Source organism: Leucopleurus acutus, assembly GCF_964270905.1.
Source record: "Leucopleurus acutus genome assembly, chromosome: 2".
Taxonomy (NCBI): domain Eukaryota; kingdom Metazoa; phylum Chordata; class Mammalia; order Artiodactyla; family Delphinidae; genus Leucopleurus; species Leucopleurus acutus.
The window spans coordinates 174,289,229-174,433,407 of record NC_139143.1 but is presented as its reverse complement, the minus strand read 5'-3'; the positions used below and the strand labels follow the sequence as shown (position 1 = coordinate 174,433,407).

General features: G+C 41.1%; 1 protein-coding gene across 1 annotated transcript; it reads left to right on the top strand.

The window, feature by feature from the left end:
• The first annotated feature begins 38,032 nt into the window (after positions 1-38,032).
• On the top strand, positions 38,033-121,837 carry CLIC4 (chloride intracellular channel 4). Its single transcript, XM_082833703.1, has 6 exons — positions 38,033-38,272; positions 78,519-78,628; positions 95,543-95,668; positions 103,039-103,145; positions 117,425-117,606; positions 118,305-121,837. Exons 1-6 carry the CDS (start codon positions 38,201-38,203, stop codon positions 118,467-118,469), a joined length of 762 nt encoding a protein of 253 aa, XP_082689829.1. The 5' UTR covers positions 38,033-38,200; the 3' UTR covers positions 118,470-121,837.
• Positions 121,838-144,179: the final 22,342 nt, after the last annotated feature.

Genomic DNA, 144,179 nt, shown 5'->3' with positions numbered 1-144,179 from the left:
TTGTTGGGAGGAGGCCTCGGTTCCTCACCAAGTGGGCCTCTCCATGGCAGATGGCTTCCCCCGGAGAGTTGGGGGCGGGAAAAACAGTGCCTTCTAGAACCTAGTCTCTGAAGTTGCATGCTCTCATTTCCACTTTTTTCTATCCTCCAGAAGCAAGTCACTGAGTCCAGCCCACACTCAAAGGGAGAATAATTAGGCTTCGTTTGAAGGGAGTGTTGAAGTATTTGTGGATTGTTTTTTTATTTTTTAATGGATACTTTTTTAAAAAATCGAAGTATAGTTGATTTACAATGCTGTATTTGTTTCTGGTATACAGTAAAGTGACTCAGTTATACTTATATATACATATTCTTTTTCATATTCTTTTCCATTATGGTTTATTACAGGACATTGAATCTAGTTTTCTGTGCTATACAGTAGGACCTTGTTTACCTATTTTATATACAGTAGTTTGTATCTGCTAATCCCAAACTCCTACTTTATCCCTCCTCCACCCCCTTTCCCCTTTGGTAACCCTAAGTTTGTTTTGTATGTCTGTGAGTCTGTTTCTGTTTCATAAATACGTTCATATATGCCATATTCTAGATTCCAAGTATAAGTGATCTCATATGGTATTTGTCTTTGTCTGACTTACTTCACTTAGTATGATCATCTCTAGGTCCATCCACGCTGCTGCAAATGGCTTTATTTCATTCTTTTTCATGGCTGAGTAGTATTCCACTGTATACATGCACCACATCTTCTTTATCCATTCCTCTGTTCATGGACATTTAAGTTTCTTCCATGTCTTGGCTATTGTAAATAGGGCTGCTATGAACATTGGGGTGCATGTATCTTTTCAAATTAGAGTTTTCTCTGGATATATGCCCAGGAGTGGGTTTGCTGGATCATATGGCAACTCCATTTTTAGTTTTGTAAGGAAACTTAATACTGTTTTCCCTAGTGGCTGCACCAATTTACATTCCGCCAACAGTGTAGGAAGGTTCCCTTTCGTTATGGACTGGTTTTAACCCACCACTATAGTGATATCACTTGAGCTGCTGGACCAAGCTCACACTTGAGGATCCATCTCTGAAAATTTAGATGCATGAGTTAGTTCATTCCCCTTATTGTTTTTTTAAAATTATTATTAATTAATTAATTTATTTTTAGCTGCATTGGGTCCTCGTTGTTGCGTGCGGGCTTTCTCTAGTTGCGGCGAGCGGAGGCTACTCTTTGTTGCGGTGTGTGGGCTTCTCACTGTGGTGGTTTCTCTTGCTGCGGAGTACATGCTGTGGGTGCGTGGGCTCAGTAGTTGTGGCTCGCAGGCTCTAGAGCACAGGCTCAGTAGTTGTGGCTCACGGGCTTAGTTGCTCTGCGGCATGTGGGATCTTCCCGGCCCAGGGCTCGAACCCGTGTCCCCTGCATTGGCAGGCGGATTCTTAACCACTGCACCACCAAGAAGTCCTATTCCCCTTATTGTTGAGGCCAGTTTGAGCTGGGTTTTCTGGTTCATGCAAATCAAAGAGCCCGGGTTAGTACCCCCAGTGCCTCATGGGAAGTGCCTCATCTCATTCTCCAGACCTGCCTTGTCTGACGGTGACCCTCTTAAGTACAGCGGTGACAGCTGGGCCCAGGCTTCAGGAGAAGTCCTTTTCCTAAAACAAGGTACATGCCAGGGTTCCATGACTACAAGTGAAGATAGATGTGGGAAAACCTCACTGCTCTGTTGATTCATGACCCATCACATTCATTTTTCCACTGGTGGCTCCTGCTAAGACATGACTTTTCCATCCTGGACCTGCCCTTAAACGTTGGGCAACAATCTCCAAGTCTCTCTGGGTCGGGCCCCTTTGGGAGGAGCAGGACAGAGGAATCAACCCCATGGTCAAGTGGGAAGGGTTGTGGGTCCACCTCCACCCTGCCTTGCTGTGTGGCTGTGAGCAGGTCCCTGCTCCTCTGGGGGCCTCAGTGCCCTCCCTTATGAAAGAAGTTTACACTAACTTGCCTGAACATGCTTTAGGATTTTCTTAGTTCCCTTCTGTCCAGAGGAGACATGAAATTTGAAAAGTAGCCTCACTCAGACAATCTGGGTCTTGTGTGGTCATTCGTATCTTAGCAGAGATAAAGGCACACACTTTATGCCCTTTGCCATCTGCCATCTCATTGGATCCTCTCAGAAGCCAGCGAGGAGACAGGGCCAGGTAGACCTTCAGGACAGACATGGTCTCGCCTCCAGGGCCTGGGATAAAATAGCCCCTGTCATTCATTGACTACTTTCTGCTCACCGTGTGCCAAGTACTTCATGTGTGAGCATTTCGTTTCATTCGCACATCAACCCTGCTGGGTGGTTACTATTATTACCCCCTTTTACAGATAAAGGACCATGAAAACCAGAGGGGTGAAGTAACTGTCCAAGGAAAAGCAAGCAAAAGGAAGCAGTGGAGCTGGGATGCAAACTTGAATGTCTCAGAGGCTGCCTGTGTTTTCCATCACACGACACTCCCTCTTGGTATTAACAGGAGCACAAGGGTGGGAGTAGGGTGGGGCAAAGCTAGGAACCCAGAGACTTGGGATCTCGGATAAACTCTGAACACTTACCAGTTCTGTGGCCAGGGCCAATCTCCCAGCGCCCTGAGCTTCAGTTTCCTTACCCTTAAAATGGGGATAATGATTCTCACCTGAATTATAAGAACTCGGGAGAGGCGGAAGAACATTTGTAGTGAAGGCGTGTATATGAGAGCATGCCTTTTGTACTGCAGAACTGTCTAAATGTTACAGACCGTTGTTTTTCTTAATTCTGGATGCGGAGCTGGGAAAGGAAGTAGGCAGGCTGACCAGGCTAGGCCAAGTGTCCCAGAGTGGCTGTTTCCATGCTTGGTGTACACAAAGTCCCCTGGAAAGGAAGAGGCAGGGCAGGAGGAAAGGCCAAAGCTCTGAGTTCTTATATAGAACTTCCCTCCACTCCAGGGCCCTCCAGGGCAAGAGAAACTCCGGACCGTCACCACCGAGTTCCAAGCATTCCAGAGGGCTCAGTGGGGAGGAAGGCTGTCATCGCCTGACCCAGCAGCAGCCAGGGATAGGCTGCGATGGGCTGGCTGTAATCCTCTCCTCACCCTGCCCCGATCTCACTGTCCTACCCAAGGCCCAGCCCCCAGTGCCCACCCTACCAGGAGGAACAGCAGACTCCAGACCCCAGCAGTGATGGCCACCCGCCCAACCCTATCGAGGGGCAGCTTTGGAAGGAGACTGGGATTTGGAGTCGGGACACCCAGGCTCTGGTTCTGGTTTAGTTCTATCCCCTCTCTGGGCCTCAGTGTCTCGCCTGTGAAATAGGAACATCAGCGAAGGGCACCGGCATACTGCAGTCTCACCCTGGGGCGAGGCAAGAGCCCTGTGCTGTGCCTGTCAAAGTACCGCTCACCCTTCTTCCCCGGCCGCCAGAGGAACGCGCACGTGCTGCCCTCTTGGTTGGTGGTCACAGTCCTCCAGCCCAGGGATTCCACACCCAAGCCATCTTTATAATTTTGTGTCTCTGATTCTCCCTGAATTCTAGGTCTTTCTTGCTCCCAATTAGGCTGAGAGGTCCTTAAGGATGAGAAGCTGGGGTCTGCTTACTTCTGTGCTCCCCTCGGAGCCTAGTATACGGTTGAACACATGGTGAATCTCGGACCCGTTTACTGATTGTGCTGCTGGGCCATCCTGGGGGCCATGGATGGACACTCAGTCCACTCCCAGTGCCTGTTGGAAAGAGTTCGGCCACCCAGGGGGGAATCCAGCCTTCTGCCCCTGGTTCTACTCCATTCAGACTGTGTGACTTTACACAGGGCCCTTCCCCTCTCCTAGAAGTGTCCGTGTTTCTTTGAAATGTGCTTAGTGGAGACCCAGTGGACCCTGCAGCTCCAGGTTGAGCAAGCCGAAGTTGTTCCTGGGTGGTGGGGAGAGGCCAAGGGCATGAGCTGGTACTCCAGCCCTCACCCCACCCCCAGAGCTGCTCTGTCCTTCACTTAAAAAAAAAAAAAAATTATTTATTTGATTGCACCGGGTCTTAGTTGCAGCAGGCAGGCTTCTTTAGTTGTGCCTCATGGGATCCTTAGTTGCAGCTCACTGGCTCCTTAGTTGCAGCAGGTGGGCTCCTTAGATGTGACATGTATGAACTCTTAGCTGAGGCGTGCATGTGGGATCTAGTTCCCTAGCCGGGGATCGAACCCAGGCCCCCTGCATTGGGAGCACGGAGTCTTAACCACTGTGCCACCAGGGAAGTCCCTGTCCTTCACTTTCAACTTTTATGCATTGGGCTTTCACGTGAGACTTTTGTTTTGTTTTTAAGGCTTTACTGAGGCAGAGCTGATGCACGAGAAACTGGCGCACTTAAAGTGTACACTTTGATAAGTTTTCACGTATATGTACATTCGGGAAACCATCTACGATCAAGAGAGCGAACTTATCCACCACCCTCAAAAGTTTCCTCGTGCCCCTTTTCAGTTCCCCCGTTACCCAGGAGCCACCGATCTGCTTTCTGTCACCACACGCCATTTGGCATTTTCTAGATTTTTTTATATAAATGGACTCATACAGTATGTACTCTTTTTTGTCTGGCTTCTTTCACTCAGCATAATTACTTTGAGATCCATCTATGTTGCTACATGTATCGATAGTCCATCCCTTTCCAGCGCTGCCTGGTGTTCTGTTGTATGGATGGATGTACCACCATTGTTTACCCAGGGACCTGTCCACAGGCATTTGGGTTGTTTCTAGCTATCGCAAATGAACGTTCCTGCTATGAGTGTTCCTGTGCACAAGATTTTATCTGAAGAAGTTGCACTATTTAAAAAAAAGCTGGCCCGTGCTCCACAACAAGAGAAGCCACCACAATGAGAAGCCCGCAAGCAGCAATGAAGACCCAGTGCAGCCAAAAATAAATAAAAGGGAAAAAAAGCAAGAAAAAAAAGCTAGATAACGTGATCCCCAGAGTCGCAGGCTTTTAAGGACCAGAAAGCTGTCATGGGGAGTCAAAGACTAAGGGAGCTGCCACTTTCGAGCTCCTGTGGCCGCCAAGCACCTGACCACACCTGCTCAGTTAATCAGAGCACGTCTGGGAAGCAGGCGCCATTGTTATTCCCAGTTTACAGATAAAATAGCTGAGGCGTAGAGGCACGGCTGTGGCGGACTGGCTGGCGACACACCGAGGCTGTGGCAGAGCCTGACTCAGCCCCAAGGTCTAGCTGCCTCTCCCAGCTGCCACTCGCCTGGGAAGAGAACCAGCCCTGGTTCCCTCTTTCGTTGACTCACCGCGGGACTGGGGTTGACGTTGGTTCCCATTGTGCTGGGCCCGCAGGGGACACCCCGTCAAGCCTGGGAGGCACGTCGGGGACCTGCGGCCAGTGCAGCGGCAGGAAGTGAGGCAGCCGCGTTTGTGACGGGCACCGGGTCCTGGGCCGGGCAGAGGAAGACAGGAGGGAGCCCCTTGTTCTGTAGAGGCCGCTGGACTTCCCACACATGTTCTCTCCTATAACGTTCACAGTTCTGTGAGCTCGGAATGATCATCTCCATCTTACAGATGAGAAAACTGAGGCTCAGGAGAGTCTATCAGTCAGGATTCTGTTGGCTTCAAGTAACAGAAAAGCCAACTGAAAGTGGCTTAAACCATAAATACATTTAATTGACACCCCCGCCAAAGTTTTTTGCGGTACGCGGGCCTCTCACTGCTGTGGCCTCTCCCGTTGCGGGGCACAGGCTCCGGACGCGCAGGCCCAGCGGCCATGGCTCACGGGCCCAGCCGCTCCGCGGCATGTGGGATCCTCCCGGACCGGGTCACGAACCCGTGTGCCCTGCATCGGCAGGTGGACTCTCAACCACTGCGCCATCAGGGAAGCCCATAAGATGCTATTATTATACCCACTTTACAGAGGCAGACACGGAGGCACAGAGAATAAGAAGCTTGCCTGAGGTCACATAGACAGAAAGTGGTGGTCCTGGTATTTGAACCCCGCCTGGTATTCCAGGATCCCACCACACACAAAGGTCAAAGGAGGGGCTTGGGGAAGGCCCAGGGGGTGAGTCAGAGGGCGGGTGGGGCAGCCCCCAGGCCAAATAGGGATTGCTAAGCAGTGACAGGTGAAGGCCAGCTGCTTGCGGAGCCCAATAGCCAGGAATGGGGCTGGGGCCAGGCCCGCTGGCAGGCCCAGCCCAGCCCAGCCTGCAACACGAGCCCAGGAGGCGTCACCACCCACCCACCTCTCCTGCCTCTTGGGTTCCAGGTCTCTTGCCCGGGGTTCCAGGTCTCTTGCCCGGGGCCCCTGCTCCACTTTCCAGATGGAAAAACTGAGGCCGTTCTTGCATGAAAGTTTAGTTGGTTTGTTTTTTTCTGTTTTATTCACTGCCTCATCCCTTTTGCCTAGAACAGTGCTTGGCACATAGTAGGCATTCAATAAACATTTGTAGAATGAATGATTGACTTGTTGAATGAATGTGGTTTTTCCGAGGCATTTAGCATTGCAACAGAAAGCTGGCTGTCAGAACAGAGCCTCTTCTTCAACCCCTGACGTCACACATGGGAAGACCACCTGAGGTCAGAGAAAAGGATATACCCTCACAAGGCACACAGGCTCTCAGACACAATATTGAATACATTTCCCCCAACACCCAAACACAAACACACACACACACATGCACACACACACACGCACAGACACACACATACACGCCTCACTTTAGTTACAAGGACAGAACCCCCTCAGCCTACTTAAGCATAAATGGGGGGGGCGGTAGGTGGAGCGGGTTACTGGCAGGATCCTTGTGTAAGGGCAAGGGCTGGAAAAGCGTCCCTAGCTCCAAGGAGCCAGAAACAAAACCAGAACAAAAATGACATCGCCCCCCACCACCGCTGCCCATCTGGCTGCACGCCTACTTTTTCCTCACCTTCTCCCATCACTAGCTTTCTCAGGACTCCTGGCTGCCTCAGCCCCAGCTCTGCAGGTCCTCTCAGTTCAAACACCCGACAGAGGCCGGTGTTTAGGTTTCAATTTCAAATTCTAGGAGAGTGAAGCTGATTGGCCAGCTGAGGGGCCACCGCCCATGACCTAGTGTTGAGGGAGCAGACCCTGAGAATGGGGGTATGGTTGCCTTCTCTAAAAGACACGTGGAGGGTGGAGGAAGTGATGCCTTCCCAGCATCTAATCCCTTCCCAGCCCCCATTCTGCAGACAAGAAGTCTTGAATATCTCCTGTGATCGTGCTCTAACTACCCATACAGCACAATGCCATCCATTGTCCCTTATTACTCATTATTGGTTGAGGGCTCTTAAGTCATCCCTTCTTCTGAACTAGCCATTGCTCATTTGCTCACGTCTGTGGCTGCACCATTTACACAATTTTAAGTCAAGGCAACCACCTGTTCCCTCATTCTGCTTCTTTGGCTGTTATAAACCATGCTTACACCTTCTAGAGCCAAACCTCATGTAAGACAGGATCTGACTGGTTCTCTCCCTCGCCAGTTTGTCACGGCTTCCCCTGTTGGCCAGAGCGTTCACACCAACTCCCCCATTGGTTGCCATCCAACCTATAGAATGGCTGTCCAAGGACCAGAGGCCCACTCATCCCTGGACACTGACGTTTGGGGTCATTTTTTAGCTTTGTCTTTTTCAAGTGTTTTCTCCTCTTATCCTGATTTTCCTGTGGGCCTGGGCCAGCTTCCTGTGCTCCTACCCCCACCCCAATTCTTTGTTCATTGGTTACGGAGGCTTATTCTTCTCCTTCCTGGTGTTTCCCCACCTTTTCCCTGCCGATTGCGCATTTTGGACACAGCTCTGATCATTTCAAGCAATGGCCACATGTATTGCTTTGGGCAAGTCTCTTCCCCTCTTTGAGCCTCAGTTTTCCCATGTATATATTGGGGCTACTAATTCCCAACTCACAGGGTTATTGAGAGGATGAAAGGAGTCCATGTATTGGCGAGCTCCTGCCACAGAACTGGACCCTAAACAAACTCAGTGTCGGTTCTTCCTTTTGGCGTCAACCCTTAGTTAAAGCAGTCAAAAAACATGAGAGGTAGAGCTGGACCAGGAGAGAGGTTTGCATTCAAGCCTCAACTGGGCATCTAACTTGCTGTGTGACCTTGGGAAAGTCCCTTCCCCTCTCTGGGATCAGTTTTCCCATCTGTTAAATGAGGATTGGACCAGAGAAGGATTTCCCAAACTACAAAACAGGGGTTAATAGCACACCATACACGAAAAGAGAAAGAGATTGAATCTTTGATCAAGCATGTTGGGAAAAGCCGTTTAACACCTATTAGAATATAAAAGGCTCTGGGGCTGTGTTCTCCAATATGGTGCCCACTAGCCAAATGTGATTATTTAAATTAAATTAATTTAAGTGAACTAGATTTTTTTTTGGCTGCATTGGGTCTTCGTTGCTGCGCATGGGCTTTTCTCTGGTTGCGGCAAGTGGGAGCTACTCTTAGTTGCGGTGCGCAGGCTTCTCACTGTGGTGGCTTCTCTTATTGTGGAGCACAGGCTCTAGGCATGCGGGCTTCAGTAGTTGTGGCACACGGGCTCAGTAGTTGTGGCGCACAGGCTTAGTTGCTCCGCGGCATGTGGGATCTTCCCGGACCAGGGCTCGAACCCGTGTCCCCTGCATTGGCAGGCAGATTCTTAACCACTGAGCCACCAGGGAGGCCCTAAATGAACTAGAATTTAAAATTCAGTTCCTCACCAGCCACATTTCCAGCGCTCAATAGACACATGTGGCCAGTGGCACAGAAGTGATCAGAGGCTTCCCTTGATAGCAGGATGGCGTCTGATGGTACTGAAGTCAGAGGAGGCCTGCTTCACGTGAACCCAGCATTTCCCACACACATTTGATCACACTACCTCTACAGAACATCTATGAGCAGTGTAGGAAATAAAACTGCTCCCAGGAACATGGTCTGGAAGGTGTTGAGCTAGAGGATGTCTCCGGGCCCCTCCAACTCCAAGAGTGGAGAAGGGGAAATGTTCTGGCCCTTGATTTCCTCTTAGGGGAGGGAACTGCCTGTTTCCAGCAGTTCTCTTGGCTAAAAAGACATTGTAATTGTGGGAAGAGAACCCCCTGTATGCAGCTGGGATGCCCTGGGAAGGAGAGGGGGCAGAGAACCTAATTGTTCAGGGAAATAATAATAATCTGTACACAGCTGCGTTGCCAGGCAACTCCCCTCTCCCACCACCCATGAATCAGTGAATGTCTACCACATCTTGACACGTGAACTTGGGGAAAGTTTTTACAAAGGGAAGGCTATGTTCAACCTTTGGGCTGCCAGTGGTGCGGAAAGAGCCTTCAAGGGAGTTGAGAACTAAAGGAGATAAAGAATTCAGCAGAAGCAGGTTATATGGAAGGAGGAAGTGAAGAGGTTGACTAAGAGAAATGGACCCTTCCTAAGCGTCCTCAGAGAGATTAGGAGGTGTGGTGGTTCTAAAACGTGGTCCCCAAATGCTTTATACTCCTTCCATCAAAATGTGGGGTTGTGTATGTCCTCCCCTTGAATATGGATTTTGTGACTGCTTGACCAATAGAATACGAGAAGTGACCCAAATCTTAAGAGACTGGAAGGTTTACTTCCTATTTCTAGGAACACTTATTCTTGGAATCCAGCTGCCATGCTGCGCCCAGGGCACATTAAGAGGCCACGTGTAAGTGTTCTGGCCAACAGCCCCAGTTGACATCCCAGCTGACAACCAGGGTCAACTGCCAGATGTGTGAGCGGAGGAAGCCTCTACGTCACTCCAACTCCATCCACCGTCTGATCACAGCCACACGAAGAACCCTGAGAAAGAACCCAGCCTAGCTGAGTGCAGTCAGCCCATAGATCCGTGAGACATAGTAACAAAACGATATTGCTTTAAGCCACTAAGTTTTTTGGTTAATTCATTTTCCAGCAATAGTTTAACTGGAACAGGAGACCAGCCATGAGTCCCATCACAGTGAGATAAGATATGAAAGCCCATTTTTCATGAAATCCTGAAACACAGGGGGCCCCTAGCAAGCTGTTATATTTGGAGGATGAGACAGGTGACATCTGGAGGAAATTGCTGTGAGATAAAGTTTCTGCTGTGACCTTGAGGAGTTGGCCAGAGTCTCACCAGGTGAGAGAGAGAGAAGTGTCAACAATGACTTGGAAGTTTCTATCTTGAGCAACTGTCCTCAGTGGTAGCAGGAGCTGAGATTGGGAAAGAGGAGAGGAAGAGGACGAGCAGGTTTGGAGGAAGATGATGAGACCTGTTTTGAACACAATCTTGCATTTGCAAAGTGTCTTCTATAAACACCAGAACTTGCTGATAGACTGAGAAAAAAGAGGAATTCTTGCTGGAAGCTTCAGCTCATGTTCCCAAAGCAAAGATTTGCGGACCCTGAACCCCAAACCTCATTCATAAATGCCCATGCTAATTCATTCATTCATTCACTCATTCATTCAGTCACTCATTTAGTAACTCAGTCAGACAGGCATGCTTAAGAGCCCAGGCCCTAGAGCCAGACTGCCTGGGTTCAAAGCCCAGCTCTACATCTTACTACCTGCATGGCCTTGGGCAGGTGACATAACCTCTCCGTACCTCAGCTTCCTTATCTCTAAATGGGAATGATAATAACAGTGCTTGTATTATTATAAAGATTAAAAGAGTACATACTTGGAAAACTTTAGAACTGTGCTTGGAACATAAGTACATGTTACATGTTAGCTATTAATATTCAACAAGTAATTTTTAAATTTTTTATTTATTTTTATTTTTTTGGCTGCATCGGGTCTTTTGTTGCCGCGCGTGGGCTTTTCTGTAGTTGCAGCGAGTGGGGGCTACTCTTCGTTGCGGTGCGTGGACTTCTCATTGGGTGGCTTCTCTTGTTGCAGAGCACGGGCTCTAGGCACGCGGGCTTCAGTAGTTGTGGCACTCGGACTCAGTAGTCGTGGTGCACGGGCTTAGTTGCTCTGCAGCATGTGGGATCTTCCCGGAGCAGGGCTCGAACCCATGTCCCCTGCACTGGCAGCCGGATTCTTAACCACTGAGCCACCAGGGAAGCCCCAACAAGTAATTTTTGTGCTGGACCCCAGCAGCAAACAGGCACTGCCCCATGAGGTTTACCTTCTTGTCATTATCCAGCACCTGGGCCCTATGCTTCCTCAGGTTTTCTTTCATGTGTACTGTTCCATTTGATCCTCAGAAAGGCCCCCTCAAGTTGGCATGACAGTGACCTTCTCCCCATTTGATAGAGGTAGAAACTGTGGCCCAGAGAGGAGCATTGATGTCCTCTTTGCACGGCGCCTCAGTCTGCTGGCACAAATCGATGTGTCCCTTTAACAAAGGCACTCTGACTTGAGCAGCCCCCTGTCTCCTGTCAGCTAGCTCTGCCTCCTCTGCCCAGAAGCCCTCCAGCAAACGAAATCTCAACCATGACTCACCTCTTGCCCCCAAGCAGGGACCTCTGCAGCCCTCTTGAGGCAGAGGTTCTGGAGGCATGAGGTCAGGGCCCTGTGCTCACGCTGCCCCTCTGCTTGCTTGGTCTCCTAGGCAAACTGGGTGTTTTTCCACTTGGTGGGACCACACTAAACCCCACCCAATATCGTCTTCATGGATGCCTGAAATTCTACCATCCATGATTCATTCTTTCAAGTTGAGCAATGGCTCCCAGGAACATCTTGTAATAACCCAAATCCCTCTGGAATGGGTTGCTAACACCTTAGTGAGCTAAAAGCTGGCCTTGAAGATGATCACCTTCCTCCTACAGATGAAGAAACTCTGGTCCAGAAGGAAAAGTGAACTGCCCGAGGGCACATAACCAGTCAGTGGCCAAGCCAGGGGCCCAGAGGTGGGACACGTGATGCTCCCGTGCGTCTCCTGCTCGTTCACAGCCTGCAAAAGCTTCCCACCAGAGCTCGCCTGATTCAGGCCATCCCTACAAGCAGGCCATCCTCCTGCCAGATGTGCACACGAGTTGCTTTGGGCTGCCGCAACCATGCCCTCTTCTTCCGATAACAGGACCTGGTTTATTATTTAGGGAACTAGGCTAAAGGTGCTGTTCATTGGTCCCTGCTGCTGGATGCCAGTGGCCCTAGTTCAGCTCCTCCTTCCATTCTCCGGGCAGCCCCAGATCCTTCCAAGGCATTCCTTTTGTTTGTTGTCATTTAAGGAAAAGCCAAAGCTGCTTTCTGTTGCTGGCTTCTCAAGAACTCTAACTGACATACCCACATTACAGATGAGAAGAATGAGGTGTGGAGAGGAAACGTGAATAATAAACGGTAGAACGGGGACTGCAACCCAGGTGAGTTGTCCTGCCGCCCTGCACAGGCTTTTCCTCCCCACCACAATGGCGGCTCTGCGCAGCCGGGGCCAGAGGAAAGAAGATGGTAGAGAGGAGTGCAAGTGAACAGGCCTGAACCCAGCACTGTGGTTACTGGAGAGGTTTAGGAGTCAGATAGCTCTTTTTTTTTTTAAATTTTTTTATTTACTTATTTAGGCTGCAAAGGGTCTTAGCTGCAGCATGTGAGATCTAGTTCCCCGACCAGGGATAGAACCTGGGCCCCCTGCATTGGGAACGCAGAGTCTTACCCACTAGACCACCAGGGAAGGCCCGGGAGTCCGGCAGTTCTGAGTTTAAATACCAGATCTGTCACTTACTAGTTAAGAAGCCTTGAACAAGTCATTTAATTTCCTCAGAACCTACCTTCCCTCAGCTGTAACGTAAAGATAAAAGAACATTTTAAAGACACAGACCTCTGGGAATACCACTGGTGATTAGAGCACTGGGTGGATTGGAGTCTTCGCACACCTGCCTTGGCTGGGTCCCCTTGTTCAGTGAACAACCTGCACTACTGTACACAACAGCCCTACAGATAGATAACGCCCGCCTTATATGGTTGTTCTAAGGACTAAATGAGATAAAGTCTTCAGCACTGTGCTCAATAAATAGTAGCTAAATATTATGACATCATCATCACAGGCTCTGTCTGGAAGGTCTCTGGCAGTCAGTGGTGAAATTGCAAGTCCTAGGCTCCTCCCTTCTCCACCGTCTACCCCCAAACCTCATAACCTTTCCTAGATGGCCTTGGTGCCCTGCCTCTCCCTCCAGAGCTCTGCAGGCTTGGCTGGCCTTTCTGGGGAACAAGGTTCTGGCCTTGCCTAGCACACCATGGCTTTCAGTTTGGTGAAGGCCCCAACTATGCCAGGACCAGATGACAAGTGCTTCCTGCTCCAAGGTTCTAAAGGTACCAGCGGAGTGCTCTGCCCTCCAGCCTCCTCCTTCAGCCCTGAGGCAGGTTTAAATCAGAACATATCTTCGGGGCCCCCCTGCAGGAGGCCCAGTAGCCCCTACAGCAGCCCAAGCCTCCTCACGCCTCCTCCCTCCCGTCCGGGCAGGCCCAAGCAGCCAGAGGCAGGAACGGCTGGACTCAGGGCCTCTGGGAGAGCCACGTGTGCCAGCCCAGTGCCTGCCAGCTCCCAGGCTGATCTCACAATGGCTCCTTTCACCAGGGGGAGGAGGTGGCCCCTCTGGAGCCCGAGGGGTGATGTCCCAGGCCCCAGGGGCATGGAGGAGGAGGTCAGAAACTCAGGAAGGGGTGGCTAAGGCGGGAGAAGGGAAGGTGCTTAGCCCCTGCCACCACTACCGCCTGATGCTAAGGTGACCGCCCCATAACCAGGCCCACAGAGATCGGATTCCCTGGGGCCTGGGGGCGGGGGGACGAGTAAGTGTGGGAGCAGATGGAGGGAAAGAGTTAGTCATGGGGTTCTAGGGGGAGGAAGGGAGGCTGGGCCCTCAGCCCACACTCTCGCTGGCATCTGCAGGCCCATAGCAAAAGGGTGACGTGGTCTTGGTCCCTGAAACAGCCCTTCCAGTAACAGCTGGGGCATCCCAGCCAGGCATCTTTTGCATCTCCCCCTGGTCTCCATGCCTTCTGCCCCGGCCTGGCACATAGCAGGGGCTCAGGAAATACGTGTGAAATGATCTGAATTGCCATCAGACTGGGCAGGCCCCGGCTGGGTGTTGGTACGGTGGGGATGGGACCCTGACTCTGGCACTACTACTAGGCAGCTCTATGGCCCATTCCCCCCTCTGTGCAAATGCTCTTTCCTCAACTTAAAATGTCTGTCTCCCTTCAATCTAAAATCCTCCTCACCCATCAAGGAGCTCGATGCCCTTAATGTGTGATGTGAGGGCTGCTTTGAAATTGAACAGACTTGAGTCCAAGTCCTGCCTCTTCCATGTGGCACTCGTGTAATATGGGGCAAGTCATAGAACTTCTTTAAGCCTCAGTTTCCTTAAAATGGCAAACGCATAGTGCTTATTACGTGCTGGGCATTGTTCTAAGTGCTTCACATGTCCTGGCACCTCTAATTTTTTGTCCACCCTCTGAGTGTAGGCACTAGTATTTTTTTAAAAATTTATTTTTATTTTATTTTATTTTTGGCTGCGTTGGGTTTCCATTGCTGTGTGCAGGTCTTTCTCTAGTTGAGGTGAGCGGGGGCTACTCTTTGTTGTGGTGTGTGGACTGCTCATTGCGGTGGCTCCTCTTGTTGCAGAGCACGGGCTCTAGGCACACGAGCTTCAGTAGTTGTGGCACGCAGGCTCAGTAGTTGTGGCACACGGGCTCAGTAGTTGTGGCACGTGGGCTTAGTTGCTCCGCGGCATGTGGGATCTTCCCGGACCAGGGCTCGAATCTGTGTCCCCTGTACTGGCAGGCGGATTCTTAACCACTGAGCCACCAGGGAAGCCCACTAATATTATCCTCATAATAGATGAGGCAACTGAGGCCCAGAGAGGTTAAGTGTTGCCTGAGGCCGTGACTAGGAGACGGAATTTGGAACTCTCACAGCCTGTCTCCAGAACTGTCCTGCCCCTTGCAAAATGGGGACAAAACTAGAACCTTCTTCATAAGGTTGTGAAGTTCAACCTTCATATAATGTGTGTGGAGGATCCAGCAGAGCTGAGCACTGCTGTTCCCACTAGTGTGTTCTGAGCCTGAGAGAGTCCAGTCTTCCCAGAGAACCCTGGACCTCAGGGTCAGGCTGGAGGGAGTGGGGCTGTGGCTGGTCCAGGACATCGTCCACTTGGCTCTGGCTACATTTTAGGGCTTTCTGTGCTTGGCAGAAGGACTCGACTCATAATGCTCATTTGTCCAGATTGTGGTTCAACGGCTTCTGTATTCTCTGCACGCGCTCCCTTGGGCCCAGAAAGGATGGAGGGGGACAACACGGGCTCCAGCCAGGCTAGGAAAAGCTGCTGGGAATTAATAGTTCTGGGGTGGCCAGATGGTCTAGTTTCTAGAAACCCCAGCTCTGGCACTGCCTGGATGTGAGAACTTGACCACATAATAACCTTGGGCCTCAGTTTCTGCATCTGTGAAATGGGGACAGTAATGGTACCTACTTGATCTGGTGGTGTGAGGGTAAAAGAAGATGATGTGTTTTGCAGTATGTGTTGTGGGTACTCAGTGAAAGACAGTTGATTATTAGTCTCATTTTGCTGTTTGCTCAGCCAGGCTGTCTGGGGCTCAGTCCTGGCTCTACCATTTCCTAGCAGTGTGACCTTGAGCAAGTGACTCAACCTCTCTGCGCTCAGTTCCTCTCTTGTGAATCGGGGACAATGACAAGACAATAATAAAACAACTATACGTCTGGCACATTAAGGATGCACTTGTTTTTATCATTCTCCAGCTATAAGACTTTGGGCAACAACCTGTCCCTCCCCAAGGCTTACACTTGGCTATCAGGGCCATTTCCTAAGAGATTACGGGTTCCAGCCTACCCTACTGAATCACTCACTCTGGGAGAGAGGCCAGATTTCCTTTCTTCAAGGGAGCTGATGTGTCCTTCTTGTTCTTGCTTTGCTCACCACTGTGTCCCCAGAGCCTGGGGCACATGGTGGACCCTCACTAAATGTTTACTGAATTTATGTTTTTCTATGAAACAAACACTGACTTAGTGCTTTTTATGTTCCAGGCACTCTTCTGAGGTCTTTACAGATATACACGCATCCACTCTTTGCAATCTTGGAGGGAAGGACTCTTATTATCCCATTTTTTCACAAATGAGGCAACTGAGGCCGGGAGTTAGTGTACTCGGGATTCACACCCTCTGGCTCCAGATTCAGTTTCCGACCTTCTCTGATCCTGTCCCCTCTGTTCAGGAGCTGAAGTGCACAGATTCTCCCATCCTTGGGGTGAGAGGCGGGGATTGGCCGTGAGATGTGGAGAACAGAGCAATGGGTCCAGGCTCTGGGCGACAACCTGCCAACACCTGCCACTCTGTCAAGTCAAAAAGCAGCCTGGGAGTAGCTCATATCCTGCTGCTCTTCCGGAGCCCAAGGAGAGAACAGGAAAGGCTGAGAGGCCCGGCTTCGTGCTGACTCACCAGGAGGTAGGGCAAGCAGCCAGTAGGAAAGGGCGAGGAGTGCATGAAATTCATCCTTCCTTTCTCGAACACTCACTGGAATAAGGCTGTGCCCTGGAACCAGAGGCCCGAATCCCCCCAGCCCAGAGCTGCGAGATGCTCCCAGACCACGGGGGGAGGAAACACGTGTTCGATTAAAACCTGGACGTGGCACCCCTCCGGGAAGGTGAGGGTCTCTGCAAGGCCAAACACAGTCATGGCCACCTTGGGCACTGCCCTCTCGCTGACCACAGCTGGAGGCCTGGAGGGTGGAGGGAGGCCTTGGGCAAGAACATAAGGGGAGACTTGAGGCCTGAAAGCAGGAGGAGGGGATGAGAGCAGAGAAATGCAGCTGCAAGAAAGAAGCAACCTGTCTAGAGGCTGAAAGTTCCTAGGATGGAAATGTTTGCTGGACTTTTAAGAAGAAGGATATTTAATATTCAAATTTTATCTTTTACTGGTGGCTCTCCGTATGGTCACCACCAACCTTCCAGACCATCTGCCATACCCCAGCCTCGTGGGGTAAATTGTGAGGGTGGGAAGGATGGAGCCGTGTTCCAGGAGTGGGACTGGGGGTGTGTACAGCACACACGGGACACTCGAGTCATCTGGAGACTGAGAACTCAGTAAATGCAGCCCTGGGAGGCTGGTGAGACAGGCTGCCTATAACCTGCACATCTCCTGGGCTTCTTACCAGGCAGGCCCTGGGGGTTTGAGCCATGTGGTTAAGACTGCAAACTTTAAAGCTAAGTTATGCAGGTTTGATACACTTACTACACGTGTAAACTTAGGTCCTGTCATACACTCCCTGAGCCTTGGTTTCATCTGTAAAATGGGAATAATAACACAAAGACTAATATTTTCCAGCCCCTACTATGTGCTGGGCACTGATATTAGTATACCTTATGTGGATTACCCTATTTCAATTCTTACTGCAACCCTATGAAATAGGTTCTATTTTCGGATGAGGAAAGTGAGGCATAGGAAGGTTAAGTTTATATAATAAGTAGCAGAGATGTGAAAACCCAGGAGGTCTCACTCCAGAAAATGTACTATTAACTATGACACAGATCACATCTACCTATTAAGGTAGCAGTGTTTAATGGATTTATGCTTGTAAATCTCTCGGAACAGTACCTGGCACATAGTAAGTGCTCAATAAATCAGATGTGAGCTCTTGTGCTGGGATCAGTGAAGATGTGAACACCTGACTCAGTTGGCGTAAACATTAAGGGAATTTGTTATTTCATCAACAGGAAGTCCCTGGGCATTCCTGGCCTCAGGAGTTGAGCCTCAGTGGTTCAATGATGGCATAAGGACCTAGAAGCTTTCTGCCTCCTGCTCTGCACATTGGCTTCAATCCAAGGGTAGCTACCCTCTTGGTGGCAAGGTGGCTGCCAGCAACACCTGGAGCATCCTGCATCCTCACTCTTCCTGAGCAAGAGAAAGATGCTGTGTCCCTAAACCAGACAGTAAAGGCCTTCCCTTCAGTCTGATTGGGCAAGCTGTGTCATGTGGTCATCCCTGGTCCAATAACAGCACCAGGACAATGCCAGGAGCTGATTGGATTAGCCGCCTCTGGCTCCACCCATGGAGCTGAAATTGGGGCAAGATTTCCCAGAATAGGGGGGCTGAGAGGAAGAGGACTCTGTTGGGAAGGTATAAGGGGGATGTGGATGCAACTTTAAATAACTAGTGACCCTAGTTAGCTGAGGACCTGGGGGACCCCTGGGTTACACAAATAGTTTCAATACAGTGTGCCCATCCAGTGTCCGGGGGTGCTGGATCCAGAGAAGGAAGAGGTTTATTTGGACTGAGGGTGGAGGTGTGTTTCTGGGAGGATCCCTGGAGGCTTCGCCTCTGAATCCTGAAATGTGAGAAAGATTTCCTCAGCCTGGAAAGCCTGGGAAGAGGGTCAGAGGGTACAGCATGAGCAAAGATCTGTGGGCTTGGGGAAGCTGGGGCTTGTAGGCAGAGTAGCCTGGGGCAGGGAGGTGGAATGTGAGACAGGGCCCTCAGGGCACAGAACTCACTCTTCCCCACCTCACCTATAGGCTGAGAGGACCAGAATAACAGCTAACATTACTGAGCACTTGCTGTGTGTGCGTTCTTTCTGGGCATTTAATCCTCATGACAGCTCTAGGAGGAAGTACTATTACTATCCCATTTTACAGATGGGGAAAATAAGACACAGAGAGATAAGTAATTTGCCTAAGATCACACAGCTGGCCACGGCAGACCTGGGCTTCAAATCCAAGCAGTCTGACCCCAAACCCTGTGCTTTCAACATGCCCTGTACCTTCCTCGCTGGTCACCATCCCAGCAGGAGGAGAGCTGCAGTGGAGAGAGAGAAGTTCCAACAGGCCAATGCGTCATTCTGTGAGTCACTGCAGCTGGTGGTGGCTACAGCAGGGGGACCTGCATCTGGCAGACAAAGGTTCAAGAAGGTTTTGTCTCCAGTGGGCAGGGAGCTGGCCCCCCTCCTGAGGCCTGGGAGACAGGGAGACGGTGGGGGAACTGATGTGAAAGAGGCTTTAGAGCCAGGAGACCTTCTTTCCTAGGACTTGAGTTCTCCAGGTCTCCGTTCTCTCTTTTGAAATAATAATAATTCTCATTATTTCAAATATCATGCCATTAGGAGGAGGCAGGTGGAACTTGGTAAAGAATACAAAGTTTGGGCTTCCCTGGTGGCGCAGTGGTTGAGAGTCCGCCTGCCGATGCGGGGGACACGGGTTCGTGCCCCGGTCTGGGAGGATCCCATATGCCGTGGAGTGGCTGGGCCCGTGAGCCATGGCCACTGAGCCTGTGCATCCGGAGCCTGTGCTCCGCAGCGGGAGAGGCCACAACAGTGAGAGGCCCGCATACCGCAAAAAAAAAAAAAAAAAAAGAATACAAAGTTGCTTTTTACCATGCCATTCAAAGGTTAGTTTTTCTTATTAAAGCAGAGATCCTCGGTTGGCAATTTTAGCAGTGATTGCCTTTGCAGCTTAGTTCTTTGTTCTGCTTTTCTTTTCTTTTAGTTTAGTTTTTTTTTTTCCAACCTTCTCTACAATGAATATATTTTACATTTTAATGAATTCTCTCCCAACAAAGAAGAACATTAAAATTCATTTTCAAAATTCCTCTATTGGCTGTATCTGCATAAACCTATGCACATGTGCATAGAATATCTTTGGAAGGAAACCCAGGAAAATGATTGTGTGCACCCTGAGGAAGGGGAAATGAGAGACTGTGGGGGAGGGGCTGCCCTTGGGCTGTAGGCTCCCTGGGCTGCTTGAATTATTATTTATTTATCTTACCATATGCTTGCATAACCTCTCAAAAAAGTTTTGTGATTTTTTTTTTTCAGTCAAGAAGAATAACCAGACCCAAGCCCCAAACTCCCACTGGGTCCCATGGTTGCCATACTTGGGATCCATCTCTGGGCTCCCCCCTCCACTTCTCTGTTCTGGTTCTTTAAGAGACATCCCTTTGGGAGAGACCCTGGGTCAGACTGGAAGGCTGACTTGCCTTGTCTCCCAGCCAAGTGGCTGATTCCTCTGAAGTGGGTGCCAGACAGCTCGGGGAGCAGAACTGCAAAGATGCCCCACCCCCCTGCCTGCCCCACTTTGCACTCCTTCCCCCTCAAAGTGTTTGAATTCATGAGGTTTCTTCCCCCTCTCAAACCTGGAGCTCCTCACTGAAACCGCCACACCGTGGAGAAAGGGCACATTTCTTAGGGCAGTACAAGGCCCTCCCTGAATGACCCTACCCTCTGTCCAGCTTCATCCTCTCCACTCCCTGATCTCAGACTGATGGCTGGTGCCAAAAGGGCACCTTCTCTCACTTCAGGCCCATGCACAGGCTGTTCCCTCCACCTGAACAGTCCTTCTCCCCCATCTGCACAGCCAATAGCTACCAATCTTGCAAACCTCATCTTAGATGGGACCTCCTCCAGGAAGCCCTCCTTGATCCATCCTGTCAGGGGCGGGCCCTCTTCCACACTGGGATTCCCTAGTGCAGAATTCTAGCTGTACCACTTTTACACTGACTGTGTAACTCAGGGCTAATGACCTAACCTCTCTGGGCCTCAGTTTCCTCATTTGTAAAATAGCACTTAGCTCAGAGTTGTTGTAAAGATTATACGGCTTAATACAGATAAAATGTTCAAAATAGTGCCTGGTACATAGTAAACTCTGAATAACTCTTAGTTCTTATCACACGATGTTTGGAATGGCTTGTTTATCTGTCACCTCCACTAGGCTATTATGAGCTTCACGACTGTGGCTGGGTCATGTCCTAATGTTCACTCAGGGTCTGGTACATATTAAAACATTCTTGTTAAATAAATGAAATAATCCATTCGGATTAATAAACATTTCTTGAGCACTTGCAAGTCACGTGCAGTACCTAATACTCCTTATCAGACACTGGGCTACTAAGTACCTTCTATGCAATATTTCATTTGATCATTGTCACAGGGGTTTAAGTTAGGTACTTGCAGTATTCCCATTTCATAGATGGGTAAACATTCTGTCCCCTTAACCTGTTTCATTTTTTTATCATAGCACATCACCTCCTGACATATTACGTGTTTATTCATCTGTTTGTGAGGAGCCTGCCTTCCCCCTAGAATGACAGTTCTGTGAGATCAGAGACTCTGTTTGTGTTCTATTTTGCGGTGTTCACAGGGCCCTAGCAGTGTCTGGCGCAGAGCAGATGCTCAGTTTATGTCTGTGTTAAACACTATTCCCTCTTGAAAAAGCTTTCTTGACTGTCCTCCACCCCAGACTAAGATAGATGCCCCCACTCTGTGCTTTCATAACACCTGGAAATTATGTGTATTTCCCCTAACCCAGCAGTTATCAGGCTTTACTGATATTTCTTCTTAAATTTGTGGTTTTCTTGGCCAGCTGCAGACTCTGGGAGGGCAGGACCTGTGGTTAATAATAACAATAACAACGAACATTTGTTGAGTATTTAGCATGGGCCAGCTCTTTCCATGAGGTATCTATCCCATTCAGTAGTTTCAAGGAGACTATGAGGTAGCACGTTGTCCTCATTTTACAGAGGAGGAAAACTGAGGCTCCCAGAGGTGAAGAGACTTACTGCAGGTGAAGTGACTAGTGAGTCACATGCTAGCAGTGCCTGGCTCAGGCACTCCGATTTTAGCACTGGGATCCTTAACCACAAACTGCCTCTTCAGAAAAGACAACAGTCATTTATGCCACAGACTGAGTGGGGAGCACTTGACAAATGTCTTTTGAATGTCTGACTAGCAGGAAACAAAAAGGTGGTTCCCAGTTCCGGTTCTGCTGATTCCTGGCCCACTCAAGACAATAGGGGGTGGGGTGCTGGACCAGTCTCTGCCGAGAGAGGAGTCATGAGGGGCTTTTTGGAAAGGGCATAACAGTGCTTCTTCCCCCTCACTCTACAGCTCGGGTCCCAGAGGCTCCAAATTCCTGGAAAGGCCAGTGGGTGAGCCGACCGCCCAGCCCCTGCAGCCAGAGTCGGGGTGGCCCCAGTGGCGATGATCTAAGAGGCTGGAGTGTCTTCCTGGCTATTAACAAAAGGGAAACCAACCAACCCACAAAAAAGTCTTTCGGAAGAGAGAAGTCATAGAATGAGTTCTGCCAGTTCAGTCACTCCAAGATGAGGGGAAAAAATTCCCTGGATTTCAGTTAGGGATCCAGCTTTTCCTCCCTCTGGACTACTATGATGTTTATTTTAATTTAAAATAATTTCAAACTAAGAGAAAAGTTGCAAGAATAATACAAAAGCTATTAAATACCTTTCACCTGGGATCATAAATTGTTTGCATTTTGCCATGTTTATTTTACTCTCTATACATAGACAGATAGGTAGAGATAGATAGATGATAGATATTAGATATAGGTAGGTAGGTAGGTAGGTAGAGATAGATAGATGATAGATATTAGATATAGGTAGGTAGGTAGGTAGGTAGATGATAGATAGATGATAGATATTAGATATAGGTAGGTAGGTAGGTAGGTAGAGATAGATAGATGATAGATATTAGATATAGGTAGGTAGGTAGGTAGGTAGAGATAGATAGATGATAGATATTAGATATAGGTAGGTAGGTAGGTAGGTAGAGATAGATAGATGATAGATATTAGATATAGGTAGGTAGGTAGGTAGAGATAGATAGATGATAGATATTAGATATAGGTAGGTAGGTAGGTAGAGATAGATAGATGATAGATATTAGATATAGGTAGGTAGGTAGGTAGGTAGAGATAGATAGATGATAGATATTAGATATAGGTAGGTAGGTAGGTAGGTAGATGATAGATAGATGATAGATATTAGATATAGGTAGGTAGGTAGGTAGGTAGAGATAGATAGATGATAGATATTAGATATAGGTAGGTAGGTAGGTAGGTAGAGATAGATGATAGATATTAGATATAGGTAGGTAGGTAGGTAGGTAGAGATAGATAGATGATAGATATTAGATATAGGTAGGTAGGTAGGTAGGCAGAGATAGATAGATGATAGATATTAGATATAGGTAGGTAGGTAGGTAGGCAGAGATAGATAGATGATAGATATTAGATATAGGTAGGTAGGTAGGTAGGTAGATGATAGATAGATGATAGATATTAGATATAGGTAGGTAGGTAGGTAGGTAGAGATAGATAGATGATAGATATTAGATATAGGTAGGTAGGTAGGTAGGTAGATGATAGATAGATGATAGATATTAGATATAGGTAGGTAGGTAGGTAGGTAGAGATAGATAGATGATAGATATTAGATATAGGTAGGTAGGTAGGTAGGTAGAGATAGATAGATGATAGATATTAGATATAGGTAGGTAGGTAGGTAGGTAGAGATAGATAGATGATAGATATTAGATATAGGTAGGTAGGTAGGTAGAGATAGATAGATGATAGTTATTAGATATAGGTAGGTAGGTAGGTAGGTAGAGATAGATAGATGATAGATATTAGATACAGGTAGAGATAGATAGATGATAGATATTAGATATAGGTAGGTAGGTAGGTAGGTAGAGATAGATAGATGATAGATATTAGATATAGGTAGGTAGGTAGGTAGAGATAGATAGATGATAGATATTAGATATAGGTAGGTAGGTAGGTAGGTAGATGATAGATAGATGATAGATATTAGATATAGGTAGGTAGGTAGGTAGGTAGAGATAGATAGATGATAGATATTAGATATAGGTAGGTAGGTAGGTAGGTAGAGATAGATAGATGATAGATATTAGATATAGGTAGGTAGGTAGGTAGGTAGAGATAGATAGATGATAGATATTAGATATAGGTAGGTAGGTAGGTAGGTAGAGATAGATAGATGATAGATATTAGATATAGGTAGGTAGGTAGGTAGGTAGAGATAGATAGATGATAGATATTAGATATAGGTAGGTAGGTAGGTAGGTAGAGATAGATAGATGATAGATATTAGATATAGGTAGGTAGGTAGGTAGAGATAGATAGATGATAGATATTAGATATAGGTAGGTAGAGATAGATAGATGATAGATATTAGATATAGGTAGGTAGGTAGGTAGAGATAGATAGATGATAGATATTAGATATAGGTAGGTAGGTAGGTAGGTAGATGATAGATAGATGATAGATATTAGATATAGGTAGGTAGGTAGGTAGGTAGAGATAGATAGATGATAGATATTAGATATAGGTAGGTAGGTAGGTAGGTAGAGATAGATAGATGATAGATATTAGATATAGGTAGGTAGGTAGGTAGGTAGAGATAGATAGATGATAGATATTAGATATAGGTAGGTAGGTAGGTAGGCAGAGATAGATAGATGATAGATATTAGATATAGGTAGGTAGGTAGGTAGGTAGAGATAGATAGATGATAGATATTAGATATAGGTAGGTAGGTAGGTAGGTAGAAGATAGATAGATGATAGATATTAGATATAGGTAGGTAGGTAGGTAGGTAGAGATAGATAGATGATAGATATTAGATATAGGTAGGTAGGTAGGTAGGTAGATGATAGATAGATGATAGATATTAGATATAGGTAGGTAGGTAGGTAGGTAGAGATAGATAGATGATAGATATTAGATATAGGTAGGTAAGTAGGTAGGTAGATGATAGATAGATGATAGATATTAGATATAGGTAGGTAGGTAGGTAGAGATATAGATAGATGATAGATATTAGATATAGGTAGGTAGGTAGGTAGGTAGATGATAGATAGATGATAGATATTAGATATAGGTAGGTAGGTAGGTAGGTAGAGATAGATAGATGATAGATATTAGATATCGGTAGGTAGGTAGGTAGAGATATAGATAGATGATAGATATTAGATATAGGTAGGTAGGTAGGTAGGTAGATGATAGATAGATGATAGATATTAGATATAGGTAGGTAGGTAGGTAGGTAGAGATAGATAGATGATAGATATTAGATATAGGTAGAGATAGATAGATGATAGATATTAGATATAGGTAGGTAGGTAGGTAGGTAGAGATAGATAGATGATAGATATTAGATATAGGTAGGTAGAGATAGATAGATGATAGATATTAGATATAGGTAGGTAGGTAGGTAGGTAGAGATAGATAGATGATAGATATTAGATATAGGTAGGTAGGTAGGTAGGTAGAGATAGATAGATGATAGATATTAGATATAGGTAGGTAGGTAGGTAGGTAGAGATAGATAGATGATAGATATTAGATATAGGTAGGTAGGTAGGTAGAGATATAGATAGATGATAGATATTAGATATAGGTAGGTAGGTAGGTAGGTAGATGATAGATAGATGATAGATATTAGATATAGGTAGGTAGGTAGGTAGGTAGAGATAGATAGATGATAGATATTAGATATAGGTAGGTAGGTAGGTAGGTAGAGATAGATGATAGATATTAGATATAGGTAGGTAGGTAGGTAGGTAGAGATAGATAGATGATAGATATTAGATATAGGTAGGTAGGTAGGTAGGCAGAGATAGATAGATGATAGATATTAGATATAGGTAGGTAGGTAGGTAGGCAGAGATAGATAGATGATAGATATTAGATATAGGTAGGTAGGTAGGTAGGTAGATGATAGATAGATGATAGATATTAGATATAGGTAGGTAGGTAGGTAGGTAGAGATAGATAGATGATAGATATTAGATATAGGTAGGTAGGTAGGTAGGTAGATGATAGATAGATGATAGATATTAGATATAGGTAGGTAGGTAGGTAGGTAGAGATAGATAGATGATAGATATTAGATATAGGTAGGTAGGTAGGTAGGTAGAGATAGATAGATGATAGATATTAGATATAGGTAGGTAGGTAGGTAGGTAGAGATAGATAGATGATAGATATTAGATATAGGTAGGTAGGTAGGTAGAGATAGATAGATGATAGTTATTAGATATAGGTAGGTAGGTAGGTAGGTAGAGATAGATAGATGATAGATATTAGATACAGGTAGAGATAGATAGATGATAGATATTAGATATAGGTAGGTAGGTAGGTAGGTAGAGATAGATAGATGATAGATATTAGATATAGGTAGGTAGGTAGGTAGAGATAGATAGATGATAGATATTAGATATAGGTAGGTAGGTAGGTAGGTAGATGATAGATAGATGATAGATATTAGATATAGGTAGGTAGGTAGGTAGGTAGAGATAGATAGATGATAGATATTAGATATAGGTAGGTAGGTAGGTAGGTAGAGATAGATAGATGATAGATATTAGATATAGGTAGGTAGGTAGGTAGGTAGAGATAGATAGATGATAGATATTAGATATAGGTAGGTAGGTAGGTAGGCAGAGATAGATAGATGATAGATATTAGATATAGGTAGGTAGGTAGGTAGGTAGATGATAGATAGATGATAGATATTAGATATAGGTAGGTAGGTAGGTAGGTAGAGATAGATAGATGATAGATATTAGATATAGGTAGGTAGGTAGGTAGGTAGATGATAGATAGATGATAGATATTAGATATAGGTAGGTAGGTAGGTAGGTAGAGATAGATAGATGATAGATATTAGATATAGGTAGGTAGGTAGGTAGGTAGAGATAGATAGATGATAGATATTAGATATAGGTAGGTAGGTAGGTAGGTAGAGATAGATAGATGATAGATATTAGATATAGGTAGGTAGGTAGGTAGGTAGAGATAGATAGATGATAGATATTAGATATAGGTAGGTAGGTAGGTAGGTAGAGATAGATAGATGATAGATATTAGATATAGGTAGGTAGGTAGGTAGAGATAGATAGATGATAGATATTAGATATAGGTAGGTAGGTAGGTAGGTAGAGATAGATAGATGATAGATATTAGATATAGGTAGGTAGGTAGAGATAGATAGATGATAGATATTAGATATAGGTAGGTAGGTAGGTAGGTAGATGATAGATAGATGATAGATATTAGATATAGGTAGGTAGGTAGGTAGGTAGAGATAGATAGATGATAGATATTAGATATAGGTAGGTAGGTAGGTAGGTAGAGATAGATAGATGATAGATATTAGATATAGGTAGGTAGGTAGGTAGGTAGAGATAGATAGATGATAGATATTAGATATAGGTAGGTAGGTAGGTAGGCAGAGATAGATAGATGATAGATATTAGATATAGGTAGGTAGGTAGGTAGAGATAGATAGATGATAGATATTAGATATAGGTAGGTAGGTAGGTAGGTAGATGATAGATAGATGATAGATATTAGATATAGGTAGGTAGGTAGGTAGGTAGAGATAGATAGATGATAGATATTAGATATAGGTAGGTAGGTTGGTAGGTAGAGATAGATAGATGATAGATATTAGATATAGGTAGGTAGGTAGGTAGGTAGAGATAGATAGATGATAGATATTAGATATAGGTAGGTAGGTAGGTAGGCAGAGATAGATAGATGATAGATATTAGATATAGGTAGGTAGGTAGGTAGGTAGATGATAGATAGATAGATAGATAGACACACACATATAATTCTAGGATACATACTCTGGTTTCTGAACCATTTGAGAGTATATTGCAGACATCACATCCTTGTACCCATTAACACTTCAGTACGTACTTCCAAAAAACAAGGATGTTCTCTGACATAGCCACAGTATGACAATGAAATTCAGGAAATTTAACATTGATATGATACTTTAATTACTGTCCATGTTGCAATCCTGTCAATTGACACAGTAATGCTCTTTATGGTATTCTTTTCACTCTAGTACGAGCTCCAGCCCACGTTGTGTGCTGCATTTGGCTGTCACATCTTTTTACTCTCCTCTAATCTGGAACAGCGCCCTGCCTTTCTTTGCCTTCGTAACACTGAAATCTTGAAGAATACAGAGCAGTTATTTTATAGACTGTTGCTCGATGTGGGTGTGTCTGATGCCTACTCACGATTAGATTTGGGCTATGCATTCTCAGCTGGCATATTACCAAAGGGATACTGTGTGTTTGTCAGGATATCACTTCCCCGAAGCCCCCAATGTCTGTCTGTCTGTCTGGAGAGGGTACTCATTTTGATCACCCCATTAAGAGGTGGTCTGGTTTCTCCACCTTATAATTTACAATTCCCCCCCTTGCCAGGAAAAAGCAAGGGGATACTTTAAGGTCATGTAAATATCCTGTTCCTGCTGTTTCTTGTAGTGTTTATTTCTGCTCAGCAGGAAGAGGTGCCTAGTCCCCTTTCACCTTCTTGTCCCAGTCATCTTCCTCACTGTGGAACTGGGATGTGGCCTCTCCTAGCACACTATATCAGCATTATGTGGGGCTTGGACATGTTTACCCCACTTGGGAGCCCTGTTGGTTGAATCCAGGGACTCTGGTCTCTGCCTTGACAGGGCAGATCCAGCTGAAGGGTATGGGCATGTTCCGGGGAAGTAAGGACTCCCTTTAGAGCCTCACTCGAAAACGAAGAGGCGAACTTAATGGGAAAGAAAATAAGTGTTGGGCTCAACCTTCAGGACGCTGGCCACGTCTATGATCAGCTCAGGAAAGGCTGTTGGCCTTCTGTTAGGGACTGTCCCCTGTGTGTACACAAACACTGGCGGTCCTGGTCCAAATACGGACACTGCGACAGGAAGCGCAGCACTATTTGAAGAGATTAGCAGCTGTCTTATAGGGGAAACAAAGAAATCAACCAACCACGCCTGTACCTCCAAGGATCACCAACAAGTGAGGGAACTGCACCACGGGGCATGGGATGCAGCTGGGAAAACACAGACCCGCTGCATTTCCTGTTCCCCTGCTTGCGGGTCTCCTCTGGCTGCTGAGATTCAGCACAGCTCCAGAGCTGGGGATGTGTTTATTCTTTTGAAGCGTGAAGGACACTTCTCAGCTTTGAAAAAATACACTTGCCTGCTTGAATTTCAAATAGTTTTACGCCCCCCTCTGCTACCTAGCTGTGATCTAAAGAACTGACTGTTCAGCCCTCAAAGTACCAAAGTACCACCCTAATAAATGAGCTGTGGCTACCCAAGGACGGAGAAGAAATGTCCTTATTCAAATCAAATTTTATGGCTGGAAAGGATTGTCAATTTTTGGTCTGATGTTGCAGGGAAGCAGCTGGGTGGTGGAGACCCACCCCTGACATTCTCCTGGGGCGACAGCTGGCTGTCCCTGCACCTTTAGGCAGTAGGAAATGGGCACCTTATCTGAGTCAAGGTCACCATATCTAGCGGTGAGAGCTATTTCTCTATGTTGAAGGTCGTGTCCGTGGTCTTAGGTCAAGGGGCAAAGGGCAGAGCAGGCACCTGGGGGAAGACTGCTGAACGCAGGGCACTGCCCACAGGGTGTCTGTGGGTGATGGGAGGCGGCAGTGTAATAAAGTGCACTGTCTGGAGTCAGAATAGACTTGGATTCAAATCTCAGCTCTGCCTCTTACTTACCAGCTATTTGACTTGGGTGAGTGATTGAATTTCTCTAAGCCTCAGTTTCCTCCCCTGGAAAATGGGGTTCAATAATAATACTGGACTTGGGTTGTAGGTATTAAATGAGATTGTATATGCAGGCACATATTAAGTGCTCAATGCATCTCTAATAACAGTGTAAACTCTAATAATAATAATAGTGACGATGCTGGTGGTCATTATTATTATTTCTGAGCCTCCAGGCTTTGTTAGGCTTGGCTAGGAGGTTGGAGCTGGGGTGGAGGTAGGAGTGGGGATGTGGGCTGAGGGAGCAGTGAGTGGCACTGAACTGAGGCCACCAGGCACAGAATGCCATCATCCTGGTGGCCAGCTCCACTAGTTCCTACCACCATCAGCAGCTCCATTCTCAGCAACCTTAAACATCATTTTAAGTGACTGTGTATTATTCCATTATATAGATGAACTATAGTTTTTTTTGTTTTGTTTTTGTTTTTGCGGTACGGGGGCCTCTCACTGTTGTGGCCTCTCCCGTTGCAGAGCACAGGCTCCGGACGTGCAGGCTCAGCGGCCATGGCTCACTGGCCCAGCCGCTCCGCGGCATGTGGGATACTCCCGGACCGGGGCACGAACCCGTGTCCCCTGCACCGGCAGGCGGACTCTCAACCACTGCGCCACCAGGGAAGCCCTGTAGTTTTTTTTTTAACTATGTTTTATTTTAGTAATTTTTAACAGTTGCTGAATATTCCAATGATTTGTTGGATCGTATTTTGCCAGGGAAGCAAAGTGGTGTATTAGAATCTGAACAGGCTTTGAAGATAGAGATTTTCAACTGTTTAGTCAACATTTTTTGAGCATCAGCTTTGGGCCAGGCCCTGTGTATGTGCTGATCATACAAGGGTAAAGCAGATAGATATGGATCTGTCCTCACAAACTTAGGGTCTAGAGGGGGTGACAAGCATACAAGTGCACCTGAATTTAAACCCTGGCTGTGTGATCTTAAACAAGTCTCGTGTCTTCCCTGAGCCATAGCTTCCTCCTATATGGAGGCTCAGTGTAGAGTGTTATAAGCACAGTGTTCCACCTACAAACATTAGCTCTCTCTTTTACTGATTAGTGGTTTTATATATATATAGATATAGATATGCATACATATAAATATTTATATATGCATATCTATATATGTATGTATATAACATCTATATTATATATATATAATATATATACATATCTATGTTATATATACAACAGTAGAAACATAATTATTAATATATAAATTTTTTTTGCCCTTATGGGTAATATAGCCATGGATAGCCTCCAAAAATATCAACTTTTTCTTTTGGGGAGGGGTTATTTATCACCATGGAATAATTTTTTTATCCAGCTAAAGAAGTTTTTCTTGTTTTTGGCTGCACCCTGTGGCTTATGAGATCTTAGTTCCCCGACCAGGGATTGAACCCAGGCCCCGGCAGTGAAAGCACAGAGTCCTAACCACTGGACTGCCAGGGAATTCCCTAAAGAAGTTTTTCTAAACCCTCTGTTACTCTTCAGTGTTCACTAGACAAAGAAATGGACAAGAGCCACTGAATTGGTAGGAGGTCTCAGCAAACAAGTCAGACCTTTTATGTCTCATCTGCCTATTTAGTGTTCCTCCAACACACCAAGGAAATTCTTGCCTCAGTGCCTTTGCACTTGCTGTTCTCTCTGCCTAAAGCACTGTGTGCCTAGATAATTGCCTTCCCTTCCTTCAGCTATTTACTTAAATGTCATCTTATCAGAGAAGCTGTTCCTACCCCTGACGCACAGCACCTCTCTCCATCCTCTTCCTCTGATTTATTCTTCTTCACAACTCTTATTACCTCCTGACATAGGCATATCGGCCTGGGTGTTGGTTTGTTATCTGTCTTCCTAAATAGAATGTAATGTTTGTGAAAGCCAAGATGTTGTCTGTCCTGGGCCTGGAACAATGCCTGGCATATAGGAGGCCCTCAATAAAAATTTGTGCCATGAGTAAATAAAGAGATCAAATGTGACTACTACAATACTTACAGTATATGCTAGTGTCTGGAAACAGTAAAGAGCTGTTCAAATGGAAGGGAGAATAAAAATAATTGGAAACTTAATACAGTACCTTATTTGGGTGGTAGGCCACTGAAGATCTTGGCTGGTGTGTATGTGAGTGGGGACTGGGGTTGGGGAGGCAGTATTTCCTCCCTGCCAAGCTGGAGTGAGAGGCTAATGGCCTTCATGGGGATCCAATCCAATTAAGGCCCTGGCTCCAAGTCAACTCGGGTTCCCTTCCTGGCTGCAGCAGCTTCCAAGTGACAAAATGAAACCTGTAACTTTCCCAAGACAAGACAGTCTCCAGGCGAGCAGGGCAGAAAGGGGCTCAGGGTAGGGTTTCTGCTCCCAGGGGAATAGCTCTGCATTGCACCCACATGGTTCTAATATTGTATGTGTGTGTGTGTGTGTGTGTGCCAGGCACAAAAGCTTGTCACCATCCTCAAAACCAGTGCTCACAGAAAAACAGCTGGATGCAGTGGAAAGGCATCAGATGCAAAGCAAGGGGACGTGGGTTCTCAGTTCTGCTCCCACCCAGCTGTGTGACAGGGCAGGAAACCAAAGAGGTATGGAGGGTGAGCCCTGCCCCGAGTCACATACCTCCCTACTGCAGAGCTGGAAAGGTGACTGTCCACAAGTTTAGGCTTATTTGCACTCACTCAGAATGGTCTTTCAACTGTTGTTTTTATCCTTTTTTTTTTTTTTTTTGTGGTATGCGGGCCTCTCACTGTTGTGGCCTCTCCCGTTGCAGAGCACAGGCTCCGGACGCGCAGGCTCAGTGGCCATGGCTCATGGGCCCAGCTGCTCCGCGGTATGTGGGATCTTCTGGACCGGGGCACGAACCTGTGTCCCCTGCATCGGCAGGCGGACTCTCAACCACTGCGCCACCAGGGAAGCCCTTTTTTTCCTTTTTTAAGCTAATTTTTGGGAGACGTAATACATACCCAAACGACAAACTTTTAAATTTATGTAAAAAACAGTATATACTAAACAAATCTACACCTCTGTCCTCAGTGACCTAGTTTTCCTTTCTGGGGATAAACACTTGTGCCCAATTCCTTGCGTATTCTTCCAGAGAGAAATGCACATGTGATATATAGTTATGAAAAGATGAGTATGGTATGAGAATGTGATATACAGGCATGCAAAGATGATATATGAGTATCACATTAAATTTTTGACTAATATATTGATAGAAAGACCTACTGTCACAATGATTTTGAGTCTTCCTATCCAAGAATAGATTATGCTTCTCCATTTATCCAAGCATTTTCAAGGTTTTTTTTGGTGAATATGTATATCGTCTCACATATATATGTTTCTCAAAAGCATTAACATTTTTTTGAATAGAACTTCACATATTATTGAGATGATTTCCTATTTCCCAGATGGTTTTATGTTTTTGGTTGCTTTAATAATTGGGACATTTTCTTCCAAATTTCTAACTAGTGGGGCTTTGAATATAGGAAGGCACTGCTTTCTAAAAAAATATTAACTTGATACCTTATCACATTCATGAGGTTGTTTATTGTTGGCAATAGATTTCCAGTTGTTTTTCTTTGGAACTAACATTGAAGACAGTCAGCCCAGTAGATCCTGCACCCATGGTTGCTTTGTTAATAAACTCTTTTTGATGTGAATGGTGACCTCTCACATCTGTGTAAACTTTCCCTTCTCTCCCTGACTCAACATAAGCCTCTGTTATAGACATTAGTCCCACACTTGACAGAAGAAACTGAGGTCTGGCAAGGTGAAATGATTTGCCTTAGCTGGTGAGTGGCAGGGTTGGAATTTGAACTGAGGTCTGTTATGTAAAATTTTCGATCTTAGGATGGCGAAACAAAAGAGAGAAGGGGTTAGAGAGGGGTTTGTGCAGAAGCAGCAGAAGGTGACATATTTTGAATGCCTACCCTGTGCCCAAAACTTTACGTACCATCTTTCTGAATGCTCCTAAGAATTCTTGGAGGCCAGTATTATGAGCAGATGGCTGGCCAGGACCTGGGCACAAGGACAAAGAGATCTGGGTTTGATTATTGGCTCTGCTGCTTTTCCAGCTGTGTGACGCTAGGTACACTGCTTGAGTCTCTGAGCCTCAGCCTCTCTGCTGTATCCTTGTTACAAATGGTACCTGAATGGTCCTCCTTTTAATAAAGGTCTGTGTAGTAGAGCCTGTGGCCAGGAAGAACACTTCAGTCCTTGGACCCACACACTGGAGCTCCATTTCTAGAACCTAGAAAAGCTGAACTGAAATGTGTCTCCAGCTCCTATGTTTGTTGAGTGACTTTGCTTCCTCCAGGGGAGTCCATATCTACAGGGAGCCTGGAAAGTTGGTGCTTCTGTGGACACAGCATTCAGGTTAAACTTTAGCCAAAATGATGGCTAAGTCACAATTAGCAGGATTTTATAGGACCTAATTCATATCATTGGGACACATTTGAAGTTCAAAGCTGCATTGGAATTTTCCATAGCTGGGTTGACTGACATCACTAGAGGTTAATTAAGCACCTATTATAGGCGCAGTGAGAGAAACAATGATGTGAAACTTAGGACATGGGAAGTTAAAAGGCAATGTTTAAATTTTATTTATTCTTTCACTCAATCTTTTCAAGATTATTATTATTTTATTATGCCCCAGGCACTGAGTTAGGCATAGGAGAGCATAAATAATGACTATAGGCATACATGATCTTATCATACTTTATTGTGCTTTGCAGATATTGCATTTGTTACAAACTGAAGGGTTTTGGCAACCCTGCATAGAGCAAGTCTAATGGGACCATTTCCCAACGCCATTATTTTAATTTATTTAATTTATGTATTTTTAAAATGTATCTCACACCTATAATGTGCCAAGTACTCTGCTAGTACTGTATTACATGTATTATCTCACTTAATCCTTACAATTACTCTGTGAAATTAGTATTATTATCATCCCTATCTCATAAATAAAGAAACTGAGGCTTAGAGACTAATTTGCTATTTTTCCCATTGTCACTTAGCTAGCAAAGAAAAAGTATTTGAGACCCAGGTCTAGTGTACCAACAGCATTATTTTTTATTTTTAAGTAATTAATTTTTAATTTATTTTAAAAATTTTAATTTTTAATTAAAAATTTGTTTTAACTTTTTATTTTATATTGGAGTATAGGAGATTAACAATGTTGTGATAGTTTCAGGTGCACAGCAAAGTGCACTCAGCCATACATATACATGTATCCATTCTCCCCCAAACTCCCCTCCCACCCGGGCTGCCAGATAATATTGAGCAGAGTTCCCTGTAGGGAACCAGTAGGTCCTTGTTGGTTATCCATTTTAAATATAGCAGTGTGTACATCCCAAACTCCCTATCCCTTTCCCCCACCCTTCCCCCCCACTCCCATAACCATAACCATAAGTTTGTTCTCTAAGTCTGTGACCCTGTTTCTGTTATGTAAATAAGTTCGTTTGTATCATTTCCTTTTAGATTCCACATATAAGGGGTGTCATACAATATTTCTCTTTCTCTGTCTGACTTACTTCACTCAGTATGACAATCTCTAGGTCCATCCATGTTGCTGCAAATGGCATTATTTCATTCTTTTTAATGGCTGAGTAATGTTCCGTTGTATATATGTACCACATCTTCTTTATCCACTTCTCTGTTGATGGACATTTAGGTTGCTTTCATGTCTTGGCTATTGTAAACAGTGCTTCATTGAACAATGGGGTGCATGTATCCTTTTGGACCATGCTTTTCTCTGGATATATGCCCAGGAGTGGGATTGCAGGGTCATATGGTAGCTCTATTTTTAGTTTTTTGAGGAACTCATACTGTTCTCCATAGTGGCTGCACCAATTTACATTCCCACCAACAGTGTAGGAGGGTTCCCTTCTCTCCACACCCTCTCCCGCATTTGTTTGTGGATTTTTTGATGATAGCCATTTTGACTGGAGTGAGATGATATCTCATTGTAGTTTTGATTTGCATTTCTCTAATAATTAGTGATGTTGGACATCTTTTCATGTGCCTCTTGGCCATCTGTATGTCTTCTTTGGAGAAATGTCTATTTAGGTCTTCTGCCCATTTTTTTTTTTTTTTTTTTTTTTTTTTTTTGATACGCGGGCTTCTCACTGTTGTGGCCTCTCCCGTTGCGGAGCACAGGCTCCGGACGCGCAGGCTCAGCGGCCATGGCTCACGGGCCCAGCCGCTCCGCGGCATGTGGGATCTTCCCGAACTGGGGCACGAACCTGTGCCCCCTGCACCGGCAGGCGGACTCTCAACCACTGCGCCAGCAGGGAAGCCCCTTCTGCCCATTTTTTGATTGTGTTGTTTGTTTTGATGATATTAAGTCTCATGAACTGTTTGTAGATTTTGGAGACTAATCCCTTGTTGATTGTGTCATTTGCAAATATTTTAACTTTTTTTGGCTGTGCCGCGCGGCTTGCAGGATCTTAGTTCCCCATCCAGGGATCAAACCTGCACCCTCGGCAGTGAAAGCACAGAGTCCTAACCACTGGAACGCTGGGAATTCCTTAACAGCATTATTTATTTATTTAAAGAGCTTTTTTTAAACATAAATTTATTTTATGTTGCGTTGGGTCTTCATTGCTGCGTGCGGGCTTTCTCTAGTTGAGGCGAGTGGGGGCTATTCTTTGTTGCGGTGCATGGGCTTATTGCGGTAGCTTTTCTTGTTGCAGAGCACGGGCTCTAGGCGTGCGGGCTTCAGTAGTTGTGGCACACGGGCTCAGTAGTTGTGACTCGCGGGCTCTAGAGCACGGGCTCAGTAGTTGTGGCGCACGGACTCAGTTGCTCTGTGGCATGTGGGATCTTCCCAGCCAAGGGATCGAACCTGTGTCCCTGTGTCCCTTGCATTGGCAGGCAGATTCTTAAACACTGCGCCACCAGGGAAGCCCCAAAAGCATTATTTTTAAATTAAGGTATGTACATTATTTTTTCAGGCATAATGCTATTGCACACTTAATACACTACAGTATAGAGCAAACATAACTTTTATATGCACAGGGAAACCAAAAAATCTGTGTGACTTGTTTTATTAAGATATTCACTTTAGGGCTTCCCTGACAGCCTCCTGGCATTTACTTCTTTCCAACAAACAAGCTGGTCTTGGAGGCACTTGAATATGATGCCATCCTAGCCTACAGGGGTGGACAGGGACAGTACAAGGCCCAGTGCAGTGATAACAGCTATCACTGACTGAGCAGGACGTGTGGTAAGGCATAGACCAGTAACAGTCCCACCCCCCATCTAGAGAATGAAACTAAGGCTTAGGGATTTCAGGATCTTGCAGTTTCAGGACTTAGTCTGACTCCAGATCATGTGCTCTGGGGTAGGATGCTTCTTTAACACAGTCCCTGCAAGAATATTTGAGCAACTTGCTACAGACTGGGAGAGGGAGAAACTGCAGGTTTCACTGTATTTTCACGCATACCTTCAGTTTGTTCAAACATTCTGACATGTTCTATGCACTGAGGATGTGGAAAGACAAACCTAGGGCTGGCCCTCTCAGGACTCAGCCTTCAACTTAAACTGGAAGGTGAGGAGAAGCTGAGTCATGTATTACCGAAAGTCAGAAGAGGGGACAAGTAACTGTTTCCAGAGGGGGTGACATTTGCCCCAGGCATTCAACAGTAGCAAACCCAGACCCGGTTCCTGGCTCAAAGTATCACAGCCCCTGTCCTCAGCGGCTTCAAACCCCAGTACAGTTTTTCCAGTTGGAGGACCACCTACATCAAAAACGTCCTGGTGCTATCTTTAGCAAACAGTAGACTCTGTTGTTAATCAGCCAAACGTATTCATTGACTAAGATTGAAAGTGTAGGTAGATTTAGAGCAACAGTACCAAGTAACAGTGAAAAAAAAAAAAAAAGTCCAGGTGCTTGTTAAAATGTGAATTTCTTCCTTCCTCACCGGAGGAGAATCAGAGAATTGGGTAAAGCAGGTCTGGCAAACCACACTCAGGTTTGCCAGGTGAATGGGGAAAGAAATCACGCCAGGAAAGGGGAACCGTATCGACAACGGCTTGGGAGTTCGTTGTAGCCTTCAGGCACTGGGGTTGCCGTTCAAGACTGTAGGCTCTCAGAGGAGAGGGATCGCGTCCGTGCTGTTTATCACCGGGGGCTTGGAACACTGTAGGGCCTCATAAATATTTGTGAATACGCTGGCTTCCAAGGCAGAAGTGACGGGAGAGTCAAACGGGAAAATGAAGAAGAGGAGGGAAAAAACGGTGTTTCTAAGGGGATGAAAACTTTCCCAAAAGGGAAAAGGGAGCTCCGCCTAACACAGGGCGTTGGGGAGGCGACTAATGCGGGAAAGGGCGATGAGTCCTGGGGGCTGCAGCGGGGTAGAGGACGGGAGGCGCCTTCTTGCCTCTCCAGGCGACGGAAAGCTGAGGTCACCTGGCACAGCGCCAGCAGCAGCTGCGAGGACGCGCCCGCGCTTCGGCGGGAGGCGGTGTCAGGCGCTGGTCCCCGGGGGACTTTCCCTTCCGTCTCCTCTGGAGGCGAGGCTTAAGAGTTCCGCCCACCGCCCGCCCAAGGCCACTCCCCCGAGCCTAGGTCAAGCCGCTATAGCTGCCTCGAGGAGCCAGAGCGGTCCGTCCACCTCCCTCACCCGAGACCACGCCCCCGATCCCGGGCTGTCCTCTTTCCTCACGGAGTCCCGACACGCCGAGCTTTGGCCCCGCCCCCAACGGGGCCCCGCCCCCGCTACTCCGCCCAGCGACTTGAAAAGGCTGGGGCTGCGGCTCACTTAAGAGTCGCGCGCTGGGCGTGGGGCGGTGCTGAGGAATAGATCCTGAGGCGCCGAGGCAGCGGCGAGTTAGACGCCGGGAGTGTCCAGGGAGGCGCTGCGCGACAGGAGTCCGTAGCTAGAGCAGCCCCGGAGCAGAAGCAGCCGCCGCCGACCGCGGAGTCCAGCCGAACCGGCCATGGCGTTGTCGATGCCGCTGAACGGGTTGAAGGAGGAGGACAAAGAACCCATCATCGAGCTCTTCGTCAAGGTGAGCGCTCGCCTCCGTCCCACCCCTCCGAGCCCCCGGCGCTCGCCCGGCCGCGGGGGGCGGCGTCCCTGGGCGCTCCTTAGCCGCAGCGCCTCCGCGCGGCGCCCCGCGCTCGGGCCGAGGGGGAGCGCCGCTCCCGCGCCCCCGGGCCATTGTCTTCGGCCGCCCGCGCCTTCCAGCCGCCGAGGCCCGTCGAGGGAGCCGGGTTGGGACCGGGACCCCAGAAAGACAGCACTGCTGGACGGGGGGGGCACCGCCTCCCGCCGCGCGGGCCTCGGCGGACGCCGCACCGTCGTCCCGCGTGCGGGTGGGACGAGCTGCCCCCCTCCCGCCGGGTGCCCCGGAAGCCGCCAACCCGTGGGACCCGTGCACGGCTGTGTCCTGTCACCCCCTCCCCCCCGCCACCGCCCGGACGCCCGACCTCACCTCACCCCACCCCAGCCCTCGGCTCTCCCAAGTTCACCCCCAGCCCGGGAGGCGAAGCCTCGAGCCCGTCGTGAGCTGATGAGCTGAACTTCTTTGAACGCTTTCTGAGCGTTTCGCTCTCGGCTGGTAGGAAACTGTAACTTTAATTTTCGATTCCATCTGAAACAATTTTTCAAAAAGAGCAGACATTCCTGGGCCTCAGGAAAAAGCCGAGATTCCCAACTTGGGTTTTCTGTCTTAGTTATATTACCAGCATCTGATTTTCTTGTTCCTCAAGCGCGGGTGTTTTGTATGATGCAACATTTTGGCTGCTCCCCTCGGTGTTGCTGCCTCGGGAAAGATTGTGCCCTTTTGTTTTGAAAGAAAAACTGATGAGGGAAAGAGCGCCTCACTTGCTTTGGCTTTAAAGGGTTGATCTTTCCCTTCTGGTCTTTTTAGTTTATATATCCTGAAACTACCATATTTGTAGACAAGTACTCCCTCTAGCCCTTTCCTTTTTTCTTTAATATTTTTCGTTTTAGCAAAGATGAAAGATAGAAGTTATGAACATCTGGAATTCAACTGCCTCCCTCAAAACTTCTTTAAAATCCTCGAGATTTTCTTTCTTAGTCACTTACTTAAGCAGGCTCTTTCAGAACCAGGCTCTGAATTGGAGAGTTTAAGAGAAATCCAGAACAATTTTATTCTTTTTTTCCTGAGTTTTTATTTTAAAGAACGGGAGACACTGAAGGGTGTGTTTAAGACATGGAACGAAGAAATGATCTGCAAGTGATGGAAACAGTGTTTGTTTTAGGATTTTCTTTCAGTTATCAGTTTTAGAAACATTTGATTCAGGGAACTGAAACAACAGACAGGTATAGAACCCCCAGAATATCTTCAAAGAGTCTCAGTTGCTTCGAGTGGCAGATATAGTACTTTGAGATGCAGGGAATGTAGGAAGAAACCTGAAATAAGAAAAAGGAAGAGGAGTGGGAGACAGCATGGAGAAGGGAGAAGAGTGGGTCAGAGATAAATGTTAAAAAATTTTAACTGAGCCAGGAATAGGAATGAATTTCCATAAATTCAAAAACAGTGTATCTACTAAACACCTAAAAAACATGTTACTTAAACATGTTACTTTAGAAGTATCATTAAGTTTAGTGTCAGATAAGGGTACTATCAGTAATGGCTTCTTTTCAGCATTGTATTGGAGGTCTAGCCAATATAATAAGACAAGAAAAAGAAATAAAGTATATGAATTAGAGACGAGTAGATCAATGCTTAATGCCCTACTTACTATTAATTTAACTTTTGTTAGAAGGAGAGAGGTGTTTCCCAAACTTTAGTCACTTGCATACCCCTTCTTAGTTTTCCATATATGTGTTGAATTGGTATTATTATTTACTAAATTCAGCCCGTTTTTTAAAAAACATAAACACATTGCCCTAAGCAATACCTGTGAAAATGTGGATTAGGTGTGGTGACTATATTTCTTATGTACGTAACTATTTTTGTGTGTGTGTGTGTGTGCATAACTATTAAAAGAAAAAATGTTCGTGAGCCACCTAAAAGCATCCTGCTTATCACTAGTTGTAAGCCTCTGTCACTGGGCTTGTTGACAGAGAACCAGGTTCAAGTCACAGTTTTGCACTCACTGGCTGGTTTAACCTGGGCAAGTTGTTTTCCCTCTCTGAGACTTGTTTTCCTCCTTTGTGGAGTAAGAAATGAAATGTTTTCTGCTGTCCTGTGGTTCGGCCTAGGTAAAACTTTATACTGATGTAAATCAGGATAGCTGTTTCAAAGGGGAAAAAGGGGCCAGGTAAATTGTAGTAAAGAGTGTTCTTATAGTTTCTAAAATCTATGTGTGGGAAATGCAAGTGGGGGAAAATCCCCTTGTAAATACAATTATTTTGAAAGCAGTGAAAGGGCAGAGGCTGTGGTTGTCCAGTGTGGTGTGTTAAGCAGTGTTAATTATTCTGCCAAGAGATATCTGAGTTTGTAGCAGAAACCTGCTATCTACACTTAAAAGAAATGAGTTTAAAAGTGCCACCTGTTTAGGTAGCATTAAATTGAACGGAAATAGGCTAGGACCTTCCCAACTAGTGTGACTGGACTCACAGCTACATTTCTTTCCTTATGTGTATTGTCTTTGGAGATGTCTGTCCATGAGCCCAGTGAATCCTCATCACTTGTATAACAGCAGTGCTCCATTTTTGTTTGTTTACCGCAACACCTATAGGATAGGGTACCCTCCCAATAGTAAAAGAGGCTTACAAAGGCAGTCATCCTCAAGAGTTAGAATGCCCTCTTTCCCTACCCTGCGGGGCCTAGTAGATGTATATATTTTGATACACCAGCCCCACTTGGGGACCACTGATTAATAGGGTGAAGTTCAAACCCTTTAGCAAGGTCATAAGGTCTCTTATCTGCTGTCGGGTTTCTAATCCAATTTGTCCACTTACTAATTGTGTGTCCCAGGACACATAAACCTCTCTGCCTCATCTGCATAGGTGGGATATTAATAGACCAACCTCATGGGATTAAATTAGTTAATATATGTGGTGATAATAAGCTTAGAATAGTGTCTAGTATACAGTAAGTAAATAAATGCTAGTTGTGTGTCATTTTGTATATACTTATTTGTATGCTCATCTCCCCTGCTAGATAGGCAGTAAGTTCCTTGAGGGTAAGGTCTGTATATTGTTCTGAGTCGGTACCAAACTGGGTACCAAATAGTTGAAATGAGATTGTTTCCTTCTTTCTGAGCATTTTGGTGTCAATATATGCATCTGGCATGCTTCGGAATTGAGAGCTACTTACTTATTAGAACCTGGTAATCTGACTCTCAAACCTTGGTCCTTCATTTGTTCAACTTTGCCTAGCCTCCAGCCTCCGAAACTCTGTGTGGTTTTATCTATCTTTTTTCCCCTCCATTTTTTGGGTACTTCTGAGCTTTTCATGTTATCTGCCATATATTTTCCACCAATATTTCTTCTTGGTTACGCTCAGAATTCGGAAGCCAAGATTTCTGTATTGGGTAAAAGTAAATATTGTGTTGAACAACAAAACGAGAGAAGTTGAGAAGAGACTGAATTTTTGGATTTTTCCTTTCCTTGCATATGCCTAACTCCTATTGACGCTGCTGCCTTCCCCCCAGCCCCCACTAGAATCTTTGGTATGATGTGATGGTATTTCTGATTTTGGTTTAGGAGGAGTCCCTTTGCAGAGTTTAGTTTTATTGGTTGGAATTTAAAGTTGTTGGCATGCCATTTTGCATTGGGACACTCACTGTTGGCAGTCATCCCTAAACTGTTAGAATTGGGGTGGTGTAAAAAGTTAATCTGGTGCAGAGTGGCTTAACACATAAGAATGCTTCTTTTCAGATATTTGGCAGGATTTTTAATGTGTGTGGACCCTGGAGCCAGACTGCTTGGCTTGAATCTGGCTTCTAGTAGTGTGTCAGGGAAGTTTCTTCAGTTCTCAGTACCTCAGTTTCTTGACCTCTAATATCAGGATAATAATAATAACACAATTTTATAGGGTTGCCGAGGGGATTAACTGGTGATCTACGTCTATTAATTAGGGTAGTCTAAGCTTCTGTAAGAAATACTGTAATCTGCCTCAAACAGTGGTTCAGACAAAATGGAAGCTTATTTCCTTTCTCACTTAGCAGCCCAGGGAGGGTGTTCTAGATGTTAGTGGCTTTTCTCCGTAGAGTCATTAGGGACCAAAGTCTTTCCAGCTTCTTTTTCCACCAACCCCCATAGCATTGTCATCCTCACAGTTGACAGAGCTGGTTGCTGAAAAGTCCTGGTTGCAGCAATGGGAGGTGAAGAGTATGGAGGAGGCTCATCTCAGGACCCGCAGCCCAGAACTTCTACCTGTCACTTCCTTTCATACTCCAATGGGGAGAACTTTAATCACATGGTTTCGTCTAACTGCAAGGAGTGCTGGGAAATATGATCTAACCATATATCACGCTATGTAAAGTATTAGGAATAGTGCTTGGCACACAGTAGACACCTATTTTTGTTGTTGATGATAGATAGTATATTCTTTTTTTTCTTTTGCTTTTTTTTTGGCCATACAGTGTGGCTTTGCAGGATCTTAGTTCTCCGACCAGGGATTGAACCCAGACCCTTGGCAGTGAAAATGCAGAGTCCTAACTGGGCTTCCAGGGAATTCCCAAAAGTATATTATTCTTTTTTTTTTTTTTTTTTTTGCTCTACGCGGGCCTCTCACTGTTGTGGCCTCTCCCGTTGCGGAGCACAGGCTCCGGATGCGCGGGCTCAGCGGCCATGGCTCACGGGCCCAGCCGCTCCACGGCATGTAGGATCTTCCCAGACCGGGGCACGAACCCGTGTCTCCTGTATCGGCAGGCGGACTCTCAACCACTGCGCCACCAGGGAAGCCCTATTCTTTTTAAAAAAAAAAAAAAAAAAAAAAAAAAAAATATATATATATATATATATATATATATATATGTTTATTTATTTGGCTCTGTCGGGTCTTAATTGCAGCACAGGGAATCTTTCATTGCAGCACGTGGGCTCTTCCTTGTGGCGTGCGGGCTTCTCTCTAGTTGTGGTGCACGGGCTCCAGAGCGCGTGGGCTCTGCAGTTGCGGCATGCGGGCTTTCTAGTTGTGGCCCGAGGGCTCAGTAGTTGTTGCGTGCGGGCTTAGTTGCCCCGCGGCATGTGGGATCCTAGTTCCCTGACCAGAGATCAAACCCGCATCCCCTGCATTGGAAGGCGGATTCTTAACCACTGGACCACTAGGGAAGTCCCCCCTCCAATAGTATCTATCTATCTATATCTATCTGTATAGATATCTTTTCTTTAAATAGGCTTTTTAAAAAAAATTAATTTATTATTTTTGGCTGTGTTGGGTCTTTGTTTCTGTGTGAGGGCTTTCTCTAGTTGCGGCAAGGGGGGCCTCTCTTCATCGCGGTGCGCGCGCCTCTCACTATCGCGGCCTCTCTTGTTGAGGAGCACAGGCTCCAGACGCGCAGGCTCAGTAGTTGTGGCTCACGGGCCTAGTAGCTCCGCGGCATGTGGGATCTTCCCAGACCAGGGCTCAAACCTGTGTCTTCTGCATCGGCGGGCAGATTCTCAACCACTGCGCCACCAGGGAAGCCCCCTCCGATAGAATATTATTCTTAAATGTGGGCTTCATTAATAGAATTCAGGGGATTCTGTAAATCCTTGAAATTACATTTAAAATTCTATATTAGTCTTTTTTTGGGGGGATTAGGAACCATTATTTTTGGGGGGGATTAGGAACCATTGTTCTAAATGATGGCATTCTGAGTGTCGAACATAATTCATACAGGCAAGGTATAGAAGAAAGGTTTGGGCTACATGATCGTTAAAGTCACTTCCATTTTATTATCTGTGATTTAAAGCATTTGTTGTCATGAAGGAAGTGCCTAATACTGAGTTAGGTACTATGGGAGATATAAGAAATTATGGGAGATATAAGAAATTATTAAACATTTTCTACCTTTAGGTTTATAAATTTTATTGGAAAGAAAAAAATACAGGATGGTACATACTTAACGAGCCAAGTGTGGTTCACATTAAGTTGGGCCAGGACATATGGGGAAAGATGGAAGTAAGCTTTAACTTGACCTTGAAAAAGTGGCTGGAATAAGTGAATTGGGAATAGCCAAGAATGGGAATATTAGTTTTGACATCATTCGTAAACTCGTTATGCAGGAAACAGTAGACGGATGATACTTTTGAAGAAGAAGGACCCAGCAATGATTCAAACCCATAGTGCCAGGGAGAGAAGTTATTTAAAAGTTGAGAATGAGACTTTTAAAACCTAACTTTTAGTCTTGTTTGTCCTCCCAACACTTCCCTACTTTTTGGATTGCTGTCGATTCAACAACTTCCCAGCAGCATTTGGGAAGGTGCAAATGGATTGTACAGATGGACAAACTCTCAGCTGTTTTTTTACAGTATAAAATGGGAGTTCTTTTTTTAAAAATTAATTTTATTTATTTATTTTTGGCTGCGTTGGGTCTTCATTGCTGCACACGGGCTTTCTCTAGTTGCAGCGAGCGGGGGCTACTCTTGTTGAGGTGCGTGGGCTTCTCATTGCGGTGGTGTCTCTTGTTGCGGAGCACAGGCTTTAGGGGCTTGGACTTCAGTAGTTGTGGTGCATGGGCTCAGTAGTTGTGGCTTGTGGGCTCTAGAGCGAAGGCTCGGTAGCTGTGGTGCACGGGCATAGTTGCTCCGTGGCATGTGGGATCTTCCCGGGCCAGGGCTCGAACCCGTGTGCCCTGCACTTGCAGGCGGATTCTTAACTACTGCGCCACCAGGGAAGCCCAGGAGTTCTTTATATTTTGTTTTGAGCACAGGCTTTTTTTTAAAACACAGACAGATGAAATAAATTTTCTAAAGGCAATGATGCTGAGAACTTTGTTTTAATAATTGAACAAAAACTAACTCAACGTCAAGACAGTGTTACATTGGATGAATTGGTTTGACATTCATTTGAGGTTTCCATAGGGGAAAATTCAGGAGATAGAAATGAATGTAAAAATGTGAAGTTAATGGGAACTCTATTCTTATTATGTTTTGTCTGAGCTGTTCTTGAAGACCTAACAGTGCCTCTCTGAGCAAAGGCCAAGGTGATAATTTTGGTTAAATGTAAAATTCTGAGAGAAAGGGGCCCAAAATGGGTAAGAGATGGGAGGATTCTGAGACAAGGTGACTGAACACATGAAAAGTCTAACGGTAAGGGGCGGGTGGGTGGGAGGGATAAATTAGGAGGTTGGGATTAACATATACACACTACTATATATAAAGGAGATAACCAACAAGGACCTGCTGTATAGTACAGGGAACTATACTCAATATTTTGTAATAACCTATAAAGGAAGAGAATCTGAAAAAGAATGTGTGTGTGTATAAAACTGAATTACTGTGCTGTACACCTGAAACTAACACGGCATTGTAAATCAACTATACGTCAATTAAAAAAAAAGCCTAATGGTATGAATAATAATAGGAAAGAGGCAATGCGGAGGACCTGGCTGTCACTAAAAATCTGAGTTGGTTTGGAAGGATGCTTACAGAGATGCCTGGAAGCTGGTAAAAGGATGGTGAGCAAGACTTTCCCACTTCCTGTTTCATTGGCACTGTGGAGCCTCAGTGTTCTAATGTCTCCTGAATAGGGAATTAGTGAGTCTATAAAAGGGAAATTTGTTAGTCAGGATGGGAAGTGTGATTTAAGGCATGAATTAAGATTTTGATCAAGTAGTGGAGTAAGTTAGGATAGGTTTGCCCATTGTATAGGTTCCTGTAGAAAATGGAAAGGGAGTTTCTGAAGGAAAATAGCATTAAGGTCGTGATTACAAACTGTCCAAGTATGATTTAACAGAAATCTAAGCTTAATTCAGGGCATCAGTTTGTGAATTCTCTTGGAAGTTTTAATCCTTTTGTCTTTTTGGAGACCTGACTTTTATCCATCAGTGCTCAGTACCAAGAAATGGTGTAAGGAATATCAGTTAACTTGTTTGGTTTCTGTTATTTTCCTTTATTTAAAATATAAAACCAGGAGACTGTATTAGTCTAAATTTATGAAAATAACTTACGTAGATAAATGAGACTATATTTGAAAGTTGTGCCAAAGATGGCCTAGGAGTCTTTTATATTTTAATATCAATATTTTGAAGAGGGCTTCCCTGGTGGCGCAGTGGTTAAGAATCCGCCTGCCAGTGCAGGGGACACGGGTTCGAGCACTGGTCCGGGAAGATCCCACATGCCGCAGAGCAACTAAGCCCGTGCGCCATAACTACTGAGCCTATGCTCTAGAGCCCGCGAGCTACAACTACTGAAGCCCGTGCGCCTACAGCCCGTGCTCTGCAACAAGAGAAGCCACTGCAATGAGAAGCCCGTGTACCGCAACGAAGATCCAATGCAGCCAAAAATAAATAAACAAATAAATTTAAAAAAATCTATTTTGAAGAAGTAACAATATTAGAACCAGGGCCATGTATTGACCCTCAGAGCATAGATTTTGTTCTGTAGATTTTTTTTTTTTTTTTTTTGCTTTGCTTAGAGCTGAAATACAGTGTAACTCTAAGCAAGAGGTGTAACAGGTTTTTTACACTTTTTTGGTAATAAAATTATACTTCCAACTTTACAGGTGAAATAATTCATTTTTGTGAAAAGAATTAAGTTTTCATTAGAATAGTAAAAATGTCAATCGTCTGTAATAATTTAAGTATTGAATTTTACCATCATGCAGCATAGCTATTTATTTGTATGTGTGAGAGAAGGGAAAAGGAGAATCTGAACAAACATTGGAGAATACAAAAACAAACAGTTAGATGAAAGCTGAAGTAATTAAGAACTTTTTTTAACAATATGTGAGTTCTATGCATGTTTTCCTCAGCTAACAACCAGTTGCTTTATTATGGAGGTGGACACTGGGTGGTAGATTGCTAGAGTGAAAGTTCATTAAAAGCTAAAGACAACCGAATCAGGCCGTTGTGCTACGTAGGGAAATGGAAGAGTGGTGAGACCAGACTACATAGACTAATCAAAAGAAAAAGAAGATGGTTAGACTTAAATGAAATTTTGGCTTTGAATATACATATGCACAAGACTTAACTGAAAAATTTGCAGAGACATAAACTTATGAAGAGTATGAAGTTTTGTATTATTTGATCTTCTAAGTTACAGAATATTTTAGTTAACTCAGGAATCTACATTTTTGATTTAAAAATGTTGAGGGCTTTTTGATTCTTCATTATATCAAGTAAAAACTGTTGCTAGCCATCAATAACATAGATTTGATTTACATTTTGTCATTGTCAGCAGGACCCTTGATTGCAAATGTACCTTAAAAAAGTGACTCAGAATAAATAGTATCTAACCGTAGTCTGTTTTAGTTTAAATATTGGGCCTAAATTTGAAAAGTAATGTCATTTTCCTTCTGCTTCCTAGTATATTCATTTGTATGTATTGTGCTTTAAAAAAATGTTTTTTTTCCAGTTAATAAAAGCAACTCTTGGGCTTCCCTGGTGGTGCAGTGGTTGAGAGTCCGCCTGCCGATGCAGGGGACACGGGTTCGTGCCCCGGTCTGGGAAAATCCCACATGCCGCGGAGCGGCTGGGCCCGTGAGCTGTGGCCGCTGGGCCTGCGCGTCCAGAGCCTGTGCTCCGCAACGGGAGAGGCCACAGCAGTGAGAGGCCCGCGTACTGCAAAAAAAAAAAAAAAAAAGCAACTCTTGTTTACTGTAGACAACTTAGAACACAGAAAAGCACCATAAAATAAAAATTATTTATATCCCCTTTTTCTTGAAATGACTGCTATTGCTATTTTGTTATGTGTCCTAATCTTATTCATAAACTTGCGTGAATTATTGATGACATTTTATGTATAATGTTTTAATGTTCTTCATGACAGCAGAATTCTTGGAAGAATGCATAGTGAAGCCCAATCTAATATGTAACATGTATTGAGTTATGTGAGTTGGTTTAAAGAAAATTAATTTATTTAGGTTTTATCAGAGAAACTCAGATTGGATTTACCTTCCTAATGGCACTAAAAGAACATTTATCCTGATTGATCTTTGCTTGAAGAAGGGAAGCTTTTATGTTGTGAAATGTGCCAACACCTAGAATTGCTCATAGTATAGAAATTGATTAAATGGTTTGAAGGTAGGCCCTCCTTTGTGCTCTTCAGGAGAAACCTGTTTTGAAAAGTCAAATTATTTTTTAGTATTAATTTTCCCCTTCAATAACTGTCTAGTAGGTGAGGTATGCCCATTTTATAGTTGGAGGATATAAGATGCAATCTTTGTCTAGGAACAGTCGAGTACAGTATAGGGATCTTTATAGAAGCAAATATTGAATACTTTCCATGCACTAAGTGCTGGAGAGGGAAAGAAATAAGAACAGGTTCCCTTGTCTTCAAGGAGCTTACAGAACAGCTTAATGGACAGAGGATGAGTAAATGAGCCATGGTTGATGATGGCTTTTTCCCATGTAATACAGTGACTTTTTGTCTCATATGCTTTTTAAAGTCCAGTTGAATTAAGACCTTTAGAAATGATTTATGTGGCAACCTACATGACATAATTGACTTAGAGATGAGTGAAATGTTTATGTTGTATTCTAACAGATGAAGGGTAGTTAGTATTACTGAATCTACCAAGTACTATATATTATCAGTTTGGAGAAACTTTTATCCTTTCCCTCAATAATTAGTTGTGTTATATTCTGTAATTTTGTCTAAAATAAAACTGTGATACTTCTTGCCATAAATCTTAAATGGATCCTACTTTCTCTAGTTGTTTATTGGATTAGATACAAACTCCATGATCTAGCATTCATAGTCTTTCAGATCATGATCCTGACTTGTGTTTTCAGTCTTTTCCCCCACTGCAGCTGCAAATATACCTCATGTTCTAGGCAGATTGGTCCTCAACATGCCCTGTACTACTCTGCCTTCATGGAAGATTTTTGCTCTTGTTTCTTTTGGTTGAAATATCTTCGGCTTTGCCAGCCTCTCCCCCTACCTTCAATTTCTGCCTGCCAGAATAGTATTTGTTCTTTTTTCATTCAATCGTTTAACAAATATTGAAGCACTGTTCTAGGGACTTGGATACATCAAAGAACATTATGGCATTCATATTCAGTTGGGGGAGGCAAAAAATAAATGTATGTCTACTAGTGAAAAGTGCTATGAAGAAAAATGAAATAGGGTAAGGAGTATAGAGAATGATAGGGGGGTGTGCTCTTTTCGATTTAACAGAACATTCTGTTGAGTATGTAGCCTTGCAGAAAGTAGCATAGGGAGGCGAGGGCAGAATCAGGGAGACTCAATAGGAGACTGTTTAGTAATTCAGGTAAGAAATGATGGTGGCTTGGACTGAGGTGAGAAGTAGTCTAATTCTGGATATATTTCTAAGATGGAGATCACAGGATTTCCTGATGGATTGGATGTGGAACGTGAAAGAAGGAGAAGTCAAAGATGATTCTGAGATTTTTGTTCTGAACGACTAGAATGATGGAGTTGCCATTAACTGAGATGGGGAAGCCTTTGGGAAGGGCTAGTTCTGGTGGAGAGATCAGGAGTTTAGTTTGTGATGTGTTAAATTTGAATATTTTAAGACATCATGGAACCTGTTGTCTAGTGAGAGAGGCATATGTTAAAAAAATACACAAATATAGTATATAATTACATTAAGGACAAGAACAGGGTGTCTTGAGAAAGAAAGACAGGAAATTCAATTTAGATGGAAGCTTAATGAGGACTTTTTTGAGAAAATGACTTGTAGGATGAATAGTAATTAGGGGAAGAATGAGAGGAAGAGCATTGCAGGCTGGAGGAATTGGCATATGTAAAGGCTGGAAGTATTCAACAAATTGAGAGTGTGGCTGGAATAGAGAGAACAAGACTGAGGTGTAGAGTGAGGTAGACAGGCTACATCATGGAGGTTCTTGTGTGTCATGTGAGTTTAATATAAATTTATTTTATTTATTTATTTTTGGCTGCGTTGGGTCTTCATTGCTGCACACGGGCTTTCTCTAGTTGCAGCGAGTGGAGGCTACTCTGCGTTGCGGTATGCGGACTTCTCATTGCAGTGGCTTCTCTTGTTGCAGAGCACAGGCTCTAGGCACGCGGGCTTCAGTAGTTGTGGTGCATGGGCTCAGTAGTTGTGGCTCGCAGGCTCTAGAGCACAGGCTTAGTTGCTCCGTGGCATGTGGGATCTTCCTGGACCAGGGATCGAACCCATGTGCCTTGCATTGGCGGGTGGATTCTTAACCACTGCGTCACCAGAGAAGTCCCGTCATGTGAGTTTTATCCTTAGTAAAAAGGAAGTTCTCAAACGGAGTGTCATGATTTGATTTGCATTTTAGGATGAGTAGTCCAGCTGTTCTGTGGAAAATGAAGAGAGGCAAGAGTGGAAACAAGGAACACTACTTGCAGGCTGTTGTGATGGAGAAAGATGATGGTGATGGTTTGGATTAGGATGGTGATGGAGAGAAGAGAATGGATTTGAGATAAATTTTGGAAGTGGAGTACATAGGAAGATACTGAAAAAGGAGTTCTGAGAAAGAGAGAAGTGTGAAAAATGACTTGGGTATTTTAGTAGAATCACTGGTTGATGGAGGTACCTTTTATTGAGATGGAGGAGGAGCAGACAGTGTTCAGTTTTTGACTTAATGAGTTTGAGATGACCGAGATGTCTAGTAGAAAGTTGGGTGTACAGACCTGATGCTCAGAAAGAAGTCTAGGCAGAGTAGGGAGATTTGGGACTTGAGTGTGTGTGTGTGTGTGTGTGTGTGTGTGTGTGTGTGTGTACACATACTTTAGTTGTTTGTTTATGTGGTATTTAAAGTGTGTGAGATCATTCTGTGGAGGAGTGAAGAATAGGGAGAATGCCCAGGACCAAGTTCTGAGGAACTCACAACACTAAGGGGTTGTAGAATCGAGAATCTGGAAAAGGAGAACTAGGAGGACTTGCAATCAAGCGGTAGTGGGAAGAGGAAAACTATGAGAGCCAGGCACCAAGGAAACTAGGAGAAGTTTGTAAGGAGGAAGCGACCAGTTGTGTCAAGTCAGATGAGTGTGTATTTGCTTTATCAGCCTGGAAGTCATCGGTAACCTTAGTAGTAACAGCTTGGGTGGAGTGGTGGTGGGGAAGCCATGATAGAGTGGGTGAGAGAGTGGGGTCAATGAGTAAAGCCAAATTCTAACAAGAAACTTGGCTGTGTAGAAGAGACAGGTTGGTAGGTAGAAGGGGATACATGTGAGGGGAAGGCTTTTAAGAAAAAAAAAAATTTCAGCTGTAAGAGCTATAATGTAGGAAGGAACACTTACACCATCATCTTAAAGGGGAAAATATTTCCCATGAGAATCATCATAATTCACTGACTGGGAGAACTTTTTACTGCAAGGAAGATCTGGTTTGTGTATATTTAGAATAGATGCTTAATCTCACTGACTTTTTCTGTTGCATTTTCCAAATGCATGAGATAGAAATATAGAAGAGTATTTCATACTTACTTGAACTAATATAAATATTTACGAGGTGCTTTCTATGTGCCAGGCACTGTTTACTGCATTACATGTATTAACTCATTTGATTGTTCTTCAAGAAAGTATTTGCTGAAGGAATATACAGAAGCTTTTTTTTTTTTTCCCTCTTCCCATGAACAGAGTTGATTCCAGAGGAGACTGGGGGGAAAAGAAGAAATAAAAGATCACATTACTGGGGAAAAGCAGATGCCTATTAAATTCACAGAAATCTTCATATAGAGAAGCCAGAGAAATAAGCTGGGAGTAGAATGCAAATCACTGGGCTCAGTTCATATTTGCAGTTCTGATTTAGAGCCTCAAAATCATTGTTACTTTAGATTGAAATGAACAGTTACCTTTTTTTCCTTGCAAAGTAAAAAAGATTGAAGGGAGAGTCCACAGCTGTGTTCTGACCCTAAGTTTGTGGTTTGACAGCCCACAAGCCCCAAGAGTTGCTGTCATTCTCCTGATGACTCAGCAGGGACCCGTGTGCTAGGTTATGGTGTTGCCTCAGTGTTGTTTGTAAAGGTTCTTTCTGTCCTGTGTAATATTTGAGATTCGAGATCCCAAAGTCAGACCCCGGGGATGATTGTGGACTTGAAGTATCATTTGTATTCCCTATGTAGGCACTGAAATAGTCTATTTCAGAATTGAAGATAATTAGAATTAATACTTCAAGTAGGCAATTGAGGTGTCATTTGGAAGACTGGATCTTTGTGTTACATTGTTGTTGTAGGGTAGTTGTTAAGAGCATAGGTTCTGGAGCAATGTTTCAACCCTAGTTCTCCCTTTGTGCCTTAGTGTCTCCACTGGGGTAATAGTATTTACTTCTTGGGTTTTTGTGAAAATTAAAAGAGTTAATATAAGAAAAGCACTTAGTGTCTGACACAGTAAGCATTGTTTGCTTGTCATCCCATGGACCTTTGGGAATGCTGAGTTAAGACTGCCCATGGATAGTTTGTATGTTTAACATATATGCTTTCAACCTCCAGGATGTTACTGTGAGAAGCATCTGCCAGTCTGCCATTACAAATAGGTGGGGAACTTTCCATTGTTTATCAGAAGAGCAGGTTTAGTACAAAAAAAAGTCCAAGATTAGACCTGAACTTATTCCTGAATTAACTTCAGTGAACCATGATCCTGTTGACACTTGTTAGGTAACTAAAGGACAGTCAGATTGGACTCTGCCATCTTAGAACATCTGCCTCAGCAGCTCTTTCTGGACTTGTAGCTAAAGCTGAGAGTCCATTATTATCAAGAGTGTTTTTCTTGTTTTTTATTTCTTTGTTTTGTCTTCTTTTTCTTCTTATTCTTTTCTGTGAGAGCATAAAAGAAATAAAGAGGGATAATCTAAAACATATAGGATCTAGTGGTTCTGCAGAAGTACTTTTGACTTATGGATCTTGGCATATATATAGGTTTCACTTAGCTCCCTGTGCTACTACATTTCACTGTTCTTTGATTTTTTTGGTAAACTTTGGCATGGCTGTAATTGATAGATGATGTAAGGATCATAAAGTGACTTAAAAATCCTTCATTTTATAATGTTATAAGCATTTTGAAACTACTTAATTTATTCCTATATAAGATAGAGTACACTGGTGTATAAAAATGAGCAGTAGGTTTTTGTTTTCCTATTAAAAGTCAGAGTAATAGTCGTAAGATAATAGGTAGCATTGAGTGCTTACTGTGGTTCAGGCACAGTGTGCCAAGCCCTTTACATATGTTAGGTAATTTAATCCTCATATAAACTCAGAAATAGGAACTATCAGTACTGTTTTACACATGAGGTTTAGGTCATTTCTTGTATGTGCTCACAGGGCTGGTAAGTAGCAGTACTGGGATTTGTACCAAGGTCTTTGTGATTCAGAAAGACTGACTCTTAACCGCTAAGAGCTTTTTTATTTGTTTATATTCTTTTTCTCTGTTTGAAACTTGAATTTTTACCTAACAGAGTTTTGTTTTCACTATTTGCTGTTTTCAGTCACCCTGAAAAATAAAAAAGAAAGAATTCAGAGAATGTTTAAGAATATTTCGAAAACACTAACAACCGGTGAGCCTAGATAGTTGTTAAATGAGTTTGGTGCTTCCAGTTCTCTTGGTTAAATTTGAAAGGAAACTGTAAACTTTCCATTACCTCATCTCTTTGCATTTTGGGGGCCTGGTTAATTAGTATTTTTAAAAGTACTTTAAGGGTTTATTTATAAACTTGTTGAGGGACTTGACTTGAATATCACATATTTGATTTTAGGATTGTTTTTTCCAATTTAGAAGTGTCAAACAGTTCCAAGTTTAACAAAAATCATGTATTAAATTGTTAGTTTTACTGTTTTTTTTTTTTTTTTTCTTAACCTCTCCCTTCAGAGGAGCCTACACTAATCTTTGCATTGTTGACAGAAAAAAAGCAAGGAAGTTTCTTTTTGTGGAGAGAGGAAATGGCTGTTAGTTCAGGACTTTATCCATATTAGGTATAAACTAAATATAGATGTGTATTCCAGGAGTGAAGTCACATCTATAAAGTTTCTTAAGCAGAGCTAATGAGATCAGCCAGTGCTTTTGGATCTGGGTTTTTTCCTTTAATTTTTGGCTCACTAAAAGGTTACCAAACTGATTAGTCCTATGGTCAGCCTTCCATGTCCCTTAAGAATTTTTTTAATAAGGAATCTTCCTTTAAGCAAACATAACTTTAAACTATTCTGCTTTGTGTATAAGGAATAGTTACTTATGCCTCTTTTTTTGTTTTTTAGGCTGCGCTGCAGGTCTTGCGGATCTCTGTTCCTTGACCAGGGATTGAATCCCGGCCATGGTAGTGAAAGCCTAGAATCCTAACCACTAGGCCACCAGGGAACTCGCGCTTAAGCCTCTTTTTGAGGGGGTGTAATAAATATTTTAGTTTCTTGACCCTCTTTTTATTTTCCTATCTCTATTTTATGTTTGTTTGTTTGTTTAGTTAGTTTTACCCTTAAGTCTTTTTCACACATATTTTTACTGTGAGGCTAGACTCTTATTGTCTTGTTGTCATCTGTTTTACTTAGTATCTTCTTGGTTTATTTGGTGTTTAATCATTAAGTCAGATCTCAGTGTGGCCAGGTAGTAATAGGATTCTTCTGATTGGTTGGTTAGAACAGGTATTGTAGTAGAACAGAATGAAGAAATCTCCCATTTCTGGCCGAAAGCACAGGTCGTTCTCAATAAGGACTTTTTTTTTTTTTTTTTTTGCGGTACGCGGGCCTCTCACTGTTGTGGCCTCTCCCGCTGCAGAGCACAGGCTCCGGACGCGCAGGCTCAGCGGCCATGGCTCACGGGCCCAGCCGCTCCGCGGCATGTGGGATCTTCCCGGACCGGGGCACGAACCCGCGTCCCCTGCATCGGCAGGCGGACTCTCAACCACTGCGCCACCAGGGAAGCCCCTCAATAAGGACTTTTAAAAGTCCCCCCAAAGCATTCTTACCCACAATAAATGTCTTCAGCTCTTGTGCTCCTCCACAGAGCCCTTTGTAAGCATGCCAAAACATTCAGGCACTTGGCAATGTACTATGCTGCTGAAGAGAAGAATGATCTACCTTTATAGCATATCTTTATTAGAAATATTTTAAAATACAACTAACTCTGTAAAAAGTTTATCTTAACATATTTCAAGGGTCTTAGTTCATGAAACCAAATGCTCTCCAAGGTTTAGTTCAGGTATCTTCTGAATCCTTCTCTGATCTTTGTGCTTCCTCAGCAGAGCTAACCCCTTCCTACCATCTGTCTGGAGCACCGTGCAGTTGCATGTTCTGTCACTCATCTGAATCATTTTCCTTCATATCATTGTTCCAGTTAGAATGTGAATTCCAGGAGATGAGGGGTCAGGGATTATTTTCTTCATCTTTTATTTCTCACCTAACACAAATCTTGTCATATAGGAGATAACTCATCAATTCAGTAAGTATCTATTAACGTTTTGGGACAAATTGGTATCTGTAGTCTGGGAATAGAAGCAAGTAAGAGAGTATTAAGTCTGTTTCTGGTACTGTGTTCTATATTAACTCATAGTAAAATACCAGAAATAAAAATAGTGTTCAGTTATTGAATTTGAGACTTGTAATTTAGGTTTTATGACTAAGCTGCTCACTAGATAGATAGCCATTGATCTAAACTTAATAACAGATTGGTTTAGAGGTCAAGAATCTTCAAATTATATAACTGAAAGATCAGGTTTAAGTTGTTGTTCTCATCTGTAAAGTGGGTGTGTTTCTTAGAAGTGATGAACATTCTAGTCTGGATTTATTTTATGTACCCAAAGTAGCCTGAGTCTTGGGTGTTTAGACCCACACAGAAAGTTGAGACTTGAGATTTCAAAATCAGGTCCAGATAATTAAATTTTCATAATTGGAAGCAGTTTATTAGAAAACAAATATAAATGGAGCCAATAAAATTTATCAGTGGGGCTTCCCTGGTGGTGCAGTGGTTGAGAGTCTGCCTGCCGATGCAGGGGACACAGGTTTGTGCCCTGGTCCGGGAAGATCCCACATGCCGCGGAGCGGCTGGGCCCGTGAGCCATGGCTGCTGGGCCTGCGCGTCCAGAGCCTGTGCTCTGCAACGGGAGAGGCCCCAACAGTGAGAGGCCCATGTACCGCAAAAAAAAAAAAAAAAAAAAAAAAAAAAATTATCAGTGATAATGGGGGCAGTTTGCCAGAGAAATGAAAAATATTTCAAGAGTAAATTATTTGACCAGAAAGATATTGTATTTCCAAATGAACTACCTGAAAGATAAATATTTTGTTGTGTCTAAAATAAAACAGATAAAGCATTGTTTTAAGTTAAAATTTGCCTTTATCATATTTAAGGCACCTGTGCATTGAAATGGTAAGTAACTTTTCACAGCTGCAATATGTTGTTGCATATACAGTTTTAAAAGAAACTTATTTTGTAATATGTTTTAATGAAAAATTTAAACATAGATAATCCAAAATAAAATACCAGAGTCATTCATTCATATGTTTATTGTGTTTGAGTATTTTATATTAAAATAGTCTATAGCATTTTTATGACTTCAGTTTTGCATTGCTTATTGTTGTTATTAATCCTTTGTTCTTAGTCATTTAGAGGTCCAAAATTTAAAATAATACTATAGTGTAATGAGCACATGAAAAGATGCTCAACATCGCTAATTATTAGAGAAATGCAAATAAAAACTACAATGAGGTATTACTTCAAACTGGTTAGAATGGCTATCATCAAAAAGTCTACAAATAGGGACTTCCCTGGCGGAGGCCAGTGGTTAAAACTCCGCACTTCCACTGCAGGGGGCATGCGTTCGATCTCTGGTCGGGGAACTAAGATCCTGAATGCCGCGTGGTGTGGCCAAAAAAAATAAAAAATAAAAAGTCTACAAATAATAAATGCTGGAGAGGGTGTGGGGAAAAGGGAACCCTCCTACACTATAGGGTAGGAATGTAACTTGGTACAATCACTATGGAGAACAGTATGAAGGTTCCTTAAAAAACTAAAAATAGAGTTACCATATGATCCAGCAATCCCACTCCTGGGCATATATCTGGAGAAAACCATCATTCGAGAAGATACATGCACCCCAGTGTTCATTGCAGCACTATTTTCAATAGCCAAGACATGGAAGCAAACTAAATGTCCATCAACAGAGGAATGGATAAAGAAGATGTGGTACATATTACAATGGAATATTACTCAGCCATATAAAGGAATGAAATAATGTCCTTTGCATTATGGATGGATGGGCCTAGAGATTATCATACTAAATGAAGTAAGTCAGAGAAAGACAAATATCATATGACATCACTTATATGTGGAATCTAAAAAGATGACACAAATGAACTTATTTACAAAACAGAAACAGACTCACCGGCTTTGAAAACAAACTTACGATTACCAAAAGGGAAAGGTAGTGGGGAGGGATAAATTAGGAGTTTGGGATTAACAGATACACACTACTATATATAAAATAATCAATAAGGACCTACTGTTTAGCACAGGGAACTCTATTCAATATTCTGTAATAATCTATATGAGAAAAGAATCTGAAAAAGAATGGATATATGTATATGTGTAACTGAATCACTTTGCTTACCTCTGAAACTAACACAACACTGTAAATCAACTATACTCCAATATAAAATAAAAATTAAATTAAAAAACACAATACTGTAGTGTAATGAGCACATGGAAAGATGCTCAACATTGCTAATTAGAGAAATGCAAGTCAAAACTACAATGAGGTTATCACCTCAAACCAGTAAGAATGACTGTCATCAAAAAGTCTACAAATAATAAATGCTGGAGAGAGTGTGGAGAAAAGGGAGCCCTCCCACACTGTTGGTGGGAATGTAAATTGGTTCAGCCACTATGGAAAACAGTATGAGGTTCCTTAAAAAACTAAGAATAGAGCTACCATGTGATCCAGCAATCCCACTCTTGGGCATATAACTGAAAAAGGTGAAAACTCTAATTTGGAAAGATATGTGCATCCCAGTGTTCATAGCAGCACTATTTACAGCAGCCAAGACATGGAAACAACCCAAGTGCCCATCAGCAGATGATTGGTTTACAAAGATGTGGTACACACACACACACACACACACACACACACACACACACACACACACACACACACAGTGGAATATTACTCAGCCATAAAAAGAATGAAATACTGCCATTTGCAGCAACATGGATGGACCTAGAGATTATCATACTAAGTGAAGTAAGTCAGACAGAGAAAGACAAATATTATATGCTATCACTTTATGTGAAATCTAAAAAATAGTACAAATGAATCTATATATTACAAAACAGAAACAGACTCATAGACATAGAAAACAAATCTATAGTTACCAAAGGGGAAAGGGAGGGGTGGAGTATGGGATTAACATATGTACACTACTATATATAACGTATATAAGCAACAAGGATTTACTGTATAGCATAGGGAACTATATTCAATATCTTGTAATATTCTATAATGGAAAATAATCTGAAATATTGATATATATATATATAACTGAATCACTTTGCTGAACACCTGAAACTAACACAATATTGTAAATTAGCTGTACTTCAATTACAAAAAAAAAAAAACTGCAAAAATAAATAAATAGCTTAAGAAAAAAACCACCAGTGCTGTAATGTGTATCTTTATAGCTATTTTTCTGTGCATAACCACGTCATGTAATTGTTCTTTTTTGGCTGCATCAGGTCTTTGTTGAGGCATGCGGGATCTTCGTTGAGGCACGCAGGATCTTTGTTGAGGCATGCGGGATCTTTAGTTGTGGCGTGCAGGCTTCTCTCTAGTTGTGGCGTGTGGGTTTTCTCTCTCTAGTTGTGGCGCGCGGGCTCTAGGGTGCGTGGGCTCTGTAGTTTGCAGCATGTGGGCTCTCTAGTTGAGGCACGCTTGCTTACTTGCCCTGCGGCATGTGGGATCTTAGTTCCCCGACCAGGGATTGAACCCACGTTCCCTGCATTGGAAGACAGGCTCCACCACTGGACCACCAGAGAAGTCCCCATGTAATTGTTTTTAAAGTCCCTCACAAATCTCATTTATCCTCTGAATTCTTCATTTTCCTTTTATTTACCTGAAGTGTAATCTCTTTAAAAACTTTCTGGAGAATTTAGATTCTTTACAGAGGGAGAAATTTTTGACTCTACTGCTGACCTCTTGATGGAATTTCTAGTTAAAATTGCTTGGTCTGGGAACTTGTTGATAAAGAGAAATAGCTCTGCGCTAAAGTTAGGTAGTTGCTGTAAGCACAGATTGGGGAGGAGGAGTATTTTTTGAACACTTAATTGTTTTCTTTCTCTCCCAGGACTCTTTCTGAATTTAGTTTATACTACAGCATGTATATTTTTAACTTGCCCTTAGGGGAGGTGGGCTGCTGGATTTTGCCTTGCATAAGAATTTCACTCACCGACCCGGCTCTAACATATTTGTCTTCAGCTGATAAGCAGGGGAACACTGGCAGTTAGTGAGTTTATCTTTGGTTAGAAGATGTTAAAAGAATGAAGCTTAGCCATTGAAAAAGTTTGAGATACATTTTTTTGTATGTGACCAAAGTGAGACTATGTAATTGTACAGGGCACCTGTTTCTTTTTTTAAATAATATAATCATGCCTTAATATAATAAACATTAATTAGTTTTCTGTGTTCCTGAAATTAACTCATTTAAATGTCACACATTCAAATTCTACATAGTTTTATCTGAAAATGTCTTGATTTCACTTCCATTCTTTAAAGATATTTTTGTGGGATGTAAGATTTTGGGGTGATTTTTATTGTTGTTTTTATTTCAGTATTTTAAAAATGTAGTTCCATGTTTTCTGGCCTCCATTATTTCTGATGAGAATTCAGCTGTCATTTGAATCATTATTCCTTTGTATGCAGTGTAGTTTTTTTTTCTAGTTACATTTAGGATTGTCTCTTTTTGCTTTTTAAGCATTTTAATTATGGTATACCTAGGTGTGACTTACTTTATATTATTCCTACTTGATGTTAATGAAACTTCTTGAATCTGTAAATTTGTCTTAATTTGGGAAAAGTTCAGCTGTTATTTCTTGAAAATTTTTTGCCTCATTCTCTCCTCTCCTTCTGAGACTCTATTTAAATATATAGACCTTTTGAGGGCTTCCCTGGTGGCGCAGTGGTTGAGAGTCCGCCTGCCGATGCAGGGGACACGGGTTCATGCCCCAGTCCGGGGAGATCCCACATGCTGCGGAGCGGCTAGGCTCGTGAGCCATGGCCGCTGAGCCTGCGTGTCCAGAGCCTGTGCTCCGCAATGGGAGAGGCCACAACAGTGAGAGGCCCGCGTACCGCCAAAAAATATATATATATATAGACCTTTTGATCTTTTTGTAGGTGTTTGAGGCTCTGTTGATTTTTTTCACTTGTTTGTTTCTATCTCTTCTTCAGATTGAGTAGTTTCTTGCATCTGTCTTCACATTCATAGACTCTATTCTACTGTTAAGCTCATCTTGTGGTTTTTAAAACTTTTCAGATATTGCATTTTTTAATTCTAGAATTTTACATTTTATTTTTTTTTTGTGGTTTCTCTCTACTGAGATTTCCTATCTTTATCATGAGCTTATTTTCCTTTGTGTCCTTGAACATAGTTATAATAACTGCTTTAAAAATCCTTGTCTGCAAAATGCAGCATCTAGGTCTGTTTAGCGTGTATCTCCTTGATTATTTTTTCTCTTGAGAATCGGTCATGTTTTCCTGTTTTTATGGGGAATCATTTGGATTGTATTCTGATATTGTGAATGATAAGTTGTATCAGTAGAAACTTTGGATTTTGTTATGTTCTTCTGAAGAGTATTGGTCTATCTTTCTTTCTCTCTCTTTCTGTCTCCCTTTTCTTTTTCTTCCCTCCCTCCCTCCCTTCCTTCCTTCCTTCTCTTTCCCTTTCTTTCTTTCTTTCTTTCTTTCGTTCTTCCTTCCTTCCTTCCTTCCCCTTCCTTCCTTCCTTCCTTCCTTCCTTCCTTCCTTTCTTTCTTTCTTTCTTCTCTCTTTCTCTCTTTCTCTCTTTCTCTCTCTCTCTCTCCCTCTCCCTCTCCTGAACTCAAACTGAAAAACTCTCCTCTGGTGGGTGGCAGCTCAAATTTCAGTTCAGTTCTTTTAGTTGGCCTACTTGGAATCTGCCCTGTGCATATGTACGCCAGGGATCAGCCAGATATCTGGAGAGAGTTTTGTGCAGAGTTTAGGGCTCCCCCTCTCTGGTTCTCTTTTTTGTGGTGTTCGACATTATTTTCTGGTGGTGATGGTTTCTCTAAACTCTGTCCTTTGGTTCAAGCCAGCAGGACTGTGAATCGTTCATTGGAATTTTAGCTGCCCTGCATGGCACAAGGTTAAAAGATAAAAATTGGGGAAACTTGTCCAGTGTATTTCCCTTGCAGTTATCAACTCCATCCAACATCTGCTTGCTTATGTTCATTCTCCAGTGTAGTTCACCCCAAGTGGTTTTTCTTTTTGTCTAGATGTTATCATTTTTATGGGGGCAAAGGGTTGATCTTATGGGAACTACTTGGCCATACTAAAAGCTTCAAATTGATTTTTAAAATTAACTTTATAATTTTGGAATAGTTTTAGATTTATAGAATATTTGCAAAAATAGTATAGAGTTCTCGAATTGATTTTAAATGAAAATATTTCTAAAATTTACTAATATTTCCTTGACTTCTTAAAATCCTGAACGTAACTGTCCGTGTCAGCATTCTGAATACAAATTCAGTAATGCAATGATGGCCTAAGGAACTATTGAGGTATGTAAGACTATTTTTGCCTTTCTGCTAAATGGCCTCAGCGGTTGTGCTTTTTGAATCTCCTGTGTGTATGCATGCATGGGTGCGTGTGTGTTTCTGTGTGTTTTCTGTCTTCCTTTGTCAACTGGTCTCTATTGATGCAGCCCATTTCCTTTAATTTTCTATTGTAATCTTTTGTGCTTTGGGTAAGCCAGATAAACAAACTTGTTAAAGTTTGTTTGAAATAAGAGTAAATAATTTCTGAGAGTTTGAATGTTGAGTTGATGAGTCAGGTACATGACCTTTAGTACATGGTCTTGGTGACATACGTTAGTGTTTGTTGTTCAGAGGCTTTTTCTCTAGCCATGTGCTGTCTAGTATGATATGTGGCTAGCCATATGTGGCTATTAAGTGCTTGTTTGAATTGAGATGTACTCTAAGTATAAAACATATACCAGATTTCAAAGATTTAGTACAAAGAAAAGAATGTAATAACTTTATGTTGATTATATGTTCAAATGATGATATTTTAGATATATTGAATAAAATATTTAAATTAATTTCACTTTTTTTTTTCTTTTTAAAATATGGCTGCTAGAAAATTTAAATAACAATTCTGGATCACATTGTAATGGTTGTGGTTCAGGTAACTTATCTTACTTGATAATAGTCGTGTCCATCTGAGTGAGTTGGTGGTTGTACCACACAAATCATGAGACTAACAGGTACAATTCCAGCATTTCCTTCTTATCTTGGTGTTAGAAACTGTAAAAGCGGTTAATAGCATGGACTTAGAGTTCAGACTTCAGTTTTACCACTCCTCAGTTGTGTGACCTATGGCAGGTTACTCAGTTTCTCTAAATCTCAGTTTCCTTGTTTGAAATATGAGGAAAACAATACCTAACTTCATGTGGGTATTGTGAGGATTAATGTATCTATATAAAGCCCTTTCAAATAGTGCATGTTGAGTGAGAAATCAGCTGCTAAATTAAACACTGGCTATTAACTTGTTTGCAGGCAATTTTGGCAGCATTTTCATTTATTGTAGTTGATTCTTATAGGGAGTAGAGTCAAGGTCGATCCAGACAATAAAAAGGGTTATACCTTTGCTATCTTTTTTTTCTTTCTTATCGTGCAGTATTTTTAGTTATATGGGTTATAATTTGTTCTGAAGAGGTAATAGACTTTGTTCCTCCTATTTTAGGCTTTTGATGAGTGAATGTAAACATTCCAGCAGAGCTTGTTTTTTCCATTATGGTTCTGTTGTGCTTAGATGGAAAGTCCGGTCATTGTATATCTGGCACTTAGTTTTAACAAACGATTCTGGCTGAAACATTTCAGATTTGATTTTAGTATGGATTAGAGCCTTTGTTTTCATTTTCAGCATACAGTTCAAATATGTAACACAGAACAAAAGTAGTACTTAGTAGAATCTTTTTCAACTGTCATTAATTCCCTGTGTTATTTCCATTAGTAGTTTTTGAGTAACAGCTTTGTATTCAGAATTTCTTTTGAATTCTTCATAGTGCTTGAAAAAAATGCTGTCGTATTTAAACAGCTTAATATTTTGACAGTGATTGGGGCAGGAATAAGATTATCATGTATAAACATTTTCTTTAAAAACTTTCTTAAATCTAAAAAAAAAACAAAACAGTACAGAGGTCTATAAAGTTAATACGCCTGTTTCTACCTTTCCCCAAGTCTGTCCTGAGATATGAGCAATGTTAATTTTGTTTTGTAGCCTCCCACACCTGAGAAATATTTTCAAGCCAAGATTATAGCTCTGCAGTTATCTCTTGGAGGGATTTCTCTTTCTCTCCTTCAGCAAAATATCGGCAGACAAACCCTCTCCTCCATCTTGAGGCTTTTCTCTACCTAGTTGCTCAAACCAGAAATCTAGGAGATACTTGATTTCTTTCTTTCCCTCAGTTACCACATCCAAACCATCCACAACTCTTTAGGATTATACCCTTCCCAGTTCAATTTAATCTATGCATTTCTTTCCATCTTCATTGCCTCTACCTAATCCAAGCCACATTCCACTGGGACTATTACAGTAGGCATCCCAGCTTCCATTATTCATCAGCTCCATGCCCCCAACCTGTTTTCCATATGGTAGCAAGTGTTATTTATTGTCTTAGAATTGAAATCTGATTTTGCCTTCATATACCTCCGCCCACCAAAACCCTTCAGGGGTATCCCATTATCCCATTCTGTGGCATATTCTCCCCTCCCAGCACACACACACACACACACACGCATGCACGCATGTGCGTGCTCCGTGAAGTAAGGAATATATTCTCTACTTGGCACATACTTTGTTACCAAGCACTTACCGTATGCTGAGCAATATTATAAGAGATTTTGATATATTAACATTTAATCTCATAATAATTCTGTGAAGTAGGTATTATTCCCATATTACATATGAGGAAGCTGAGTTCCAGAGAGGTTAAGTGCCCAATATCATACAGGTGGTTAAGATGAACCCATATATCAGCCCAGGCTTTCAGCCTTCAGAATCCTTGCTGTTAACCATTGTGTTGAATGATTTATTTCTACATAGTAGGTACTTGGTAAACATTTGTTAAGTGAATGAAAAATTATTCCCTCTGTGAATGTAAGTTTGAACTCCTTAATTTGGTCTAGAAAGTCTTTCATGATCTGGCCCCTCCCAATACCACTTTCTCTAGTACTTACAGCAATCTAGTCATACCGGCTCTTTGCGGGGCTGGCTTCGTCTCATTCTTTAGGTCTAAGAGATCTTTTATGACCATCTTATCTAAAGTAGATGCTGCTTGTCATCTCTCTTAGTACTTTGTTTCCCTTTAGGCACTTATTGCAGTTTAAAGTTTTTAACTTGATACATTTATTATCTGTTTCTTCCATAAAAATGAAGGTTTCATGAAGTCAGGTCTTATCTGTCTCATTCACAGCTGTTTCTCCAGTGCCAGCTCCCAGTGCTTGGGAGGATAGTAGGTCCTCAGTAAATATGTATTGAATGTTCAATAAATATATCTGGGTCCTAGGCAAGGAGGTGTATAAAAGGTGTTCTGTGAATGAGGAAATACAGCCCATAGCTTGAACTTCAGTGGCAAGTACTACACAGACCACTGAAATCCTAGAGTGAAGTCTAAACGGCAGCCTATGAAAATAGAATTAATTGTAGACAAACCAGAGCCCTGGTTATTATATCTCCTTTCACTTATATTGAGAGTTTTCTTTTTTCATTCCTTACCACACTTACATATTTTCATTCTTCCTGCTAGTCTTAATTGGAGACAAATAGAGATATTGGTTTGGATACTTATGATTGTAAGTAACAGAAAACTTTGCCCCAAATTGTCTTGAACCACTAAGGCAGCGTATCTAAGAAAGAAGTCTAATAGGAAGACTGGCTCCTTTGTGATTCTTTTGGGTCTGTCCTCTTTTGGTATTGGTTGCAGCCTCAGGCAGTATCAAGTTGGCCACATCAGCCACAGTTTTCTCATCGAAGGGTTTCTTCTTCTGCTGTCTTTATCTTAAGAGTGAGAAACTTTTCTCAGGGGACTGTTTTGTGATTAGAACTGAGTCACATGATTACAGTAGGTCTGTCACTGGCAAGAGGACTGGAACTATCATGACTGGCTTAGAATCAGTCAGGATTTACCCCTAGAATTGGGGATTGGGTTATCATCTCCTGTATCACTTGGGGGAGGGAGGAATGGATTCCTGATAAAAAAAAAGTTGCCAGTTCTATCAGCAAAAGAAAGGGGAGAATGGATCTCGGGCAGGCAACCATCAGATTGTGCTGTGTGGCTTCTGTGTTTGTTAGCTCTACCCCAAGGTGATTTGGAGGCCTAATTAAATTTTTTGAGAAAACTTATTAAATCAGAAAGATTTAACTTAATAAGTTTTTTCTATACTGATAACCTTTTTTTGTAATTCAAAGGCTTTCACTGTTAGTAATCAACAGAAAGCTAATAAATAGTAAGGCATCTGCAGTAGATGAAGTCCTATAGAAAGAAAAAAAAAGTACGGGGTGTCGATAAGTTTGTAGTCTAGTTCAGGAGATACAGTGCAGAGATATGAATATTAAAGTAATAATTCACAGTAGTGATTTAAGAGATCACAAGGCAAGTCATGATTTTTATTTTTTTAATTAGTTTTATTATTTTTTTTTTTGCGGTACGCGGGCCTCTCACCGTTGCGCCCTCTCCTGTTGCAGAGCACAGGCTCCGGACGCGCAGGCTCAGTGGCCAAGGCTCACGGGCCCAGCCGCTCCGCGGCATGTGGGATCTTCCCGGACTGGGGCACGAACCCATGTCCCCTGCATTGGCAGGCAGACTCTCAACCACTGCACCACCAGGGAAGCCCCCATGATTAATTTTTAAAAAATAACATAGAGTTGCTGTTCCCTGGGCGTTTGTAAGAGATGCAGAATCTTGGGCCTCACCCTGGATCTACTGAATAAGAATCTGCATTTTAACAAGATCCTCTGCTGATTTATGTTGACATCAGGGTTTGAAAAGCTGGGCGGGTAATTGGACAGGTAATTGGTTTGGGCTAGAGTGATTTAGAAAGTTCTCTTGGGGGAGAGGCTTGAGCTTGACCAGAAGGGCAGGTGCAGCAGGGGCATTTCCGATGGAGGATAATGTGATTTTAGTCACAAAAGTGTCCAGATTTATGTTGACTATTGTACAGGATGAATGGGAGGGGATAATGGAATAGTAGTATGGACACTCAAGGATATTGGTGGGGAAGGCAATAGGAAAGGAGGAGAGAGACCTTTTTCAAGACCTCATTTTTAAAGGCTATTGTACATGTTTACAAGTTAAAAAAAATTAAATTATTAGCTATATTAGTTGAATCATAATTTGATCACTTACTGAAGGAAACAGAAACAAGCAACCTTTGAAACTTCTGGAATTGAATTGTCACTCCCATTTGACAGGTTTAACTGTGGATAGTTGTGGGAGAGCTTTTTCACTAAACCTTGACATTTAGCTAAAACAATTGGCTAAATTGTGTACCTTAGCTATTTCTTCTAACAGCATTCAAGTAACTTTGCATCTTGATGACTTTAGTAATAACTATAGATTTTAGTGGGTTATTTCAGATAGGTAAGCATGATAAATTTTGGCTGTGCTTTAATTGTTTCCTCCTTGTTTAAAATTTAAGAATAAAGTGAAGAGACATATTTGTATAGTTTTAAATGATTTCTCAATTCACAGTGATTTAGACTAAAGCAAGAGAACATCAAGTCTCCTGTTATAAGTTGAATCACCAACTCAGAGGAGGAGACGTGGCAAGCCCTTAAGACTAAAACTCACAAAATCATGATTTATTGGGGGATGTTTATGAGAAAATGCTAAACAAGTATTATTACAGTTGTGATAAAGTTGGGGGGTATATTTTGAGTTTCACTGTATCCTATAGTGACATTTTTACTTTGTGTATTCTCAAATTTTAAAATTATTCAGATTAAACTTTGGCAGGAACCATGTCTTTTCTTGTTTATCACTGGATTTTCATTGTTTAGTGTAGGTCCTCACTTGGTTGATGAATGATTAAAAAATAAAAATTTTAATTAAAAAAGACTTATCTGCCCTTGGAGATAATACATAAATGACATAATAAAAGTGGGTTTTAATATAGTTAGAAACTATTTAGAATGGAAGTGGAAACTAGATTAATAATTGAAAAAAACTTTATTTGGAAATAATTTCAAACTTACAGACAAGTTATAAGAATAGGAACAGTACAAAGACACCTTTTACCCAGGTTTACCTATTGTTAACATTTTACCCCATTAGCTTTGTTATTTACTCTTTCTCTTGTAAGTTGTGTACATTGTAGCCCTTTACCCCTAAATACTTAAGTGTGCATTCCCTAAGAGTAGGGATATATCTTGTATTACAGCATAACAGTTATTAACTCTGTAAATCAGTCTCCACCATACCCCCCAACCTCCCCTTTCCAGAATAGGAAACTAAGACCCAAAGAGATTAAGTGATTTACCCATGGTTATATAGTTTCTCAGTGGAAAATGCAGCCTATTTCAAGTCAAGTATTGGTTCTCATCCCTAAATCACAGCAGTATCTTTTCTTTTTTTCTCTTGACAAGTCAAATCACTTAACAGTATAATAAACTAATTAAAATTTATAATTGTTCTTCTAAAACCAGATATAACCATCCTGCAGCAAGCATAAAGGACTTGATCTATAAAGGACTCTGGGTCATCATAATTGTCCTTGACATTGTATTTGGTCTTAAGATAAGCTGGGGCATCTCTGGTGGCGCAGTGGTTGAGAGTCCGCCTGCCGATGCAGAGGACACGGGTTCGTGCCCCGGTCTGGGAAGATCCCACATGCCGCCGAGCGGCTGGGCCGGTGAGCCATGGCCTCTGAGCCTGCACGTCCGGAGCCTGTGCTCCGCAACGGGAGAGGCCACAACAATGAGAGGCCCGCGTACCGCAAAAAAAAAAAAAAAAAAAGAATAATAAAAAAATAAAGAAACATTAATGCTATATTGTTTTGCACTAAAAGGTACTTGCCTCTGCTTCTTAGTTTTTGTGGAATGAGAGTGTTCTTGAATTTGAGTGTCTAGGTTTTAAGGGGCTCTAGGCTAGTTTGGTTTAAGTCACTTGGCTTTTGCCAAGTGTGCGGCAAGGTAGCATAGTGTGGCATTACTTAAGAGTATGAGAGGAGGCTGTTATTTATCAAATCTGGCCCCAACAAATGGTGACTAGGTTGCTGGCTTACAAAGAGCAGAGTCCAGAAGGCATCATGAGGAATTCAGAGTTTAACCATGGAGTAAACATCTTTCCAGTCTTTTTTTTTTTTTTGGCATGTTTTTCCTCCATGTCAGTGTTTACCAAAATATGGTCTGCCTACCAAACGCATCAGAATTAGAATTGTTTGGAGAGCTTGTTAAAAATTGCAGATTCCTGAACCCTACCACAGACATACTGAATCAGTGTCTGGAGGTGAGACCTGGTAATCTGTGTTTTAAACCCATTTCCTTATGGATTTTTATGTATCCTAAGAGTTCTAGAATCCTGCTCCTATGTAGGTGTCTTTCGTTTTCAGGGCTTTTCCACATTCATTCTATAACTTGTGTTTTACTTAATTTTCATATGTTTAGGGTGGGAAGGTTTTTGATTGCTTGCTTTTTTGTTGTTAAATGAAAGATTCATGTGCATGGTACAAATATCAAAAAGTATGAAAGTGTATACAATGCACAGTTCCCTCCCCGTTCCCCTGTTTTAGAGCATTGTGCTGTTCTGAGCCCTTTAATATAGTAATTCATTCAGTTCTTCCAAACAATCCAGTGAGGTAGGTCATGTCACTGTTCCCATTTTATAGAAGACAAAAACAGGCCCAGAGAGGTTAAATCACTTTTTCAAAGTTACACAGCTAGGAAGTGCTGGAATTGTCTGGGAGTCTGGCTCTTAACTCTTAACCACCATCCTCTGCTGAGTGAGAGGATATAAGGATTAACTAGATTAACACATGTGAAGAGCTTGTTTTGGGAGAGTATAGAGTTCATCTTCAACATGGTAAATGTTTCATATGAACTCTAACAGCCTACCCTGGAGTTTCATCTAAGCCTGGTATCTAATCCTTATGTAATTTCGAACTAATCAGTTCTCTAAATTGCACAGGCTGTCTTCTGGAGAGTAGACTTCATGAATTGGTGATACTGAACAAGAAAATGGTAGCAACTGAGGTCCTTTCAGTGTCCTGTCATTGGCTGTCTGTCTTTTATTTACATAAAATACATCCCAGGCAGAGCTTGGGATACGGTAATTCTTCCATTACATATCCTTTGCTTTATTTATAGAATTATTTCTATGATATGGTTATGGCCAGGAAACAGTGATACATTCTTTACATGGCCAGAGATTTTTGACACCTTCTCAAATAGAGGATATCTTTGCTTCACTCCATTTAGTGGACTATTTAAACTTTATATAGACCATATTTCTTAAAGCATTAGGGCATAATATATGTCATTTGGAAGAACTTAACGTAGAAAATACTTAGATTCATTCCCTTCTCTTATTTTCTAAATGGTATAACCTAGGGATTCTAATGACAGTGCTGGAACTGAAGAACCTGTTGTTAGGCCTTGAGTTCTGTGCATGAAGTATCTTTAACGTCAGGTAACATTTACTGAACTCTTACCATGTGCCAGGAACTGTGTGTACCTTAACTGATTTGATCCTCATAATATCACGTAAGTTTCACAATGTTAAGTATTTTACCAAAGGTCACACAGCTAATACTTAGTGAAGTCAGGATTCAAATCCAGATGTCTTGATCTAAACATTGTTATTTCCTCCGTACTCTGCAGACCCTGTAGAAGGATAACAGCTTATTAAACGTGTAGACTCTAAACCTTGGTTCCAGCATGTTTAGCAAAAACTCTGAAGAAATAGATAATAGAAGCCAGGTGACTTCGCCCATTTATTGTGTTGTTTTGTGACTTTTAAGTTAATCTAAATCAAAGGAAGTCATTTTGTGAATTTAGACAGCTAATTTAGATAGAAACCACGTTAAAGGTAAGTGAGCTCTTAAAGTTTTAAAGTTCATTCTTTCAGCTACACACTGTTCTCATACATTCCCTTGAAAATATGTCAAGGAAAATATTGATAAGTTAATGGTCAGGAGTCCATTCTTACCTTCAGGTCCCAGCTTCTCTTTCCCTTCCCCTAGTCATAGTCATCCCTCACCCCCAGTCCCTTAAACACAAAGAAATAAAGAGGACCAAGTTAAAGCTCTCTTTCTAGGGTGTTTTTCTTTTTTTTTAATTTAGTTATTTATTTTTGGCTGCGTTGGGTCTTTGTTGCTGCACTTGGGCCTTCTCTGGTTGCGGTGCATGGGCTTCTCATTGCGGTGGGTTCTCTTGTTGCGGAGCGCAGGCTCTAGGTGCGTGGGCTTCAGTAGTTGTGGCTCGCGGGCCCTAGAGCTCAGGCTCAGTAGTTATGGTGCACAGGCTTAGTTGCTCCAGGCATGTGGGGTCTTCTGGGACCAGGGCTCGAACCCATGTTCCCTGCATTGGCAGGCGGATTCTTAACCACTGCGCCACCAGGAAAGCCCCTCTAGGGTGTTTTAAAATCTGACTATTCTGAAAACTGATTAAACTGGGTTTTCTAAGTGAGCAGTTCCTTAACCTTGAATTAGTAAAACATTAAAATATTTATGGCACCTACCACTGACCCCTGTTCTTCAATGTAGGAGTTAATCAAGTAGTTTCTGAATAAATACTGGTATTAGGCAATTCAAGAATTACAACAGAGGTGGAGCAGGGGAAGGGTGTGGAACAGTGAGTGTATGAGAAGAACCCTAGATAGCAAATTAAACAAAACTACCCCTTTTGTAAGAACAAAACCTAAATGAATGCTAAAATTCATTATTTGTCTGGAATTGGTGGTTATTTCTGTCAGTGGTATTGTTCATGTTTTTACTTTGATTATTTGGATTTTCTAATTTTTAAGAAATATAGACATGTATGTTTTCTGTAATATGAAGTTATAGTTTAAAAACTATGTATTGCAAATTAAAATTGTGTCCGGTATGTGATATTTATACTTGTAATCTGTGTCTATGTATTTTATTTATTTTTTTATAAGATTAAAAAAAATTACATATATATATTTATTTATTTTTGGCTGAGTTGGGTCTTCTTTGCTGCGCAGGCTTTCTCTAGTTGCGGCGAGCGGGGGCTACTCTTCATTGCAGTGCGCGGGCTTCTCGTTGCGGTGGCTTCTCTTGTTGCGGAGCACAGGCTGATGCACGGACTTCAGTAGTTGTGGCATGCGGTCTCAGTAGTTGTGGCACGCGGGCTCTGTAGTTGTGGCTCATGGTCTCTAGAGCACAGGCTCAGTAGTCGCGGCGCACGGGCTTAGTTGCTGCGCGGCATGTGGGATCTTTCTGGACCAGGGCTTGAACCCGTGTCCCCTGCGTTGGTGGGCAGATTCTGTGCCACCAGGGAAGTCCTGAGTCTATGTATTTTAAAAACAGCTTTACTGAGATATAATTCAGATATTATTCAGTTCAGCCATTTAAAGTGTACAATTCAGTGTTTTTTTGGTATATTCACAAAGTTATGCAACCATCACCACAGTCTAATTTTAGAACATTTTTATCACTCCAAAAAGAAACCTTTTACCCATTAGCAATCATTCCCAACTCCCCTTTCTTTCCTCCCCTCTACCAGCCCTAGGCAACTGCTAATCAACTTTATGTCTCTGTGGATTTGCCTATTTTGGACATTTCGTATAAATGGAATCATATAATATATGACCTTTTGTGACTGGTTCCTTTTATTTAGCATAATTTTTCAAAGTTCATACAAGTTATAACATGTATCAGTAATGTATTGCTTTTTATTATCAAATAATATTCCATTTTATGTATATATATCACCTTTCATATATTTTTAATTTTGTTTTTTAATTTTTGTAAATTTTATAGAAATATAGTTGATTTGCAATGTTATGTTAATTTCTGCTGTACAGCAAAATTATTGTTATACATGTATATATTCTTTTTCATGTTCTTTTCCATTATGGTTTATCACAGGATATTGAATATAGTTCCCTGTGCTGTATAGTAGGACCTTGTTGTTTATCCATCCTATATATAACAGTTTGCATCTGCTAATTCCCACTCCTTCCCTCCCCCCCACCCCGCCTTGGCAACCGGAAGTTTGTTCTCTATGTGAGCCTGTTTCTGTTTCATAGATGTGTTCATTTGTGTTGTGTTTCAGGTTTTACATATAAGCGATATCATATGGTATTTGTCTTTCTCTTTCTGACTTATTTTGCTTATCATGATAATCTCTAGGTCTATCCATGTTGCTGCAAATGGCATTATTTCATTCTTTTTTATGGTTTAGTAATAATCCATTGTATTAATTTTGCTTTTCAAATTTAATATATCTGAGAAACCTCCACTTCTGGGAAGATGGATTAGATGGTGGTGGTGAGTTTCCTGGGTTTTTGCTTCATACATCCCAGACTTGGCACTATAGAACCCAGCAACCCAGAAACTCCCAACAATTGTAGACAGAAACAACAACAACAAAAACTCTGACAAAAGGCTGCTCTCTCTAGCCAAAAAACCAGGAAAAGGGGCAGCCTAAGCAGGACAGAAAACTTTCAGACAATAGCTGCTCTATTCCAAACACCACAGGAAAAAATATGGTCCTGTTTTCCACCCATGCCAGCGAAGGCCGAATGGGTTAGCCCTGACTCCACCCTCTGGTGGTGTGATATCATTTAACAAATCCTTTACTGATGGGCATTGGGAGATCCCCAGTGTTTTGCTATTATAAACAACACTTTATTTTTCCTTCCTCTTGTATCCTTGGACATCTGTATAAGTGTTTCTATAGAATAAATTTCTAGACATGAAATTGTTGGGTCAATAGCATACAGTGAAGCCTTCAAAAATGACCATTAGATGACATTAAAATATGGAAATATATAAGAAGTATTAAATTTTCTATCTTCTTTCTGTTGTTCAGATTGGGTAATTTTTATTATTCTGTTTTTCAGTTCACCAATTCTTTCCTCTGTCCTCTCCATTGGCTGTTGAGCCCACCCTCTGAGCTTTTTATTTCAGTTATTGTATTTTTCAGTTCTTAAATTTCTGGTTCTTCTTTGCATCTTGAATTTCCTTGCTGAGGCTATTTTTATGTTTATTTTAAGCTGTTCATAATTGCTCATTGAAGCATTTTTATCATGGCTGCTTTAAGATCTTTGTCAGCTAATTCTAACATTTATGTCATCTTGATGTTGACATCTTTTGATTGCATTTTTTCATTCAGTTTGATATGGTTCTTGGTATGACAAGGGATTTTCAGTTGAAACCTGAACATTTTCTTATTATGTTGTGAAACTCTGGATCTTGTTTAAACCTTCTGTTTAAACTTCTCTGACACTCAAATAAGACTTCTCTGACATTGCTCTGGAGGGGGATGGGAGAGAAGAATGGCAGTGGGAAGGAGAAGCCAGATGGACATAGCCATCCAAGTGGAGATAGAAGTCCAGGTGCCCCACTCGGCCTCCATTGATACCCAAGGTGGGAAGCCTGCTCATTATTGTTGGGCAGGGGTGAGGGTTCCAACTCCCCATGTGTTCACTGACACCCCAGTCGAGGTGGCCTCATTACAGCTGGTTGATGTTGAAAGTCCTGACTACTCTACTAGGCCTCCTCCTCTGACACCCCTCTGCTTCCCTCTCTTCCGACCAAGAAAAAGGGGGGTTTCTCATTACTGGCTGGCAGGGTTTAAAGCCTGGCTCCCTCTTTGGCCTTCTCTGATACCATCCTGGTGGGGGCATTACAGCCTCCAGAGGGTTGATTATATTAGTTTGGGAATAAAATATTTTAAAAAGCTGTATAGTGTGATCACACGTTTAAAAGAAAAAAGTAGTGTGTACATAGAAAATAAAAATCTAGAAGAATAACTAGTGAATGGTTCAAGGGTAGGGGAACTCTGACTTTCTGTAGTGTTTCAGTTTTTATTTTAAAAAGAATAGAGGTAAAAGACCTATACTCAGAAAACTATAAAACACTGATGAAAGACATTGAAGACAACAGAAACAGATGGAAAGATGTACCATGTTCTTGGACTGGAAGAATTAATATTGTTAAAATGACCGTAACACCCAAGGCAATCTACAGATCAGTGCAATCCCTATCAAAATACCAATGGCATTTTCCACAGAACTGAACAAATAATTTAAAAAATTGTATGAAAACACAAAAGACCCCAAGTAGCCAAAACAATCTTGGAGAGAAGAACAGAGGGGGAGAAATCATGCTCCCTGACCTCAGACTATACTACAAAGCTATAATAATCAAAACCGTATGGTATTGGCACAAAAACAAACTTATAGTTCAATGGAACAGGATAGAAATCCCAGAAATAAACCCACGCACCTATGGTCAATTAGTCTACGACAAAGGAGACAAGAATATACGATGGAGAAAAGACAGTCTCTTCAATAAATAGTGTTGGGAAAACTGGAGCCACATGTAAAAGAATGAAATTAGAATATTCTCTAATACCATACACAAAAATAAACTCAAATTGATTAGAAACCTTAAATGTAAGACCAGATACTATAAAACTCCTAGAGGAAAACATAGATAAATGAGGTTTTAAAGTTTTACCTTTAGCATGGATTCTATCTAAATTAGCTGTCTAAATTTATAAAACGGCTTCCTTTGATATAGATTAACTTAAAAGTGACATAGAACACTCTTTGACATAAATTGCAGCAATATTTGTTTGGATCCGTCTACTAAAGCAAAGGAAACAAAAGCAAAATAAACAAACGGGACCTAATGAAACTTAAAGCTTTTGCACAGTGAAGGAAACCAATGACAAAATGAAAACACAACCTATTGAATGGAAGAAGACATTTGCAAATGATATGACCGATAAGGGGTTAATATCCATTAATATACAAAATATATAACCAGCTCATACAACTCAACATTAAAAAACAATCAGATTAAAAAATGGGCTGAAGAACTGAATAGACATTTTTCCAAAGAGGGAATGCAGATGGCCAATAGGCACATGAAAAGATGCTCAACATCACTAATAATCAGGGAAATGCAAATGAAAACCACAATGAGATATCACCTTACACTGGTCAGAATGGCGATCATCAAGAATGCAAATTGCAGATGTTGGCAAGGATGTGGAGAAAAGGGAACCCTTGGACACTATTGGTGGGAATGTAAATTGGTGCAGTCACTGTGGAAAGCAGTATGAAAGTTTCCCCCAAAACTAAAAATTGGACTACTATATGACCCAGGAGTCCCATTCCTGGATGTATATCTGAAAAAGCACAAAAACACTAATTCAAAAAGATACATGCACCTTAATGGTCATAGCAGCATTATTTACAATTGTGATGGTATGGAAATAACCTAAGTGCCCATCAACAGATGAATGGATAAAGAAGATGTGGTATATGTATACAATGGAATACTACTGAGCCATAAAAAAGGTTGAAATTTTGCCATTTGCAGCAACATGGATGGACTTGGAGGGCATTATGCTAAGTGAAATAAGTCAGACAGAGAAAGACAAATACTGTATGATATCACTTATATGTGGAATCTAAAAAATGCAACAAACTAGTGAATAAAACAGAAGAAGCAGACTCATAGATATAGAGCACGAACTAGTGGTTACTAGTGGAGGGGGAAGGGGCAATAGAGTGGTAGGAGTAAAAAAGGGTTATTTTGGGATTATATGAAATCATGTGTGTGAAATTTTTTGAAAATTTTAAAGCAGTATAGAATTTAAAGAATTTCATTTAATAAAAAAAGTTTTAAATGAGTGTATATGTTACTGTTAGAAGCAGTAAAAAAAAGCATACTTTTTTTAGATGCTATGTGTTCATTTTTAACATTAATAAAAACTGGATGCAGAATAAGATACCCTGATTCCCAGTGTAGTATGCTTTCCATTATACCATAATATCCTCCTCACCTCCTCAGTCAGTTGTACCAATAGGTTGTATTTATTGTAATTCATACTGAAGAGAGTAATTTTGATTCTTTAACTTTGTTGAAATGGAATTTTATTAGTACAACTTGGATTAAAGGAGGGAGTTTTTGATTTATGACTACTGGACATCCGAGTTTTTCCACAGTTTCACTCTACTTTATGAAAACATCATCTGGCTAGTAGCCGCCAATTTTCTGGTGCTGTTATGACTTTGGAAAAACTTAATCATGGCAGTACTTCTTATTTGAATTGTCATGAGTTTTAGGAGAGCAGTTAATACAAAGGCGTTTTCCAGATTTATCCTGAGGAGTACACATGCTAAGTTATTTATTTATTTATTTATTTTTGGCTGCGTTGGGTCTTTGTTGCTGCACATGGGCTTTCTGTAGTTGTGGCGAGCAGGGGTTACTCTTCGGTGCAGTGTGCAGCCTTCTCATTTTGGTGGCTTCTCTTGTTGTGGAGCAGGGGCTCTAGGGTACGTGGGCTTCAGTAGTTGTGGCACGCGGGCTCAGTAGTTGTGGTGCATGGGCTTAGTTGCTCCGCAGCATATGGGATCTTCCTGGACCAGGGCTCGAACCTGTGTCCCCTGCATTGGCAGGTGGATTCCCAACCTCTGCGCCACCAGGGGAGTCCCCTGTATTATATTTAATCAGGTAACTGCTTTTATTTTTTTTAACTCCCCTCCATTTCCCTGCTCGTTTAGGAATTAATGACTTTACTAATGTAGCATTTTACTGAAATGCCTTCTGAAGTTTTTGAGACTTACTTCAGGATAATAAACAGTACTTCTACCAGCATCTTTGAGTGACTTGTTGAAAGTTAGTTTCTGGCTCTATTCATAGACTTTATGGTGAAGAGGGCTGTGTTGGCTGCTAGTGAGTGTCAGAATGTTCTCTTCCAGCCTGCTTGCTCGCTCTTTCATTTCCTCCTCCCCCTTCCCTCCTTTTTAAACTTGGGGGGCATACTTGATGGAATTCAAGATTTGTCCCACTCTAATTTTTAGGAAAATTGTGTTATCGTAGAGCTCAGGGAAGTCAACTGCTTCATTTATTAAGTAGGATTACAAATAACTTATTATAAAGATACCTTTTGTTATTTTCTTGTTCCCTGAAGGAATGTGTAAACAAGGTATGGGATTTTTATAATGAATAATTTTTAAAAAAATATTTATTTATTTGTTTGGCTGCACTGTGCCTTAGTTGTGACATACGGGATCTTTTAGTTGCAGCATGTGGGCTCTTAGTGCAGCGTACGGGATCTAGTTCCCTGACCAGGGATAGAAGCCAGGCCCCCTGCCTTGGGAGTGTGGAGTCTTAACCACTGGACCACCAGGGAAGTCCCATGAATAATTTTGCTTAATGTGGGGGAGGTTGGTAGTTACTTTACCCTTTGGAAAGAGGCACACGTTTCCCTTTTCATGTTGCCCTGTAAAGAATACTGTTTCATAGAACAAGAAATGACTTAAGTTTCATAAAACCTATGATAGTCTTTGCCCTGACGCAAGGATATATGTACCCCCTAGGGATTGATTGGACCTGTGCTGTCCAATAAGGTTGCCATTAGCCACGTGTGGCTGTTTAAATATAAATTAATTAAAAGTAAATAAAATTCAGTTCATTTGAACTAGCCACATTTTAAGTACTCATTAGCCATATATCACAAATAACTACTGTATTGGACAGTGATAATTCAGATAATTTCTATCATTGCAGATAGCTCTCTTGGACAGCGCTATATTAGACTGGCCATTTTTAAGAAAAAGAGGCGGGAATTCCCTGGTGGTCCAGTGGTTAGGACTCTGTGCTTTCACTTCCGAGGGCCTGGGTTCAATCCCTGGTCAGGGAATTAAGATCCTGCAAGCCGTGCAGTGTGGCCAAAACAAAAAAAAGAGAAAGAGGCAAATGAAAGACCTGAATTTCTTCCTTCCACAATGCAACTTTTCCTGTCCCCTTGACTAAAATTCAGGAAAAGGTCTACTGTTTTGTGTATCATCACTTTGGCCTTGTTTTTTAATGTTTATTTCTGTTTCCAGGCTGGCAGTGATGGTGAAAGCATAGGAAACTGCCCCTTTTCCCAGAGGCTCTTCATGATTCTTTGGCTCAAAGGAGTTGTGTTTAGTGTCACAACTGTTGACCTGAAAAGGTAAGATTTGGTTGTAGTTGGGGATCAACTTGATGTTCTCAGTTTGATCCTCTCCTCATCCGTCACTTTGCTTGCATATGTTCTATAAAGAAATGTATTAAAGTTCAGCTGATTTATGGGCACATTTAACTTGTATAAGTATTATGGATAATTCACAATGTAAGTATATTGCTTGTGGCCTCTCAGTCTTTTTAGGAGCTTATTGTATGTTTACCTTATAATATCAAGAGCAGCACCAGGAGCTGTTTTAGGGTAGAAGCAGTGAAATCTTTGACTTTACAGATAAACATGTAACTATGCAGAACTTTCTAAGCAGACGACTTCTCAAATGTGCTCGTAGACACATGGCCTATACAATCTGGATCTTTAAAACCAAGAGTGGGATTTTTGGAGGCTGACTACTGCTGTGGTCTTTTTCATTTCATCTACTTTTCAAAGCATAATAGGAGTTTTCTGTAATATGATTTTAGCCATATTTGGTTAAATACAATTATAGAATAAGAGTAGTTATCTATGGCCCTGTGACTGTTCTTGCTAGGTGAAGGGTTGTTTCTGACTTTCTCTCTACAGACCAAAGTGGAGAGGGCTGAGAAGAGCCCTGAGAGCAGTAAGCTTTTTTTACTCAGTAACTTCTATTCTCCCTTAGCAAACAGGTCTGAGGCGAAGAACGTTCATACTTAAAAAAAAAAAAAGATTTAAACCAAGGGTTGAGAACATTTTTACCAATAGAAAATCTGGGATTTGGCAGTGGAAATGTATTCCTCTTGACACAAATGCCACAAAGCAAAAAATGCTTTGCTACTTATTTTTTAAGCTTATTAGACATGTGCAGTGTCCAAGAAAAAATAATGACAGGCTATCACTGGATGGGGAGCAGAATTCATGAACATTCTCCTTCTGGGCATCACAATGTGAGAATTACCTGACAGCTGTAATCCCATTCCCTGTTCTAGGTTAGCATTCTCTGGGACCCCTGTCAGTTCCTTAAAATTTATTTTTTACTTCACTTAATTGAGATTTTGCAGACTTAAAATCTATTTATTGAAAATAAGCCATAAAGTCTTCCAGGAACCCCTTTGGTTATATATATGAATGTAGAAATAAGCCTTTGGGAATTGTAAGAACTACAGGCTCAGTTGAAGACATACCTAGCTCATATTGGACAGAGCTATTGTAAGAATGAAATAATTTATATAGTTACCCTTCTATTACTGTTTTTTTCCTACATGCATTCACAAAGGGAGTTTCCCAATATAACTCCTAAAAATAGACCGTGCCGCCAAGAACACACCCTTAGTGTGTCTTAAAATACTTGGATTTCTCCTATTCCATTTTTGGCTTGGAGCAAGTGAGTTGACTAACATGCTTTGAAAAAGCCTTCTTTGAACAGCTCAATACAGTGCTTGATTGTGGTGCACACCAGTAATAGAACCATAAACGGTGGGAATCTGGTTCAGAAAAGGAAGTGAACTCATAACGGCTGTTTCTAAGTCATCTGTTTCACTTTTCGTTTACAAAGTTTTGATGGCGTTATTCTTGGAAGTTGATTGATATTTGGGGATTTGTATATGTTTAGGAGTAATGTGCCCTACATGTAGAAGGTGACACATGGGAAGTAGGATGAAAGATTCAGGGCCTCCTAATTAGAAAATTTGCTACTCAAAGAAGACGTGTGTTTATTTCCTAGAGCTTTGTGTAAAATCTACAGAGAACACTTATTACTGGAGCCTATATTCTTTAGCTTTCTTTAAAAGTCTTAGGTCTACAGTACATATAAAAAAATCCTTCTTAAGGTCAATTAAAAGTGTACAAGTAGTACATGATAATGAGTCCCCTTCATCCCTAACCTTGGTCATCAGGTTCCCCTTCACAGAGATAATTGCATTTAGGTTTGCTCTTTACCATTCTTCCAGACCTTTTCTGTGAGTTTACATGCTTATATATATAGTCTTAAGTAAGATTTCAAAGAGAAGGTACCCCAAGAGAATGAACGTTGGCTCAAAAAAAAAAAACAGTATAAATAAAGTTGTCACAGAGGACTAAAACATGCTGTAGTAAAAAGTACCTTTCATAATATATTCTTAACTTTAAAACTTTAAATATGATTGTTTTTAGAAAGCTGTGGGGGAGAAAGATTTGGTGCCTATAGTGCTTATTTTCCTGCTTTTCCTGATAATTGCCTAATTTCTTGGTGAAATGTACTGATCCCAAAACAAACTGGCGGAGAGCAATAGAACTCTACTGAGAGCTTTTTAGAAGCCCACTCTCTGCTCTGAAAAAATTATTGTTAAATGACATTTCATCCATAAGAACAAGCCAGTTTCTAGTTCTGGCACTGTGTAACATGTTCTCTTTGAAGCTCAGTCGGTGTTAGTGACTATGCTGGTGGTATGCATATGCCCCTGTGAGGCTTGGAACAACCTCCCATTGCTTCCTGCGAGTGCTGTCTTCATACTTTTGTGGGAGTAATTTCTAAGCCTAATTTTTTGTTTATGCTGCAGTCGTATTACAGAACTTCCTGATTAAAAAAAAAATAGTTCCCAGGCTTCAGGAATTCAGGTTTATATCAACTGCCATTTGAACAAAAGCTTCAGGTAAATATAAGTGAAAATATTAAAATATGGGACACATTTCAGGATGTTATCATGTGTCATCAAAAGGGGAGCAACCATGGCATACCAGAAAGTGTTAGGGGTAGAGACCTGGTTCTGTGTGGAGAGAGCCCTGTCTCTGATTTCGCTGGGCAAGCTGTCTCATCTTCTTGGAGGTCAGTTACCTCATTTTTAATCTCAGTAAGAAAGAAGGGAAAAATAAACTAACATTTCTTCATTGTCTATTACGTGCTAAACACTGTTCCAGGGTACTTTTCACTACTGTTATCAGACCATTTTCAGACCTATTATTGAATAGAATTTATTATTTTTATCACACTGGTGTTACAGGGCCTTTGTGGCTGACAGGTTCATGGCAGTGATCAAGAACTTTATTTGAAGACTTCCATTATCTTCATTATGCTCAGAAGTTCTTAAATCAGAGATCAGCATCATTAGAGCACAGATAAGCCTGAGAGGTAGGCTGGGGGAAGAGAAAGAAGGAAGCGTGAGAAAAGTAATAAGAGAGAGTGACAGACACACATACATATACACACTGAGACATTGACTTGGATATAGCTGAGTGTGGCTATATAGTTGTTATGGTAAACTCTTCTGGTTTTGGGAAATGAGAGTGGAAATGATAACTTTAAGAAATAAGCTTTTTATTGTAAAAGCAGTGATATCTGCTATATTACCAGTGAATAAAATTCCTCCTCCATGATATTCTCTGAGAAAATAGATAAATTGGAGAAGACCACTTTAAAAGTCTGGGAAATATTTGTTTTCATTTTTCCCATTCCCACCTTAAACATTGAAACTGTCTCATCCTTTGTGGTGTCACCAGTTTCTTCTGCTTCAGAAGTCAGCATACCATTTGTAACATTGTATGAGTCAGACCCACAAGTAAATTGCCATGATCATGGCGTAAGGTTTTGCATTATTATTATAATAGTTTAAACTTTAACAATTTTGTTATAGTTTAAAATGTTACAGCAGAACTATAAAACTGATAGTTCTGTATATCTTAAAAGGAGTTATAAACTCAGAACAAAATCTGATTTCCAAATAGATTCTTCAGGTAATTTGCTTTCATTATCATGTCTCTGTGGTTCTACCCTTCTGAAAATAGTCTTCAGCAAGTTGAGAGATCAGTTTTGAGTTCCAGGTACATCTTCAGTACACAGCAGCATGAATAACACATACAGAGAGACTAAGTGGAGTGGAACAGGCCAGCCTTTTAGAGAAATCATTTCCTGCTGCTGGTCAGTCAGGAAAGTACAGACTCTGTTCTTCCCCTTTGTAAAGTTGACTTGGGCTACGTGAAGACCTTGTTAGAATGGTCCTACAATTCAAGATATGGGTCTCAGGAATGCATTTTGAATCACATGTATACATACCCTGTGTGTGTGTGTGTGTGTGTGTGAGACAGAGAGAGATAGAGACAGAGAGAGATAGAGACAGAGACAGACAGAATTTCACTGCCACTGCCACATGTCTTTATGTTCTTTTTCAAGATAATTTCAAAGCTGAAAAATCCTGTTGAGGCCACTAAGAGCTGAAATAGAAAAATGGATTGTTAGTGAAAGGTTTTCTAAACCTGGTGTCAGTATAAACTCTGCTTATAAACTATAAATAAAATCTGTTGAACATTATAAAAGCTGAATTTGATACCTTTTCATGGGTGCTATTTTGTTCTAAAAGTAGACAGAGATCAGCAGTATACCACATTTAATCACAGTAAATAAAATCCTTTAACTGGTTGAACGGGACACACAGACAAAATACTTAGTAACTGGGATCTTGGTGTGTGTGGTTTGATGTTCACAATTCAGTCATTCAGTTAGTGACTTTAGTATTAGTCAGAATATAGCAAATCTAGTGAAGGATAATTAATAGGAGTAAAGTGATCTGAAACCAAAGATTTGTGTTGTTACCTTTTTTTGCTTATTTGCCATCTGGTGTCCAGCATTCTCTTGATTTGTATGAAATAATTCTATGCCTTGAAAATCAACACCTTTAAAGTTTTAAAAGGGAACTCAATTAACGTGTAAGTCTACATACTTCATTTTTTTTTCTCTCCATTTAGTGAGTCAACTAGTTACAATAGGTCATTTTTAAGGACCAGCTCCAGTGTCCTGTGGCTGTGCCGTACTCATTTTATACCAAGCAGCTGGAACCGGGCCACCAGCCCGAGGGCCTCCAATTGTTTGTGCTGAATTAAATTTTAATTGCAATTAAGCCACTTAAGTTGCTTAAAGTATTAGCTCCTATAAGATGTCTCCTTTTCATTCCTGCCTTTCCCTTTCTTTCTGTATCTTATTTCAGTTTTTTCTTTTTTTTTTTTGATGAGTATTCACCATCCAGTTTTTTAATTTTTTTAAAATTAAAAAAAATTTTTAAACATCTTCATTGGAGTATAGTTGCTTTACAATGTTGTGTTAGTTTCTGCTGTATAACAAAGTGAATCATCTATATGTATACATATATCCCCATATCCCCTCCCTCTTGCGTCTCCCTCCCACCCTCCCTATGCCACCCCTCTAGGTGGTCACAAAGCACTGAGCTGATCTCCCTGAACTATGCTGCTGCTTCCCACTAGCTATCTGTTTTATATTTGGCAGTGTATATATGTCAGTGCTACTCTCTCACTTCATCCCAGCTTACCCTTGCCCCTTCCCATGTCCTCAAGTCCATTCTCTACATCTCTGTCTTTATTCCTTTCCTGCCCTGCCCCTAGGTTCATGAGAACCATTTTTTTTTTTTTTAAGATTCCCTATATATGTTAGCATACGGTATTTGTTTTTCTCTTTCTGACTTAATTCACTCTGTATGACAGTCTCTAGGTCCATCCACCTCACTACAGATAACTCAATTTTGTTTCTTTTTATGGCTGAGTAATAATCCATTGTATATATGTGCCACATCTTCTTTATCCATTCATCTCTTGATAGACATTTAGGTTGCTTCCATGTCTTGGCTATTGTAAATAGTGCTGCAATGAACATTGTGGTACATGACTCTTTTTGAATTATGGTTTTCTCAGGGTATATGCCCAGTAGGGGATTGCTGGGTCATATGGTAGCTCTATTTTTAGTTTTTTAGGAACCTCCATACTGTTCTCCATGGGGACTGTGTCAATTTACATTCCCACCAACAGTGCAAGAGGGTTCTCTTTCCTCCACACCATCTCCAGCATTTATTGTTTGTAGATTTTTTAATGATGGCCATTCTGACCAGTGTGAGGTGGTACCTCATTGTAGTTTTGATTTGCATTTCTTTAATGATTAGTGATGTTGAACATCCTTTCATGTGTTTGTTGGCAATCTGCATATCTTTGACAGAGAAATGTCTGTTTAGGTCTTCTGCCCATTTTTGGATTGGGTTGTTTGTTTCTTTGAAATTGTGCTGCATGAGCTGCTTATGTATTTTGGAGATTAATCCTTTGTCAGTTGCTTTGTTTGCAAATATTTTCTCCTATTTTCGTCTTGTTTCTGGTTTCCTTTGCTGTGCAAAAGCTTTTAAGTTTCATTAGGTCCCATTTGTTTATTTTTGTTTTTATTTCCATTTCTCTAGGAGGTGGGTCAAAAAGGATCTTGCTGTGATTTATGTCATAGAGTGTTCTGCCTATGTTTTCCTCTAAGAGTTTGATAGTGTCTGGCCTTACATTTAGGTCTTTAATCCATTTTGAGTTTATTTTTGTGTATGGTGTTAGGGAGTGTTCTGATTTCATTCTTTCACATGTAGCTGTCCAGTTTTCTCAACACCACTTATTGAAGAGGCTGTCTTTTCTCCATTGTATAGTCTTGCCTCCTTTATCAAAAGTAAGGTGACCATACGTGTGTGGGTTTATGTCTGGGCTTTCTATCCCATTCCATTGATCTGTATTTCTGTTTTTGTGTCAGCACCATATTGTCTTGATTACTGTAGCTCTGTAGTATAGTCTGAAGTCAGGGAGCCTGATGCCTCCAGCTCCGTTTTTCTTTCTCAAGATTGTTTTGGCTATTCAGGGTCTTTTGTGTTTCCATACAAATTGTGAAATTTTTTGTTCTAGTTCTGTGAAAAATGCCATTGCTACTTTGATAGGGATTGCACTGAATCTGTAGATTGCTTTTCGTAGTATAGTCATTTTCACAATGTTGATTCTTCCAATCCAAGAACTTGGTATATCTCTCCATCTGTTTGTATAATGTTTAATTTCTTTCATCATTGTCTTATAGTTTTCTGCATACAGGTCTTTTGTCTCCTTAGGTAGGTTTATCCCTAGGTACTTTATTCTTTTTGTTGCAGTGGTAAATGGGAGTGTTTCCTTAATTTCTCTTTCAGATTTTTCGTTGTTAGTGTATAGGAATGCAAGAGATTTCTGTGCATTAATTTTGTATCTTGCTACTTTACCAGATTCATTGATTAGCTCTAGTAGTTTTCTGGTAGCATCTTTAGGATTCTTTGTGTATAGTATCATGTCATCTGCAAACAGTGACAGTTTTAATTCTTCTTTTCTGATTTGGTTTCCTTTTATTTCTTTTTCTTCTCTGACTGCTGTAGCTAAAACTTCCAAAACTATGTTGAATAATAGTGGTGAGAGTAGGCAATCTTGTCTTGTTCCTAATCTTAGCGGAAATGCTTTCAGTTTTTCACCATTGAGAATGATGTTGGCTGTGGGTTTGTCATATATGGCCTATATTATGTTGAGGTAGCTTCCCTCTATGCCTACTTTCTGGAGAGTTTTTATCATAAATGGGTGTTGAATTTTGCTGAAAGCTTTTTCTTCATCTATTGAGATTATCATATGGTTTTTATCCTTCAACTTGTTAATATGGTGTATATTGTGTATATTGAAGTGTCCTTGCATTCCTAGGATAAACCCCACTTGATCGTGGTGTATGATCCTTTTAATGTGCTGTTGGATTCTGTTTGCTAGTATTTTGTTGAGGATTTTTGCATCTATGTTCATCAGCGATATTGGCCTCTAGTTTTCTTTTTTTGTGACCTCTTTGTCTGGTTTTGGTATCAGGGTGATGGTGGCCTCGTAGAATGAGTTTGGGAGTGTTCCTCCCTCTGCTATATATTTTGGAAGAGTTTGAGAAGGATAGGTGTTAGCTCTTCTCTAAATGTTTGATAGAATTTGCCTGTGAAGCCATCTGGTCCTGGGCTTTTGTTTGTTGGAAGATTTTTAATCACAGTTTCAATTTCACTGCTTGTGATTGGTCTGTTTATATTTTCTGTTTCTTCCTGGTTCAGTCTCAGAAGCTTGTGCTTTTCTAAGAATTTGTCCGTTTCTTCCAGGTTGTCCATTTTATTGGCATATAGCTGCTTGTAGTAATCTCTCATGATCCTTTGTATTTCTGCAGTGTCAGCTGTTACTTCTTTTTCATTTCTAATTCTGTTCATTTGAGTCTTCTCCCTTTTTTTCTGGATGAGTCTGGCTAATGGTTTATCAATTTTGTTTATCTTCTCAAAGAACCAGCTTTTAGTTTTATTGATCTTTGATGTTGTTTCCTTCATTTCTTTTTCATTTATTTCTGATTTGATCTTTATGATTTCTTTCCTTCTGCTAACTTTGGGGTATTTTTTGTCCTTCTTTCTCTAATTGCTTTCGGTATAAGGTTAGGTTGTTTATTTGAGATGTTTCTTGTTTTTTGAGGTAGGATTGTATTGCTATAAATGTCCCTCTTAGAACTGCTTTTGCTGCATCCCATAGGTTTTGGGTCATCATGTTTTCATTGTCATTTGTTTCTAGGTATTTTTTGATTTCCTCTTTGATTTCTTCAGTTATCTCCTGGTTATTTACTAGTGTATTGTTTAGCTTCCATGTGTTTGAATTTTTTACAGTTTTTTTCCTGTAACTGATATCTAGTCTCGTAGTGTTGTGGTCGGAAAAGATACTTGATACGATTTCAGTTTTGTTAAATTTACCAAGGCTTGATTTGTGACCCAAGATATGATCTATTCTGGAGAATGTTCCATGAGCACTTGAGAAGAAAGTATATTCTATTGTTTTTGGTTGGAGTATCCTATAAATATCAGTTAAGTCCATCTTGTCTAATGTGTCATTTAAAGCTTGTGTTTCCTTATTTTCATTTTGGATGATCTGTCCATTGGTGAAAGTGGGGTGTTAAAGTCCCCTACTATTATTGTGTTGCTGTTGATTTCCCCTTTTATGGCTGTTAGCATTTGCCTTATGTATTGAGGTGCTCCTATATGTTGGGTGCATAAATATTTGCAATCATCTTCTTGGATGGATCCCTTATAGTAGTCTTTATTTTAAAGTCTATTTTGTCTGATACGAGAATTGCTACTCCAGCTTTCTTTTGATTTCCATTTGCATGGAATATCTTTTTCCATCCCCTCACTTTCAGTCTGTATGTGTCCCTAGGTCTGAAGTGGGTCTCTTGTAGACAGCATATATACAGGTCTTGCTTTTGTATTCATTCAGCCAGTCTGTGTCTTTTGGTTGGAGCATTTAATCCATTTACATTTAAGGTAATTATCGATATGTATGTTCCTATTACCATTTTCTTAATTGTTTTGGGTTTGTTTTTGGAGGTCTTCTTCTCCTCTTGTGTTTCCTGCCTAGAGAAGTTCCTTTAGCATTTGTTGTAAAGCTAGTTTGGTGATGTTGAATTCTCTTAAGTTTTGCTTGTCTGTAAAGTTTTTAATTTTTCTGTCAAATCTGAATGAGATCCTTGCTGGGTAGAGTAATCTTGGTTGTAGGTTTTGCCCTTTCATCACTTTAAATATGCCCTGCCACTCCCTTCTGGCTTATAGAGTTTCTGCTGAAAGATCATGTGTTAACCTTATGGGGATTCCCTTGTATGTTATTTGTTGCTTTTGCCTTGCTGCTTTTAATATTTTTTTCTTTTTTAAAATTTATTTATTTATTTATTTATTTATTTATGGCTGTGTTGGGTCTTCGTTTCTGTGCGAGGGCTTTCTCCAGTTGCGGCGAGCAGGGGCCACTCTTCATCGCAGTGCACGGGCCTCTCACTATCGCGGCCTCTCATTGCGGAGCACAGTCTCCAGATGTGCAGGCTCAGTAGTTGTGGCTCACAGGCCCAGTTGCTCCATGGCATGTGGGATCCTCCCAGACCAGGGCTCGAACCCGTGTCCCCTGCATCGACAGGCAGACTCTCAACCACTGTGCCACCAGGGAAGCCCAATATTTTTTCTTTGTATTTAATTTTTGATAGTTTGATTAATATGTGTCTTCGCATGTTTCTCCTTGGGTTTATCCTGTATGGGACTCTCTGTGCTTCCTGGACTTGATTGACTATTTATTTTCTCATATTAGGGAAGTTTTCAACTATAATCTCTTCACGTATTTTCTCAGTCCCTTTCTTTTTCTCTTCTTCTGGGACCCCTATAATTCGAATGTTGGTGTGTTTAATGTTATCCCAGAGGTCTCTGAGACTGTCCTCAATTCTTTTCATCCTTTTTTCTTTATTCTGCTCTGCGGTGGTTATTTCCACTGTTTTATCTTCCAGGTCACTTATTGTTCTTTTGCCTCAGTTATTCTGCTATTGATTCTTTCTAGAGATATTTTAATTTCATTTATTGTGTTGTTCATCGTTTGTTTGCTCTTTAGTTCTTCTAGGTCCTTGTTAAACGTTTCTTGTATTTTCTCCATTCTATTTCCAAGATTTTGCATCATCTTTACTATCATTACTCTGAATTCTTTTTCAGGTAGACTGCCTATTTCCCTTCATTTGTTTGGTCTGGTGGGTGTTTACCTTGCTCCTTCATCTGCTGCATATTTCTCTGTCTTCTCATTTTGTTTAACTTACTCTGTTTGGGGTCTCCTTTTCGCAGGCTGCAGGTTCGTAGTTCCCGTTGTTTTTGGTGTCTGCCCCCAGTGGGTGAGGTTGTTTCAGTGGCTTATGTAGGCTTCCTGGTGGAGGGGACTGGTGCCTGTGTTCTGGTGGGTGGGGCTAGATCTTGTCTCTCTGGTGGGCAGGGCTGCGTCTGGTGTTGAAGTGTCTGTTAACTTAGTATTAATTTAGGCAGCCTCTCTGCTAATGGGTGGGGTTGCGTTCCTGTCTTACTAGTTGTTTGGCATGGGGCATCCAGCACTGGAGCTTGCTGGCCGTTGGGTGGAGCTGGGTCTTAGCGTTGTGATGGAGATCTCTGGGAGAGCTCTTGCAGATTGATATTACGTGGGGCCAGGAGGTTTCTGTTGGTCCAGTTTCCTGAAGTCGGCTCTCACACCTCAGAGGCTCAGGCCTGATACCAGGCTGGAGCACCAAGACCCTGTCAGCCACACAGCTCAGAAGAAAAGGGAGAAAACAAGAAAGAAAAATAAATTATTAACATAAAAAAAAATTAAAAAAAAAAGAGAGCGACCAAACCAGTAAACAAATACACCAATGATAACAAGTGCTAAAAACTAAACTAAGATAAACATAAATATCAGAAACAAATCAGCCACAGACAGCAAACCCCAAGTCTACAGTTGCTCCTAAAGTCCACCGCCTCAATTTTGGGACGATGCGTTGTCCATTCAGGTGTTCCACAGATGCAGGGTACCTCAGGTTGACTGTGGGGATTTAATCCGCGGCTCCTGAGGCTGCACGGAGAGATTTCCCTTTCTCCTCTTTGTTTGCCCAACTCCTGGGGTTCAGCTTTGGTTTTGGCCCCGCCTCTGCATGTACGTTGCCCTCAGGCATCTGTTCCCTGCCCAGACAGGAGAGGGTTAAAGCAGCGGCTTATTAGGGGGCTCTGGCTCACTCGTGCCAGGGAGAGGGAGGGGTACGGTAGTCATAACTGGAATGCAGGGCGAGCCTGTGGCGGCAGAGGCCGGCGTAATGTTGCAACAGCCTGAGGCACCGTGTGTTCTCCCGGGGAAGTTGTGCCTGGATCACGGGACCCTGGCAGTGGCGTGCTGCACAGGCTCCGGGGGCTGTGGTATGGATAGTGACCTGTGCTTGCACACAGGATTCTTGTTGGCAGTGGCAGCAGCCTTAGCGTTTCATGCCCGTCTCAGGGGTCCGAGCTGATAGCCATGGCTCGCGCCTGTCTCTGGAGCTCACTTAGGTGTGCTCTGCCTACTGTGGGCACACGGGAAAGGAATCCCTTCTCCTTCCGCACCCCGAAACAATGGTCTCTTGCCTCTTCGGCAGGTCCAGACTTTTTCCCGGACTCCCTCCCGGCTAGCTGTGGCACACTAGCCCCCTTCAGGCTGTGTTCACGCAGCCAACCCCAGTCCTCTTCCTGGAATCCGACCTCCGAAGCCCGAGCCTCAGCTCCCAGCCCCCACCCGCCCCGGCGGGTGAGCAGACAAGCCTCTCAGGCTGGTGAGAGCTGGTTGGCCCCGATCCTCTGTGCGGGAATCTCTCTGCTTTGCCCTCTGCACCCCTGTTGCTGTGCTCCTCCGTGGCTTCAAAGCTTCCCCCCACCCCCCACCCCCCACCCCCGCCTACCCCTTGTTTCCACCAGTGAAGGGGCTTCCTAGGGTGTGGAGAGTTTTCCTCCTTCACAGCTCCGTCCCAGAGGTGCAGGTCCCATCCCTAGTCTTTTGTCTCTGTTTTTTCTTTTTTTTTGCCCTACGCAGGTACGTGGGTATTTTCTTGCCTTTTGGGAAGTCTGAGGTCTTCTGCTAGCGTTCAGTGAGTGTTCTTTAGGAGTTGTTCCACTTGTAGAAGTATTTTTGATGTGTTTGTGGGGAGGAAGGTGATCTCCACGTCTCACTCCTCTGCCATCTTGAAGGTCCCCCCTAGTTTTTTCTCTTTATATATTTCCTTTTCTTCATCTAGAAACAAACTTACTCTGGTAAGTAGTGGTGAAAATAAAAAGCCCCCAAAATATTGGAGAATATTCATGCTCTCATCTCAAGGCATGAATTCTATGCATTTTGTTTTTCCTAGATATCACTTAGGGGAAACATTTGAATGAATTTGAATGAATTCTTGAATATTTATTGAAGACCTTTTATGAAAAAAACCAAAGATGCCCTGAAAATTTTAGCCATTGCTTATTCAGTTTCATTTTTCTCACACTGCAGTTCTTGAAATGTTAAGTTTCTGCGAAGCATCTGTAAAAATGAGCCTTTGTGGGTCAGATGAAACACCTGAGACCTTAGAGTGCCAGTGAGGAATTGAAGTTGAAGAATCTTAGATTCTATCTGGTTGCTGACTTGGTAACAACTTCTAAGTGAGTCACTTCAGTGCGTACAACTTGTCCATTTATTTGACGTCTACTGATCTGTTAGGGGCATTAAAGTTTCTTCTCAAATTTACTTTCACTTGGAGTAAGGACCTAACATGATTGTGCTTTATCTCAGCAGTTAATCCTGAAAATAGTTTTATCATCTATAAAAAAAAAATCTTTATAGCCTTTTAGCAGAAACAAGAAAGACTATTCGCTAGTCATTAATATTAAGGAAAATTGGTAAACATATGCCTGGTTTCACTTTACTTACATACCTCTATATTAATCAGATTTCTTATTACCAGTTAATGCTAGATAACCAGTTTTGAACCATCAGACTCAAATAGAGTTTAAAACTGCAATTTCATCACTTGCATAAAGTTCACTGTCACACCCATTATTTGATTTGATCTTTACAGGCAGAGCCAGTCTTATAGCCATAGTACAAATGAGGAAATCTAGACCCAAAGAGGTTGTGATTTACGTAGTCACATAGCTGGTGAATGGCAGAACTGTTCAATTTGGGACTTTAACCAGGTCCTTTTTTATTCGGTCTTTGGTTCTTTCTTCTCTACCATGCTAACTTTATCCCTCCTCTAATAAATACTTTTGTTTTGAGATCTTGAAAGCTGTCATAATTTATTATAGAAGTAATAGCTGCTATTTATTTTGCTGCCCTCCCTTATGGGTTATTTTAAAGCATTGATTTCTTTCTTCTCCCTTACCTAAATCCACCCTGTTCATGAAAAAATTATTACCTTATATTTAGGCATTAATGGACTGTTTGTTAGTCATAAAAATGTTGGTGAATATATTTTATAACTTTGGAATGAGAAAAGTGTCTTCCAGGTGATCACAGTTTGTGTGTGATGAGATTAAAGAACATTCTTATTCATCACCGGCGTTGATGGGAAATGTGTGTATTCTCTTTCTCTTGTGTACTTTATAGAGTTTTATTAGCCCTACTTGCTGTGGTGAGATACTGTTGTTCTTGCTTACCTTTGTGCTACCTTTTTAAACTTTAAAGTGTTAGGATTAGAAAATAAATATATAAACCCTAAACTGTTAGAACTTCTAGACTCTTGATTATGTACAAGGTCTTCCTGAGTTGAGTAGGAAGTAAATTATAAGTGGGAACAAATGTGAGTCTGAGTGAGAACATGAGTGGGTGACTTGAAGATTAGAGATGACTGTGGTCTTGGGCATGCTGGACACTTTAGTGATCAAAGAAGAGGTGGTTACGATGATGAGTAAGAAGGAATAACAAAAAGAAACCAATGAAATGTGGAATTCCCTGGCAGTCCAGTGGTTAGAACTGCACACTTTCCTTGCTGAGGGCCCAGGTTCAGTCCCCGATCAGGGAACTAAGATCCTGCAAGCCGCATGGTATGGCCAGAGGCGGGGAAAGAAAAACAGTGAAATGAAAAACAGAACAGGATTAGTTCTGACTTGGAGCTGAATACTTATAAAAGTTACTGAAACCTTATAGGCATACCTCACTACTTAAATAAATGTGCGTCTGGAAGACTTACTCAAGTTTCATGTATTCCAATCATTTCGTGCTCAACTTTACCTTGTCCAACGAAGGAATGCTCAGTAAAAGAATCAAGAGTTGAAAATCAAATCAGATTTTGACTTTAAAAAGTTCTCTTTGGGAGCTTAGGTTTTTGTAGCAGTTGATAGATAGTCTTATTTTTCTTTGGCTTGGGAAGGAGATAGGCTCTAGAACTTGAGTAGAGGGAGGCTCTGAGTTAGAACATTTGGACTAATTGGATAATTAATAAGTCTTTATATATTTGATTGGAATGTAGTAATAGATGAGGCACTTTCCAAACCTAAATTGAGAGAGAGACAAGGGGCTGTGTGCAGGGCAATGGGAGGGAAAGAAAGGGAGAAAGAGAGAGAATTGATATGAATAAGACCATAATTGAAAATCTGGGCTGAGTATAGATTTTAGGGTACACTCTATTTTAAAAATTCATTTTAATGACAAAGTATTTCACCTTCATGATACACTTAAAGATATCCTTTATTTATTCAAATTCCATGCATTTGTGGTAAGGATGGAAGGAAGGAAGGTCTATAGTAGGGGGAAAAGTTCTTTGAAGCAATATATTATAATATTTTTTTAAGTTTAAGTTTTTTAAGTTCATCTTTTTAATTATGAAAGTATTCAAACATATACACAGAAAGAATAAACTTCCCCATAACTTCAGTTCTGTTAAGATTTTGCTCCCAGTTGCTTTGTCCCCTTTTTGCTTCTTGTTCTTTCTTTTCTTTTCTTTTTTTCCCTGAAATATTTTAAAGCACATCCCAGGAATCCTGTCATTTCACCTCTACTCATTTCAGTGTACATCTCCAAACAATAATGACAGGTCCTTAACTATCCACAATGCCATTATAACATCTAGTTCCCAGTATACAATCCAGTTTCCCCAGTTGTCTCCAAAATATCTTATCTTTGGCTGGTTTGTTCAAATTAGGATTCAAACGAATTCTATTCATATTTGGTTGTTATGTCTCTTAAATTTTTCTTAATCCACAACAATCCCTTCAAACTCCCATTTGTGGCTTTTTGTCCCCATGCCATTGACTGGTAGAAATCTAATTAGTTGAACTGTACACTGCCCCAAATTCTGGAGTTGGCTGATTGCTTCCTTGTGGTATCATTTAACTTTGTTCTGTAACTCCTTGTGTTTCCTGTAAATGAACTTTTTGGTCCCAGGACCCGTTTATACACTTAAATTATTGAGGACCTCAAAGAGCTTTCAGTTATTATTGATTTTACTATATTAGAAATTAAAACTGAGAAATTTAAAATATTTACTAATTCATTTAAGTAAAACAATCATGAACTCATTGTTATCACAAAATTTTTTAAGAATTAAAAATATCTTTATTTTCCAAAACAAAATTAGTGAGAAGAGTGGCATTGTTTTATATTTTTGTACCTATCTAATGTCTGCCTTGACAGAAGACAGATTCTCATATCTGCTTCTGTATATATTACCTTGTGATGACACACACCAAGTAGCCTATGGGAAACTCCACTGTACAGGCATGAGAGAATGAGAGTGGAAAAGGTAAACGATGTCAGTATTATGCGAATGGTTTTGACCTCATGGACCATCTGATGAAAGGGTCCCCTAGATCACAATTTTAGAGACAGCTGCCCAAGGAGACTTAATTTTAGAGTCAGGTTTGACTTATTTGGTAAGAATATTTCATAGGTGGTGATGTATGCCTCATATTTTATCATTAGGATGCACACCATATCTGTCATGTTATTGACTCTAGGATTCATTGGTAGGCTTAGGTGAGCCATTTTGCTTTTTAATAGGGTAGCATACAGTTTCACCATTTTTATCAGTGTTCTGTGTATTTTCAATTTCTCCTAATTCATAGGAGGAAAATTTCTTCATTATTTAATTTTGCATTTCTTTGATGATTGGGTTCTCGGACACTTTTCCATGAGTTCACTTATCTATTGCTTATCAATTTATTTTCACCCATACCTACTTGAATTTTTGATGAATTTGGACAAAATCCTTCTTATTTACTATACTATTTTTTCCATTCTATGTTGCTTTTTACCTTTGTTTATGCTATTTTTTATATATTGAAGTAATTTTGATATTAGATAGTCAAATCTCATAATCTTTTTCATTGTTAAGTCTGGACTTATAGGAAAATGGAGAAGTAGCATTTGAATTTGAAATCTTATGGAAAAGGACTGTAGGAATCAGCTGCTCTTCTTCCTTATTAAAAAAAAGAAAAGAAAAGGAAGGCCTAGAGAAGTAGAGAAGTTATAGTTTGCCCGTCTTTACACAGTGAGTTGGTGCCAGAGTTGAGACTAGAGACTGACCTTCCCAAGTCTTCTTCCCCTCATTCCACCTCCATTCCTAATAAGTACCTCAGTTACATTTGGAATGAGAATGAAGAACTTTGTCTTCGGTTAAAATCAAAGACTTTTAATTTTTTTATCCTAAATTATGTGCTTTGTGGATGTTTGCTTCTTACTAGAGTACTATTGTGGCTGTTATACTTAGTGGAAAAAATACTATTTCTTATTCATTTTTATATATTTTAAAATCTAGAATCACTCTGAGAATGTAAAGTATTGTTGCTTCTCAGTTAGAGTAAAAAATGACCTGATTTTGACCACTATTTTGTCTAACAGGAAGCCTGCAGACCTGCAGAACTTGGCTCCGGGGACCCACCCACCATTTATAACTTTCAACAATGAGGTCAAAACGGATGTAAATAAGATTGAAGAATTTCTTGAAGAAGTCTTATGCCCCCCCAAGTGAGTATTGAAGAAAATATGCATGGAAATATTGCCATCTCTTTAAAGTTTGTCTTATCTGGCCGTTAGAGACATTTCTCCTGATTGTACTTGAGTTAAATTGTCACAGCATTAAGTTGGAATGACTAGCACTTCTCTTCATACATTATAATGCTACACAAATGACAGAATTGGCTGCCAGGTAGGCCAGTAAGCCACACTAAGAAAGGTAGGAATCTGATTAAGCTATAGAATACCTTGTGAAAGTAGGTTTGAGACACATGAGATAGGTCAGGAAAGACTGGTTATTTGAGGTCCCAAAATGAGAGAGAAGTTTAGGGAGAAGAAAAGATGGGGAAAGACTGAACTGAACCCAGCCAGAATATCTAAGCAGGAGTGTGGTACAGGTTGCTGGGGATTTCCTATCAGGCCATTTTAAAGGTAACTTTCTGAAGCTACCACCCAAGGGAATTAACTTTTTAAGTTGTGTCCCTGGGATTCCATTTTTATTTATGTATTTCTTTGAGGTATTCTGGATCCCCCAGTCTTGCATATTAGCCCACATGGTTAATGATTTTAAAGTACTCAACTATTTACTATATTGTGAGGTGTAGTTGAGGAATAGATGTACTGTAATGACAGTTACCTAAATTGCAACTATTCATCATAATGTAATCTTGGCATAGATTCAAAGCATCATTGGTTTCTTTTAGGCTTTTCCAGTTTCATTATCCTGAAAACTGGAATGTTTCTTCTGGCCCAAACCTTTTCTTGTTAGTTGTTTTTCACCCTCCATATATACAGATTAAATTTCCCTGAATTGGGATTAATGGGTCAGAGAGTTCTAAAATAATAGTTAATCAGTATTCATTCCTTCATTCATTAGTTTATCCTGCAAACGGTTACTGGGCAACAAAGCCCTATGGATGTAATAGTTAATAAGATAGCTCCTGCTCTCAAGAAGTGCAGTCAAATACGTATGAAGAGATAGTGGTGCCGTGGGAGAGTGAGTAGAATCAGAAAAGGCTTTATAGAAAGAGATAACACTTGAACTGAGCTTTAACTGAAAAAAAAAAAAAATGTGGCCTTTAGCAGGTGAATGAAGGGATGACAGACGTTCCAAGCAGAAAAATAATTTTGAATAAATAGTGTTTCTTTGGGGGACCTAAAGCTGTGGCTGGAGCATAGCATGCAGGGTTGGGGATGGTAGGCAGGAAGGCTGCCAGGAGACATATGAATAATGACACCTCTGTCTACAACTAGCCTTCAATTGTGAACAGAATTGCCCTCTGTTTAGCAATCTTATACTAAGCTTAAAATTCATTTTCTTTTATTTTTTTAAAGCATTGACTACTTTAATCCTCACATCCACGGTGGCATTGGTACTTTTGTTTTTAATTAATTAATTTATTTTTGCTGTGTTGGGACTTCGTTTCTGTGCGAGGACTTTCTCTAGTTGTGGCAAGCGGGGGCCACTCTTCATTGCGGTGAGCGGGCCTCTGACTATCGCGGCCTCTTTTGTTGCGGAGCACGGGCTCCAGATGCGCAGGCTCAGTAGTTGTGGCTCACGAGCCTAGTTGCTCCGCGGCATGTGGCCTAGTTGCTCTGCGGCATGTGGGATCTTCCCAGACCAGGGCTCGAACCCGTGTCCCCTGCATTAGCAGGCAGATTCTCAACCACTGCGCCACCAGGGAAGCCCCAATATTCATTTTCTTAATCGTGTATTCTAAAGCTTATTCTCTGCCTTCCTTCCTGTCTTTCTAAGACCCTCAAACTTCTTTTTTTTTTTTAATTTTTATTTTTTTGGGTGTAGTTGCTTCACAATGTTGTGCTAGTTTCTGCTGTACAGTGAAGTGACTCAGCCATATGTAAGCCTCAAAACTTTTTTATCTCTACTGTCCAGGAGTCCTAACCTTCCTTCCATCCCTAGTAAAGTTTCTCTAGACCAACATTAATAAAACCATATTTGTCTTTTCCTCCAGGCCATGTATATAGTTAGAATACTGATAAATTGAAACTGGGATCCTTGTAAAAATATAAATTGAAGCTGTATACACATAAGTAAGGAACTATTATGAACATGCATTCAGCTTAGTAGAAATAACTTTTCAGATATTGTTTTGCATCATAGAACCTACTGGATCTCTTTTACTCTTTTTATGTATGTATGTATATTTTACCCTTTTTATTCTTAAAGTCTGTCAGCTCTAAGGAAAGCTCCATATTTGCCATCTTATCCTCAGACACTAATGGAAGTGATCGTCTTCTCATAACTGATGATCATTGTATCAACATTAAATTATAAATAGAGAAACAGGGCTTCCCTGGTGGCGCAGTGGTTGAGAGTCTGCCTGCCGATGCAGGGGACACGGGTTCGTGCCCTGGTCCGGGAAGATTCCCACATGCCGCGGAGCGGCTGGGCCCGTGAGCCATGGCTGCTGAGCCTGCGCGTCCGGAGGCCACAACATTGAGAGGCCCGCGTACCGCAAAAAAAAAAAAAAAAAAAAAAAAAATAGAGAAACAGTTTGAATGACATTCATTCTCTGTGAAGGAAGTTGTATGTTGTTTTAAACCATTGTCTAAAATGTTTGTTGTGTAAATCCTTCCAAGGATATTTACGTTTTTGAAATCAGTATGCTGATAACATTATATTACCATTTCAGTAAAATCGGCATTTTCTCATATTCTCTTCTAGCCTTCTGCTTCAACAATAGCAGCAATAACAGCAACAAAAATAATTTTCATTATTCTTTCTTATTTTTCTCAGAGGGAATAAATATTAACAGAAGTAGTAGAACTAATATCAAAATATTCAAGTTTTTTGGCATCCAGTACTCTGTAAGACACCATAGCTTTTTGAATTGGACCTTGAAAATAAACATTTTCACATTGCTTTTTTTTGTTTTCTTTTTTTTTTTTTGGCTGTGCCGTGTGGCTTGTGGGATCTTAGTTTCCCGGCCAGGGACTGAACCTGGGCCCTTGGCATTGAGAGCGTGGAGTCCTAACCACCGGACCGCCAGGGAATTCCCTCATTTTGCTTTTCATATAGAGAAAATTTAGCTTCATTTCATTTGGGCATATTCATAGCGATACTCTAACCAGGAATGATCTTTTCTTTTGGTTTAAATAATTTAATTTAAAACTTGGAGATCTTTCTGTTATAAAGGGTTCATAATCCACTAAATTCTCTCTGTGGTTAATTTTCCTTGTTTTTATGTTGAAGTTTATATTCTGAAGAGTTTCTAAATGAAGTTTAAAATTTTACTTTATATAGAAGGGAGTATTTTTGATGTTACTAATGCCTCTGCTATCATTAACTAACATTCAAGTGCTAACTATGTGCCATGCACTGTGCATTGTGGATTATTTTGTGGATTCTCTCAAAGACTTTATGAAAAAACTGAAGATGAGTAATCCAAATAATTTGTCCAAGATTCACAGTTCATGGTGGCAGAGCTGGCATACTTACTTTCAAAGCCAAGTAAAAACAAAAACCTATGTTTGACTTTTATAAAAGGTAAAATGTGAGTCTTTAGTTGTAATTGTGCTTTAGTGAGTACAAAATTGCAGGCTAGCTCAAGTTTAGAGGAAGGGTAATATAGAAAGCAAAGGTAGTTTGTTCTACTGTGATGACCAAATGGGACTGAAGGTGTTTTGCAAACTTAATTTAATGAATCCTTTTTTAAAAGTAGATGAGGTTTAACTTCTGTTGAGTTTTTATTTATATGCATTGGAACAGCATGTTTGGATTGGGAGTACCTTGCCCTTAGTGGGCTCTGTAACACATAATGTGAATCAAACAGCATATTGTCTGTCATGCAGGATTGCTTCCAGAGGATGAGAGGAGGAAGTGTTTCTGGGACCACCACATACATTCTTCTTCCTTTCTTCTGTTCTAGGGCAGCCAGGGACTGTCTGCCTTTTCTCTGTAGGATAAGGAGGTCTTCAGGTCCTTAGCTGACCCTACTCACACTGATTGTAAGCCTTCTTGATTCCAGATAGGATGAGGACAAAAGGCAGAAGAGTTGTACAAGCTGGTGGACTAGAATCTAGCATTTCTAATAACATGTTTTTGGCATTTGATGATACTGAGAACAGAGGGGTTTTTATGTGAGCATTTCTGATTTAATCGTGACAAGTACAGATACAGGCAACTGTCTATTCTAGAGTTGTTTAGATTTTAGAGACTAATGAAAAGATAAAATCAAGGAGCTTTGGCTGGTCTAGGTAACTATAGATTTTAAAGAAGAAACTATCTTTCTTCTCTTCTAGGGATATTTTTTTCAGTTCCCCTTGCTTGAAAGAAGGAACTACTTTGCCCAAAAAAAGCTTTCAAAAAAACTTTGAAATTTGGGTTTTTAACTGAAGCAGGCTTGTATACTTGGCTAACTTACTGATAAAAGGATAGAGGAAGCTAGATAATTTTGGAGAAGAGTCCTATAAACTATTGTTAAGCCTTTTTTTTTTTTTTTTTTTTTTCCGTGGTATGCGGGCCTCTCACTGTTGTGGCCTCTCCCGTTCTGGAGCACAGGCTCGGGATGCACAGGCAGGCAGACTCTCAACCACTGCGCCACCAGGGAAGCCCGCCTTTTTTTTTGTTTTTTAAAGAGAAATATAATGAAACTTGAGTTTACAGGGATAATTTAATAGACTGTGTAACCACACTTTATTCTTTCATTAACACAAGGAAGGAGAAAATGTTTGAGATCTTTCTTAAAGGATGGAAGTATTCTTAGCTAGTCTACCATTAATAATAGTCAGTGATGTAATACAGGATGTGATAAAGGACTGATCTGAAAGTCTACCCTGGATGCGCATGTCTATTCTATTGTTGACACATAGCCTTTTATTAATTATTTGCCTTCCTTTTGTTAAATGTTTAAGTGAATGCTCATAATAATTGAAAAGTATTGCTTTATCAAGAAGTTTGCTAAAACTACTAATAATGAATTATTAAAATCCAATGTTTGGGGGGAATGCAAAAAAAAGTTGACAGCTGATTTTGGACCTACCAGTTTAGCATTTGATTTATCTTTTAGAACTTGATCTTTAATAAAACAAAAACAAAACAACACTGGACCTGGGGACAGGAGATGTGAGTTTCAGTTTGACAATACTTTTAACTAGTCCAGTGATTTTGGGGCCAAATATGTAAGCTTTCTGGAATATTATTTCCTTTTAGGCAAAATGAGAGATTGAGGTGAGTGGTCTCTTGTAACTATAGTATTGTATGCATTAAATTAATAGTACAAATTTAATTGTCTTGGAGGAGGAGAATAGGGCATGTTTAACCTGCTTTAGAGAACACTGTTTTTCTTGAGAATTGTAACAGCATCTATTTCCATATGAATAAAGGATATGCTGATTGCAAGTCTTTGATTTTTACCTGCTCATTAAAACAGATCTCTAGTAAGCATGCTTCTGTCTGTTGATCATTACAACCCCAGTACTTAGTACAATTCCTGACACATGGTAGATACTTAATAATTAGAATAAATGAATATATGCATGAATAATGAATATATAAATAATCTGTAATTCAACCCTATGAGAATTATGAAGTTAACTTCATTAGAAAAAGTTGGTACTGCTAAATATTGGTTGGGGAAAAGAAGAGTAAATCTGGAAACTTGGCTAGAGGAAGTCATAGATATATTGGAGAGGCACTTCAGTATATTTTGTTCCTTGCACTATTTTTTGTTTGGAATGAATCAGTGAAGGTACTGTATTATAAGCGGTGGAAACATTTAAATTAGAGGCTGGTTGTTTTCATAGTCAAGGGAAATTCAGGAATGTTGAAGCTGGAATTAACTGTTTCAGCTCAGGCAGGGGAAATAAAAAGAGAGAGAAGGTAAAGTTTTCTATAGTTAGCAGGAAAAAAAATACATATATATACACATATACACATATATATAATATACACATACATACACACAACAGGTGAAATTTACTATGATCATTCACTGAAAAGCTTGTTATGTAATTAATTTCATTTCTAATTATGAAGAACTCTTTAAGCTTAAAAATAGATATTAAACAGGAAAATAACTTGAGCATGTTGGTATTCAATAGATATTTTATATTCTCCTTACCAATATAGTACTATGTCTAATTTAGAAGATATATCTTTTCTTGAATTTAAAATGGCAAACGTAAAAGTTACGAATATAAAAACTAACCTGAAACTACAGCTTACAACTGAACAAATTTTTTTCTAAAAATACCTCACTTTTATTTTTAATTTAAAGAAAAGTAGTAAGACAGCATCTTAAAATATATGAATAAATCTAAACTAGTTCAATGTAAGATTTTTTCCATAGTCTTATCGGCCCCCAGCCCGTTTTGCAGGGCTTTTAAGCTGATCAGTCTTCCCTAAAGTGGTGCTCAAGAGTCTGGACTTGTCTAGTCCTGACTCCCTGGAGCTGATACAAGCTCTGCTGAAGGGAGAAGTAAAGAACTGGGCTTTTTCACATGTATTTTCCAATTTGAGGAAGAAATAAACATTGGGTATGTGTGTTTGAAAATTTAAGTATATGACATACACATTTGTGTGCGTTTTTTTAAAAAAGCTGTTGTGTCATGAATGTCTTTTCTCAAAGTAGAAAGACTTTGTAACAACACAACAGAGCACTTGTTAGCAAAATTCCTGATGTCTTATTTTTCTGTTGCTCATTGTCACCCTTACACTATTTAATATATGGGAGGTTTTGGAAAATCCTGAGTGTAGGAAAGTGAATGATCGGCCTCCTGCTGTTTTTGTCCTTACTCTGCGCTTAGGCAGTTTAGACTCTTCCTCCTGTCAGGGTTCTGTGGTACTGCTTTACATGGCTGGCTCAGTGTGTGGCATATCCAAGATCTGTCTGTTTGGCATTCCTATTTGAGAAGGCTCTACAGTTGAAATGTGGCTAGTGTAACTGAGGAAATGAATTTTAACTTTATTATGATTAATTTAAATTCATATTCAGATAACCACAAGTCACTAATGGCTACCATCTTGGACAATTCAAATATATAACATTTCCATCATCACAGAACGTTCTCTTGGACAGCTCTGCTCTAGAGTTCTCTTTCTAAGACGCCCATGGGCTTGGCACAAGCCTCTGAACAAGTGGACTGTTTCCCCAGCATTCTAATTTATAAAATGGAGGTGGAGTGTGGATGAGCTTTGGTTGCCAAGAATATTAATATGTGAACAAAAACACTGTGTAGAACTTTGTTTCCTAAGGAAAAAACACATCTTAAAAATATCATGGAAAACAGATGATGGCATTTCTTAGAGTAATAACCGTTAAAAGATGTCTAGTAACTGCTAGCACAATGGTTTGATTGAGAGAATTTATGCTAATGTATCTTTGGAGGCTCTATAATCCGTTATTACATTTTTCATTTAGGTACTTAAAGCTTTCACCAAAACACCCAGAATCAAATACCGCTGGAATGGACATCTTTGCCAAATTCTCTGCATATATCAAGAATTCAAGGCCAGAGGCTAATGAAGGTAAAAAAAACCAAATGATTGAATTAGCACTGTAGAACCATTCCCCCCTCCCCGCAAAAATACCCCAAAACAAAACAAAAACAGGAACAAAGACCAAAAACCCCTATTATGACAGTGATTATAAATGATTACTTTGGAGGCCAGACATTCCCATAAGTATCAAAAACTGGCTTTCAGAGTTGATCAGAGATTTGAGGACAAACCAGGGTAAGTCCTTAAATTGCTTTTTTCTCTGTTTCTTGCTAGTGGGACCGTGCCTAGCATAAAGTAGATGTGTGATAAAATGTTTATTGAATAAATTTGTTCTCATATTCTTCTGAGAAGTTACCACTAAGGGAGCTATACAGAAAACTACGGCCTCAGGAACAGTGGCCTGGGTGGTTGAGGAGGTTGGAATAGGTGGATACAGTGCAATTTAAACTGTTTCCAAATCTTTGTTTATTATCTGTGCCAGCAACCTGAAGTCAGCCTGGGTGGATTTTTGTGCTAATTACCCTTAAGAGCAGTTTTTGGAGTTGCTCTAAGAGAGATTTGGACTCACCAGCCTTCCAAATTTCTCCATATCCTAAAATTAAGATTTTAGTTTCAAGTCATATTTTCATGGTGAGAATTGTTTAGGTAGTACAGATGCAACTTCCTTCTTTTATTTATTAAAAGACACTATCTTATTATTTCATTTACCAAACTTACATATAGTAAAGGGAAGCTTCTTAGAAAGAGGTTCCATTTAATGAACCTTGTCTTAATGACACCATTCAGTCATTTCCCCTTTTCTTCTCTTTAGGGTGTTAAGCATTGTTCTTCCTGGGGAAAACTATATAGAGAGAGCATTAGTGTTTAATTATAAGTAGCAATAATAACCAAAGAGCCAACTCCTGAAGACACTATAATCCATCATAATTTTAGACTCTTTGGTAGCTTGGGTGGATTTCTTTGGGTAGAGTTTATGGCAGCAAATGAGCAAGAATACCGAAGTGGAAAAAATATCAGTGCTGGTTAAGCAAGAATAAACATTTAAAAAAATTGAAACATTTGCTGATTTCCTTATGTTATTTCAGTGGGTAGATTTCCAAGCTATTCAGGCTTTTATTTTTTCTATAGCGAAGGGAAAAAAGGGAAAACCTTAGTGCTCAGGCCTGGCTTATTAAGTGTGTTTCAGTAGCTGCCTTATTTTGGGAGCAATTTTCCTTAGTAATTGGCTTTTCTTTCTGACTACTGTTTCTGTCTGAGAATTTTATATACTAGGTAAACAGTTATACTGGAGCCCCTCCTATCCACAGACAGTATCTTTTCTGTTCTAGCCTCCTTCCTGCAAGTGACTGTTCTTTTTACACCCAGATGCTCTTGCTGCATAATTCTTTGAACTCTCTTAGTTAAAGTCATAATGTTTTTATTTCTCTGTGTGGCTTTTGGAAACTAGAGGGTGGTTGAATTTATTTTGACACTTGGTGGGGAGGAGAGGGAAATAAAATGTGTTTGCTTAAAAAAACCCAACAAAACCAATTGCTTTGAGGGATGGGATGGGGGTAGAGAATAGGGGAGAAAGTGACTCATTTAAGTATAACTTTGTATTCTATTTTTTCCTATCAATTTGTTACTGTCTTAAGTAGCCACCTACACTTACTGTCCTGAATGCTGTAACCAATAAGAACAAACAACATAATGGATTACACAGTGCAGAATTTAGAAGGCTTTTTACATTAAATTACCTATTGGTAAATAAGAATTCCAGTTACCAAGCAACTTCCCCCCACAGTGGCCTGTCACTGCCTTGGGACTTTAGAAAACAGTATTCCAAATCACTTTGGAGCTTAACGGGTCCGGGTCTCCCTTCTGTATATTTGTTGCAGGTCTCTTATCTGTCTGTTTAGTGCAATTAAATGCCTTAAATAAGCCTTAGTCATCCACCTCCTAATTCCCCCAAACAATAAACAACTTACATGAAGATGGATTTGTCATTTTACATGGTAAATCAGAGTAGGCAAGCCTTTGATTAGTTTTAAAAAACCTATTAAATGTTTTACAAAATTCAATGTGTTTGGACAATTTTAAGACCTTTTAAGAGCTAATTCTATCTAAGTAAGGGATTAGATGCCTAGATGCTGTAGCAGTTGGGCTAGTGAAAGTGAAAGAGAAGGGCCAGTGCTTATATTGGGGTACAGAGTAAGCAAATATGATTTAAAGAATAAAATAAATGAAAGGAAACATAGATAGATAGATAGATAGATAGATAAAACATATAATTCTTTCGGTAACATGTCTGAGGTGATTGGGAGTAACAGCTTGTTTTTTTTGAAGCATTAAAAGAGAAATTAATGGATAATTCCTGTTATGGAATGGGTTCATTATGACCTGTCCCAGATCTCCTAAGTTTTTTTCAGTTCTGTGATTTCATTCATTTATATAACTTATTAAGCTCCCAGATGTCACTAATAGATAATTTATTAGTCTGTTGATGTTTATAATATTCTTAAGAGATCAGTGAATTTAGCAGTGATGAAATCTGCCATTATAGCCTCCGAGGCATATTTCATAATGTCCCAATTCCCACTTTTAAATGGAGGCAAGGAATCTTTAGATTCTGATCGGTTCCTTTTTATTCAAGATTTATTCTCCCTCCCTACTTGCCTCCCTCTCTCCATCCATCTCTCTCTTTCTGTCTCTCTCCGGAAAAGTGTGTGGAATCAGAGGATGGTTGTTCATCATTGTAGCAATGAAACTGCGTTGGGTATTTAATCATGTTTAAATACTTATTACCTCTCCCTGTTTTCCACTGATGTGTTACCTGGCATTTAAAAATCGCTTGTGTAAGATTACCCTTTTATTAAAACTAGCAGTAGCTTTAAAATACAGTTTTGTCCATGTAAGTGCTCATAATTTTTTTCTTCACTGTAAATTATATTGTTTTTCTACAACAGTAACTGTCTTGTTACATTGAATGCTTTTTGCCTTGTGCTTTTACTCATTCAAATTATACAAGTAGTAGAATAATGCATGCTTTTTGAAGAAGTTAAAATAGTACAGAAATTAATAAAATTTCAGTGCCCCTTCTTAGTCATATCATATAAACTCTTCCCCAGCAGTTAGTATTATCCTTCTTTTTTTCTATGCACACATTGTACTTAAATGTGTATTTATGTATATATATATATATATATATATATATATATACACATTCTTCAGTTATCTTTATCATGTACTATATGGTAGAAATACTTTAATATCAAAATGTAGATCTACCTCATTTTTTAGAAATGCTGCTTAATATTCCATAATATGGATTTTTAGTTAACTATTTCCTTACTGATAGACATTTAGATTGCCTCAAGTTTTTTATTATGACAAACTGTGCTGCCAGTGTCCTTGTGCTAGATTTCAAATAGGTCAAAAGGTTTTGTTCTCCAAAGACTATAATAGTTTTTATTCCCACTAATGTGAAAGTATTCATTTCCCCACACTTCTGACCCTGGTGTGTTTGTGTGTGTCTGTGTATGAGAGAGAGAGTATGTGTTAATATTTTGATTTTCACAGTTAATATAAAAACTGATTGTATGGCCTCTGGGGTACTTGGTAATTTTTTTGAGAACTTTTGAAATACCTCCTTAGAGATACGGCATTACTACAGTAGGGATATTAGAGAATAATAGTGCTACTTTTTAATTACAAAAGACAAGGAGCTAGCAAGAGGGAAGAGATATGGGAACATAGGTATATGTATAACTGATTCACTTTGTTATAAAGCAGAAACGAAGACACCATTGTAAAGCAATTATACTCCAATAAAGATGTAAAAAAAAAAAAAGGGAGCTAAAAAAAAAAAGAGCTACTTTTTGATGGACTGCTACTGCCTTCTAGTGGTTAATCTTGACATTTTCTTTATTTTAACCAGTTTCACATTCCTTTGTGATGGTTTGTCTTTAAGACTTTGTTACCTCGTTTTTCTTTGTTTTGTTGTCCATTCCTTAGTTTGATACATAAAAATTGTATCAAACTAATTCAGCATTCTTTGTTTTCATTAATATACCCTTTACTCTGACATTCTTTTTTTTTTTCCTGACATTCTTAACTATGAAAAATCACTAACACTCTGGTCGAGTACAGCAGTTCAACTTCATTGCAGGTACTTTGCTACGTCCAAAATTATAGAGCAGTAATTGTAATGTTTTGCTAGCTTCTGAATTTTAGTCCATGCCTTACAGCTAGGATCATAAGCGTTGTATGTTATAAACCTTGGAAATTTAGGATATTTTATTTCTCTATTGGATACTTTTGAGAATTAATTCAGGAAAAGGATTAATTTACAGTAGATCAGAGATCATAAACTTGCTTGCACTTGTTATACCACTCAAGTGCCATTTGAGACATTATTTCAGTGTTTGAATTCAGTATTGTCTTCCTTATAGGTCATGATCCTGTTCATTGTAATCTGATCAAAGAACAAGTCCTTATATCTAATTTGTGTTTATTTTGTATTCACTGCTTTTGACGGGAAGCATATTGAATCTTTAAAAGTTTGTTCTTTTACAGTCCTGAGATTCTGCTGTCTCCTTTTTTTCTTTTTAAGTGCAACCGTGAAAATTTTCCATCATGCCCTGGACTCCTTACTAACGTAGCTGTTTCTCACATTGCATTTTCTTGTTAATTTATAAACTTTACATTTCAGCTGACTGCATGCATTATTAACAGCTTGTATGTAATTAATAAAAGGTTATATTTATTGCCTTTGTATTTTTGATCTTTTATCTTTAAATGGCTTGATTCCCTGTCACTTCCCCAGTTGCAGTTAAGCTCCCCTAACTCGTCAACTTTATTTTACTGGGTCCTATTTGCCTGTTTCTTAACTATTTTCTCTAAGAAATAAACTAGCTTGATCCTGGCTATGGCTAGAGCGACTTTCTATTAATAAAACAGGTAGTTCTTTGATCTTAATCTTGTTGTCTATCACTTGACATAACACATTCCAATTTGTTTGATATTTACCTAGGTAAAAAATACTACCAGTTCTTTTTTACATTTTTTAAATGGCTACGTGCTCTATAGCAATATGTAGTACCTACCTTATTCTCAGCTTCCCACGAAGATATAAAAGTCAAGTATAAATATCTTCAATCATCTGACTTGAAAAGTGTCTATTCTACATTTTCACCTAATTGCCTTTTGAACTTCATACATTTATGAAACTCAAAACTCTTATACTTAACTATTGGCCTTTCTCAGTCTGCTCCAGACATTGACCAAGTGTCCACCATATACTGAGGTAAAGTGCCATGAATTTAAGGGATAAGCAGAAGAAGAAGCACAAGACACAGACTTTACCTTCAAAGAACATATAGTACGGTTGGGGAGCAAGAACGATGCATTAATTTTAACAAGAATATGAAGAAAGAAGTTCATGACTTAGTAGACTATCATTTTAATATAAACCAGCCCTGAGTTTAAAAATTTACCAGCTTTAAAAATCTAATAGTAATAGAAAGTACCCATATCAAGGACTGAATACAACTAATACATTTTATGAAACCATTTTAAAAACTACAAGGTATTCAGTTATCAGATACTTTAAAATAACTTATATATATTCAAAAGTAAAAGAACAAGGTGAAAATTACAGCAAAGGACTGGACATTATAAAAAAGAATCAAATGGAAGTTCTAGAATTTAAAAATACAATATCTGAAATTATGAACTCAATAGATGAATTTAACAGAGTAGACAATGGTGAGAAAGTATTAGTGAACATGAAGATAGGTCAGAAGGAAATAGCTAATGGAAGCACAGAGAGATAAAAAGACAAATCCGGCAAAAAAAAACAAACCACAGAAAAGAGTGCAAGACATGTGGGGCACAATAAAAAAAGTTTGACGTGTGTATAACTGGAATCCCAGAATAAGAGGAGAAAGTGGAATTGAAGCTATAGCTAGATAATTGCCAAGAATTTTCCAAACTGATGAGAGATAACAAGCCATGGAGTCAAGCATTACAAAACCCAAGCAGGACAAATAAAACTATACCTGTATACATCATAGATTGCTGAGCACCAGAGGCAGAATCTTAAGAGTGGCAGAGAGAAAGAGAGCTCTTCAAGGTAAAAGCAATAAGACTGAGCACTGATTCTTAACAGAAACAGTGAATCCAGAAGACAGTGTTATGAGATCTTCAAAGAGTTAAAGGAAAACGAATTAGAATTCTGTAAGCCATGAAATGCCCTCCAAAAGCGAAAGCAAACACATCCAAATATTTTATTTTTGCCTCAAGATGTGACATTTATATTTACAGCCCTGGATCCGTATACTTGTTGACCAGTCAGCTTTCTCTTACTGCCTCTTCTGTGAGCCTCTAAAATTCACAGTTCAATTTATAATTTCAGGTAGTCGTAACAAGTCAAATTCCAAGATGTCAGATCTCCTTTCTTTGATTTTGAGAAAAGGCAAAGTCTCTTCTTTATTTCAGTATCTATAAGATAGGATAATATCTACCCATCCTATGTCCCATGGCTGCTCTGAGAATCAGTTCTCTTAACATATGTTCACCAAGTTTTTCAACTGAAAATTACTATAAGAATGTAATGATTAATATATTAGTTTTTTATTTATGAATTTTAAATGGTAAAAGCAAAATAGACATTTTCAAATAAACAAAAACTGAACATTCATCTCAGCAGACTCACACTAAACAAAATACTAAAAGTAGTTTTTCAGGCAGAAGGAAAATGATTTCAGATGAACACCCAGAGGTGCAGGAAGGAAGGGAAAGCAAAGAGTATAAATATAAAATATAAATGAATACTGTCTGTATAGAACAGTAGTGTCTTCTGGGATTTAAAATATATGTCCAGGGACTTCCCTGGTGGCACAGTGGTTAAGAATCTACCTGCCAGTGCAGGGGACACGGGTTCAATCCCTGGTCTGGGAAGATATCACATGCCACAGAGCAACTAAGCCCATGCGCCACAACTACTGAGCCTGCACTCTAGAGCCCACAAGCCTCAAGTACTGAGCCCGTGTAGGGCCCATGTGCTGCAACTGCTGAAGCCCGCGTGCCTAGAGCCCGTGCTCCGCAACAAGAGAAACCACCACAATGAGAAGCCTGAGCACCACAACGAAGAGTAGCCCCCGCTCACCGCAACTAGAGAAAGTCTGTGCACAGCAATGAAGACCCAATGCAGTCCAAAGAAAAAAAAAGTCAAATTAATACACAAAACAATAGTAGCATGTGAGACAGGAGGGAAATTAAATACAGTTAGAGTGTTCTAAGGTCCTTGCATTATCCTGGAAGTGGTAAAAGTTATAATTAAGCTTTAGTAAGTCAAGGAAACAAAGTCTAGCAAAAGAACGTGTGATACTATGATCCAGCAATCCCACTATTGGGCATATACCCAGAGAAAACCATAATTCAAAAAGACACATGCACCCCAATGTTCATTGCAGCACTATTTACAATAGTCAGGTCATGGAAGCAACCTAAATGCCCTTCGACAGATGAATGGATAAAGAAGATGTGGTACATACATAAAACGGAATATTACTTAGCCATAAAAAGGAACGAAATTGGGTCATTTGTTGAGATGTGGTTGGATCTAGAGACTGTCATACAGTGAATAAGTCAGAAAGAGAAAACAGATATTGTATATTAAGGCATATATGTGGAACCTAGAAAAATGGTACAGATGAACCGGTTTGCAGAGCAGAAATTGAGACACAGATGTAGAGAACAAATGTATGGACACCAAGGGGTGAAAGCTGCGGGGGTGTGGGGATAGTGGTGTGATGAACTGGGCGATTGGAATTGACATGTATACACTAATGTGTATAAAGTGATGACTAATAAGAACTTGCTGTATAAAAAAATAAATAAAATTCAAAAATTATATGAAAAAAAATGTATGATACACAAGTAGAGGGGGAAATGAATAATAATTTAAAAAAACCTTAATCCAAAAGAAGGCAAGAAAGAAGAAGAGAACACAGAATAGGAGGGCAAATAGAAAACAAACGTATGATGGCAGTTCTAAACCAAAGTTTGTAGTCATTACGTTAAATGTAAATGACTCAAATACTCCAAGTAGAAAACAGAGTTTCCTAACTGCATTAAAAATGTGTTGCTTATGTACAAGAAGGAATTCTTTCTCCCTCCCTCCCTCCCTCCCTCCCTCCTACATTTGAAATACACACCAATAGATAAATAGACAGACAGATAGGCTGACCGACCCAGGAAAGTTGAATGTAAAATGGTGTAAATACTAACCAAAAGAAAGTTGGCAAAACTATGCTGACATTGCACAAAGTAGACTTTGAGGAAAGAATCATTGCAAGAGATAGTGAAACATGTTTCAGACTGATTTAAAAAGATGAACCTACCAGGAAAATAAAATAATTCTAAATTTGTGTAACCAAATAACTACCCTCAAAATATATAAACCAGATTGACAGAGCTAAAAGAGAAATAAACTAATCCACAATCTCGGTGGGAGATTTTAACTTACTCCCTTAGTAACTTAGAATCTGCCAAAAAGAAAAATTCAGTGAGAATACAGAAGAATTGAATAATACAGTAAAAAAATTAATCTCATTGATATATAAATTTAATCTCATTGTGCCCCACAACTGCAGAATATACCCTTGTTTTTCAAATGCACATGGAACACAAAATTGACTGTAAAGCTGAGCCATAAAGCAAATCTGAAAAATTTTCCAAAAAATGGAAATTGAAATCATATAGAATATTTTCCCTGACCACAAAGAAAAGCTAGATATCAGTAACAAAAGTACAGCTGGAAAATTTCTACATGTTTGAAAATTAAGCAGTGCATTTCTCAATAACCCATAGGTTGAAGAATAACATGATGAAAATATAGCATGTCTAAATTTATATGCTACCACTAAAGCTGTGTTTAGAGGGAAATGTATAGCTCTAAATGCATATATTAGAAAAAAGAAGGGACTTCCCTGGTGGTCCAGTGGTTAAGACTCCGTGCTCCCAATGCAGGGGCCCTGGGTTCGACTCCTGGTCAGGGAACTAGATCCTGCATGCCACAGCTGAAAGATTCCGTGTGCTGCAACTAAAGATCCTGCCTGCTGCAACAAAGACCTGGTGCAGCCAAATGAATGAATGAATGAATGGCAAAAAGAAGAGCTAAAAATTGGCAACCTTAAAGTATCCACCTCAGGGGTTTAGTTAGATCAGCAAATCAAGAAGGTAGAAGGAATGAGATACTAAAAGTAGAATTTTATGAAAAGAAAACAAATGTGACAGGATTTGGAAAGCTAAAAGTTAGTTCTTCGAAAAGTCTAATAAGAAAATTGATAAATCCTTGACAAGAAAAATTAAGAAAAGTGAGAGAAGGCAGCAATAACCAATATTAGGAATAAAAGGGGATTACTACAGATCTTGCATTTAAATGACTTTTGGAGGATATTATGACAATGTTTATAAATTTTTTTAAAAAATTAATTTAATGTATTTTTATATTTGGCTGCGTTGGGTCTTTGTTGCTGCGCCTGGGCTTGCTTTAGTTGCGGTGAGCGGGGGTCACTCTTCATTGCAGTGTGTGGACTTCTCATTGAGGTGGCTTCTCTTGTTGCAGAGCACGGGCTTTAGGCATGTGGGCACAGTAGCTGTGGCTTGCGGGCTCTAGAGCCCAGGCTCAGTAGTTGTGGCGCACAGACTTAGTTGCTCCGTGGCATGTGGGATCTTCCCGGACCAGGGATCGAACCCATGTCCCCTGCATTGGCAGGCGGATTCTTAACCACTGTGCCACCAGGGAAGCCCTATGCTTATAAATTTGAAAACACTATTGCATAAATTTACAGAAAGTACAGTGTAAGAAAATTGTTGCAAGAACGGATTCAAGATGTGAATCAGCTTTTATCTATAATTAAAAACCATTTCACAAAGATGGCTTCACTCTTCTAAGCATTTGGGAAAGATGTAACATCAGTCTTGCATATACTCTTCCAGGAAACAGAAAAGAGGAAATACTTTCCAACTTGCTTTTTGAGGTCAAACCACACAAAAACATCAAAAGAAAGTAACTTTCAGGCCAGTCTCTCTGAAACATAGATGTAAAAGTCTAAAACAAAATATGCCAAATCCAGCAATATGAGAAAAGATAATGCGCATAACCAAGTTGAGTTTAATTCAAGAATGGAAGATTGTTTGGACATTCAAAAATCTATTCGAATTATCAGAATAATAGAATAAAAGAAAAATTATGTGGTCATTTCAATTGATGCGGAAAAAGTGCTTGATAAAATTTAATGCTTATGATTAAGATGTTTATTTTTTAAAAATTTGCGAAAAAGATACAGCAAGAAATTTCCTTAATCTGACAGAATCTACAGAAAAGTTACAGCAAGCATCGTAATAGGGGAGTAGTGAAAGATTTCCTCTTGAAATTGAGAACTGAAGAAGGATGCTTACTGTCAGCACTTCTATTTAGCATTGTACTGGAGGTCTTGGCCAGTATAATAGACAAGAAAAAGTAATGAAAGCTATGAGACTTATAAAAGAAGGGATAAATTTGTCATTATTCTTAATATAATTGTACATGTAGAAAATCTAAAATAATCTACTGATGAACCATAAGAATAAAAAAAGTGAATTAGCAGGGTGGTTGCATATGAAGCTATTATAAAAATCAATTGTATTTGTGCATGTTAGCAAGAAACAATAAGAAATGTGATAAAAATATTTATACAATAAAAAATGTCAAATATTTAGGAATAAATTTAGCAAAAATGGGCAAGGCCTCTACATAGAAAACAAAAGAAATTGAAATTTCTTTCATAAAATAAAAAGAAAAATTTAGAAGAAATAAATGATATTCATAGATTGGGAGACTCAAAATTATAAAGATGCCAGTTTTCAAGTTGGGGTTGTGTTGAATCTATAGATTATTCCAGAGTCCAACAGCATGTGCATGTGTGTGTGTAAATTAGCATGCTAATTGTACAGTTTATTAGGGAAATGTAAGGAGCCAAGAATAGCCAAGATGATCTTGAAGAAAGATGTGTTTGAAAACTTCCACTACCTGATATCAAGACTTGTTATAAAGGTACAATAGTTAAAACAGTGTGATATTAACAGAAGGGTAGGCACATAGAACAGTGGAACAGAATATAGAGTCAAGAAAATATCCCTGTCTCACACCATACACAGTCAGTTCTAAGTGGATTGTAGATATAAATATGAATGGTAAATAATATATCTCCTAGAAGATAATGGGGAATAGCTTCATAATTTGGGAGTAGGTAAGGTTTCTTAAGCTGAACACAAAGTACTGATCATAAAAGAAAAAAAATAAATTGGACTACATTAGGTTTAGTAACTTACGTTCATCAAAAGTCACCATTAAGCAAGTGAAAAGGGGGAAGGTATGCATAATACATATAACCACAAAGGATTTGCATCTGCATATATAAAAAGACTGCAAGTCAGTACAACAGACAGTCCAAAGGAAAAATGAGCAAACAGCACTTTACAAAAAGAGGATATCCAAAGAGTCAATAAATATGAAAATACGTTAAACCGAATTTGTCATACCCAAGAATGGTTAAAGTTAAAGAGACCAACAATACCAAATGTTGTTGAAGATGTGAAGTAGCTGGAACATCCATACACTGCTGCTTGCTGTGCTGAACTTGGAAAACTGATCACAGTTTCTACTAAACCTGAACACACACATACCCTATAACCTACATCTCCATTTAAAAAAATGGAAAAAAAATTTTATTGAGGTATCATTGGCATTTATTAGTTTCAGATGTACTACATGGTTTGATATTTGTATACTATGTGAAATGATGACCACAATAAATCTAGTTAACATCAATCACCACATGTAGATACAAATTTTTTTTCTTGTGATGAGAACTTTTAAGATTTACAACTCTTAGCAACTTTCAAATATGCAGTACAGTATTATTAACTGTAGTCGCCATGCTATACATTACATCATTGTCACTCCATCCATTTTGCCCACCCCCTGCCTGTGGCAACCACAAATCTGTTCTCTATATCTATGAGCTTGTTTGTTTGTCTGTCTTTTACGAGTCTACATATAAGTGAGATCATATGGTATTTGTCTTTCTCTGTTTGACTGACTTGACTTAGCATAATGCCCTCAAGTTTCATCTGTGTTGTTGCAAATGGTAAGATTTCATTCTTTTTTGTAGCTTAATAATATTCCATTGTATGCATGTGATATGTGTGTGTGTGTGTGTACACATTTTCTTTATCCATTCATTTGTCAGTGGGCACTTAGGTTGTTTCCATATTGGATAAATATCCAGAATTGATATTGCTGGATTACATGGTAGTGCTGTTTTTAATTTTTTGAGGAACCTCCATACTGTTCTCCACAGTGGCTGTACCAATTTACACTCTCATCAACAGTGCCTAAGGGTTCCCTTTTCTCCACATCCTCACCAACACTTGTTATTTCTTGTCTTTTTGATTACGACCATTCTAACAGGTATGAGATATCTCATCCACAACTCCATTTTTGATAGGAATATGAATAGATGCACACCAAGAGATTTGCACAAGAAGCCCCAACTGTAAACAACACAAATGTCATTAACAGTAGAATGGATACGTATTTATTCTATAATCATATCATGAAATGCCGAATAATGACAAAAATGTATTATCTGCCTCACACAACACCGTCAGTGATGTTCCTTAGGGTTCTGTCCTAGGCCCTCTGCTTCTCCTTCATTTCCATGGCTTCAGCGTTCATTTGTGCTTTCAGGACGTACAAATATATTGCCCCAGCCTAGTCTGTTCCAGACTAGAACTCAACTGTCTGTGGACATCGCTGCTCAGGTGTCTTACAGACATCTCAAAGTCAGCATCTACTGAACTCATCTCCACATTTCCTGAATCTGCTTCTCCTCTAGGAAGGTACATGTCTCAGCAATGGTACCAGTGTTCACCCTGGGAATCTTTTGTTGATGAGCTTCTCTATACTACTTTCATTCCCCAAAATATAAACTGAGAGTAGGAACCTTTTATGTTTTATTCAGTAGTGAATTTAACGATGCTTGGTACAAAACTTGGCATGTAGTAGGGCCTCCATTTGTATTTTGTTGAATACTTCTATCCTCCTTTTTCCATATTCAGTTTGGTTTCCAAGCTCGGTAGGTTTTTATCTCCTAAGTACTTATAAAATCCTTGTAATGCCTACAGCCCCTACCTAGCTAAGACTACCAACTGTTGTCTGGACTACTTAGAAGTGATCAAGGGATGAGTCAGTGGGAGCAGTTTGGAAGAAGAGGTATAAGGTTAGGACATTTATGTTGCTGGTGAAATATCTAGTATACAGCATGTAAAACTTTGCCTTTTTCTGTGATGGATCCAACTTTATTCAAAGTTATAACTAATATGGAGTGTCACCTCATGATTTTAACTTTCTTTTATGGCCAAGTACTGTACTCATCAGTGTGAACTCGTCTATTCTGGGAGTGGGAGGTGAAGGTGGGTTGAGAGGATAAAAGACAAAAAGGGATAAGGGAGGATCTGTCTTTTTAACGTTAGTTTCATATTCCTTTCTAATGATGTTCCCATCCCCTCTTTGCTAAGGGTCACTAACCTTGACTTTCTAGATATACAGGGTGGCTGCATCCTGCTTCTCTCTGAATTATAACATATAGTATCTTGATCTATTTTGCTAATGAGGCCTCCAATTCAGATTGTAAATTGAACTTTCTAATCTGACCTCTATTTTTCATGTTATTATAAGATAGTGCTATTTTTGGCTTCTTACGTATATTAAGGCAGTGCAAAAACTTCAGGCTTCTCTGCTTGGAGTGCTTGGATTGGAGTTTCTTAACACAGTTCATGGATATAAATCCAAATATTTTTACGGAAGCAGGACTTAAAATTGAGGGCAAGAATCTGTCTTGGCAAGATTTTCTTTCCTAGATTTGAAATAATAGGTTTGCCTTTTCTCACCCATTTTTTCCCCCAGTTTAAATATCAACTGTATTGGGCCATGATGTGCTTGTATATGGGGCATTTAGTTATTAACAAATTTTTATAGATACCACTATCTGAAATTATCATGCTTTTTAAAATATTTATCTATAATTTTATCTATAAATTTGTGTGTCTTATCTTTCTCCCCCAAGTAAATAAGCTCCATGAGAGCAGGAACCTTGTCTGTTTTGTCCTCCTGTGTCAGAGAAACATTTGACAAATAGTTATTGACTGAAGGAGTAATGCTTCTACTTGGGGCTTGGGTGGTTTTTCTTCTTAGAGTATTTCCATTTTTCTTTCAGCATTGGAGAGGGGTCTCTTGAAAACACTGCAGAAACTGGATGAATATCTGAATTCTCCCCTCCCCGATGAAATTGATGAGAATAGTATGGAGGACATTAAGTTTTCCACACGTAAATTTCTGGATGGCAATGAAATGACACTAGCTGATTGCAACCTGCTGCCCAAACTGCACATTGTCAAGGTAGGCCTGCAGGATGTGGGGCACTATTACACCTAGTATCTGTTTACTAAGGCAGCACTTCCTCTGTGTAAAACTTGGCTGATCTTCTGACACGCACTATTTAGCACCCCCCAAATAGTGTAACTTAATGTTGTTCGGGCAATAGTTGAAACACCCTAGGGGTGATTAAATGGAAAATTATGTCTTAAAATCAAGGCATATGAGAAATAGGATTTTTTTTTTCTGTGACTGCATAAAAATTCAAAGATGTAACAGGTAGCTTTGAAGTGGTGGCTACACTGACTTATAGCATCAAACTTTGTTCTCTGATCACCTGGCTTTTTCTTTTCAAGGCAGAAAATATTTATTGAGCATTTATTGTGTGAAGCACTATGCTGTATAGGATGGTTGTGCAGTAAAGATCAAGATCAAGAAAAACAGAGATCTAGTGTGTGTGTGTTTCAAGTATTTATCCAGTGATTATACTTGGCTGTTTCTCTGGATGGCCAAGGCAGGCATCTGCGATGACCATCACACTTCTGAATCTCTGGTGTAGCGTGCAGCCCTTATTTAAAAGTCTAGTTAGAATGAAGGTGACAGACTTCAGGTAGAAGCAGTTTTCAGAGATTCACAGAATTAATTTGCCCTGAAATCAGATATATGTCTGGTTTATAAGACATGGCATATAAATGTTAATTTTTGATCTCTTTGTATTTCAGGTGGTGGCCAAAAAGTATCGCAACTTTGATATTCCGAAAGGAATGACCGGCATCTGGAGATACTTAACTAACGCATATAGTAGGGATGAGTTCACCAATACCTGCCCCAGTGATAAGGAGGTTGAAATAGCATATAGTGATGTAGCCAAAAGACTTACCAAATAAAATAACACTTACGAGAGAGATGTCTTCACATCTTCCCCTAAGAACATGCTTTTCCTAACAGACTGCTCCTCTTCCTATAAAATAGAAACTTTATTTTGCACAAACATGCAGTTATTCCAGATTAGGATAGAGGATAGACAAGGTATAGTAGCTATCTTTAAATATATACTCCTAAGCAGTATTATTTGAAAATTCTTTTACCCTGCCTACCTCCCCTACCCCGTATCCTCCTAATTTGGAGACACTCCATAAAAACTTTTCACTTTAAAGGCAGTTTGCCATCTCTCTAGAGCCCTCACCACTGTCTCCATTCACTGCGTATAGATGGCAGAACTTTTGAGGTGCACTGTTTAACTGTTAAAATAGTAACCACAACCTCATCAGGCCCAAACTGGTGCATAATGCACGGTACAAGGAGTATTTATGTATTTTTGGAATTTTATAATATTTAGTAAGAGTATATGAAAGGATTGCTACTGTATCAAAATACTCTGTTTCAATTTAGTCTATCCTGGATGTGTACTAAAGGATGTTACCACCCGGGAAGGGAGCCTTCTCCAGAAAGTCACTACAGATTTTGCTGTGTTACTTTGTATGTGGATTTTTGCTTTTGCCTAAACGCATTTATCCTTCATATCAATCATAACATCTGACACTACGTAGAAGCTCAAAGTCTAGAGGGAGGAACAATATTTGCAAGATCTTCTTCAAGCCTTTTATGCATATAAGAGAAACCAATGGGCACATGATACTCTCTGTCTAAATATGTTACTGGTTATATGTATTTTGCCCAGTGCCATTCATTTGGAACATTATTACTTTCTTCCTTTATTTTAAAAATGCTCCTTTTTCTAGGTAGGCATCGGCCTTGCTGTTTGTAGATCGTTTGAGCAACACTACGTACACTGATATTTAGTTGATTTAGCTGTAGCAGTACAATGGTTAGTAATGTAAAAACTAACCTAAGGAATGTAGTGTGGGTTTGTCAAAATATCAAGTGGAATTTTGTTTCTAAAGCACATTTAATGTGGATAATCTAAAGAATGCATTATCCATCCTATATTAAAAACAAGATAAAACACATAGATTACCACTCCACCCCCATTTACTGTTAGACTTTGGGTAGAGGATGGTTCACTTCTTTTGGACTAAACTATAGTTGTGATGGTGACTACACATTGACTGCAGTTTTGCCTAATCTCAATCATTGCACTTCCTTCAATTAAATTTTCCTACAGCCACATTGAGGAGTAGCAGTCTTCATGTTTGTTTGTTTCTTAAATTGAAGTCCTAAACCAGGAATTGTGTTGTAACAAGGGAGGATGAACTTGGTGAAAATAAAACAAAAGTTTGCTATGTATTTATTCATTAAAAAAAAAAAAAGACTTTCTATGTACTACTCCAAAGATTGTGATTGTGACTATAATAATGTTTTGGTAATTTTTATACCTAACCTGTTTAAGAAATGCTATTTCTCATAGGCTGCTTTTGGAAATTTTAAGTATATTGCTTTAAAATGGCAGTGCTTTCTTCCCTATGATATGCTAACGTTTAGTAAGCACTGGCTTTATGGAAGCAGCTTGATTTTTTAATAAGCATTCTGCATTTTTTAAACCTATCAGTGACTAGCTTGGTATAGAAAGATAAGAAAAACTCCATATTGTGTCCATTTGGCTCAGGGAGATTTCTTTGCTTTACCTTTCTTAGAACTCCTTATTGCTGATCAAAAGTTTGGGTACCCACCTTTTTGTAATAAAATGTTGGATGATGATTTATTTTGTTCCAGGAAGAAGCATTATCAGGTTATATATTGAGAAATTCTATAGCAGTAGCTTCCGTGGGTGAATATGTCACCTCTGCACCAATACACAGACAGCCATCTTCACTTTTCACTTACTTTTACGATAGTGGTAACTTGGCATCAGGTGATATTGAATCTTGCCTCATAGCTTAAAGCATGGAAAAGATTCAAGAGAAGTGGGGGTGTCTATTTCAAGTGAACAGTGGACTAAGTGGTACAGAGTAGAAGGCTAATGAGGAAAGAGCTACAGTCCTCAACACGGATGAAAAAACACATTCTGAAACTCGGTTGTGAAGTGTTTTCCACTTTGGATATTTATTCTCTTCTTCTTCTCCTTTTAAAAAATTTATCCCCTGATTGTACTTGGCTGTCTCTCTGGATGTCCAAGGAAGGCAAGGTCTATCTGTTATAATTTTGATGAAGGCAGAATTATTTTTCTGTTGAAAGACAAATCTTATTACTTTATCAGGGAAATTAGATGAGGTTGAGATTGGCAAATGAACGAAAGCTACTAAGAAAGATGATCCTAGAATATGCTTTTTACCCCATCTTACATTTGTGGAAAGATCATAGCTTCATGTCTTGGGAGATTGGGGACATGAAAGTTTTCATGGCAGTTCATGTAGTATATGGGTTGACACAGTAGAAATCATCTGTTATTATTTCTACAACTACTGACTCATTTCCCCCTTCATTTAAACCCCTTTTGTTCCATTTAAACAAGATTAGACTCTGAATGGAAGATCTTACTAATTTCCAAGGGATTCTGAGAAATTTTTGTGTTCAACATTTGGAAAGCTGTCTGCTGTTTCAGTTGATGTAACTTCCTTTTTTAAAAAATGTAGATGCAGATTTTCTATACATTTCTGTTATTTTCTTTTACTAGGATTGTTGACTTTAGTGATAAAATTCATGTAAGATTTTATTTCTTGGTAACTTTGGTTTATACAACTACCTTTATTATTATTATTTTTTAATACAACTATCTTTAAATCCTTGAGCAATCTGTATACAATGAAGAGGTTTCTGACATTTATTCTTACACTCAGTTGATTGACTTTAGAATTTAGGCATATTTACTTCTGTTGTTTTGAGCCTCTCCAGAGTTGCATGTAGATAGCTTTTGTTTCTGTGCATTTAAAATATTCATTTAGAAAATATCTACATGGTAAAAATGAGAAGAAATAGAAATGTATTTTTTCATGAACATTTTGATACACATTTCATCAAGTTTATTGATTAACCAATTTCTTACACTGGTTATAATCAGTATTTGATTCAAAGAGAGGGAAGCATTCATTATTGTTATAATATATGGTTTTTTTTTTATTCCATCCTTTACAAATTACTAAGGCTGGGGCTGTCAAAATTATATTTTTATCATGGAAAAAAATTTCAAATCCCCCAAATCATAATGTTGAACAGAATTGGAGTATTTTCTTTAAATTAGTTGAAAAGGAAAATGAAAGCTTATAGAATGCTTGTATTTTCTTTTCTGTCTCTGGAACCAGTATATTGCTGGCAGCTATTGTATTAAAAAATAAAATATATTTTCACTATCATAAAAGGTTCTTTTTTACCCCCTCATGAAAATAAATAACAATTTGGGGTAAAAGTGTTTTATTTGAGACTACTTTTTTTTCATGAGTGGCGATTCAGCACATTTAGTAGATTAAAGGAGGAAAAGCATATGCTCATCTCAATAGGTGCATAAAATAATTTATAAAAACTTTCATGCTACCCATTCTTAGCGAAATAGGACCAGAGATTAACTTTTTTTAACCCAATAAAGACATCTGCCAAGAACCTACAGCAAATTTCATACATAAATATGAAACAGAAGCCCTCTCATTAAAGTCAGAAATAAAACAGGATTGCCTTCCGTCACAGCTATTCTTCAGCTATTTTCCATAGCTGCTTTATTAGAGGCATCCTACACCAATGCAGTAAAATCAGTAAAAAGAATAAGGAATGGAAAAGAATAGACCAAATGACTTCTTTGCAGATGATGCATATATAAAAAATTCAAAATAACCTACTATTAGAAATAATAAAATTCAGGGGCTTCCCTAGTGGCACAGTGGTTAAGAATCCGCCTGCCAATGCAGGGGACATGGGTTCGATCCCTGATCCGGGAAGATCCCACATGCCGCAGAGCAGCTAAGCCCGTGCGCCACGACTACTGAGCCTGTGCTCTAGAGCCCACAAGCCACAACTACTGAGCCCGCGTGCCACAACTACTGAAGCCCGTGTGCTCTAGGGCCTGTGTGCTGCAACTACTGAGGCCCGTGTGCCTAGAGCCCATGCTCTGCAACAAGAGAAGCCACTGCAATGAGAAGCCCGCGCACCGCAACGAAGAGTAGCCCTTGCTTGCCGCAGCTAGAGAAAGCCCGCATGCAGCAACGAAGACCCAGTGCAGCCAAAAAAAAAAAAATAAAATAAATAAAATTCAGATGCTTACTAGATAAAAGATTTAGGAACAAAAATCAATGTAATTTCTATATACTAATATTAACTACATTAAAAATAAACTAGGGCTTCCCTGGTGGCGCAGTAGTTAGGAACCTGCCCGCCAATGCAGGGGACACGGGTTCAAGCCCTGGTCCGGGGAGATCTCACATGTGCGGAGCAGCTGGGCCCGTGCGCCACGGCTACTGAGCCTGTGCTCTGGAGCCCGTGAGCCACAACTACTGAAGCCTGCATGGCTAGACCCCATGCTCTGCAACAAGAGAATCCACCGGCAATGAGAAGCCCATGCACCACAACGAAGAGTAGCCCCTGCTCGCTGCAACTAGAGAAAGCCCGTGCGCAGCAAGGAAGGCCAAACACAGCCAATAAATAAATCAATTAATTTATTTAAAAATAAATAAATAAACTAGTAACATTGGTTTCTTCTGGAAGAAAACTGGGTGACTGAGAAAAATGGATGGGAAATTGTCAGTGTATATTTTTTTGAGCTTTTAGAAATTTGTACCATAAATATATTACCTATTCTAAAAAATTAGAAGTGTTTTAAAAGATAATCTAATATACTTAGGATCAAGTCTAATAAAGAATGTGCAATTCCTTTATGGAGAAAAGTACAAAATATTATCAAAGGACCTAATAGAAACCTGCGCAGTGGACAGATGTACCATGTTCATGGATGGAGAATGTAAAAGTATAAGAATTTCAATTCTGTCTTAAGTAATTTATAAATGCAATATATTTTCCCACCAAAATCCCAAGAGGACTTTTTGGGAACACAGATAAATGGATTTAAAACATTCATATGGAAGAAGTGTGGCCCCCAAATAGCCAACATATATCTGGAGGGGGGAGGGAAAGAAAGGAAACTTACTTGACAAGATATAAAGTCTTAAAAGCTTATAGTAATTGCTGGGTAGGATATAGTAAGTCACACAAACACAGCACTCCTGCTGCAACTACCAGAAAAAACTGGTTTAAAACACTATAATACTATTCTTAAACATCAGAAAACTGGAAGCAATAAGGACTAAATCGATTGGATTTCAGAGGAGAAAGCCTTTCTGAGGTGAACTGATGGTCTGGCCATTCTTTCCTTTGGGGGCATTTCCTGATTCTGGGCCCTGAAGTGAGGATGGGGTTTGGCCCATGGAGAGGGCCTTACTGGGTAAAAGAAAATCATAAGGCTCTTGGTGATAGGGCATACTGGAAACCGGAGACATCTTAAATATGTGACTGGTTTGCTCACAGGACATTTGCTGAATTCCAGAGCTCTACATGCCATGCTAGAAGCTAAGCCCAGGGCCTCCAAGAGGCATAGTGAAATCTCCCACGATGACACAATACTTGGGAGACAGAATTTCATTAGAGGGAGGGCTTACCTGAAACACACCGAAAGCAGCTGCAGCTTAGTGGTTGCCAGTCACTAGGGGTGGGAGACGGAATTGACCACAAATGGACGTGAGTGGTCTGTTTTAAACATGGATTGTAGATAAGGGTCTAGTATCCAGAACATATAAAGAATTCTTACAACTCAATAATAGAAAGACAACCCAATTAAAAAATGAGGGAGGATTTAAATATACATGTCTCCAAATAAGATCTACAGATGACCAATAAATACATAGAAGCTTAACATTATTAGTCATTGGGGAAGTGTAAATCAAAAACCACAAAAAACACCCTCTAGGATGGCTATAATTAAGAAGACAGATAATTATAAGTGCAGTGATGTGGAGAAATTAGAACTCTCATACATTGCTAGCGGGAAAGTAAAATTGTGCAGCCACTTTGGAAAACAGTGCGGCAGTTCCTCAAAAAGTTAAGGATAGAGCTACCCTATGATCCAGCAATTCCACTCCTAGGTTTATAACCAGGAGAGTTGAAAACTACATCATTGTACACAGATGTTCATGGCATCATTCTTCACAGTAGCCCCAAATGGAAACAACCTACCTAAATGTCCATCAACCAGTGACTGGATAAACATACCCATATCATGGCCATTAAAAAAGTACTGATACAAGCTACAACATGAACCTTGAAAACATTATGCTTAGTGAAGCCAGACACAAAAGGCTACATATTTTATGGTTCCACTTATATGAAATGCCCAGCATAGACAAATCTATAGCGACAGACAGTAGATTAGTGGTTGCCAAGAGCTGGAGGAGGAGAGAATGGGGAGTGACTGCTAGTGAGTACAGGTTTCTTTTTGGAGTGATGAAAATGTTCTGGAATTAGCCAATAGTGATGATTGCACAACTTTGTGAATACACTAAAACCCACTGAATTGTATACTTTAAAAGGGTAAACTTTATGATATATAAATTATATCTCAATTAAAAAAAAATTACAACGGGGGCAATTCTGCCTGCTTAAAACTTTTGGATAATCAGTGTATACACAGGTTGATTAGCAAAGTTAGTGATGTCGATTTCCCTTGTATTTGAATTAAAGTTCAATTTAAATGTTTTCCAAAATATTTTCTTAAAGAGGAAAGAGGGAAAAAAAATTGTGCTAATGGCTACTCAACTTTATAAATTTACTAAAAATCATTTAATTTTGTTCATCTAAAATGGGTGAATTCTACAGTTTGTAAATTATACCTCAGTAAAGCTGTTTGGGAAAAAAAAGAAATAAAAGCTCAAATCTGAAATTAAGAATTCATCATGTGGGTCTAACAGCAGAGTGCACACAGCAGAAGACAGGATTAGTGCTTGAAGATAGGCCAATAGAAAAAATCCAAGCAGAGAGTAAAAAGAATGCACAAACAAAACAAACAAAAGAGCATAAGAAACATGTAATTGAGGTCCCAGACATAAAAGGGAATGGGGCAGAAGCAATATTTGATGAAATAATGGCTGAGAATTTTCCAAAACCGTTGACAAACATCAACCCACAGATTCATAAAACTCAGCAAACTCATTATGGAATAACAAAACAAAACAAAACAGAACACACCTAAGAATATCATAGTCAAACGGCTGGAAACCAAAGACAGAAAATTCTAAAGACGGCCAGAGAGAAATATCATGTAACCTTTGAAGGAGCGATGGCTGACTTTTCAGCAGAAACTTTGGAAGCCAGAATCTTTAAAGCACTGAAAAAGATCTGCCAACTTAGTGAAAATATTCTCAAAAGGGAAGGAAAAATAAAGCCATTTTCAGACGGACAAAAGCTGAAAGAATTAAGCACCAGCAGACCTGTGCTACAAAAATACTTAAGGAAGTACTTCAGCCCAAAGGAAAATGACCCCAGATGGTAGTATAGAACCAGAAGGAAGAATGAAGAGCAATGGAAAGGGTAAATATATGGGCAAATATGAAAGAGTATTGACTACTTAAGCAGCAGTAATGTCTTGAAGATATACACTGTTAAAAAGTATATAATGTGGAATACATAACTGTGGCTATATATTATACATATATAACACCATGGAAGGGTGGAAGAAAGGTTTAAGTGTATGTACTTGTATGATCCTTTCATTATTTGGCAAGCGGTAAAAGTACTAATTCAAGAAAACGAATAAATTGTAGATAAATACTGTAATCTCTGGGGAAACAGGTAATATTAAGATAATTATGAGAATAACTTAAAAATCTAAGATTCAAGGGGAAAATGGAATTAAAACAAAACCAACAATGAATCCAGAAGAAAGGACAGGGACTTCCCTACTGGCGCAGTGGTTAAGAATCCACCTGCCAATGCAGGGGGTATGGGTTCGAGCCCTGGTCTGGGAAGATCCCACATGCTGCGGAGCAACTAAGCCCGTGCGCCACAACTACTGAGCCTGCGCTCTAGAGCCTGCGAGCCACAACTACTGAAGCCCACGTGCCTAGAGCCCGTGCTCCGCAACAAGAGAAGCCACCGCAATGAGAAGCCCATGCACAGAAACGAAGAGTAGCCCCCGCTTGATGCAACTAGAGAAAGCCCGCACGTAGCAACGAAGACCCAATGCAGCCAAAAATAAATAAATAAATAAATAAATTTTAAAAAACGAAAGAAAGGACAAAAGGACTAAAGGAACAAAGGACAGGACAACTTGGAAAAACAGCAAAAGTTTAGCTATAAACCCTACACCATTAATTGTATTCAATATAAGTGTGCAAAACAATCCAGTTAAAAGGGAGTATGAAACTATTTAAAATAATCAAAGCCTAATATATGACATTCACAAGAAACAAACTTTATAAGGACATAGAAAGGTTGAAATTAAAGGATTTAATTCATTGACACAGCAAACACAAGAGAGCAGATGTAACTATTTATCATAAAATGCAGGCTTTGAGGCAAGAAGTATTACTAGAGACAAAGGACATTTTATAATACAGCCATGTATAATGTACTTTTATAATGATGAAAGTTTTATTCATTAGGAAGATATAACAGTCCTAAATTTATATGCACCTGATAACACAGCCTTGGATACATACAGCAAAAGTTAATGACGCTGAAAGGAGGAATAGACAAATACACCATCATGACTGGAGTTTTTTTTTCTTTTTCTTTTTTTGCTGTACGCGGGCCTCTCACTGTTGTGGCCTCTCCCGTTGCGGAACACAGGCTCCGGAGGCGCAGGCTCAGCGGCCATGGCTCACGGGCCCAGCCGCTCTGTGGCATGTGGAATCCTCCCGGACTGGGGCACGAACCCGTGTCCCCTGAATCGGCAGGCGGACTCTCAACCAGTGCGCCACCAGGGAAGCCCATAACTGGAGATTTTTAACATAGCTCTCTTACTGACAGAATGAGCAGGAAATAAACCAGACCCACCCCCCACCCCCACACACAGTAAGGAATAACTCAATTAAGTAATTTGACTTAATTGACATTGCAACACTACATCCAATAACTGTAGAATGCACATTCTTTTCAAGTGCACATGGAGCTTTTAGCAAAGTAGTCCATTCGCTGGCCCATAAACCAAGCCTCGACAAATTTCAAAGAAGTGACATCATAGAAAGTATGTTCTCTGACTGCAGTGGAATTGAACTAGAAATCAGTATGATCGAAAGACAGCAAGAAAATCCCCAGAATAAGGAATCAGTTACAGCATGTGCAACAAGCCTACACCCTACAGTGAAATTTAAACATTTTAATTTAACAGACAAATGTTCGGTAAGCCAGGAACGATTCTAAGCACTTTACATGTATTAACTCGGTCTTCCTAACAATCCTGTGAGATCTAGACTATGATTCCCACTTTATGAATGAGGAAACTGAGGCATAGGGAGGTTAAGAAACTTGCTCAAGGTCACACAGCTAGTGCGTGACAGCAAAATTAGAGGCCGAGAAATATAGCACTGTGCAGATCGTGCTCTGCAATCTTGAGACGTGCTTTTATTGATACTTTTCTCATTAGGGTGGACTTGGGTTGCCAGGTAAGCGGAGCCCATCTGGAGCAAACCTATTCTTGTGTTTCTTCTGTGGGGCAGGTTTCTTGCGAAGGTAGAGGATCCAGGCCCAGACAAGCCCCGCCTTCCCCTGGGGACTTACCATCCCAAGGGCGTTACCACCTCCTGCCCAGGAGGCAGTGGTCCCGCCGCGTCCCCAAGCCCTGCCGGCTTTCCTTGCCCGAGATGGTCGTTCTAAAACGACCGGCAGGGGGCGCAGGCTCCCCTCCTTTCTGCCCCGCGGCTGCAAGCAGGGCTGTGACAGCTGCAGGACCTCGTCCGTTTGGGGAGCCGGCAGCTCGGTTCAGCCACTTCGAGGGCTTCCTTCCTCTTTATCAGATCTGTCAGGGCTGCTGCGCTGTGAAGGCACCTCCGGCCTCTTCCCTCCTTCCTGTGGCGAACGGACGCTCCCCCCGAAGCCGCTAATCTACACCCCGGCGCCTGCAGCCCGCCGGAGGCCGGGCCGGAGCCCCTCGCACCTTTTTCGGGGGCGGGATCCTGCTTTGAGGTCAGATCGCCGGGGGCTCCGGCTTCCCCCCTAACTGGCCAGGGCCGCGCGCGCCCGTTTTTCGCAGCCCTTTCGCACTTGTGCACGCGCTCGGCTCTCGCTGGCCCGCGAGGCGGCTGGAGAAAGCGCCTCCGAAGCAAAACTAACAGGTCTGGTGGCAGTTGGCACGAGGGGGGAAGAGGTGCTGCCGCGGTTAGTCCCGGGGCTCCTCCCCGCCTCGCCCGCGCCACAGCCGGCCGCGTGCCGCCACCGCGCCAGGTGCGGGGCCGCGGGGCCGAGCTCCCGAAGGCGCCCCGTGCGGCGCCCAGCTGACCGCCACCGGCGTGGAAGAGAACCGCCCGCACGCCTCCCCGAGAGGGGCCCTGCGCAGTGAGCTGAACGTGACAGCTAGGAGGGGGTTCCCCTCTGCAGACGGCCCTGGAGGGAGGAGTGGCCTCACGGGAGGCGAGCTGTCGTTGGGGGACAAAAAAGGGAAAGCCAGTGACTCGTTTCTGATCCCATTTCTTATAAGAAATGAATATGCTTCCGTTTTTCCCTCGTTCTCTGATTTCCTCAATCAAGTAAAAATAAATGATTTTCCTTAAACACTATGCGCCAGTTATCGTACTGAGTTTATATACATATAGGTATAAATATGTTTAAAAAATATATAACTGTTTCAAGTCTTTTAATCTTGTCAATTGTATCTTGGGGTAGGGATGATTATTACCCCCATTTTAAAAATAAGGAACTTTAAGCGTCCAGAGGTTCAGTAATTTGCTCAAGCTCACGCAGCCAGGAATGCATGGAGGCCGTCTGGCTCCAGAGCTTAACCATCAGGGCGCTGGATTCCGTGCTGTCACCTCTCCTGTGCTGGGAGGGGCTCAAGCTGGGGACTCAGGAAGGCTGGTTTCTTGGTCCAGCGGTGGAAGCAGCCCGGAGCTCCCCAAGCAGACTTTTCCAGTAGGAAGGCTGCACCATGCCCACTCCAGCCTCCCAAGCGCACAGGGAAGTCGGGACGAGGCAAGCAGAGCTAAGGGCTCTAATACCACGTACCAAGTGCAGGGACCGGCGCTCCATTTCTGTGTAATAAGGAGGGTCCTGCTTGGTGAGAGGGGGACTCTGGGAAGCCAGGGAGAGCAGAAGGGGCTCTCCACCTCCTTGGCTCAGAGACAGACGTGCAGCAACTCCCTGCTGTCTGCAGAGGTCACTGTAAGGTCACCCTTACAGAGGTCACCCTGCTGTGGATGAACGGGAGGTTTCCCCACCAAGGAAGGGGCTGGAGAAGAAAAGCCCAGGACCCTCTCCATTCCCTGCCTTCACTGGCACTTCAGCGATGTGATCTCATTCTCTGAAATCGTTTACTGTAGAGGAATTGTTCATCTCTACAGATGCTCCAGGAATCCCATGGACCTTACCAGAACCTTAAGGTTGCCTAATTTAATCATTTTAAAAATTGAAGATAAAGACAAAATGTAAGTGAAGTGGAGCCCAGCTCATGGATGCACATTACTGACTTGATTATCAACAGAGGGTTATTGGTCTCTTTTGAAGAAGGATTCTGCCATGTTCTAAAGATACCTTTCACCTTGCTATTCCAAACCAACTTTCATTATCAGATGCATTTTAGAAATCATAGTGACAGCAGTGCTAGAAATACTCCAGCACCTTTGGTTCATCACTGAATGAACTAAGGATGAGTGACTTACCCAAGACCCCATAGGTAGTTAATTGCGGCATGGGGGCTCCTAGGACAGTGCTCTCAGGACTAGACAGCAGATTTGGCATAAACACATGATGGCTACCAGGTAGGGGCAGAGTTGCCACTAGAACCCCTTCTTGATCCCCTTACTTCATAAGACATGGGTTTAACATAGTCCTTGGCATCCAGAATCTTCATCTCATGTTAAAACACACTTAACTTATGAGATGCTCCATTCATTAAAAAATAACACTTTGAGCTCCTCCTGGATGCAAGGCATTGGCTGGATGTGAATGAATGGAGACACGTGATTTCTACCTTCTGGGAACTTCCAGGATCACAAGGGAGAAAGACATAAACACAAATAACCAGGCAATAAAAGCAGAAGGTGAGAAACAATTCACAAGAGACTTAAAAGCACTATTCATTCATTCACTTTATTGAGCCTACCTCGTGCCGATTCATAAAGGGAACAATTGCTTTTCACTAGGAAAATCGAGAGTGTATCAAGAATAATTTGTTTTTACAGGTTTTTAACTGCTTAAGTGATTGTCAAAGTAATTCTGCACATTGTAGAAATTTTGGAAAGTACAGAAAAGGGTAAAGAAGCACGTACACAAATTTCCCCCAAATTTACCACCCAGAGGCGGTGTGTTTTCCAGTCTATTGGCTAAAATTTTTTTCTTTAGGAAGTTTAGAGCTTGCTTCCCATTGCAAACCGATTACATCATAAGCATTTCCCCACGTCATCTGGAACCCTTGACTATTACATGGCTCTTTACCCAATGCTTTCAGTCATATGGACACACGGTAATTGACTCAACAGCTCCTGGACTGTAGGGCATTTAGGTTCTTTCCAGCTTTTCATTATTACACGTTCGCATTGCAGAAAACATCTCTTTACATACATACATCTTCAGCTGAATTTCAACTTTTAGGTTTTGGAGAAAATAATCAGAAATGTGAGTCAAAAGTACAAACATCTTAAGAAGATTGATAAATATCACCAAATTATTTGCTGAAAAGTTTCTAAAGAAATGGCAAAAAAAAAAAGTGAACCAAAAGTAGGAACATTTTCCAGGCTTTTGATAATCACCAAGTGGCTTGCCAGAAATATCTCATGAATTTACACGCCGCCAGCGCCTGTGCACAAATGCCATCTCTCTGTGCTTCAGCTAGCAGGGAGCAGTGTCTTTGATAACTTAATCTATCTTATTTCTATTTTCATTTCTTTGACCTTTAGAGAGATTGAGCGTTCTTTTTTCCCCCAAAATGTTTATTGGCCACTTATATTTGCTTTTTATTACGTCCTTTGCCCTTTTATCTGTGAGCATCTTCGTATTTTTTTATATTGATTTATGTTGGTTCTTTATAAAGTAAGGGTTCTAACTATCTGTCTGTGGTATTTGCTGCAAACATTTTCCCCCAATTGTTTGTCTTTTAATTTTGCTTGAATTTTTTAATCACACCAGAATTTTTTGTTTTAACGTAGTGCAGGACTGTCAAGCATTTCCTTTGTGGTTTCTTCCACAGCTTTGAAGCTTAGAAAGCCCTTCCCCATGTAAAGATCAGTTGGTGAAGGGAGTTCCCAGGTGATGGATACAGTGGGCCCTTGGCCGGGTGGCAAGAGGTGACACAGTCTGGGGTGCATGGGTTGTCTTTGTCACTTGAGGCCAGATCAGGGACACCTTTTAAGGCTGGGCTTGTGGTTACAGGTGGGGGATCGATCCACTGACCGTTTTTGAGCTGGGAGATGGCATATGGGAGTAGTTTGCCAAACAGAGTCTGTGTCTTCAAGATGCTACCTGAATATTGGAATGTGTGATTTCTACCGAGAACAATGTGGAACCTATTCTGGAAAGCTGTTATGGGAAATCCAAAGTTTATAGCTCAGTGAAACTTGAGAATTTTCTGCACTGTCTTCTGAATCTGCAGCTGTTTGGGGATTTGAGGGTGATGTTTCTGCTCTGATACTGTTACTATCAGCATTGAGAGGGCCCTTCCAGGCCCGCACATTTCCTTACTTCCCAGCAAGTTAATACTTACCGCTCTGTTTGCACGTCGCTGACATGCCCTCTCTGCTTGACGTGGCTTCCCTCCCAGCCCGGCTGGACCACGAACCTCGAGAGCAGGCCTCTACTCTGCTGCTTAATGAAAACGGCAGTTTCAGTAACCCGATTCTGCTAGAGAAACCGCACTTGAACAATTTGTAAAATTTCTGGGAAGGAGTTATTCTGGGTGGCCAAATTTTTGGTGAATAAAAAGCTTACTCCTTAGAAGACCATGTTTTAGTTTCTGGTTAGACACCCTGTGAAAATGTATTATACCTCTCGGCCCTTTATTCATTCTCTTCAACAAGACAGTATAACCCATTCCTAAATGAAATACTTAGAAGATGTTTAAGTTACCCAGAATCCCTGCCTCCCAACACAAACATTTCAGTTTTTTTCCCATCCTGTCTTCCGCGTGTGTGCATTTTACAGGGCTGCAAATCATTGTACAGGCTCTCCTGAGGTTCTGCCCTTTTTGTGGACCAGGGCCTGATCATAGGTGTCTAGATTTCAAACAGTGCCCATAAAATGATCATTTGAGACATTTCATATTGAATTATAGTGTGCATACAGACTCGAGCACAAATCATAAATGTACAGCTTGATGAAGTTTTGCAAACAAAACACACCCATGATCTAAACTCTACAGCTCCCAGATCGAGAAGTAGAACATTACCAGCACCCGGAGGCCCCCTCCTGCCTGGTCACCATCGCCAACCGCCTCCCAAAGAGAACTCTATTCGGATAGCACAGATTAACCTTGAGTGTTTTGGATCTCTGTGCCAATAAAATCAGAGAATATCCTCTTTGGTATCTGGCTTCTTTTGCTTAACATCATGTTTGTGAAATTCACCCATACTGTGTGTGTAGCAGTAGTTCATTCACTTTTCACTTCCACTGCTGCATGGTATTCCATCGTGGGCGGCGTTGGTTGTCTATTGCTTTGGAACAAACTACTCCAAAACCTAGTGACTTATAACAATGACATTTATTATCTCTCATAGTTTCTATGGGTTAAGAATATCAGGGGCAGCTTAGCTGGGCAGTACAGGCTCAGGATCTGTCATGGGGTTGCCCTTGAGACATTGGGTAGGGCTGCAGTCATCTGAACCCTTGACCAGGGCTGGACATCCGTTCCCAAGATGATGCAATTGCATGGAATTGTCCTTGAGACATTGGGTAGGGCTGCAGTCATCTGAACACTTGACCAGGGCTGGACATCCGTTCCCAAGATGGTGCAATGGCATGGGGTTGCCCTTGAGACATTGGGTAGGGCTGCAGTCATCTGAACCCTTGACCAGGGCTGGACATCTGTTCCCAAGATTGTGCACTTGCATGGCTGTTAGCCAGAGGCCTCAGTGCCTCTCTGGGGCTTGGGTTTCTTTATGACGTGGTGGCTGCCTTCCCCCAGAGTGAATGATCAAGAGACCAAGGCAGAAGCTGCAACATCTTCTAGGCCGTCTCCTTGGAAGTCATACATGATCACTTCCACCCGACCCTACAGGTTACCAAGTCAGCTCTATTTAGCATTGAGAGGGAAATTTCACCAAGGCATGACTACCAGGAAGTGAGGATCATGAAGGGCTCCTTGGAAGCTGGCTACTACACCCGGATAAACTATCCATTGTAAAAGGTCACTTTTTATAGCATCTCCCATCACATTGTTGTATTATAAGTTATTTGCTGTTGTAGTTAATATCGACACGAACATATTTATGCATGTCACTTGCTTTCTATTTTTTCTGCTGAAGTAGTTCTTAGAAATACATCCCTGGGAATGGAATTCCTGAGTCAAAAGATCTCAACCTGTTTATGACTCTTGCTCTACTGTCACTTATAGCTTCCAAAAGGATTGTTCGGATTTTCAGTGCTACCGGCAACCAAATGGTAGACGGAGTCCACTGCAGCTTTATCTACATTAGGCATTAACACCACCAGACAAAACATTGTACATGGAACATAAAAAGACACTCTGTCATCAAGAAAATGGCAAACAATAGACACCAGTCACTGTTCTGGGATACAATACTGTGATGCCTGGAGGGGCAGCTGCATCATGAAGAACTGGTGACTCTTTTCTAAGAAGCCCCAGATAATAGGTACTCTGAATGTCTGTAAATCAAACTGGTTTTGAAATTGCATTTTCTGCCACCTCGTGGAGAGGCAGCATGGTGAGTGGAAAGAGCAGTTGCTTTCACTCTCAGCGTCCCCATCTGTAAAATGGGGATCATGGCACCAAACTCCCAGGGTCGGTGTGAGGATTGAAGAGATAATGGAGGAGATGTTCCTAGCACCATGCTTGCAACATGCTAGGCACCCAACAGACATTGGTCGCCCCCTCTCTCCTGCTCCTGTTTCCTCTTCTTGGTTTAACAAGGATGTGTTACCCTCACTGGCTGAAATACTTCGTGTGATATGTCCTTGGTTTCTCCTGGAGGGAAAAAAAGAAACATGGTAATTCTTTTCTAATTATAACAGTGATGTGTGTTCATCGAATAAAAATTTGGAAACTGTGGGAAAGTACAAAGAAGGAAATAAAAATTACCTGCAATTTCACACCCCATATCTGCCACTGCTAACATCTGGGTGTGTCCTCAGGGGTGTTGGGCCACTTTCTTTTTTATTATTTAATTTTATTTATTTATTTTCACAAAATCTTTTCTACCGGCCTTATTTTAGGAAGGCAAGAATCTTCATTCTTGTCTAAATAATAGTAATAATACTAGAAAGTGACTATTTCAAGTATATAAAGACACTTTTTGAAATTAATATATAAAGATAAAAGTGCCAACATGGAAATACATAGTACTAAATTAGCCTGTATTACAGGTGGAGTAAGTTAATTTTGGCATTAATTTATTATGCATTTTTATTATAACATTTTTTCCAATGCCAATTATTTTATTTATTTTTTTATACAGCAGGTTCTTATTAGTTATCCATTTTATACATATTCATGTATATATGTCAATCCCAATCTCCCAATTCATCACACCACCACCACCACCACCTCACCGCTTTCCCCCCTTGGTGTCCATAAGTTCGTTCTCTACATCTGTGTCTCAATTTCTGCCCTGCAAACCAGTTCATCTGTACCATTTTTCTAGGTTCCACATATATGTGTTAATATATGATATTTGTTTTTCTCTTTCTGACTTACTTCACTCTGTACGACAGTCTCTAGATTCATCCATGTCTCTACAAATGAGCCAATTTCGTTCCTTTTTATGGCTGAGTAACATTCCATTGTATATATGTACCACATCTTCTGTATCCATTCGTCTGTCAATGGGCATTTAGGTTGCTTCCCTGACCTGGGTATTGTAAATAGTGCTGCAATGAACATTGGGGTGCGTGTGTCTTTTTGAATTATGGTTTTCTCTGGGTATGTGCCCAGTAGTGGGATTGCTGGGTCATATGGTAATCCTATTTTTAGTTTTTTAAGGAACCTCCATACTGTTCTCCATAGTGGCTGTATCAATTTACATTCCCACCAACAGTGCAAGAGCGTTCCCTTTTCTCCACACCCTCTCCAGCATTTGTTGTTTGTAGGTTTTCTGATGATGCCCATTCTAACTGGTGTGAGGTGATACCTCATTGTAGTTTTGATTTTCATTTCTCTAACAATTAGTGATGTTGAGCAGCTTTTCATGTGCTTCTTGGCCATCTGTATGTCTTCTTTGGAGAAATGTCTCTTTAGGTCTTCTGCCCACTTTTTGATTGGGTTGCTTGTTTCTTTAATATTGAGTTCCATGAGCTGTTTATATATTTTGGAGATTAATCCTTTGTCGGTTAATTTGTTTGCAAATATTTTCTCCCATTCTGAGGGTTGTCTTTTCGTCTTGTTTGTAGTTTCCTTTGCTTTGCAAAAGCTTTTAAGTTTCATTAGGTCCCATTTGTTTATTTTTGGTTTTATTTCCATTACTCTAGGAGGTGGATCAAAAAAGATCTTGCTGTGATTTATGTCAAGGAGTGTTCTTCCTATGTTTTCCTCTAAGAGTTTTATGGTGTCCGGTTTTACATTTAGGTCTCTAATCCATTTTGAGTTTATTTTTGTGTATGGTGTTAGGGAGTGTTCTAATTTCATTCTTTTACATGTAGCTGTCCAGTTTTCCCAGCGCCACTTATTGAAGAGACTCTCTTTTCTCCATTGTATATCCTTGCCTCCTTTGTCATAGATTAGTTGACCATAGGTGCGTGGGTTTATCTCTGGACTTTCTATCCTGTTCCACTGACCTATACTTCTGTTTTTGTGCCAGTACCATATTGTCTTGATTACTGTAGTTTTGTAGTATAGTCTGAAGTCAGGGAACCTGATTCCTCCAGCTCTGTTTCTTTTCCCTCAAGACTGCTTTGGCTATTTGGGGTCTTTTGTGTCTCCATACAAATTTTAAGATTTTTTTGTTCTTGTTCTGTAAAAAATGCTATTGGTAATTTGATAGGGATTGCATTGAATATGTAGATTGCTTTGGGTAGTAGAGTTATTTTCACAATGTTATTTCACAATTTTCACAATATCAATTAAATCTACCTGGTCTATTGTGTCATTTAAAGCTCGTGTTTCCTTATTAATTTTCTGTTTGGATGATCTGTCCATTGGTGTAAATGAGGTGTTAAAGTCCCCCACTATTATTGTGTTACTGTCAATTTCCTCTTTTATAGCTGTTAGCAGTTGCCTTATGTATTGAGGTGCTCCTATGTTGGGTGCATATATATTTATAATTGTTATATCTTCTTCTTGGATTGATCCTTTAATAATTATGTAGTGTCCTTCCTTGTCTCTTGTAACATTCTTTATTTTAAAGTCTATTTTATCTGATATGAGTATTGCTACTCCAGCTTTTTTTTGATTTCCATTTGCATGGAATATCTTTTTCCATCCCCTCACTTTCAGTCTGTATGTGTCCCTAGGTCTGAAATGGGTCTCTGGTAGACAGCATATATATGGGTCTTATTTTTGTATCCATTCAGCAAGCCTGTGTCTTTTGGTTGGAGCATTTAATCCATTCACGTTTAAGGTAACTATTGATATGTATGCTCCTATTACCATTTTCTTAATTGTTATGGGTTTGTTTTTGTAGGTCCTTTTCTTCTCTTGTGTTTCCCACTTAGAGAAGTTCCTTTAGCATTTGTTGTGGAGCTGGTTTGGTGGTGCTGAATTCTCTTAGCTTTTGCTTGTCTGTAAAGCTTTTGATTTCTCCATCGAATCTGAATGAGATCCTTGCCAGGTAGAGTAAACTCGGTTGTAGGTTCTTCCCTTTCATCACTTTAAATATGTCATGTCACTCCCTTCTGGCTTGTAGAGTTTCTGCTGAGAAAGCAGCTGTTAACCTTATGGGAGTTCCTTTGTATGTTACTTGTCATTTTTCCATTGCTGCTTTCAATAATTTCTCTTTGTCTTTAATTTTTGCCAGCTTGATTACTATGTGTCTCTGTGTGTTTCTCCTTGGGTTTATCCTGTATGGGACTCCTTGCATTTCCTGGACTTGGGTGGCTATTTTCTTTCCCATGTTAGGGAAGTTTTTGACTATAATCTCTTCAAACATTTTCTCAGGTCCTTTCTCTTTTTCTTCTCCTTCTGGGACCCCTATAATGCAAATGTTGTTGCATTTAATGTTGTCCCAGAGGTCTCTTAGGCTGTCTTCATTCTTTTTTCTTTATTCTGTTCCATAGCAGTGAATTCCACCATTCTGTCTTCCAGGTCACTTATCTGTTCTTCTGCTATTTATTCCTTCTAGTGTACTTTTCATTTCAGTTATTGTATTGTTCATCTCTGTTTGTTTGTTCTTTAATTCTTCTAGGTCTTTGTTAAACATTTCTTGCATCTTCTTGATCTTTGCCTCCATTCTTTTTCCGAGGTCCTGGATCATCTTCACTATCATTATTCTGAATTCTTTTTCTGGAAGGTTGCCTATCTCCACTTCATTTAGTTGTTTTTCTGGGGTTTTATCTTGTTCCTTCATCTGGTACATAGCGTTCTGCCTTTTCACGTTGTCTATCTTTCTGTGAATGTGGTTTTTGTTCCACAGACTGCAGGATTGTAGTTATTCTTGCTTCTGCTGTCTGCCCTCTGGTGGATGAGGCTATATCTGGGCCACTTTTTATTTTCAGAATTCTAAGGTGTGGTTCCAGGCCAGTGGACACCTCTGTCCAGGCCCCAGTGATGTCTTGGATAGGGTGTGTGCTGGAGCCATCAGGTCCCAGCTATGATGGGGTCCCCAGGCGGTCGCACCTTTTGCTGCACGTGGGAAGCAGATAGAATTTCAAGACTTGTCCTCACTGACTATGGAGAGCAAGACCAGGAACCCTGCAGTGGGAAGGACTGTCTTCGTTCTTCCCCTTTCCCTTGCAAGGCCCTGACCAAACTCATCCAGGCTTGGGCACTTCCTGTCTCTGGACCTCAGTTTCCTCATCTGTCAAATGAGCATCTGGGCTTCGATTTGCAGGATTAACACTGTGAGGCCCCAGAGATGTCTGTGTAGCCTGTATACACCCACGTCTTCTTTATTTCTCAGGTGCCCTCACCTTCTCCTTCTTAGGAGGGGATGAGCCTCCCACAGCTTCAGATCGTGGTAGTACCCGGGCCATCTCAGATCATGCTCCTTGGGAGTCTCGAGTCGGGCAAGGAGCCCCTCTGAGAGCTTCATGAGGAGGAAATGAAAGAACACGTGTACAGGCCTCTGTGCGGATATAATCGAGTTGTTATGGCACCACCAGCGAAAAGGGACTGCACGGGTTCAAATCCCAGCTCTGCCACTAACTGGCTGTGTGACCTTGGGCAACTTCCTTAAAGCTCTGTGCCTCACTCATCTCTAAACTGGGAAAGATGAAGATGATAATGTGTGGATTAAATTGTATGTGGATTAACTGAGTTAAGCTGCATGACATCCTTGGCACGTGGTAAGGGCTATGTGGGTAGTGGTATTATTACACCGTCCAGAAGGTAGTAAGTGCTCTGAGATGTGCGCTAAGTAGAATTGTAAGCAGTTTCCAAAAATGCAAATGTGATTGACATGAAAAGTGAGCTTCTCCTCTGTCACCTATTCTCACACTCCAGAAGTAACCACTGAGAATAGCTCAGTGGGCCACCTTCCAGATCTTTCTCTAGAAGTACATGATGAGCATATATAGGGAGTGTTTTCTTTTAAAAGCATGATACCTCGCATATTGCTCTGCAACTTGCTTTTTCACTCAGAATATCATGGACATACTTTCATGTCACAAGGTGCAGATATATGACTGTTAAATGTATACCTCCAACTCCCCGTGAGGGACAGTTAGGCTATTTCCATTTTTTTTGATTATGCAAATACAGCAAGGAGTATTGTCGCTACCCTGGGAGGGTCGAGTCAGAGATGGTGAGGGTTCTGAGTGGCTCTACCATGTCACCCTGGGAGGATCCCCTAGATAGCCCCGAAGGAGGCAGGGGTCTGCCCAGGAGGTTCCCTCCTGGAGGTGAAGATAGCAGTGCACCTTGGAGACAGGACAATGGGGACTCAGATGACCCTGAAGTCCCTTTCTCACCATTGCCTTTTAAAAAATATTGTTATTAAATATTTTTATTATAAAAAATTTCAATGAAAAGATGCAAGACTAGTCCAACGTATAGGTATATACCTACCATTAGATGTAATGGCTGTTGACACTTGGCCACATGTGTTTTACCCATTTATATGATATCTCTATCTCTCTATCTCTAGCCCTATATTTTGGCTAGAACATTTCAAAGTAAGTTGTAAACTTCATGACATATCCCTCATAAATAACTCAATAATTTCTTAGGCTCAACACCTAATAAAATTAACACGTATTTCCTAATATCATCTGATAATAAATGGATTTTCAAATTTCCCAAGTTGTCCTCTCTCTCTCTCTCTCTCTCTCTCTCTATATATATATATATATATATATATATAGTTTTTACAAACCAGGCTCCAGTGAGCTGGGGCTGGATGACAGTCCTTGACAAACGGTGATCCTGGTCTGTTGACGGGAAGTGGCCAGGGCTCTGTAAAACTCCTCACTGCCTGTGTGGTACTTCTGGGCAGATTAGAAAACGTGCCCCTTGTGGGCACAGCTCACATGCCAGTGCACCTGGCTTAGTGGAGTCAGGTTGGATTTCAACCCCAATGCCAATGACAGCACTTTGTGCAGTGCACAGACTAGGCAACCACATGTGGCAGCCCTGACTGGGAGGGGCAGTTCGGTCAGCAAGGCAGGGCAGAGAGAGATTCCAGCCTGAAAGCGAGCAAGGTTGTGGTTCACAGTGGGCTCCCTGTCACCCAGCAACAGCAATGACAACGGTGGCGTTCAGTGGGCATCACTCTGCTGAGTCCTGCACTGAGTGCTGTCTTGAATCCTCTTGTGTTTTATTCACGACCAGGTGAGATTGGTGCCAGTAGCATCCTCACTTTAGGGATGCGAACACAGGCTCAGAGAGGTTCAGTTATTTGCTCAAGGCTGCACTGCTCATAAGGGGCTGAATCAGGGCTCTGCCCTGAGTCTGTTGGTTCTTGGGACTGTACCTTAAGAACTCTGCCCCACATGGCATTGTCAGGGGGCCTAGGAGCCCCATTCAGGGCCAGGGCATCAGGGGTTTCATTTAGTAGATCTGCAGTGGGGTCTGAGCAGTCAAATTTCAAATGAGTCCCCCCAGCCACCCTGGGGGATCCTGGTTCCTGATGTGTCACTCACCGCACACCCGTTAGTAACCACTGGGTGGCAAGAGCATCCGGAAATCCAGGGCCCCAGCCCTCTCTTGGCCACTGTTGATGGCTGTTTGCTGACCTGTAGGTCCCCAAGGCAAGAAGTCCCGTCACCTGGAGGTGCAAAGAGCATCAGGAGGCATTGGGAATTCTGTGACTGCAGCCACCAAGGGCCCCAGTCTTGTCACTCCCCCTCCCTGGGCATCAGACATGGGGCAGGATTGGCAGGAAGGAGGCAAGGTTGGGTGTGACCCACAAAGGCACCCAGCTGTCCTGGCGACCCTGCCAGCTAAGCAGCCCCTGATGGTGAGACAAGCTGGAACCTGGAACCCTTTGCTTCAGTGCTTGCAAATGAACGCACCTCTCCTCCAGCAACAAAATACAAAGAAACTGCATGGGACTAAAAATAACTGTGTGCATGCGCAGTTGGGGCAAATTCTGGACAAAACATACAAAGAGACCAAAAAACCCAATTGCAACTTTTGAAGAGCCTGGAGCAAAAGCAGGGGGTCGGGAGCAAAAGCAGGGTCCTGCGCATGCCCCCTGCACACACCACCACTAAACGGGTGGGCAAACCCCCTAAGCCACGCCTCCGGCCAGACCCCTGGACACACCCCTACCCTCACCCCATATAAGGAACAAGCTTGCCCCCCCCCCCCACCATCGGGAGCCAGCAACCAAGGGAAACTGTTGTTTGTTCTCTCTCCCCGCTGCTGCTGCAGAGGCCCCAGTAAAGCTTGCAGGAATTTCTTGTCTGGCTTCTGATCAATTTCTATTGATTAAGGAGGCCAAGAACCCTGGTGGATAACAATGGACTGGGGAACATGACTCGCCCTGGGCTCCCCCAGAAACAGGGTGATGTTGCTGGCTTCCCTAACCCTGGCCATGACCACAGCTGGGGTCTGGGGAGTCCTGGTGGAGCTGTGGGGGCCGATGGGAGGGCTTCCTGAAGCCTCCAGCTCACAACTCTTAAAGGAGCAGGAGAGCATGGAGGCGGGGCTGGTGCCGAGGTCTCCGCCCCTGGTACCACCCCCAAGCCGTCCTTCAGACAATGGACAATTTACCGCCCACCTGCCCAGAAGCTGGCCCCGGGGCTTCGGGCTCTGACCGGCACTCCCTCCTGGCAGGACCCGTTGTTAACTTTGACGCATTCACTACGGGCCCTCCACAGTTTGGGTATGGGCTTAGGGCTGGGGTGCGGCCTTGAATAATTTCAATTCTGCATTCACCAGTCTACGACTTGCCAGATTACCTGCTGTCCGGAACAAACATCAGAACCCGGTTCTCTTTCTCAATCGTCAGATAAAGTAGCATTTTGTATAACTGGGCCTCAAGGAAATCGGGCAGGACTTCAGGAAGACCAGCAGCAGACCCAAAGCGCGCTTGGATCGTAACTCCTTCTGGTTTGTTTTGGAGGGAGAGACAGTTAGTAGAACTTCCTGGCCGCTGCCTGAGCTATGGAGGCTCAGGGCGAGGGGGGGGGTTCAGGGAACACTCTTGGTGGGGCCAGTGGGCAGCGTCAGACTGAGCCATAAATCTGTGGGGAGGCGGGATCCTGAGATTCCCAGAGAGGAAACTGAGGCTCGGAATGGTCAGGGGTGAGCCCAGGGTCACACAGTTTGAGGCGAAGCTTCTATGTACAACTGAGTGGACACCAGGCATCTTTCCAGGACACCCCCTGTCCCTCCTCCTGGAGACAGAGCCCATATTCCCCCCTCCCCCCGCCCACGCTCAGTGGTAGATGTTCAGACCCCATCCTCAGGGGACCCGGTTTGTCCCTGCTCTCATTCACATCCAGTTTTCCTTTCTGACTGCCAGTCTGGGTGACCTTCGGTGACTCTGGCCTCACACCAGCTCCCTAACCCTACTGCAGACCCTAGCTCGGGCCCTGGGGACAGGCCTGTTCTCTGGTGGGACACTGCTCGGCAGTCCCTCCCCGACCACGCCTGCTCCAGCTTCCTTGGTCCTCTGCTTCTCTCCCCCTTACTCCCGACCCCCGACACAGGCTCTCCCAAGGTCCCTGCTAATGATAATAACATGACATGAAAAATAATACCTCCCATTTACCAAGACTGTACGGAGCCCTGTGCTAAGCTCTTCCAAGCCTCATCGGGCCCTCATCCAACCCCACGTGGGGAAAAACTGTCTCTTCCTGCAGCGGTGGGGGGGAGGGGGGGAGGGGGAGGGGGAGGGGAGGGGGAGGGGGAGGGGAGGGGGAGGGGGAGGGAGGGACGCGCTGGCGATTTTGCCCCACTCCCACCCCCATGGAGGACCTTCTGATGGTTTTGATGGTTGGTCAAGATGTTTCCCCCAAGAGGAAAAGAAATGAAAGTGGTGTGTGTGTAAATGAGTGTGCGAGTGTGAAGGAGAGATGTGTCTTCAGCCAGGCCCAGCACCTACGCCCTATGGGAGGGGCAGGAGGACGATAAAGTGAGACCCGGCGCTCCACGCAGGTGACCATGACCCTGGAGGGTTCTAACAAAGGGACTCTGCTGGGATGGTTCCAGAGTTCTAACCTTGCAGGTGTGTTTTCTCCCCAACCCCTTTTTTCTCGGAGCAGATACGTGTGTGTTGGGGGGGGCACATGTGCATTTGTATTCACCGTGATCCGATTTCCTGCATCTCCCCCGACTCCCTGCATCTCCCCCGACTCCGTCCCCTAGACTTTCCGGAGTCGTCTTCTTAGCGGCTGCGTGCTTCATCGTGTGAGGGGATTTAATGCCGCTTGTAAAACACGATGTTTTCTTTCCCCCCCGACTCTCTCTCAGCCCCTCCGCTCGGCAGCCCGGTTTCTCCCCTGCGTTTGGCCAGCTCCATAAAATAAATACATCTACTGCACAGGAGGAAATGGCCTTCGGGTCTGGGGGCCTTTTTAATGGGGCCTGAGCTCCCGCTGACAGCTCCACGCTTCCTGGCTTTACCTGCTCAGCACCTAAGGCTTTGCTGGGAGCCTGGAGCTTTGGGGCGCCTCGCGGAGCCCTCCAGTCACCCATTTCTCACCCGGATTTACCTGCTGAACCTCTGTCACGACTTCCGCCCACCTTGTGCTTGCTTTTTTTTTTTCTTTTTAAGTAACGAAAGAAATGTGTGTTTGTCTTTAAGACT

What these genes read in the sequence shown, in the direction of transcription:
- CLIC4 (XM_082833703.1), top strand. Translation starts at nt 38,201, where the DNA reads ATGGCGTTGTCGATGCCGCTGAACGGGTTGAAGGAGGAGGACAAAGAA. An exon ending in ACAACTGTTGACCTGAAAAG is followed by an intron (nt 78,629 to 95,542) that starts GTAAGATTTGGT and finishes TTTGTCTAACAG; the next exon opens with GAAGCCTGCAGACCTGCAGA. An exon ending in AAGGCCAGAGGCTAATGAAG is followed by an intron (nt 103,146 to 117,424) that starts GTAAAAAAAACC and finishes TTTTTCTTTCAG; the next exon opens with CATTGGAGAGGGGTCTCTTG.